The sequence below is a fragment of the Bos mutus genome, chromosome 9, assembly GCF_027580195.1.
Source record: "Bos mutus isolate GX-2022 chromosome 9, NWIPB_WYAK_1.1, whole genome shotgun sequence".
NCBI classification, from domain to species: domain Eukaryota; kingdom Metazoa; phylum Chordata; class Mammalia; order Artiodactyla; family Bovidae; genus Bos; species Bos mutus.
Window position 1 is genome coordinate 82,859,697 of NC_091625.1, and position 144,179 is coordinate 83,003,875.

General features: G+C 39.6%; 1 protein-coding gene across 3 annotated transcripts; it reads right to left on the reverse strand.

Moving 5' to 3' along the window:
* Nucleotides 1-4,564: 4,564 nt before the first annotated feature.
* On the reverse strand, nucleotides 4,565-113,625 carry EPM2A (EPM2A glucan phosphatase, laforin). 3 transcript variants are annotated; one of them, XM_070376816.1, is made up of 4 exons: nucleotides 113,123-113,625; nucleotides 63,541-63,715; nucleotides 15,763-16,004; nucleotides 4,565-6,981 (listed from the first exon to the last, which is right to left on the reverse strand). In XM_070376816.1, the coding sequence occupies exons 1-4, from the start codon at nucleotides 113,421-113,423 to the stop codon at nucleotides 6,704-6,706; spliced, it is 996 nt and encodes a 331-aa protein (XP_070232917.1). In that variant the 5' UTR covers nucleotides 113,424-113,625; the 3' UTR covers nucleotides 4,565-6,703. The 3 variants fall into 3 exon arrangements, with proteins under 3 accessions (XP_070232917.1, XP_070232918.1, XP_070232919.1); XM_070376817.1 differs by lacking the exon at nucleotides 113,123-113,625 and adding an exon at nucleotides 107,641-107,781; XM_070376818.1 differs by lacking the exon at nucleotides 113,123-113,625 and adding an exon at nucleotides 83,624-83,769.
* Between the last annotated feature and the right edge of the window lie 30,554 nt (nucleotides 113,626-144,179).

Below are 144,179 nucleotides of genomic sequence, written 5' to 3' on the forward strand. Positions count from 1 at the left end.
AAACCATAGAAATATGTCCAAATATATCAGTAATCACAATAAACAGAAATGGTCTAAGCTCCTGAAACATGTGAGATGCTGGGCAGACAAAAGTTTTGTTTGAACATCATTCTGTAAGAAATGGGGTATGCTTATCTTGTTCACCCACAATGGGTACAGAATCTTCACTGCAATTGTCTGGACCATGAATCCATCTTTGGATTTGTCATTTAGCTTTAAGAAAGCAACAATAGGGATCTCTATTGAATGAAGAATATATTCTATCGAACTAAATTTTATTCAATGAGTTTTGGGTTTTCTCTCACTAGGAATTGATGAAAGCCTTGATAAGTGTGACCATGACAATTACCTGTTCTGTGCCGTGCTTGGTTCAGCTCTTTATTCTTTCACTGTCCAGTTTGTTCTGAATTTCTTTTTTGTAATACATACCAGGCCATTTAATACTAATCATTTACAGTTCAGGTTTTAAATGACAACAGTCTTACTCACTGAATGCTAAGTAGCATTTCCTTTAGTGATGTTGCTCTAATGCCTGATATGACTATAGTATAGGAATTCATCCTGCCTGTTATTTGAGTGGCCCCACATTTTCTGTCTGCCTCCAAATATTTCTTCAGCTGTCTCTGGGTTTTGTTCTTTGGTTTCTGTCCTTTGAGGCAAATGATAACTTCCCAATCGTATTTGAGTTTAAAGATTTTCCCCATTGGACAGATTCTTAGGTACTCTATCATATCTTCTAGTTCAGTTCAGTTCAGTTCAGTTCAGTTGCTCAGTCGTGTCTGACTCTTTGCGACCCCATGAATGGCAGCACGCCAGGCCTCCCTGTCCATCACCAACTCCCAGAGTTCACTGAGACTCACGTCCATCGAGTCAGTGATGCCATCCAGCCATTTCATCCTCTGTAGTCCCCTTCTCTTCTTGCCCCCAATCCCTCCCAGCATCAGAGTCTTTTCCAATGAGCCAACTCTTCACATGAGGTGGCCAAAGTACTGGAGTTTCTTCTAGTTACAGGAGCCTAACTGTTTAACTATTCTATGCCTACTATAATGTAAACTAACCACATATTTTATGTTGACACTAAATGCTAAGAAATCAAAGAAAAAAAAAAGCAAGAAAAACTAATAAGACATCTTTAGAAGGTGATAAGAGTTGATATGGTTTTTCCAGTAGTCATGTATGGATGTGAGACTTGGACCATAACGAAGGCTGAGCACCGAAGGATTGATACTTTTGAACTGTGGTGTTGGAAAAGACTCTTGAGAATTTTGGACTGCAAGGAGATCAAACCAGTCAATTCTAAAGGAAATCGGTCCTGAATATTCATTGGAAGCACTGATGCTGAAACTGAAGCTCCAATACTTTGGCCATCTGATGCGAAGAGTTGACTCACTAGAAAAGATCCTGGTGCTGGGAAAGACTGCAGGCAGAAGGAGAAGGGGATGACAGAAGATGAGATGGTTGGATGGCCTCACCGACTCAATGGACATGAGTTTGGGCAAACTCCAGGAAATGGTGAAGGACGGGGAAGGTTGGTATGCTGCAGTCCGTTCGATCGCAAAGAGTCAGACATGACTGAGCAGCTGAACAACAACAACAAGAGTTGCTCAGTAGAAGACTAATGATATGAAATACACAAGCACATTTTTACCAAACTATGAATAATCTTACATAATTAAAAATAGCTAATTATTCAACCAAAGAAAGTTCTGAATGTGTTTTATGTTAGGGTTTTGAATAAAATACAAAATGTTTTTGGTGTTTTTGTTTAAAAAAAAAAAAACTTGGTCCAAGGGTCTTCCTTGGTGGCTCAGTGGTAAAGAATCCTCCTGCCACTGAAGGAGACCCAATTGCTGGGTCAGGAAGACCCCCTGGAAAAGGAAATGGCAACCCACTCCAGTATTCTTGCCTGGGAAGTCCCATGGACTGATGAGCCTAGAGGGCTACAGTCCGTGGGGTTGCAAAGAGTCAGACATGACTTAGCAACTGAGCAGGGGCACCACCAAACCAGGAGTGAAACTGTCCTGCTTGCCTTAGAGTAAGTTCACATTTTCTCTGTGACTCTAGATTTCTTATCTGTAAAATGGGGATAGTAATAATATTTACCTTATAGGATTTGCTGGGAAGATGAAATATACTGATATATGTAAAGCACTTAGACTTACATGGACCCCATATGCTTTCAGTAGTTACTAGCTACTCTTGCCCTTAACCCATCAAACCACACCAAGCTCCAAAACAGGCACTGTCAGTACATCACCAAACACTATGTTGTGATTAATGTGAAGTCACTCAGTCATGTCTGACTCTTTTAGACCCCATGGACTATAACCTACCAGGCTCCTCCATCCATGGGATTTTCCAGGCAAGAGTACTGGAGTGGGTTGCCATTTCCTCCTCCAAACAAAACGAATACAAATTTGGCCTTTATGATTTTCACATTTATAGTAAAGAGGACGCAGACAATAAAACAAATAAGCAAATGATGTGATATACCAGCCAGTAATATGTTCCATGAAGAAAAATGAAGCAGAGAATGAGGAGTGGGAGGCTGGGACTGGGTGTGGTGATTTCAGTAGGGTGGTGCAGAGAGGCATTGCTAGAGAAGGGATGGGAGTGAGCCCTGCACATACAAGGAAAAAGACCACTCCGGGCAGAGAGAAGAGTAAGTGCAAGTGCCCTGACGCAGGAGTCTACACGGAATAATCAAGGAGCATGACAGCCAATGTGGGTAGAGCAGAGTGAGGCAGAAAGCAGTAGGAGGTCAGAGACATAACAGGGGACCAGGTTGTGGAGGTCCTTTTATTCTGAGCGACAAGGCAAGACACTGGAGGTTGTGAGCATAGGAGTGGTATGATCTGACATACATTTTATAGGATTGCCCCGGCCACTTATGAGCATGGTAAGGGCAGGAGGAGAGGCAAGGTGAGACACGGGCAGGGAGATCAGGTAGGAGGCTGTTTCTGAAGTCCAGTCTACTTCATGGTGGGTTTACCTAGGGTTGTTTGAGGGAGGAGGTAAAACATAGTCAGGCTATATAGATATTTCGAAAGGAGAGGTAACAGATTTTCCTGATGGATTAAATGTGAGGTTTGAAAGGAAGAATGGGGCAAAAAATGACTTAATGCCACCAAGGTTTCTCAGCAATCAGATCAATAGAAATGGAAACCTGGAATAGGAAAAAAAAGAAAACAAAAAGCAAGAATGACAATTCCATTGAGGTCTGAACCTGAGACTCTGCAAGCTTATTATATTAACTGGACTGGGGAAGACTTCTGGAGTAAGGGTTTGGGGAAGGAAGGAGCCAAGTTGTCACTTTGTTCTATTATTGCCATTATTTTGGTTGTTTTGAGAGGTAGTTTCACCCATCCTTCTCTTTTTATTCTTAATCTATCTCCTCTCAGATTTTCTCTTTTTTCCCAGCAGGTAATAAGCCACTGTGCATCCCACCCCTCTATTTGGTCAACACAGTACAGCAAGCTGATCCTTTTTCCTATTGTGATCTAGTCCCATAGAGAAGTAGATGGATACTTGATCCTACCCCTACCCCCCGTTTCTACATTCACATCTTCCTTCTCAATCTCCCCAGTAGCATCGTTATAAAAGGAAACACCTGCTTTTTCTTCTTTTGGAAATGTTGCTGTTCTTTGCTTTTTCTCATTTTAGCCATTTCTCTTGCACTTACTCCAGGTTCCATTAATCCTCCCACCAATTCTTCCCCACTAACAACACTGTCTGCTCTCACTCCCATGAAACTCCCCTGCAACCCATCAACACGGCAATAAATCTCCTGACCTATCTCCCTAGCTCATCCCTTTCCACCCATCCTCAATTCATTTTTTTTTTTTTTTGCTGCAGGAAGAGTCATTTGAGGTCTCTGAGTTCGATCTTCTGTAAAATAAAAGAATCAAACTAGATTATCTCCAAAGATATTTTCAGTTCTAACTTCTGATCAAACTGACTCTATTTAGTTATTCAGTATTTTTTCATGTATGGCAATTTCTCATTTCCTAGTGAGCTCATCCTCAATTTTTTCCCCCCTTCATTACTTCCTATAGTTTCCAAAATTTTAACCACATTTTTTCTTAAAATGGTCAAACCAAATAGTTTTCACCCGTACCTTAATGTTAATCAAAACAGTATGTTTCTTTTTTTAATTTTTCCTAACATTAGCACACAAAATAATTAAAGGAAAATGTTTCGAGTCTAAGAGAAAATAAATTTATTTGGACACTTCTTTACCCTGGGTGAGATGTTATGATTTTCTTTGAAAAATGTGTGACTGAAAAGTTTTGTTAATGCCAGTGACAAGCAGCTGATGGAACAACATCACTTTGATTTTCTCTGACACACCCTTGAGCTTTCCATCTTCGTGTCTTTGTGCTGTCCTCACCTATGACTTTCTTTTGTCCTGTAACTGCCCATTTTGATCAGCTAATGAGAAAGTGAGTGATAAGGAAGAAACAATTTAGCTCAGCCAACTGACTCTTTTTCAAATAAGGAAACAGTTTGTTCCTTGAGATTTCAGACTAAGTTAGAAACATTTTAAAAATCCTGTACACAGAAGTCATTTTTAATGCTTTTATTTAGCAAAAGTTCCAGGTGATTTTTAAATACATTGGACATCCCATTCACTGAGGATGGGAAGTTGTTCAAAAACATTTTTTAATAGCCCTAAACTGATTTTGTCTATCAAAGCAAAACAGGGAAAAATCTACCCAAAAAAATGTCTTTCTATAGTGGAAGTTACATAGCTGGACTTCCTAGACATTAAAGAAATTCACACACATACACACACACACACACACATTTATATAATTAGAAATATTCCATTTTTAAGATTAAATTTTACCAAACACGTTTTGACTATAAATGGATTACTTGAACACAGTAGTTATTTTTACTTGTTTTTAACAAGAGAGATGGTCTTCACATTATATAATCTTAGCTTATAAATTTTACTCTGAAAATCACAGGATACATTTGTCCTGTCTAGCCTTCTCTGCTCAAATGAAACACCATTTCCTCTGAGTCCCAGTTACAGGACACCTCTCCCTCCTCTGAATTCCACTGGAACTCACCTTTTGTCCTTCTAGCTCCCATACTTCCTAAAACAGACTCTCTCACAACTATCAATAAATATTTATGGAAGAAAAGAAGGAACAGAAAAATAAATAAGCATTGTAGGTTAACAGAAAAAAGTACGGCTCTGAGTCAAACAACTCTTATCATATTTCATCTATTTATTCACCACATGACTGAGGACAGTTGATTTCATCTCTGTGAATCTTAGTTTCCTCATCTCTATAACAGAGATAATAAAAACCTTCCACATGGGGTACCATGAAGATCACATTGCATAAGATTGTAAAGCATCCAGCACATAAGAGGCACCCAATAAAAATTATTTCCCTTTCCCATACCAGCCAATCATTGCCAGTTCAACCCTGCAGTGCACCTGATTGAACACAGGGATGCTTCTAGGCTATGAGCTTTTTGAAGGCAAAATCTTATTAATCTTTGAATTTCTTATAGAGCCCCAGATAGTGAATTGCACTGTCTGGAGGTACAGTAACTGTTTTGCATTAAACTGAGGGTAAACCAGGATCACCCCTAATCTGTGAAACAATTAACTATGGGCTTTGGCACTTGGGGCTCTTCTGGGAACACAGCTCCTCTTGTGAGCGACTATGGCTCAGGCCACTCCAGCCTAGAGACAGCCCACTGTGGTTTAAATTAGGATAACTAACTTTCCTGAATTCTATGGTGACTGTTAGAACACTGCTCCATTTCTCACTGTAGAAACTGCTGCAGACAAATTGACCTTCCACTGGGAGAGACTGAACTCACCAAAGTGTGCTGGCAACACCACAGGTGTTGTGCTTTTCACAACACTGAGTCAAATAACCTGAGTGATAAACTCCAGCTCATCCCTGACCAGCCTTGAGACGCGGGCACCCTAGCTCTGCGCACAGAGCCTCAGCTAAAACACATAAAGATAGTAAGGTTACTGAGGTCATCACACTGGGTTGTGCATACAGAAGGAAGGTGAGGCTTTGGAACACGTTCTAACAACTCTAAAGTAGGATGCAAAAAAAAAAAAGCTAGAAAGTCATCGTTTTGGGCCATATGGGGCTCTCCCTTTATCATAGTCCAGGCTCTCACCCACTCTATTCTCTTCTTTGGCCAACTGACCAATTCTTACTTTATAATTCCATTTCAGTTCAGCAGAAAAGGGTGTGTGTGTGTGTGTGTGTGTGTGTGTGTAACATCTAGGTAACTCCCGAACTTTTCTTCCGCCTGCCAAGTCACAAGACAACAAGCCAAAGCAGTGGTGAGTCCACAGGACAGCAAAGCACTGACCGTGCAGCAGATGCCATCTGCCCAACGGCACAGACCTGAGCCCGTTCCCTTTCCGTCTGATGCTGGAAGCGCGCTGCACAGCCCAACTGCTCCTGGATTTTTCTCGGGATCAGTCACAGCACCCTTTGCAAAATATTTCAAAGAACATCCAGTTCAACCAAAGCAGAGCCGAAAGTCAGCCCCAGACTAAAGAAGGCGGGTCAGGATTGGGGGGTGGGGGGAGTAGGGGTGGCAGGACCCGTCTTTCCAGTCGAGGAAGAATCTTGGCTTTTAGGTCAATAACTAGCATCACTCCAGGCTTCCTAAGGAAACTCGGAGGGAGGGAGGCAGATCCATCATCACCCTACACACCGCACACGGAAGATCGAATCTTCCCGAATTTCTGATAAAAGTCTTCTTCTGCGCGGGCCAGGGCTTCTTCGTCAATGTACACCGCCGGCCTCTTGGCCACGAGGAAATACTGCACTTTCCTGCGGCTCCAGCCCAGCACGTACTGCAGCCAGCCGCACACGGCGGCGGTGGAGCGCCCCACGCCGGCGTTGCAGTGCACGTACACCGTGTGTCCCTTCTCCAGCAGCGCGTGCAGGAGGCACACCGCCTGCGGCAGCATCTGGACGCGGCCTGCGTTGAGAGAGCACAGCACAGACCGGTGAGACGGAACCACCCCGGCCGCCCCTAACAGTCACTCCTGCGGCGCACCCCAGAAATCGCGGCGTTTCGGCGGGAGAGGCGGGCATGGCGGAGCTTGCTTCCCTCCTTTGTGTAGAAGGAAAAGGTGAGACGATAGCAGAACCTGCTCATCATAAAGTGGAAAGAGCAGCCGGGAGGCAATAAGTCAGATCTGAATTGTCACTGGATTTTGCTGCTCTTTTGAGTGAGCCTGCATCCGTGCAAACCTCCCTTCAAAGGGAAGTTCACTAGAGCCTAGCCTCAGAAGCATGGGTCCTTTCGTCTATCAGAGGGGTCTGGGCAGAGGTTTAAAGGATTTTAAAGAGAAGCTCACAGGTCCTATCACTTGAATTTCCTTTAATCCAATAGGATCTTCCAGGTAAATGCAAGCAGAATTAGTCCCTTTTGGTTAAAGGAGTCCATCTGCCTCATCAGACAAAAGCCAATTTTGATTTGTCCAGGGGAACGGCTAACTTGTTAATTGATACACGAGGGGTAGCCAGGCATTTATGTATCCCCTCAAGATAACAGTGTGCATTGGGGCTTCCCTGGTAGCTCAGCAGTAAAGAATCCGCCTGCAACACAGGAGACCTGGCTTCGATCCCTGGGTCAGGAAGATCCCTTGGAGAAGGGAATGACAACCCATTCTAGCATTCTTGCCTGGCAATTCCCATGGACAGAGGAGCCTGGTGGGCTACAGTCCATGGGGTCACAAAGAGTTGGACACGACTTCGTGTCTAAACTACCACCACCATCAGCATCACAGTGTGTATTAACACTGATTCAGTTTCCCTTTACTAGGCAATTATGATTATAGGTGTTGCTGCCCTGTGGCTCCTGTCCTGATGATTGGATGTCCAGTGTCTTCCCCTCAGCACACTGAAACAGGATATACAATGCTCTGCTGAGGCCTGCTGGACCCATGCCCTCTCTATCATCCTAGGCACAGAGAGCCCCCTAAAGCCAGCAAACTCTTAGTTGCCTAGAGTTTCTTCTGCTCTCAGATTCTCAGAGCAAAATGAATCTGGTGGATTATTTTTGGAAGGTGGAGGATGGTCATTGTAAATTACTTCAAGAATGGGTGGAAGAGGGAAACTATACAGAGACTTGGGTGAAAACTATGTGCTATGACCTCACATCCTCCAGCGGCTCTCTGTCCTCACCCACACGGAGACACCACAGCCCAGCGGGGGATCTTTCGAGGGCCACAGAGAAGGCCTGTCCAGCCTTCACACTTACCATCCCACTGGATCACTGCAGAGGTGGGAAATGCCCTTTCCTCACTGAGGCCTAGAATTCTCCCATGAAGCTGCTTAGGTAAGTTTAAACTTTCCTTAGATGTCCTTTTTTTAAAATGCAAGTGCCTTGAAGGGGCCAACACAACACATTGCAATCAGGCATTAGCACCTTAGAAGGAGAGAGTTACCAAAACCCCCCCTGTGGCCTGAAGACCTTCCCAGTGACCACTCTACTGTGACAGGAGGGGCCTTAGCTTTAGGCCCACCCTGCTATGGTATCAAAGTCAGACATCTATATGGAAGCCAAAAAGGATTTTAGTAGCTCCTGGCGTTCTGTTACTCCCTCTGACTAAGGAATTGAAAGGCCCCACATGGCAGTTTAGAGATAGTTTTAACAGGAGTGATTTAAGCAGAGCACACTTCACAGTTCCTGCAGCTCCATCTCTCCCCAGTGCCTGTTGCCACACTTTCATGTTCCCTGCCTAGTCCCTGAGGGCATCTGAATTGAAGTCACACTAGCCCCTAGGCCTTGCTTGACTTCTGAGTCCAAACTGTGCCATAAGCTTTAATTGATCTGTGCCTCTGTGCTTGGTTCAGGGTGCTCTGAGGACAGAGCTTGGGCGCCTGCCTTACAGTGGGTTACTCACAGCAGTCTCCTAGAGGCAGTGAAGAAACACCAGCGATGAAACAAGCTGTGAGACTCCACATGCATCAGAGAGCGGTCCTGCTGGGTGTCTCGGAGAGGGCTGTGTATTTGGTCCACTATTTGACTTGGAAAATCAGATGAGGCAAAACCTCCAAGGTCTGTGTGAGCGACCCTGCTGGTAACTGGGAGGCCTGTTCCAATGCAGAACTTCTCTTCCATGGAGGAGAGGGGTGCGGGGGGGTAGGTTGTTAGAAGTTTAAGGATTGTTGGTCAGGAAGGGAACTTCCAGTGATGGATCCAGGAAGCTTGGGCTCTTTCTGCTCCTGGCACAGCTGGCATCACTTCTCAAGTTCCCCATTACAGTTGCCTCTCCAGTTTCCATGTTCATTGCCAGGGAATTAACAGAAACATTTTTAATGGGAGTTTTCAGTAAATGCCCAATACACAAGTAGACCACAGTGGCCATTGGCAGGAGGAGCTGCTGGAGTCAGAGACCCAGAGTTAATGCTCAGCTTCTGTAGCATCAGGACCAGCCTGCCCTGGCCAGGTCTACATGGACTCATCAGAATCCCCTCCCTTGACCTTCTCTCTGGCCAGAAGTACCCCAAGGAAGGATCTACACCAAGTGGCCAAAATGACCTAGTATTTCCCCCTTTCCTTTTTATCTGTAAAAGATTCTTCAACAGGTATTTTAGAAGTTGAGAAAGGATTTGTGTTAGTTTAAGGTTCAGTGAGCTCAGACACATAATCCTGGAATGTAAATGTCAGCTGCCACTCGGAAACTCCAGAAGGCTCCCAGTTTAAACACAGGTCTCACCCACTAGAGGTCTTCTAGAATCACTCAGCCGTCCCACTTAAGAACTGCTGAACACTTATTTAAATAACATGAAGAAAGAATAAAAAGGGGCACCAGCCTATCTAGGATGCCCACCCATCTCAGCCTGGCCTCAGCTGGAGCCCTCCTTTATTTTGACTCTGCTTTGATTGGTGGCTCAGATGGTAAATAATCAGCCTGTAACGCGGGAGACTCAGTTCCTGGGTTGGAAAGATTCCCAGGAGAAGGGAAGGGCTACCCACTCCAGTATTCTTGCTTGGAGAATTTCATGGGCAAAGGAACCTGGTGGGCTACAGTTCATGGGGTCGCAAAGAGTTGGACACGACTGAATGACTTTCATTTCACTTCACTTTGATTGATGACAGCGAACATGTACTGAGCTCTTTCTATCTGCTCAGCGCTGTTCTAAGCTCTGTGTGCAATGGCTCCTTTACAGCCGCCTCTAAACAAATGTGGGCCTGGCACTGATGTCACCCTCAGTCATATCAGAAATTTGTGCAAGGTTATTCCTTAACGGCCACTCCAACCCAGCCGTCCAAATTCTGAAGTCTCTGCTTTTAACCTCTGTACTACTATCTTCCCTAACCTAGCTGGTCCATGGTTGGCTTGCTGGCCCCCATGCAGTCAATGTGAAGCCCCAGTGAGCCCCTGTCCCCCACTTCCCTAGTCATGCTGCAGCTGTCACCCCAATGGGACAGTGACACCCTCCCTGGGGCTCAGCATCTCTGTCCCTACCCAGATGGCTGTCTGTGCCCTACAAGTGCTTGTCTTCTTGCTTGAAAACTGATTCTAGGGAGCCTGAGCAAATACACGTCATCTTGAAAAAATAATCACAACCTAAAAGTTGGGAGTTATGTTTTATTTGATGGGAATTTTTAGGACTTTAAGCCCAGGAGACAGCATCTCAAGTCACCCTGAGAGAACTGCTCCAAGGAGGTGAGGGGATTTGCCAGGTTATATCGAAGTTTTACAACAAAGGGCAGGGAGTTTGAACATCAAAACATTATTGTTAAGTAAAGGAAACCAGATGTCCCCAGTTAAGGAATGTATCTTTTCTATGTAGGGGAAGATGCAAGAGTCTGAGCTCACTGGAACCATTCCTTTCATATACATCTGAGCTATTCTGGGGCCAGTATCCTGTGCTCTTCACATCCTGAGCTCCTATGGGCTCAACCATAGGGAGTGACTGCAGTCTGAGTGCTCTGGATTATGGGTATTCTTCTTCCTCAGTGCCCTTTGACCTCACAAGCTCACATCAGAGGGCTGGAATCACTGATGACTTGACATCCTTGTTTACTGATATGGCAGGAAATATTCCATTTCTTACACATAACCCACCAAGGAATCACACGAGGGTGCCCAGGATCTGGGCTCACACAATAAAGCCAGCGTCAACCAGAGCCCCTAACTTGAATGTTTCGTATGTTTAGCCTCCAGATGGAATTTAATTCAATAAAGTGCTTCCATTTTTAAAAATAACAATACCCCCAAAGCAAGAGAGAACCACTGATTTTTTTTTTTAATGTAAAATATTCCAAATTTTAAATGTTGGCAAGTAGGTTGAAAATTTTAAAGCCAGTGCAGGTCCAGCAAAACACTCCACCTTCCGTGATTTTTACTTTGGATTTAAAACAGGCCTTGACTCCCCGTAGATGCTTCAACAAACATTCACTGAATACGTGACTTTAACTAAAACAAAACCATTAATACCGATTTGATCTGAGACAGTCCAAGACCCTTCTTATCTAATTTCTGGTCCACATCTCCTCCAAGTTAATCCAACTCTGGAATGGCTTTTCGGGGTCCCTGAAGATATCTGAGGTTGACCTAAGGCTGACCCTGAAAGAAATTGTTCCTGGCACAAGTTTCAGCCTTTCCAACACACACACACATGTCTTTCCTATCTTAATCCAGAGGCAGATTAATGCTGAATATATTACAATTTTATTTGAGTGCATCTTCTTTTCTTTAATATAGATAAGGTCCCTGTTATCTATAACACCCTTTAATAGAAACAGAAGAACTGGCACTGATAATATGGCCCCAACTTTGGAATTTTCAAAGCTCTTCCATATCAATTATCTTATTCTACTGCTATAATCCTGTAAGGCAGATATTATTACTCCCCATTTTCCAAGTCTGCCCGTATCACACAGCTGCTCCAGGGTGATGAGGCTCAAGCCCAGGTGCCGTGGCTCCAAGGTCAGTGTCTTTGCCTCATGGCAACACTGCATTTAGTGTGTTGAGTCAGAGAACAGACTCAGACCATGGCAACAAAGGGGTGGCCAAGGACTCTGGAGAGCATATTAACCCATTTGGGAGGCAGGCTAGACCGTTTGTTATAAATGGCACTGTGCTGACAGAGGTCAAAACACAGTCTGAGTACTTCCTGTGTGAAGGATAACTTACTTCTAGTGAACAGATTTTATGTGTTCAGGTGAGTGCTACATGTGGGAGCTTTTCATTTCTCAGGTGAAAGACACAAACCAAAAAAAAAAAATTTTTTTTTTTAAAGAAGAGAACAAAAACCTAAACAATCCCAACCCTTCTGCATGACAAAAAGTACAAGAGTGAGAATCGATGGCACAATTGATTATAACAGGTCTGTGACAACCAGTGGTGACAGTCAGGCCTAACAAACTGTCTTCCTTCTCAGACTTTATCTGACAGCGTTATGCTGTGGCTCAAAACACTTCCAGATGGATCTTTCTCTAGAGTTCTAAAAATATTCAGCTGAATTAATCTATGTGTTCATTGTGCTAATGTTGTGAGCCACGGAGATTGATCTATTGGTCAAAAATTCCTCTGTAATTCAGGAGTGGTTGTTAACCCTTTGATTACTCCCCCAGGTTTTGCTGAACCAAAGAAACTCTTTACTCTTGGGTTTTGGCCTTTTTCAAGTGGGAGCTTTCACTTTGCTGCCATTTCTCTTGTTTCTAAACTGCCTCAGTGTGAAAGACAGTCCACTGTATGCGTGGGTCCTGGTGACTCCATGACCCCACAAGATTTTAATACAAATTACAGTGGTTCCTTGGGGGTAGCATTTTCCCTCAGGCTTCTGCATATTCCCAAACTATCCAGCAAATTGCCTACCAGTTAGCAGGGTTTTGGGGTAATCAGTGCATGGGGTAGGGCAGGCCATATTTATCTCAGCTTCTCTGAGCCTAGTCTCACATCCTATTCCAATGGGATAACAAAGCTAGAAGATCACAACCAAAGAAGTGAAAATCAAAACCCTCCCTGGAAGCCATGGGCACACTATCCTAGCAACCTTCTCAGTTTTGAAGCCAGAGAAGCAAACTGGACAGGGCGAATACGACCCAGGCTCACCGTGCTTTTCTGTGCAAATAATGTTTCGGGTTTTTTTAATTCCTTGAAAAAAGACGGAGCTCTAGAAGCTAAATCAAGCTTCTTTGGATCAGCATTCATTACCAAGAAGAGTAACCAACCAACCAAACCTTCAGAAAGAAAAATAATTCCTCATCCCCAATGATAGTTCAGTTCAGACAGACCCACTGAGGGGCCTGGCCTGGCCAGCAGGACCATAAATATTCATAAAGAGTCAAGATGGCCAAGGTCCTAAGACTGTCAGAGTCCCCCGGTCCCCACCTACATCTTGGAGTATTGACTGGGGAGACAAGCTATCTCCCTAAAAACTCACGAAGTGAAAGTGAAGGTTGCTCTGTTGTGTCCGACTCTTTGCAACTCCTGGACTGTAGCCTGCCAGGATCCTCAGTCCATGGAATTCTCCAGGCCAGAATACTGGAGTGGGTAGCCGTTCCCTTCTCCAAGGAATCTTCCCAACCAAAGAATCGAACCCAGGTCTCCCACATTAGAGGTGGATCCTTTACCTTTTGAGCCACCAGGGAAGACCAAGAAACTCATGTTTTTGTCTAAATCCAGCTGATGATGAACATGGCAGGTTAAAAATGTGGGTGGTGGTCTGTATAAAGTGCATGAAGAGTCCATATGAGCATGTAGAGAAGCTTCATTGCACGGTGGCAAGCGCAGTATTCTGAGTCTGACTGCGTGTGCTGAAATCCAGGCTGTGTCTCTCCGGTATGACACCAGCCAGGTTACTTAACTTTTGTGTCCCTCATTCTCTTTCTCAGCAAAATGGAGATAACACCTGCCTGGACTCTTGTCATGAGAATTAAATGAGTTAACGTTCGAAATTGTTCAAACCAGAGTTTGATACATAATGCATTTTGCGGGGAAGACGACTGATGATAGAAACTTTTCCTTGCTGGGCATCACTGTCTTCCTTCTTTCCTCCAGAATAGCAGTTCACCAAATGCCCTCAGAAGGACTGATGCTGAAGCTGAAACTCCAATACTTTGGCCACCTGATGCGAAGAGCTGACTCATTGGAAAAGACCCTGATGCTGGAAAAGGTTGAAGACAGGAGGAGAAGGGGACGACAGAGGATGAGATGGTTGGATGGCATCACCGACTCGATGGACATGCGTTTGAGCAAGCTTCCGGAGTGGGTAATGGACAGGGAGGCCTGGCGTGCTGCAGTCCATGGGGTCGCAGACTGAACTGAACTGTAACGCCCTCATTCTGCGCTAGTCCATAGCTCTCTGCTGCCCTCTGCTGGCCTCTGATTGATATTATTCGAGTAGCTTGTTCCCTTGGATTCAGAGATCTCCACTCCTTTCCTTCAAGAACCCTATTCCCCAACCAGGCTGAAATACAGATTATTCCTCTAAAACCTCACGCCTCTGTGCCTTGGTTGTTTCTCCCACCCGGCATGCCCTTTCTCCCTCTACGTTGACCTACCACACCCACCTCAAATCCCAGGACACTCACATGGCCTCCCTCTGCTTCTCTGCAGAAATTCTCCTCCCACACCATAAGCCTCCTAGCCCGCGTGACTCATCCTCATTACCTTCTTCTTTGCACTTTAATTAGCTTTGAACTTGCCTTACTGCCTCTTACCACGAGATCAAACTGTTCCTTATTTGTCTCTGATTCTTGGCAGCACCCGGGTCACACCCTAACTCCCTCTTCAGGAGACAGGCTCAGCCGGTGTTTGTGCAGTAAATGGAAGCATCACTAGCCCCACCCTGCCCCGAGCTGCGGTTCTCTCTCCTTACCTCTCACCGTAACTGCTGCAGTAACTCCTAACTGGCCTCCCCAGACCCGCTGTGGGCCCAGCCCCACGTACTCCAAACTGCAATCAAAGGGCACTTTTGGGGGGTGGCGGGGAGAAAGGTTATCTTGGCATCTCTCAGCCGCCCTCCCTTTCAACTGCTTCTCACTGCATAAGGATAGAGTCTCAAGTTTTCTTTGTGTCCCAAGTCGTGCAGGACTCTATTCCCTGCTTCCCAGACTGGCAGCCACACTGCTCATCTTTCAGTTCCTACAACACTACGTGCTCTCCTGCAAGGAGGACTCTTTCCAAGCTACTCCCTCTGTCTGGAAGCCTCTGCCCACCTCACTTGTGCCCAACTCCCACTTTGGATCTCAGCTCAAGCACACCCAAGAAAACCCTCCCTGGCCCTTCTTCCTAGGTCTGATTTGCCTGTGCGTGCTCTCATTGCAGCATCTATGTAACTTTCTAATCAGAAAACTGACCAGAGCTTTACATTTCTATTTGCAGCCATTTGATTACTGCTTATCTTTCCTATTGGACTGTAGCTTCATGAGGACAGGAGCTGTGCCTGCTTTTCTTCACCTTTGAATGCCCAGCCACCAGCCTAGGGCCCCACACACATAGTAGATACACAATAAATATGTTTGATGAATAAATAAATTAAAAGAACCAATGTGAAACAGAATCTTAGCCAAGGTGTCAAAAGATATATATATCTTATCTATACCATATATATATATATATATATAATATATATATAAAAATAACCCCAAACCTTATATTTTTCCATATCTATCATTCACATACAGGTTTTCAGTTATAGACAGGTAGGTAGGTAGATAGGCAGACAGACAGACAGGCAAAAACCAACAGGGGCTTCTCTGAAATACATCCAACAAGCTCCCTCGGACACTCACCTTCAGTGCTCATATCTGGTGTGGGCATCCAGATGTAGGCCAAGCCTTCCTCCTTATACAGCTTAATCATAGTGTCTGGTGTCATGGGTTCTGGGTAGCGGTTACAGCCTGAGGAATTCTGTACAATATCCCATTCCGTCTGGAAATTCATTACAGCTGTAACCCCTAGTTCATGCTTCAGTTTGATGGTTACGTGTTCCACTTGGCGAGGGCAGCTACCCAGCCAGATATTTGGTAGAATCCTAAGAAGAATACATGGAGTCAACTATAACTATTGTTGGTGTTACAGCAGCTGCATAAAACACGCAGTATTAAAATGCAATTAACCTTTAACACTGGGCACAGGAAAAGCTGTATTAAGAACATGAGAACCAATATTATTATTAAAAGACAAAAATACTGGTGGTGGTGTTTTGAGGGAAACAAATAATTCAATTAACTAGAAGGTTCAGGGTATAGGCATCAGGAAACCAAATCTAGCAATATATTAAAATAAGTCCACCATGGTATACTTATTCCATGAATGTATATGTGGTTCAATATTAGGAAATCCATCAACATATTTCAAAGTACTAACAAATTAAGGGCAAAATTCCTATGACTATATCATAAATTCTGGAAAATATGTGCTAGAATTCAGTAATCATTCCTGTTTAAAGCTCTGTATAAAAATTTCAAATAGTATGAGATTAAGAGAAACTAATAACAATCTTCTTTTAAATAAAATCAAAGTAAGGATTATTTCCATTAGTATTCAACATTATTCTATATGCTTCATCTAAAGCTATAATGTAGAAGAAGAAATATCTCTCTGTCAAAAAAGATTCAACTATAAGAGCTATGAACAATATTAAAAGTATTAAGATTAAATTATCTGGATGAAGGAAAATACACAAAAATCAAATAACCATCCTCTGTGCTACTAATAGCCAGGTAGAAATAGATTGGGAGGAGGAGGGGAAGTCTTATTCAAAAATAATGACAAAATTATAAAATACCTAGGAATGTCTTTAATCCAGAAAAAACTATAAAATTTTATTAGAGGACATTATAAAAACAATAGCAACAAATAAGTAGACATACTGTGATGCTGTGATTTATTATAAGAAATATATATTTGTTCTTCATCCCCATATCTGACACAGAGTTCCTAAATCCATTGAAATTTCCTAAGTGATGACAGCCATAAAGGTGTCTTTTCTTAATGAGGTAATTTTTGAAATGCAGCTAAGGGTGGGACTGGTTGCCAGGGTTACCAACCTTGTGATTAGAAGGTTGGAATTTTCATCCCACCCCCTGATCTCCTAGGAAGGGAGAGGGACTGGAGATTGAATCAGTCATCTTTGGCCAGTGATTTCATTAACGAGGCCTATGAAATGAAGCCTCCATAAAACCTCGAACAGCAAAGTTTGGGGAGCCTCCAGGTTGGTGAATACAGGATAATGGGAGAGCAGAGGACATGGAAGCTCTGCTCCTTTCCAATGCCTTCCCCTAGGCATCTCTGATATCTGACTGTTCCTGAGTTACATCCTTTTATAATGAACTGGTGATCTAGTAAGTAAAGTGTTTCTTTGAGTTCTGTGACCTGCTGTAGAAAATTAATCAAATGCAAGTCTAAGGAGGGGTATGGGGAATCCCTAGTGTGTAGCCAGTCAGTCAGAAACACAGGTAACAAACCTGGGCTTGCAACTGACCTCTGAGGGCAGGTTGAGGGCATGGCGGGTGTCTTATAGGACTAAACAATTAACCTGTGGAATCTGATGCCGTCTGGGGGCAGGAATTTCCTTGTGGATATTGAAGATTATTATGGAAAAAATAAAAGGATAAAATTTTAAACAAAGAGAAACATTGGAAACCCAGAAAAGACTTCATGGTGCCCTAAAGAGGGGAAAAATGAAAATGTTAGTTGCTCAGTCATGTCGAACTCTTTGCAACCCGTGGACTATAGCCCACTAGCCTCTTCTGTCCATGGAATTTTCCAGGCAAGAATACTGGAGTGGGTAGCCATTCCCTTCTCCAGTTCAGTTCAGTTCAGTTCAGTCGTTCAGTCGTGTCTGACTCTTTGCGACCCCATGAAACGCAGCGAGACAGGCCTCCCTGTCCATCACCAACTCCCGGAGTTCACTCAAACTCATGTCCACTGAGTCAGTGATGCCATCTAACCATCTCATCCTCTGCCGTTCCCTTCTCCTCTTGCCTTCAATCTTTCCCAACATCAGGGTCTTTTCAAATGAGTCAGCTCTTCACATCAGGTGGCCAAAATACTGCAGTTTCAACTTTAAATCAGTCCTTCCAATAAACACCCAGGACCAATTTCCCTTAGGATGGACTGGTTGGATCTCCTTGCAGTCCAAGGGACTCTCAAGAGTCTTCTCCAACACCACAGTTCAAAAGTATCAATTCTTCTGTGCCCAGCCCTCTTTATAGTCCAACTCTCACATCCATACATGACTACTGGAGAAACCATAGCCTTAACTAGACAGACCTTTGTTGACAAAGTAATCTCTCTGCTTTTTAATATGCTGTCTGCTAAGTCACTTCAGTCGTGTCCGACTCTGTGTGACCCCATAGACAGCAGCCCACCAGGCTTCCCTGTCCCTGGGATTCTCCAGGCAAGAACACTGGAGTGGGTTGCCATTTCCTTCTCCAATGCATGAAAGTGAAAAGTGAAAAGTGAAAGTGAAGTCGCTCAGTCGTGTCCGACTCTGTGCGACTCCATGGACTGCCGCCTACCAGGCTCCTCTGTCCATGGGATTTTCCAGGCAAGAGTACTGGAGTGGGGTGCCATTGCCTTCGAATATGCTGTTTAGGTTGGTCATAACTTTCCTTCCAAGGAGTAAGCGTCTTTTAATTTCATGGCTGCAATCACCATCCGCAGTGATTTTAGAGCCCCCCAAAATAAAGTCAGCCACTGTTTCCACTGTTTCCCCATCTATTTGCCATGAACTGATGGGACTGGATGCCATGATCTTCGTTTTCTGAATGTTGAACTTTAAGCCAACCTTTTCACTCTCTTCTTTCACTTTCATCAAGAGGCTCTTTAGTTCTTCACTTTCTGCCATAACGGTGGTTCATCTGCATATCTGAGGTTACTGATATTTCTCCAGGCAATCTTGATTCCAGCTTGTGCTTCTTCCAGCCCAGTGTTTCTCATGATGTACTCTGCATAGAAGTTAAATAAGCAGGGTGACAATATACAGCCTTGATGGAGTCCTTTTCCTATTTGGAACCAGTTTGTTGTTCCATGTCCAGTTCTAACTGTTGCTTCCTGACCTGCATACAGGTTTTTCAAGAGGTAGGTCAGATAGTCTGGTATTCCCATCTCTTTCAGAATTATCCAGTTTATTGTGATCTACACTGTCAAAGGCTTTGGCATAGTCAATAAAGCAGAAATAGATGTTTTTCTGGAACTCTCTTGTTTTTTCAATGATCCAGCAGATGTTGGCAATTTCATCTCTGGCTCCTCTGCCTTTTCTAAAACCAGCTTGAACATCTGGAAGTTCATGGTTAATGTATTGCTGAAGCCTGGCTTGGAGAATTTTGAGCATTACTTTACTAGTGGGTGAGATGAGTGCAATTGTGCGGTAGTTTGAGCATTCTTTGGCATTGGCTTTCTTTGGGATTGGAATGAAAACTGACCTTTTTCAGTCTTGTGGCCACTGCTGAGTTTTCCAAATTTGTTGGCATATTGAGTGCAGCACTTTCACAGCATCATCTTTCAGGATTTGAAATAGTTCAACTGGAATCTCGTCACCTCCACTAGCTTTGTTCGTAGTGATGACTACTTGTGTAGTGATGACGACTTGACTTCACTTTCCAAGATGTCTGGCTCTAGGTGAGTGATCACACCATCGTGATTATCTGGGTCATGAAAATCTTTTTTGTATAATTCTTCTGTGTATTCTTGCCACCTCTTCTTAATATCTTCTGCTCTGTTAGGTCCATACCATTTCTGTCCTTTATTGAGCCCATCTTTGCATGAAATGTTCCCTTGGTATCTCTAATTTTCCTGAAGAGATCTCTAGTCTTTCCCATTCTATTGTCTTCCTCTATTTCTTTGCATTGATCACTGAGGAAGGCTTTCTTATCTCTCCTTGCTATTTTTTGGAACTCTGCATTCGAATGCTTATATCGTTCCTCTTCTCCTTTGCTTTTTGCTTCTCTTCTTTTCACAGCTATTCGTAAGGCCTCCTCAGACAGCCATTTTGCTTTTTTGCATTTCTTTTTCTTGACGATGATCTTGATCCCTGTCTCCTGTACAATGTCACAAACCTCTGCCCATAATTCATCAGGCACTCTATCAGATCTAGACTCTTAAATCTATTTCTCTCTTCCATTGTATAATCATAAGGGATTTGATTTAGGTCATACCTGAATGGTCTAGTGGTTTTCCCCACTTTCTTCAATTTCAGTCTGAATTTGGCTATAAGGAGTTCATGATCTGAGCCACAGTCAGCTCCTGGCCTTGTTTTTGCTGACTGTATAGAGCTTCTCCATCTTTGGCTGCAAAGAATATAATCAATCTGATTTCGGTGTTGCCCATCTGGTGATATCCATGTGTAAAGTCTTCTCTTGTGTTATCGGAAGAGGGTGTTTGCTCTGACCAGTGCATTCTCTTGGCAAAACTCTATTAGCCTTTGCCCTGCTTCATTCTGTACTCCAAGGCCAAATTTTCCTGTTACTTTAAGTATTTCTTGACTTCCTACTTTTGCATTCCAGTCCCCTATAATAAAAAGGACATCTTTTTGGGGTGTTAGTTCTGGAGGGTTTTCTAGGTCTTCATAGAACCATTCAACTTCAGCCTTTCAGCGTTACTGGTCGGGGCATAGACTTGGATTACTGTGATATTGAATGGTTTGCCTTGGAAATGAACAGAGATCATTCTGTTGTTTTTGAGATTGCATCCAAGAACTGCATTTTGGACTCTTTTGTTGACTATGATGGCTACTCCATTTCTTCTAAGGGATTCCTGACCACAGTAGTAGATATAATGGTCATCTGAGTTAAATTCACCCATTCCAGTCCATCTTAGTTCACTGATTCCTAGAATGTCGATGTTCACTCTTGCCATCTCCTGTTTGACCACTTTCAATTTGCCTTGATTCATGGACCTAACATTCCAGGTTCCTATGCAATATTGCTCTTTACAGCATCGGACCTTGCTTCTGTCACCCTTCTCCAGAGGAATTTCCAATCCCAGGGATCGAACCCAGGTCTCATGCACTGCAGGCAGATTCTTTACAGTCTGAGCCACCAGGGAACCCCATGTGAAGAGGGGCATAGGATGCAGAGGTTTTTTTACTTTATCACTGACTCCAAAGAATTCTCAGACACTCCATTGGGCCCAATGGGCTGAGAGAAAGACCACCAGCAGGGACACATTTAGCATACCCAGAGCTATGCTTGACCAGGACTGTGTGAGTTGAGTAGTCAGTCTTTGCAGGAATGGAAATGTCACACCTATGGGTCACTGCCTCTTCTCTCTGGCTGTTGTAATGAGAGTTGGAACCTTCCTCTATCTGGACATTCCCTCCTTTCTTTCAAAGTATCTCATAAAGACTCCTCCCGCAGCAATCTGCTGGGTGCCAAAGCAGGTAATAGTGTTGGGCTGCCATACCTATTCTTTGGGGTTTAACTGAGCATACATATGTACACTCAACTGGAAAAGAAGCAAGTGGACAGCTCAGTAATACAGCCTTCTGAACAATCATGTACTTTTACTGGCAGAATCTTGAAGTGAACTAATTACATATTAGAATGAATATTCATGACAGCCAAGCTAAATTCCTAATGTTACCTGGAGTTCTGTTAAATACTGTACTCTTTGAGTAGGAGCATTTAGTATTCACTAGGAAATAAATACCAAAAAAAAATGGCTAGCATGCAACAATTGCATAAATACCAAAGAGTTCATAGAGATATACAAAGGGTAAATCAGGACATTTGAGCCTACGAAATAAGAAATCAGAATCCTAAACCAGACTCACTATATAGATCATACTGTGTTGCTTAAAAAGAGCATTATTTTATCATCTCATTCAGTCCTGGTCTTCAAATGTATTTAAACTAACCAGTAACCTTAAGAAACTCAGAATAAATCAAAGATAAAGAGGCCCAAAGTTGGAACCTTAACATACATATTTCCCACATCAAGTTTCTAATGAAAATAAGCCCTTGCAATACACACTGACAGATACATATGAATAACACCAGTTTCTATATCAGATATTTCCAACTTTCACATAGCATAATTAATTTGTCCTCTAAAAATGCTAGGAGTCAGAGTACAGATTTAAGAAATTAAGATAAAATAACTCCTGATTTTCTAAAGTAAGATGTCCTGAACTTAGGAGGTGGGTAACTAAAGATAAATTCTGAAAACAAGCAGCGTATTGAAGGAGACAGAATTGAAGTTGTAAAGTAAATTATACAGAACCATTCTATGGGATATGGAGACAAAATACTGGGCTTGTTGGAAACACACAGAACCACAGAATATGCTTAATCAGACAGCTAATGTGCCCTTGATATGCATCTTGTTTCAGCTTGTTGTCTCTTATAGGAGGTGATACATCTCTAGTTGTGTGTGTCCTTTCTAAATAGTAATTAAATTTTTACTTCTCCACTCAAAAGAGAATGATTTGACACCATTAAAAATCAATTTTTACTCATCTCAGTTTTAATCTCCTTTTGGTGTCAAAGATACTTTAGATGATAAAATTAGGATTTTTTTTTTAAAGGTGAGAAGCAATTTGTTGAAATATGGGATTTAGGGAATAAAAAATCTTCTGTAAGGTAGTTTTAATGGCAAGATATATCAAACTTCAAAGACTCAATAACAGAATAAAAATCATAGCTTGCACTTATATTGTAAATGACATCATAAAACTTCCAGAGAACTATTTTATGAATAACTCACTATCAATCATGAATAACATCAGAGATTTCTGGCATCTTCACTATAAATTATTTGGAAAGGTCAAAGAGAAAGCACTGTACCAAATGGATATTGACAGTCAACCCAGATGTGGCTTTGCATTCAAGACACATGTGGTGCTTTTATAAAAACTATTACCAGGATCTATCCCAGAGATACTCACAAAGTGGCTCCAAAGTGAGGTCTCAGATTCTGTGAACTGATTTTTATCTTATTTTTTAGAAATTAACCATATTACATGCATAATACATGCAGCTAGATTCCAGAACCATTAGCTAGAGCTAAGCTAAGCTAAGCTAAGTCACTTTAGTCGTGTCCGACTCTGTGTGACCCCATAGACAGCAGCCCACCAGGCTCCTCCGTCCCTGGGATTCTCCAGGCAAGAACACTGGAGTGGGTTGCCATTTCCTTCTCCAATGCATGAAAGTGAAAAGTGAAAGTTAAGTCGGTGAGTCATGTCCGACTCTTAGTGACCCCATGGACTGCAGCCTACCAGGCTCCTCTGCCCATGGGATTTTCCAGGCAAGAGTACTGGAGTGGGGTGCCATTGCTTTCTCCGAAGATCCCAATAAATGTTCAGGAGGAGCTGAGTATATAAATCTCAATCCCTTTTGGTAGCAATAAAGATTATGGAGACCAGAGGACATGGACTTGTTTAGCTCTACACATGGACCAGTAAAGTGAAGCTCTTACTTTCTCCAACACTAGTTTCAAGATGACAAATGATTCCTGGACAGACAGTGAGTAATGGGAACTCTCGGTTGTGAGAGAGTATGTGGAATGCAGGATCTCTAGTTGCAGCACGTGGGATCTATTTTTTTGTTGTTGGGACAGGCAAGATCTTTAGTTGTGACATGCAAACCCTTTGTGAGGCATGTGGGATCTAGTTTCCTGACCAGAGTTTGGATCCAGGCCCCTGGCAATGGGAGGACAGTCTCAGCCCTGGACCACCAGGGGTTCCAAGAATGTACCATTATTGAAAAAAACTACTCACTTCAGTTTCGACTATTGCCACCATGATTCAACACGGTTGAATTTAAATAAAATCCACCCTAGTAATATCACAACTTGGTTAAAGACCAAGGGAAAGACATGGATGGCTGACATTCTGGAACCTTCCTTTCTTGGATTGCAAATCAAAAGCAATTGCCTTCATTTGAGTGAATCTAGATTTGTGGTTCCAGGTAATTATATCACAATACTACACCATGTGCTTCCCTTGTCAGTCTGGGACCTGTGGTACAACAGCTACTGAAGCATATGAATCAGAATTCACTTGCCATCTCAGCTGTCCATCAAAGGAGCCCTCACTGGCTATAAGGAGTACAATGGGCAAAATGAGCACCCAAGCACTTTGCACAAAACATCACAGGGTATTGAGAGAAGGGGAGGGGGAGGGCGCAAAAGACAAGAGAAATATCAAGAAAGGAGACAGTTTTATAGGCTCCACATCGCAAATTCCATCCTTAATGGCCATAAGAAATGGCAGAATAACCTTTTCCTAAAGGTGAAAATTAGCATTATTTTTTGTCCACAGGAAAGAAAAAATTAGGAAAACTACAGGAATGGTGACATCAATGTAGGAACATAAGCTTTTGTTTATTTCTCATCACACTAAGAGATACAGCTCTTGAATTGTGGCACCCTATTCTTAGCCATACAGACACGGAACCATTTCAAAGACAGAGAAAACAGATTTTGCTGAGGTTCTTCACAAAATCCAGCTTAAGAATTTAGGAGCAAAAAGAAAAATGAACACATTTCCTACGATGGATAATTGTGCTACATGTACCTTATTTAATATTTTGTGGGCAATCTGATGTGAAATTAAAATGTGATCTGGCTTTTAAATAATGGGCAAAGAAAAAGTCTGTCAGTCCTATAATTTAGATCTCATTAGTGAGAAAGCAAGAGAAACATTAAAATCAACCTCCAGTAAGCTCCAAGCTTCATTAGCATGTACAGCTCCTTCCACTGAAAATTTGTTCTCTGGTGTCAGGTGTTAAGTTATTAATGTCAAATTTCTACCCCAAAAGGGTGCTTGTAACAGATTTCAGTCAAGGCTGAATAACTGCTTAAAGACAAATTCTAATTTAGTGAGTGAGGCTAATTAACTTCTTCAATAAAAAATAATTTTATTATTGCTTATGGGTCATAGACGGCAGAGTATAGAGAACATATGTGAATTTTGTGCAGTTAGTCTCTTAGACTTTTTGGATGTGCAATGGAGTTTTTAGCCACATGAAGCAAATATTTTTTACATATGTTCTTTTATTTTCTATATCATAAAATGCCATATAAGTAAATTAATTGTGAAGGTCTGTTATGGGTTGAATCACATTTCTCCCACATTCCTATGTTGAAGTCCTTAACCCCGTGCACCTTAAAGTGTAATGGTATTTGGAGATAGGTTCTCTACAAGAGGTAATCAAGTTAAAGTGAAGCCACGAGAGAAGGCTAATTCAATAGGAATGTTGTCATAAGAAGAGAAAGTTTGGTCACATACATGTATGGAGAGAAGATGATGTGAAGATAGAATGAGGTTTCGATCTACAGCCCTCCAGAGCAAATCAATCTTATAGACACATTGATCCCATACTTTTAGTCTCCAGAACTGTGAGACAATATATGTTTGGCATCCAAGCCCTCTGGTTGGTGGCACTTTGTTGTTGGCAGCCCCAGGAAATGAATACAGGGTCTAAAATTCAAAGGTAAAATATATACAATTAACCAGACTGTTCAAATATCCATATATCAGGTGCACATAAAGTTAAGTATTTTAATAGATATTTTTCAACTTTCATCCTGATGTTCAGAATTCTACAGATACAACTAACATTTGGTTATGGTGCCAAATTATTCTCTTACACACAATACTGCCCACCCTCCCTCCTTTATTCGGGTCCTTCAGTCCATCACTTGAGCACTTACAACATGGCAGAAGAGACCATCAGGCCCCTGACTGTGCTTTTGTCTTTTTTCTTAATATAATGACTCAGTTCTAAAGGCCTGAGGTATTTAGTTTTGATAAATACAGAAGAATCTTGGGACCCTTGGCTTTCAGAGAATGAATGACAATGGAGAATTACCTGAAATGTATAAGAGCACAGTCTCTCAGATTCATAACTTCTTCAGATTCTTAGATCCCAGGGAGTTTGGCCTTCTTATTTTTGCATATGTGTTGCCCTGAAATATAGGTTTATATGCCATATTGTGGAGAAGGCAATGGCAACCCACTCCAGTATTCTTGCCTGGAAAATCCCATGGACGGAAGAGCCTGATGGGCTGCAGTCCATGGGGTCCTAAGAGTTTGACACGACTGAGCGACTTCACTTTCACTTTTCACTATCATGCATTGGAGAAGGAAATGGCAACCCACTCCAGTGTTCTTGCCTGGAGAATCCCAGGGACGGGGGAGCCTGGTGGGCTGCCATCTATGGGGTCGAACAGAGTCAGACACGACTGAAGTAACTTAGCAGCAGCAGCAGCACACTTCACTTTCTTAGTCAATCACAAGGTACCACAAACTGAGACAAATAACTAGACAAATAAAGCAGCCTCAGTTGGTTACGTTGATACAAATTTCAACAAATGTTCAATTAAAATATCCTACTGGCATGTTAATTTTGTTTCCAGTGCTGAGCATTCCTTGAAAGAGTAAAATGTCATGTTTAATATTTCTTCACTAATGAACTTGAGAGGATTTGTTCAAAATTAATCACTTCCATAATGAATTAGGTACCACAGAAGATCAAGGAAGTAATAAAATATTAAGCATGTGAATTTTGTGTTTATTTTAAAGTCATCTTGTCTATTCAGTAAAAATGTAATGATGTCTGCTTTTTGCCAGGTACTCAACCATGAATGGTGAGCCAACAGTCAAGTTATGCCCTTATTTGAGCCTATATTCTTTGAGGAAAACAGGCACTAACTAAATAAATATTCAAAATGTATAGAATTTATAGATTAATTTGGATTGTGCTATTGATGATTTTTATATTGCTCCCAGCAATCTTGATTCCAGCCTGCGCTTCATCCAGCCTGGTATTTCGCATGATGTACTCTGCATACAGGTTAAGTAAGCAGGCTGATGAAACACAGCACTGACGTACCCCTTTCCCAATTTGGAACCAGTCCATTGTTCCATGTCCAGTTCTAAATGTTGCTTCTTGACCTGCATACAGATTTCTCAGCAGGCCGGTCAGGTGGTCTGGCATTCCCATCTCTTAAAGAATTTTCCACAGCTTATTGTGATCCACACAGTCAAAGGCTTTGGCATAGTCAATAAAGCAGAAATAGATGTTTTTCTGGAATTCTCTTGCTTTTTCAATGATTTAATGGATGTTAGCAATTTGATCTCTGGTTCCTCTGCCTTTTCTAAATCCAGCTTGAACATCTGCAAATTCATGGTTCACGTACTGTTGAAGCCTGGCTTCGAGAATTTTGAGCATTACTTTGCTAGCATGTGAGATAAGTGCAATTGTGTGGTAGTTTGAATATTCTTTGGCACTGCCTTTCTTTGGGATTGGAATGAAAACTGACCCTTTCTATTTCTGTGGCCACTGCCGAGTTTTCCAAATTTGCTAGCATATTGAGTGCAACACTTTAACAATATCATGTTTTAGAACTTGAAATAGCTCAGCTGGAATTCCATCACCTCCACTAGCTTTGTTCGTAGTGATGCTTCCTAAGGCTCACTTGATGCCTTCAGACTCCAGGATGTCCGGCTTTAGGTGAGTAATCACACTCACACCACACAACCTCATACCACACACCATCACATCACACAACCTCAGATATGCAAATGACACCACCCTTATGGAAGAAAGCAAAAAGGAAATAAAGAGCCTCTTGTTGAAAGTGAAACAGGAGAATGAAAAAGTTGGCTCAAAACTCAACATTCAAAAACAAAATCATGGCATCTGGTCCCATCACTTCACGGCAAATAGATGGGGAAATGAAGCAAACAGTGACAGGCTTTATTTTCTTGGGCTCCAAAATTGCTGCAGATGGTGATGGCAGCCATGAAATTAAAAGACACTTGCTCCTTGGAAGAAAAGCGATGACAAACCTAGACAGCATATTAAAAAGCAGAGACATTATTTTGCCAACAAAGTCCATCTAATCAAAGCTGTGGGTTTACCAGTAGTCATGCATGCATGTGAGAGTTGGACCATAAAGAAAGCTGAAGCACCGAAGAATTGATGCTTTTGAACTGTGGTGTTGGAGAAGACTCTTGGATCAAACTATTCAATTCTAAAGGAAATCAGTACTGAATATTCATTGGCAGGACTGATGCTGAAGCTGAAGCTCCAATACTTTGGCCACCTGATGTGAAGAACTGACTCACTGGAAAATACCTTGATGTTGGGAAAGACTGAAGGCAGAAGAAGGGGACGACAGAGGATGAGATGGTTGGATGGCATCACCGACTTGATGGACACTGAGTTTGAGCAAGCTCCTGGAGTTGGTGACGGACAGGGAAGCCTGGTGTGCTACAGTCCTTGGGGTCACAAAGAGTCAGACATGACTGAGTGACTGAACAGAACTGTGCTGTAGAGTACATAAAAAGGGAGCTTAAATAGAGAACCACAGAGGAACTAGAATTTACATAAGACAATCAGGAAGGTCATTCCTGAAAAGGTGACATTATTCATTTTTTGTAATTGAAGTATAGTTGGTTCACAATGTTGTGTAAATTTTTGCTGCACAGTTTATAACTGTGATTCAGTTATAACATATCCATGCATTCTGTTTTATATTCTTTTCCATTATGGTTTATCATAGAATATTGAATATAGTTTCTTATGTGGTGCAGTAGGACCTTGTTGTTTATCCATTCTAGATATACTAGTTTGCATGTGCTAACTCCAAACTCACTCGCCACCCCTCTCCTCCTCCCCCTCCCCTTGGCAACCACACGTCTATTCTCTGTATCTGTGTCTGTTTCTGTTTCCAGATAAGTTCATTTGTGTCACAGTTTAGATTCCACGTATAAGTGATGTCATATAGTATTTGTCTTTCTCTTTCCGATGCACTTCACTTAGTATGATGACTCTACAAGCCCATGCTCATGCTTAGTCGCTTCGGTCCAGCCCTATGGACTATAGCCCTCCAGGCTCTGTCCATGGGATGTCTCAGGCAAGAAAAATGGAGTGAGTCTCCAGGGGATCTTCTCAAAGCAGGGATCAAATCCACAGCTCCTGCACTGCAGGTGGATTCCTTACCCATGAGCCATGCGGAGAAGCCCATGATACCTCTAGGTCCATCCATACCGCTGCAAATGGCATTATTTCGTTCCTTTTTATAGCTGAGTGTATTCCAGTGTGTATATTGTGCGCATCTTCTTTGTCCATTCATCTGTCAGTGGACATTTGCATTGTTTCCATGTCCTGGCTACTGTGAATATGCTGCTATGAACACAGAGGTTCATATATCTTTTTGACTTATGCTTTTGTCTGGATGTATATGGCTCACTGGGTAAAGAATCCCACTGCAATGTAGGACATACAGGAGACGTGAGTTCAGTCTCTGGGTCGTGAAGGTCCCCTGAAGGAGGAAATGGCAACCCACTCCAGCCAGTATTCTTGCCTGAAAAATCCCATGGACAGAGGAGCCTGGAGGGCTAAGTCCATAGGGTTGCAAAGAGTCAGACACAACTGAGCGACTAAGCGCACACACACACATGCCTAGGAGTAGGTTCCTGGATTGTATGGTAACTATAGTTTTAGATTTTTAGGAACCTCCATATAGTTTTCCATACAGGCTATGCCAATTTACATTCCTATCAACAATGTACAAGGGTTCCCTTGAAAAGATGACATTAAAACCGAGACATGATGTAGAAAAACAAGCAAGAGATACCATGCTTAATGGTGAGAAAGAAGGTATATACTTTAGGAACCGATACTGGTGTGAAAGGAATAAGGAAGAAGTGTGGCATGAGACAGATGGAAAAGACCATGCCAGGCCTCACTGATCCACTAAGGAATCTGTACAAGAATATAAAAGCAGTGAAATGTCAATGAATGATTTTTAAGTCTAGAAGTCACATGGACTTGTTTTATAGTTTTTAAAAGGTGAGTGTGGCTGCTATGAGAAAGAGGAAAGACCTTTTGAATAGTGATGGCTTGGAATAGAGTTAGTAGCACAGATTGAGAAGTGGATTGATTCAAGATGTACTTTAGCAGTGGAACCAACAGCATTTGCACATTAATTAGATGAAAGGACTGAAGAAAGGGAGAGAGTCTAAAATGGCTCTAAGCTTCCGTGTGTGCACACATGCTAAGTCACTTCACTCGTGTCCAGCTCTTTGCAACCCTATGGACTGCAGCCCACCAGGCTCCTCAGTCCAGGGGATTTTCCAGGCAAGAATACTGGAGTGTGTTGCCATTCCCTTCTCCAGGGGATCTTCCAAACCTAAGGATTGAACCCAGGTCTCCCACATTGCAGGCAGATTCTTTACCATCTGAGCCACCAGGGAAGCCACTGCAGACAAAGTGGTACACAATGAAACTGATTTGATTTATTTAATCAGTTCTCTAAGGAGTTACTTTTAAAAATTTTATTCTTTGTACCTGAAGGTCTTTATTTCAGCTAGAATACAAAAAGGCTGGAAAATGAAAAAAAATCATGATTGTTTTTCTTTCTGATGTTAATTCCTCATCAGTGCCATTAATCATTTGATTGAAATAAAAGGAAGTTCTATTGTGAAAAGGTTTCCATTAGGTACTTTGAGCCATAGCAGGTGCTTTCTTTATAATTTTCTTCATTCAGGGTATTTGTATGGTTATTATTCATCTAGACCAGCGTTTCTTAAATATTAATATACAGAGGAATCATCTGGGGTCGTGAGAAGATGCAGATAGTGATTCAATAAATCTAGGTTAGAGCCTGAGATTCTGCATTTTCACAAGCTCCCTTCTAATAGTATCAATGCTGCTGACTCTTGGAACACACTTGAGTAGCAAAGAGACCTGAGTCTCCCACTTTGGCAGGTGGATTCTTTACCACTGAGCCACTAGGGTAGCCCCATACATCACAATTGATCAATACAATTCATAATGTTCAGGTGTACTGAGAAGGAAACAAAATAAGGTTCTCTTGCAAGTAGAAACAGAAAGACAAGCCTTTTATCTCTATTGTTGATACTAATACTACAGACCTAATCCCTGAGCAGAGAGGCTTGCTATTTTAAAAAGTTCTACTAATTACAGAAAAAAAAATTAAATCTCTTTAGCCCTCTTTCTTGATTTCTCACTGAAAAATCTGTAGAAAGCCAAATGGTTATATTTACATAATAAGCTCCCTTGGTTCTAAAACATTCCTCTTTTCTTCTTATTTACAATGCTTATTGGCCTCTTGATAGAACGAAAAATTCCCCTTTGTGTTATCTTTTTAAAATAAAACTTGAGTATTTTTACATGTGGATGCTGAAAACTGGGAATGATACACACAAGACTTGAAATTTGTGGAACACCTAGGAGTTTAAACGGTTGAGAGCTCTGGTACAATTAGCAGTGTTATTGTCAGGGGTGAGCTTCCCTGATAGCTCAGTTGGTAAAGAATCCACCTGCAATGCAGGAGACCCCAGTTCAACTCCTGGGTCGGGAAGATCCGCTGGAGAAGGAATAGCTAGTCACTCCAGTATTCTTGGGCTTCCCTTCTGGCTCAGCTGGTAAAGAATTCAGCTACAATACAGGAGACACGGGTTTGATTCCCGGGTTGGGAAGATCCCCTGGAAAAGGAAAGGCTACCCACTCCAGAATTCTGGCCTGGAGAATTCCATGGACTGTATAGTTCGTGGGGTTGAAAAGAGTCTGACACAACTGAGCGACTTTCACTTTCACAGTCAGGGGTGTCAGAAGTTAGATAAGGTTGCAGAAAGATGAACATTAAACACCACCTCTCCCACTTGAGATGTAAGTAGTTTGGATGGCAACTACAGAAGAGAGAGATTTGTAGCTATCAGTTCAGTTCAGTTCATTTCAGTCGCTCAGTCATGTCCAACTTTTTGCGACCCCATGGACTGCAGCATGCCAGGCCTCCCTGTCCATCACCAACTCCCGCAGTTTACTCAAACTCATATCCATTGATTGAGTCAGTGATGCCATCCAACCATCTCATCCTCTGATGTCCCCTTCTCCTCCTACCTTCAATCTTTCCCAGCATTAGGACTTTTCTAATGAGTCAATGCGGAGAAGGCAATGGCACCCCACTCCAGTACTCTTGCCTGGAAAATCCCATGGACAGAGGAGCCTGGTGGGCTGCAGTCCATGTGGTCGCACAGAGTTGGACACGACTGAGCGACTTCCTTTTCACTTTTCACTTTCATGCATTGGAGAAGGCAATGGCAACCCACTCCAGTGTTTTTGCCTGGAGAATCCCAGGGATGGCAGAGCCTGGTGGGCTGCCGTCTATGGTGTCGCACAGAGTCGGACACAACTGAAGCGACTTAGCAGTAGCAGCAATGAGTCAGTTCTTCTCATCAGGTGGCCAAAGTATTGGAGTTTCAGCTTCAGTATCAGTCCTTCCAATGAATATTCAGGACTGAGTTCCTTTAGGATGGACTGGTTGTATCTCCTTGCTGTCCAAGGGACTCTCAAGAGTCTTCTCCAACACCAAATCAACTTTTGAATTGATTCAAAAGCATCAATTCTTCCACGCTCAGCTTTGTTTATAGCCCAGCTCTCACATCCATACATGACTACTGGAAAAACCATAGCTTTGACTAGACAGACCTTTGTTATCAAAGTAATAACTCTGCTTTGTACCTATAAATATTGTTAATACTGGGACCTAGAAAACCCCTGTGAATTTTGCTTCTTTCATTCTGCCTGCATTCGGGGCAAATATATTTCATGATGTCCAAAACACAGTCATGACAGTCAATTAACCTGCTTAAGGAGGTTGAATCAAAAAGACTACTGTTTTCTTTCAAGTTACCCACACATCCTGAGAATCCATAAATATGTGGGAAAAAATCCACAGATATGCCAAGTGGTCTTAAATAAACAGTCAGACATGTATTCTAATACAATTCACAAAGAGAATTAAATACAAACAATACCCAAACTAAAACTGCCACATTTAAATTGGTGAAATTTCAAACAACCTAGTCATCACGAGATTGCATTCAGTTATGTGGTGCTCTTATATGCAGTTAATTCATTCTGGCAAGACCTTCTCAGTACAGTTTTATTTCGGGTCATCCATTCCACCGAGCATATTGAACTTCCATTCATTTAAGTGCTTCATTGGGGAACTGGCCTTACACTGTTTAAGCTAAAATTGCCTCTTCCATGTTTCACGGCCAAGGACATCATCACCCCAACCTTGTGCTGTGTTTAGATGTTTTCAAGAGTTTTCAGGAAACTTATTCTGTATTCGCAACTGGGTTTAAGTGTGTGGAGGAATGTTCAGATTTCAAACTTTTGAAACATAACTGGTATCTAAATCTCTGTCTCTTGAGTAATATAAATCATCTACAGGCTCCTACTAAGAGAAATCAGTCCAGCAGCCAGGGACCCAACACCTGTCAAGTCCCATCTGGCACAGTCGACATTTCACAGTTTAATGAACACTTTCTATCTCTGTCTCAAATTACCTCCCTATTACACCTAGCAAATTACCAAATTACATCCTGATTACATTATCCCAAGTTACACATATCCTATTGATCACTTCCATTATCCCACAAACGCCTAGTTTATTCTTGCTTATGCTTCTGCTTCCTTCATAAACTGTGTCCTCTAGAAGCCTTGTAAGTGCATTTCTCAGCATTTCAGACTCTGGTCTCTCTTTGATTTATATACTCTTATTTCACTAACATACGTTTCCATCTATAACTGCCATCTACATGCTGGTAAATTTCAAATATATTGCCTGCAGCTCAGACCTCAAGGCCCTATTGGAATTCTCAACTCATATTCCCATAAGTATCACCTGAACTCATCTCCACCATCTTCTACTCTTTGCTCCTGATCCATAAACCTGATCCTCCTGGTTACTCTAGAGACCCATGAATTGTGCCACAAGTCACCCAGTCACCTAAGCCAGGGAACTTTTCTTCCTTCTTTCCACTTCCCCTCCCTACAGGCCATTATCTCAGTCATATAAGTCAAGCTCCTGAGGCTGTAGCATCGGTCCTCTGTTCTCCATTCCCATTGCTTTCCTTCAGATCCTCAATACTCTATAAGTGAATTACACTAATAGACTAAAATAACCTCCCAGTCTGTCTCCTTTCCACACTGTAGCTAAAGTGATCTTTCTAAAACACAAATCTGATCACGTGACTTTACTGCCTAAAATACTAAGGTGACTACCCATCACTTTCATATGAAGTCTCAAGTCTTCAGCCTGACCCTTGGGAATCTGACCCCTGCACACGTCTCTCATCCTGATTCCCCATATGAACTCCACTCTCCATTTAGGGGAGATAGTAGTAATTCTCCTGAGGCAGTGTGCACGCTCCCTTCTCTGCCACTTATCCTGCGCTCTTCCTCTTGGGATTCATTTTCACTACTCATGCATCTGATTAAACCTATTCAGTCTTCCCTGGTCCCTCACAATCTCACTTAGGTCCTCCTTCTTTGTGTTCCCATAACATACACACGGGGTTTCCCTGATAGCTCAGCTAGTAAAGAATCCACCTGCAATGCTGGAGATCCCAGTTCAATTCCTGGGTCGGGAAGATCCCCTGGAGAAGGGATAGGCTACCCATGCCGGTAATCTTGGGCTTCCGTAGTAGCTCAGACAGAAAAGGATCTTCATGCACTGCGGGATACCTGGGTTGGGAAGGTCCCCTGGAGGAGGGCATGGCAACCCACTCCTGTATGCTTGCCTGGAGTATTCTCACAGACAGAGGAACCCAAAGAGTTGAACACAACTGATAGACTAAGCACAGCACACACACACACACCTTTATTTCAGGCTCTGACCTCTCCCACTCAAAATTTTGGTTTCTCTGAGCATTTTCCCCACTGCACTATGAGCCGCTTGAGAACAAGAATGACACCTTATTGATCACTGTATTTCCAGAATTTAACATTGTATCCATCATAATGTTAGCAATTAAAAGCAAACAGGTGGTTGAATAAATGAATGAGTGAATGAATGACTGAACAAATGTCTTTACTTGGTTCATTTGACTGCGTGACGGTTCTTACAGCTATCACCAATTGAACAGCGTTTCTATGACTTGGGAAACTGTAGTGAAGATACTTTTAATTGCGTTATCCCAAGGATATAAGTGTTAAATTACTGGTTGAAATTAGTTTAAAAATAACAGTTTTCTCTGCAGACAAATGCAGAAGTTGTTTTTAGCCATAATATAAAGCTATTTCACCCAGCACATTTCCTTGTTTTGCATTAACTACCAGAAAAGTTAAAGACAAACTTAGTGTTCAATAGTAGTAATTAGACCATCTCAACTCACGAATAATTTCTATCCCATTTCCTCTCATAGATGGTCAATTTCTACCTAAATTATTTTACTACACATAATTTATTCTCTAAATTCTTCTATTATAAATTATTTTAATATCTGTAAGTAGATAGAGAATGGTGGCAAAAATCTAATCCTTTAAAATATGTTTCTTCCACCTTAAGTCCCAGGTATTAAAGAGTCACATCAAATTAAAAAGAGGAGGGACAAATTAGGAGGATGGCATTAACAGAAAGTAGATAGGCAATAAGAATTTACTGTATAGCAAAGGGTGTTATATTCAGAAACATGTAATAACCTATAATGGAAAATAATCAGAAAAAAATAACTGAATCACTTTGCTGTACACCTGAAACTACCACAATATTGTAAATCAACTATACTTCATTTTTTTTAAAAAAGTCAAGATCAGCCTCTGTTTGAGCCACACAAACTCCTGGCAACCTACCAGAATCCCTGAGTTTCTTGAGTAGTCTGGTTCTGCAGCTATGCATGTCAATCCAAAAGTCCCACTCACATAAAACTGATTGAATATTATAGCCACCAGTACAATTTATCTGCAATAATAAAGTTCCACTCATGCTTGGAATGTGGTCACATTTTTATTAATTATAATCCATGGACCATAGCCATAAGTTTCATTTCATGCCATGTAGTATTTTAAATGTAAGCTGTTAATGCAGCTGGACAAATTTAGCAGACAATAACAAATGTGATTCACAACCCGGCTCCACATGAGAATCTCCTGGGGATAGCTTTTGAAATACCTACACCAGCTCCTCAGTTAAAACGTAGTTTCTGAAGCTGTAAGGTGGGGCCCAGCATTGTTTTGCCCAAGTACCCCTAGTGATTCTACCATACATTGAGGCTTGAGAATCAAGGACTCAGAGCCAGAAAAGAGGTCCGAGTTAGAGATGAATATTCATCATCTCTCTCTTGAGAGGAGATTGCCTATCAGAATTTTTAAAGTGAAAATAATTCTACTTTTTAAAAATCAAAGTCTTTATTTACCCCCATTGAAATGAAGCTCATTATAAAAATCTGAATTAAAAAGGGGAAATTAGAGATGATTATTCATTTTTAAAAGGATTTCTGTTTTTATAAAGGATTAATTTAAGCATTTCTTTAAGTACCAGTTACTGACTGAATTGACTTGTAGACTGGTTTCAGTCATTAATTATACTTCTGACCTTTGCAAAGTCACCTGAATCTCTCTAGATGTTGCTTTTCCAATGTGTTAACTGAGAGAACTGGAAGAAAGACGTGCTTTCTCAGCTCACACTATTTTCCAGAAATGTCAAGGCATTACACGGAGGTGGAAAGGTGGCTGAAAGCACAGACCATGGAGCCAAGCCGCCTAAATTTGAATCGGGACACCATTGATTATGCTACCTCAGGCAGATTAAGTAAACTTTCAGTGCCTCAGCTTCATCAAATATAAAGTGGCATTAACAATACTACATTGTTAGTATTCGCTGGTGGTCCAGTGGCTAAGACTCCGATCTCCCAATGCAGGGGACCTGGGTTTGATCCCCGGTCAGGGAACTAGATACCACATGCTGCAACTAAAACAAAATAAGAAGATCTAGTGCAGTCAAATAAGTAAGTAATTTAAAAAAAATACTACATACTTCATAGAGTTTTGAAATTAAATGAAATAATATATGTAAAAACATTTACAATAGTTCTGGCCATGTAGTAATCACTGTTAAAGCATTAGTTACCATTTCTACTACTAATATTACACCCCCCAAAAAGAGTCAGGGTCCTGAGTATTGCTAGTGCATTGATGAACCTTTAAGAAGGAGGTTCATCATGTAGCATTTCAAAATATATTTGACCAGTTACCCTTTGGTTGCAGGGGGACAGCTTTCTACGGATCACACTTTGGAGAAAGCTGGACTACATGACTGCCATGTCCCTTTAAACACGAGTATCCTGTGATTCATCTCCATGTCTTAGAGATCCAGAAAACTATGGCCCGTGGGCTAAATCCAGCCGACCATCTGTTTTTGTAAATAAAGTTTTCAGGGAACACTGCCATTCTCATTTGTTTACATATTCCTGTATCTACTTTCACACTACAACAAAAGAGTTGAGTAGCTGCAACAGAAACCATATGGCCCACATAGCCTAAAATATATACTGTCCGACCCTTTGCCAATGCCCATCTAAGATGTTTAATATACAGCAAAGCCTACAGCTCTTCTCCATAGTAACTCAACCGAGACAAATTGTATTCTATGAATAGGCATGTCTATTCCATCAACCCAGTTGGCTGGAGAGAGACAGAAAAAAAGAGCCATCAATGTTGGAGGCAAAGAGAGACTGGATATAGAGGTTCTCAATTATATGGTCTGGAAGATAAACAGCAAAGATCACAGAAGAAGAACTGCTGATGAGGAAAAAATGGAAAGCAATTGGAAAAACAGAAGGTGACCCGAAGTCCTTGACCCTCTTTAAAGGTGCTACGTAGGAAGAACATGTTTTCCCATCATTTTCCCAAAAGTCTACTCATCCTCCCCAAAATATTAGATTCCCTTTATAATTACTATGATTAATCAAGAACAATCCTAGAAAAATGCTTTCCTAGAAAAATGCTTTTGTTATGCTATTTGTTTCTTTATATATATATGTGTAATTATCCTAATTTTATAGAGGAATAAACAGCAAAGTTTATGCAACTTTCCCATAGCTGATTAATGGTTGAGCTCTTAGTCAAAAATTGTTTTATTGGTCTCAGATTTCCCATTATGCCTCCACTGAAGTTATTTGGCTTTAGAAATTCTCTTAAATGCAGATAAGTGCTAGGTAAAATTCTGATGACCAGAATTTCTCATCCACTGTGCTAAATAATTGTTTATCACTGGGCAAAGCTTTACTATTTCTACCCATATGAATAATCTATTGCTCTCCATTAGCTGAGCTTTTGAGTGGGGGGTAAGGGAGGAGGGGAATGGAGAGCCAGGTGATATAAGGAATCTGACTGCATCCTGCACAGATAGCAACCCTGTTGAAATGTATCTTACCAAGAAAGATAAAGAAAGGAATTCATTCAGTATGAATAGAAACACAGGAAGCTATTGAAGAATAGACAAAAATGCACTGTTTGAAATTGCAGCTGCAAACCTTATCACTTATATTCCGTTACTACAAAGACTAGTCAGCTTTTCTTAGCCAAATGTGAATTAGAAGAAATATAATTTAGTGTTTAGAAAATATGCCTAATTTACCACCCAAGCCACACAATTTTGTCTTGAAGTAAGGAATTCTACATCAGCTTTTTAAAATGATGGTGATTAAGTAGACTACAATATACTTCCAGTGCTCTCTTCTTTTCATTATTCGTGGCACCCTGATGAAAAGTAATTATGCTTTGGTGAATTTTCCTCTTAGATGTAATTTGGACCACTTATCTGAGAGTCTCAGAAGGGAGCTGACTTGACAACTAAAAGAGAACACCTGTTTCTATCAATGTAAAGGAAGCTTTCCTGAGAGGCTTTTCCTCTGCTTAGCAATGCATAGCATTTCTGCAACCAGAAATATTGAGTGATGTATTAATGAATTGCCTTCTCTATTCAGCAAACAGAATCAGGAATTGAATGGTATATTTTTATATTTACATAAGGGAAGAAGGACTAATGGTCATGAATATAAAATAACCAAAAGAGGAGAGGGAGTGTGGCAGTGATTAGGAGGACTGAGCTAGGCTCTCGGCCCTAGTGACTTGCCTACCTGCATTGAGACCTCTCAGTTACTCAAGTGCGTAAAAAAATTCATAACTTAGGATTCTGTTACTTTATTAAATAGGCCAAAGGAGATCTGCAGAAAAGGTTGGGATATGTTTTATTGTTTCCAACACACATTACGTATGTGAAAATTCCATCCATCCTCTTTTCATTGATATTAAAAGCAGGTAACTGGCATGATACTAACTGTTCATAAAAAGAGTATGGTCCCTCCATTTTATTGAAACACTAAGTAATTCTATTTTCTGACTAGGACCAGTGATGCTTCAAATATAAGAGGCTTTGTTTTTTCCTTTTATGATCAATAAAAAGGCTATACTCCTATTACTTTGGCTTTTCCATCCTGTTTTAATGAACATCAAAAAGCACTTTTACAGATATAATCTTTTGGCCTCACTGCATTCTTGAGATGAACATCAACAAGTAAAATAAGTACAGTACCAAAGATCTAAAACACAATTTAGGTGGATCTACTGAAAATCACTTTTCACTTACATGCATTGGAGAAGGAAATGGCAACCCACTCCAGTGTTCTTGCCTGGAGAATCCCAGGGATGTGGGAGCCTGGTGGGCTGCCATCCATGGGGTCGCACATAGTTGGACACAACTGAAGTGACTTAGCGGCAGCACTGAAAACCAGTTAATGATATTTAAAGAAATTTGTTGAGAGGGAGGAGCTAAGATGGCGGAGGAGTAGGACGGGGAGAACACTTTCTCCCCCACAAATTCATCAAAAGAACATTTAAACGCCGAGTAAATTCCACAAAACAACTTCTGAAAGCCGGCAGAGGACATCAGGCACCCAGAAAAGCAACCCAAGTCTTCGAAAGGAGAGAGAAGAAATACAGCTCCACTCACCAGAACACCGACACAAGCTTCCCTAACCAAGAAACCTTGACAAGCCACCTGTACAAACCCACACAGAGCGAGGAAATGCCACAATAAAGAGAACTCCACAAACTGCCAGAATACAGAAAAGACACCCCAAACTCAGCAATTTAAACAAGATGAAGAGACAGAGGAATACCCAGCAGACAAAGGAACAGGATAAAAGCCCACCAAACCAAACAAAAGAGGAAGAGATAGGGAATCTACCTGATAAAGAATTCTGAATAATGATAGTGAAATTGATCCAAAATCTTGAAATCAAAATGGAATCACAGATAAATTGCTTGGAGACAAAGATTGAGAAGATGCAAGAAAGGTTTAACAAGGACCTAGAAGAAATAAAAGAGAGTCAATATATAATGAATAATGCAATAAATGAAATTAAAAACACTCTGGAGGCAACAAATAGTAGAATAACAGAGGCAGAAGATAGGATTAGTGAATTAGAAGATAGAATGGTAGAAATAAATGAATCAGAGAGGATAAAAGAAAAACGAATTAAAAGAAATGAGGACAATCTCAGAGACCTCCAGGACAATATTAAATGCTACAACATTCAATCATAGGGTCCCAGAAGAAGAAGACAAAAGAAAGACCATGAGAAAATACTTGAGGAGATAATAGTTGAAAACTTCCCTAAAATGGGGAAGGAAATAATCACCCAAGTCCAAGAAACCCAGAGAGTCCCAAACAGGATAAACCCAAGGCAAAACACCCCAAGACACATATTAATCAAATTAACAAAGATCAAACACAAAGAACAAATATTAAAAGCAGCAAGGGAAAAACAACAAATAACACACAAGGGAATTCCCATTAGGATAACAGCTGATCTTTCAATAGAAACTCTTCAAGCCAGGAGGGAATGGCAAGACATACTTAAAGTGATGAAAGAAAATAACCTACAGCCCAGATTATTGTACCCAGCAAGGATCTCATTCAAATATGAAGGAAAAATCAAAAGCTTTACAGACAAGCAAAAGCTGAGAGAATTCAGCACCACCAAACCAGCTCTCCAACAAATACTAAAGGATATTCTCTAGATAGGAAACACAAAAACTGTATAAACTCAAACCCAAAACAATAAAGTAAATGGCAACGGGATCATACTTATCAGTAATTACCTTAAATGTAAATGGGTTGAATGCCCCAACCAAAAGACAAAGACTGGCTGAATGGATACAAAAACAAGACCCCTACATATGTTGTCTACAGGAGACCCACCTCAAAACAGGGGACACATACAGACTGAAAGTGAAGGGCTGGAAAAAGATTTTCCATGCAAATAGGGACCAAAAGAAAGCAGGAGTAGCAATACTTATATCAGATAAAATAGACTTTAAAACAAAGGCTGTGAAAAGAGACAAAGATGGTCACTACATAATGATCAAAGGATCAATCCAAGAAGAAGATATAACAATTATAAATATATACGCACCCAACACGGGAGCGCCACAATATGTAAGACAAATGCTAACAAGTATGAAAGGAGAAATTAACAATAACACAATAATAGTGGGAGACTTTAATACCCCACTCACACCTATGGATAGATCAACTAAACAGAAAATTAACAAGGAAACACAAACGTTAAACGATACAATAGACCAGTTAGACCTAATTGATATCTATAGGACATTTCATCCCAAAACAATGAATTTTACCTTTTTCTCAAGCGCACATGGAACCTTCTCCAGGATAGATCACATCCTGGGCCATAAATCTAGCCTTGGTAAATTCAAAAAAATAGAAATCATTCCAAGCATCTTTTCTGACCACAATGCAGTAAGATTAGATCTCAATTACAGGAGAAAAACTATTGAAAATTCCAACATATGGAGGCTAAACAACACGCTGCTGAATAACCAACAAATCACAGAAGAAATCAAAAAAGAAATCAAAATTTGCATAGAAACGAATGAAAATGAAAATACAACAACCCAAAACCTGGGGGACATGGTAAAAGCAGTCCTAAGGGGAAAGTTCATAGCAATACAGGCACACCTCAAGAAACAAGAAAAAAGTCAAATAAATAACCTAAACCTACACCTAAAGCAACTAGAAAAGGAAGAAATGAAGAACCCCAGGGTTAGTAGAAGGAAAGAAATCTTAAAAATTAGGGCAGAAATAAATGCAAAAGAAACAAAAGAGACCATAGCAAAAATCAACAAAGCCAAAAGTTGGTTCTTTGAAAGGATAAATAAAATTGACAAACCATTAGCCAGACTCATCAAGAAACAAAGGGAGAAAAATCAAATCAATAAAATTAGAAATGAAAACGGAGAGATCACAACAGACAACACAGAAATACAAAGGATCATAAGAGACTACTATCAACAATTATATGCCAATAAAATGGACAACGTGGAAGAAATGGACAAATTCTTAGAAAAGTACAACTTTCCAAAACTGGACCAGGAAGAAATAGAAAATCTTAACAGACCCATTGAAACTGTAATCAAAAATCTTCCAGCAAACAAAAGCCCAGGTCCAGACGGCTTCACAGCTGAATTCTACCAAAAATTTAGAGAAGAGCTAACACCTATCCTGCTCAAACTCTTCCAGAAAATTGCAGAGGAAGGTAAACTTCCAAACTCATTCTATGAGGCCACCATCACCTTAATACCAAAACCTGACAAAGATCCCACAAAAAAAGAAAACTACAGGCCAATATCACTGATGAACATAGATGCAAAAATCCTTAACAAAATTCTAGCAATCAGAATCCAACAACACATTAAAAAGATCATACACCATGACCAAGTGGGCTTTATCCCAGGCATGCAAGGATTCTTCAATATCCGCAAATCAATCAATGTTATACACCACATTAACAAATTGAAAAACAAAAACCATATGATTATCTCAATAGATGCAGAGAAAGCCTTTGACAAAATTCAACACCCATTTATGATAAAAACTCTCCAGAAAGCAGGAATAGAAGGAACATACCTCAACATAATAAAAGCTATATATGACAAACCCACAGCAAACATTATCCTCAATGGTGAAAAATTGAAAGCATTCCCTCTAGAGTCAGGAACAAGACAAGGGTGCCCACTTTCACCATTACTATTCAACATAGTTTTGGAAGTTTTGGCCACAGCAATCAGAGCAGAAAAAGAAATAAAAGGAATCCAAATGGGAAAAGAAGAAGTAAAACTCTCACTGTTTGCAGATGACATGAATCTTTACATAGAAAACCCTAAAGACTCCACCAGAAAATTACTAGAACTAATCAATGATTATAGTAAAGTTGCAGGATATAAAATCAACACACAGAAATCCCTTGCATTCCTATACACTAATAATGAGAAAACTGAAAGAGAAATTAAGGAAACAATTCCATTCACCATTGCAACGGAAAGAATAAAATACTTAGGAATTTATCTACCTAAAGAAACTAAAGACCTATATATAGAAAACTATAAAACACTGGTGAAAGAAATCAAAGAGGACACTAATAGATGGAGAAATATACCATGTTCATGGATTGGAAGAATCAATATAGTGAAAATGAGTATACTACCCAAAGCAATTTATAGATTCAATGCAATCCCTATCAAGCTACCAATGGTATTCTTCACAGAGCTAGAACAAATAATTTCACGATTTGTATGGAAATACAAAAAACCTCGAATAGCCAAAGCGATCTTGAGAAAGAAGAATGGAACTGGAGGAATCAACCTACCTGACTTCAGACTCTATTACAAAGCCACAGTTATCAAGACAGTATGGTACTGGCACAAAGACAGAAATATTGATCAATGGAACAAAATAGAAAGCCCAGAGATAAATCCACGCACATATGGACACCTTATCTTTGACAAAAGAGGCAAGAATATACAATGGATTAAAGACAATCTCTTTAACAAGTGTGCTGGGAAAACTGGTCAACCACTTGTAAAAGAATGAAACTAGAACACTTTCTAACACCTTACACAAAAATAAACTCAAAATGGATTAAAGATCTAAACATAAGACCAGAAACTATAAAACTCCTAGAGGAGAACATAGGCAAAACACTCTCCGACATACATCACAGCAGGATCCTCTATGACCCACCTCCCAGAATATTGGAAATAAAAGCAAAAATAAACAAATGGGACCTAATTAAACTTAAAAGCTAATGCACAACAAAGGAAACTATTAGCAAGGTGAAAAGGCAGCCTTCAGAATGGGAGAAAATAATAGCAAATGAAGCAACGGACAAACAACTAATCTCAAAAATATACAAGCAACTCCTACAGCTCAACTCCAGAAAAATAAATGACCCAAGCAAAAAATGGGCCAAAGAACTAAACAGACATTTCTCCAAAGAAGACATACAGAGGGCTAACAAACACATGAAAAGATGCTCAGCATCACTCATTATCAGAGAAATGCAAATCAAAACCACTATGAGGTACCATTTCACGCCAGTCAGAATGGCTGCGATCCAAAAGTCTACAAGCAATGAATGCTGGAGAGGGTGTGGAGAAAAGGGAACTCTCTTGCACTGTTGGTGGGAAGGCAAACTAGTACAGCCACTATGGAGAACAGTGTGGAGATTCCTTAAAAAACTGGAAATAGAACTGCCTTATGATCCAGCAATCCCACTGCTGGGCATACACACTGAGGAAACAAGAAGGGAAAGAGACACGTGTACCCCAATGTTCATCGCAGCACTGTTTATAATAGCCAGGACATGGAAGCAACCTAGATGCCCATCAGCAGATGAATGGATAAGAAAGCTATGGGTACATATACACAATGGAGTATTACTCAGCCATTAAAAAGAATACATTTGAATCAGTTCTAATGAGATGGATAAAACTGGAACCTATTATACAGAGTGAAGTAAGCCAGAAAGAAAAACACCAATACAGTATACTAAAACATATATATGGAATTTAGAAAGATGGTAACAATAACCCTGTGTACGAGACAGCAAAAGAGACACCAATGTATAGGTCAGTCTTATGGACTCTGTGGGAGAGGGAGAGGGTGGGGAGATTTGGGAGAATAGCATTGAAACATGTATAATATCATGTATGAAACGAGTCGCCAGTCCAGGTTCGATGCACGGTACTCGATGCTTGGGGCTGGTGCACTGGGACGACCCAGAGGGAGGGTAGGGGAGGGAGGAGGGAGGAGGGTTCAGGATGGGGAACTCGGGTATACCTGTGGCGGATTCGTTTCGATGTTTGGCAAAACTAATACAATATTGTAAAGTTTAAAAATAAAAGTTAAAAAAATAAATAAATAAAAAATAAAAAAAAAAAGAAATTTGTTTTTCTTTGCCTGTACTTTACCATCCCTTTCTGTTTGCTTCTAATGGGAATTTAATTTCCTTCCCTTCCTTTACTGAAAGGAAATGCTGCAACAAGATGTTTTGGTTGTTAATATTTGTAACACGTTAGGAGTTTGCACCCTATCAAGTTTTCTAAGCAAATCCCATGGATGGAGGAGCCTGGTGGGTGCAGTCCATAGGGTTTCGAAGAGTCAGACATGTCTGAGTGACTTCACTTTCACTTTTCACTTTCATCCTTTGGAGAAGGACATGGCAACCCACTCCAGTGTTCTTGCCCGGAGAATCCCAGGGATGGGGGAGCCTGGTGGGTTGCGGTCTCTGGGGTCTCACAGAGTTGGAGACGACTGAAGTGACTTAGCAGCAGCAGCAGCAGCAGCAGCAATACTCAGTACATGAACTTTAAAAAACTTTCCACCAAAACGTAATATACACTAAAAATACACGTAAGTGTACTGCTCAATGATTTTTTTATAAATAATATTCATATAGCCAGGACCCAAAATCAGAAACAGAATTTCTACCAGGCCCTAGAAGACTCTCCTCGAGCTCCTTTCTAGTCATTATAAAGATAACCACCATTTGAACTTCTTCTGACCCTAAAGATGGCAGTTGCAAAGAGTCAAAGGTAAGTACGTTAAATTTTACAAACAGGAATTTCCAGACGGTCTAGTTGTTAGGACTCCACACACTCATTGCCACAGGCTCAGGTTCAATCCCCAGTCAGAGAACTATGATCCCACAAGCTGTGCAGCATGACCATAAATAAATAAATAAAATTAATCTTACCAATCCTCATTGATCCCCCAAACATAAGCCTGGCTTCAAAATTTTCCATAGTGATAATCAAGTCAGGAGACTAAAAACAATATCTAAATCTATTTGAAAATAATTAAAAACTCTATGCCATCTATGTATAAAGATAATATGCTGCTGCTGCTAAGTCACTTCAGTCGTGTCCGACTCTGTGCGGCCCCATAGATGGCAGCCTACCAGGCTCCCCCGTCCCTAGGATTCTCCAGGCAAGAACACTGGAGTGGGTTGCCATTTCCTTCTCCAATGCATAAAAATGAAAAGTGGAAGTGAAGTCGCTCAGTCGTGTCTGACTCTTATCGACCCCATGGACTGCAGCCTACCAGGCTCCTCCACCCATGGGATTCTCCAGGCAAGAGTACTGAAGTGGGGTGCCATTGCCTTCTCCGAAAGATAATATAAAGACATATTAAATATGTAAAAGATTTAAGAAAAAACTCCCATGAATCCTTCTTGAAAAACTACCCTGTAACTTAATTTAACTAACCCAGGGATGATTTTAAAAAGACTCAGAGGAGATAATGCCCCTATATGAAAGACATGATCATCAAGCAATTTATTTAAATATGTAATTAAATCTAAAGAGTTGATTATAATGACAAAACAATGTGCTATCACCTAAAAAATAAAGCCGTACAATATTAAAAATAAATAATTGTAAAGGACAGGGAGAAAAAAACCCATTAATACTAAGAACTGAGATTGTAGCCAAGAGAGTGGGTTCTTTATCTATCTATGTAATGATATCTACAGTCATTCAAGAGGAGGCCTGTTGGGTGCTTTCAATTGATTAAATTGAATTTGAAGTAACAGTATGTTCACATTCAAAACATAACCTAAAGGAAGACAAGAAACAGTCTGTATATCTTCTAATTATCTGAAAGAAGATCATTTAGAAAAGAAAGAATAACAGGAAATATTTAGAAAGCATTAAAAACGGGAAACTTAAAATGGTATAATTAAAACTGAGCATCTTATAACACTAAGTATTAACATGCTATATTTACCTATTAATGGAAAACTACTTTACCACTGACACAAAATATAAATCTAACTACATGTTAAATATAAAAAGCAAGGTAAAAACACTAGTTTGGAAATGAGTAAAATAAGTGGACGGAAAAGGCAATGGCACCCCACTCCAGTACTCTTGCCTGGAAAATCCCATGGACTGAGGAGCCTGGTAGGCTGCAGTCCATGGGGTCAAGGAGAGTTGGATACGATTGAGCGACATCACTTTCACTTTTCACTTTCATGCATTGGAGAAGGAAATGTCAACCCACTCCAGTGTTCTTGCCTGGAGAATCCCAGGGACGGGGGAGCCTGGTGGGCTGCCATCTGGGGTCGCACAGAGTTGGACACGACTGAAGTGACTTAGCAGCAGCAGCAGCAAAATAAGTGGATAGACAAAAATTTATCTTTTTACTATTAATTTATCATTAGATTCTAATTTGCAAAAATTAAGGAACAAGATTTTAATAGCAGGCAAGATTGAATTCAAGGCAAGAATATTAAAAGATTTCATTTTATATTAACTGAAAGATCTGACTTTTTCAAAGGAGACAAACTTCTGAGTAGAAAATTAAGATTGTATTTTAGGCTCAAATAAATATAGAGTTTTTATTGTCTATAAGTGACCAAGGAAATTACTGATCTGCCCAAACTTTTATCCGGGAGAATTTTCCTACTGAATTCTGGAAGACAAAGTTGTTGCTTGTTCGTAGTGCCAGTTTCAAAATAATTAAGCGTGTATTAGGCACTTAATGGAGAAGGAAATGGCAACCCACTCCAGTGTTCTTGCCTGGAGAATCCCAGGGACGGGGGAGCCTGGTGGGCTGCCATCTATGGGGCCGCACAGAGTCGGACACGACTGAAGTGACTTAGCAGCAGCAGGCACTTACTAAGTGTGTTAATGTTTTATCTCCTTTAATCCTGGCAACAGCCTATTAAGGTTTTAGCTTACTGTTATCTTACAGATGATGCACAGCAGTTAAGTAACAAAGCTCTACTGCTTAGAAGGTGGTAAAATTGGAATTCAATACCTGGAAGTTCAACTCAGAGCACATGCTTTTCATGAATACATTAAAATATGATGGAGAAAAAAGGCCACTCACACAGATTAAGTATGATGTACCTTGAATTCACATGGGGATGACCAGATAACAGTCTAAGACTGAAAGGCTACCTGCACTTCTGCTGGTTGGTGGTGATGGGCCTTCTGAGACCCTGCAATCCTGGCCAGGACTGGCTAAACACATTACCTAGGCTGAATACCATAAAATGAGTATGTCAGGGCTCCTCAAGATCACTCCAGGTTTGGTGATTACCAGATGATCTCACAGGACTCAGCACATAGTTGTACTTGTGCTGAGATTTTATTACAGTAAAAAGATACAAAGCAAAATCCGCAAAAGGTACATAGAGAAGGTGGATGAAACCAGGTGCAAGCTTCCAAGAGTCCCCCAAAACACACAGCATAATTGCATGGGCATGCTCAATTCCTCCAGCAACAAGTTGTTAAAATCAATAGGTAGAATTTTCTACCAGGGCAGCTCATTAGAGACACCATCAGTGGATTTTACTGGAGGCTGAGATGTAGGATGTATCCTCTGCCTGTGTGCATGCTAAGTCACTTCAGTTGTGTCCAACTCTTGGCGACCCCATGAACTGTAGCCCACTAGGCTCCTCTGTCCGTGGGATTTTCCAAGCAAGAAAACTGGAGTGGGTTGCCATGTCCTTCTCCAGGTGATCTTCCCCAGCCAGGGATCAAACCCACATCTCTTATATTTCCTGTGTGGGCAGGCAGGCTCTTTACCACTAGTGCCACCTGGGAAGCCCTGCCTAATATGTACCAAAATTCTAGATTCCCAGAAGGAAGGCAGGTGTTAAGTATAAACATATCTTTTTGCAGTTTGGATGTAGTGAGCCACCATTATTTTTTAGGGAATTTTTTTTTATAAGTCTTGCGGTGGCAGGGCCAGGGGCGGGGGGGCAGTGTTTACTAGTTAGATTCCCAGAGACCAGCAAGAGAGCCAACCTTGCAAGCATGTCTTTCAAAGAATAAGCTATTTTAGACCTGTTCTGTTCTTTTTCTGCACAGTGAACATGAAGCATTCAATTACCTTGATCTAAAAATTCCCCTCTATGCTTTGTGATCAATTGACACTCTGATATATGCATTGATCCTCTACACCTATAACTATCAGTTATGTGCAAGGCATTGTTTTAAAAGCAGTGAACAGATGTGATGCTGAATTCAAGCATATATCCTTCACTGAAGGAGTATATAAGCTTCTTATAGGATTCATCGTTAACTAACTTTTACACGGGTTATAACATGGAGGCACCACAACTGGGAATACAACAGTGAACGAAATAGAGTCTTTACTCTCATTACCAGAAAAGGGTAGGTGGCATCAGAGAAGGGGCCTGATCTACACCCAGATATGTCAACATGATGACACAGAGTCATCATCATGGAAAACAGTTGACACAGGTACAGTCCTGCTGCCAAAGGAGCCATATGAAGCTGGATGGGATAATTTCCTGATCCAGTGTGACTATGTTCTATCTGCAGGATGCCATGCACAGTATTTAAAGTCTCAAAATACCCTTGTTCTCCACTCCTTTGATAGGATGGCAACATAAAATTTGCCCAACCATATAGATAAAAATGGGAGCAACTGAATATTGTACTTCTACAGGTAAAATAATCTGAATCTTACATTTATTAGTCAATTTTTTAGGAAATGCTAGAAATTTTTTTTCAGTGTTCTGTGCTTTTTTTCTTTTACATTCTTTATTTCTTTTCTTCCATTAGCTCCTTCTCCTTCTGTGCTAGTTTCTCTTAATCACCTGATCCATAATCTGAGACCTAACTTTCAATTTAAGTAGCATTTTGTAACAATCTGTATGGTCAGTTGGGATCTGAAGCTGCTACAGGGCAGATTTGAATTAGAATTTTAGAAACACGAAGCGGCCTTTTGTGAAGATTTTCAAGTTCATTTTAAGGACCAATTTCATGCTCTCATCAAATGACGGACATTTAGCTCTTAAAACAGCAGATTTACAATGTCTGTTCCCAGAGTCTGCTGAACTCAGACATAAGATCACTCAGGTGATGATGCCTCTCTGGGGACTGCTCTTTAACCTTGTCCTAAACTGTTAGTATCAAACTCCCATCAGTTTAGTATATCATAAGTCTATGTTTGGTCTTTAAACTTCTGGGTTAAACTTCGTTTCCTTAATTTGTCTTAGCACGCTAGCTACCTTTATGTGCATGCTACATTTGCTATTAATATTTCAGTTGTCCCAGAAAATCTATTTGCATTAGCAAGAGGGCAGCCTGAGACAAACATCTTTAAATAAGCTAAAGAAATTGGTCAACAAGAAAAAAATATGTTAAGCCAAAATTGGATAGTAAATACTGTCTGCATCTGTCTAGGCATGCAGTCATGCTTCACCTTCTCTTTATTTTGTGTTTTATTTATAGATATGCTCCATTAAATGACCTGTGCTGAACTACTCTATAGCATTTTTTTTAATATATGGGCTTCTTATTTTTAATGAAGATCTGTAGTTTGGATTCACCACTTACAACACAAAAGATGGTTTTTGCTCCTAGACTCATTATTTCTTCTTCTCCTTGCAATTACTAGACCTCTGAGACAGCTTCAGTCAGAGTTAGTTGTTCCTTACAACTAAAGGCTTCCCTGATAGTTCAGTTGGTAAAGAATCCCCCTGCAATGCAGGAGACCTGGGTTCAATCACTGGGTTGGGAAGATCCCCTGGAAAAGGGAAAGACTTCCCACTCCAGTATTCTGGCCTGGAGAATTCCATGGACTGTATGGAATCCATGGGGTCGCAAAGAGTTGGACACGACTGAGCGACTTTCACTTTCATTTTCACTTTATGTCTAATCTTAGAAGATGCCTTTCCTATTCATTTAAAACTCAACTTATTCTGTAATGGCATAGTTCACTGAATTCCAGATGGAAGCTATGTTGTTTTCATTAAAATTCATTTCATAATTAAGCAATAAAAGATCAACTATGGGATGACATGCCTTATAAGGCTATTTCTATTTCAAAAAGCTAAATACTAGGAAAATCTACTTTGCCTTTTCTAAGTTAAAGTAATAAAAAGCCATCTAAATTCAAATCCAAAAATGGTTTTGATTTTTAATTAAATTAATGTCATGTTAATCTTGCCATGTATTAGGGGCTTTCATACAATTTTGAATCTTCATTTTCCTGCACTGTTCAGAAATATTTGTTTCTAAGTTTAGATAATTTTCCCTATGTAACTTCCAGAAAGATTTTTCAGACTCTTATAGAGGAGGAATAAATTCCTTTCCTATTGTCATTCTATGGGCTTCCCAGGTGGTGTAGTGGTAAAGAACCCATCTGCCAATGCAGGAGACAAAAGAGATGTGTGTTCGATCCTTGGGTTGGAAAGATATCCTGATGGAGGAAATGGCACCCCACTCCATTATTCTTGTCTGGAAAATTCTGTGGGCAGAGGAGCCTAGCAGGCGACAGTCCATGGGGCTGCAAAGAGTCGGGCACAACTGAGCACATAAAGCATTATTGCGGTTTTACTTGCCCAGTAGAATCCTCTGTACATCCTCTAAAACCTACTCCCTGCTTTCATTAGCCTAAATCTGAGAGTAAGGCCGCAGCATTCCTGTTAAACACTTCCTGTAGCCTGTGGACAGAAAACAATCCTTTCATTATAAAACGAGAGCCTGAACAAGTAGGTGTTATTAGGGTCTGTGTGTGTGTGTGTTGCTACATCCAGTGTTTTTTTCCAGAGTATTTATCAACTACTTGGTGAAACACTTAGTATTTACATATGCTAATCAACTAAATTAATATTTAATCACCATTGATTTATTTATCAGGAACAATAAGTCTACAGGACCTTCAAAGCAAAAAATGTAAAGAACTTTGAGAAAGAAGGACAAGAAAGGCAATTCACAACTTATCAAAGCATGAAAATAAAGATCTTACTTTTCAAAAAAAATCTTTGAATGTACAAGTCATAACAGGGCTTTTATGATGTAGAAATATTCAACAGCAAAACTGATTATCTTATTTAGTATGTAACATACGCATTTTCACTATTCTTTCTTCATTGATTCCCTTCTCCATGGGTTTCATAATTTTGCATTCTGTTCGGCCAAAGATGAGACTATGATCTAAGAAACTAGTCATTTTCAATCTATTTAAATGATTGCAATCAATGACCAGCAAAGTAATATACATATACCAACCCTCTGAAAACAGGAAAGAGCATTCCCCAGTGTGTTCACTGACTCCAAGATAAGTAGGACAACTGTTCTTCTAGAAGTGGACCTTCCATAATGGTCAGCATAATTACTTAGACTACTTTCTGATCTGGGTAGAGTCACACAGAAAACTATCAAAAATATTCTGTCTTCTGTACTCATTTTAAATGAGGGAATAACTTCTTTGCTTGTCATAGCCACTGTAATATTGGAATTGGGTGAGTCTTGCAAAAATTAAAATTCATGAGTCAGTACATTTACATTCCATTAGTTACCCAGCTCGTGAGTGTATGCCTGCACAGTCGTGTCCAACTCTTTGCAACCCCATGGACTGTAACCTGTAGCCAGCCAGGCTTCTCTGTCCATGGAATTTTTCAGGCAAGAATACTGGAGTGGGTTGCCATTTCCTCCTCCAGGGGATCTTCCCAACCCAGGGATCCAACTTGCGACTTCTGCACCTCCTGCACTGGCAAGGGGATTCTTTACCACTGCACCATCTGGGAAGCCCTTATACTGCTCACTCAAACCTAAAAGTCCTGTCTCTTCTCACTCTGATCTGATGACCTTGGTTCCTATCTCATGGAGAAAAGAGAAGCAGTCCACATGCCCTCACTACTTCACTGACCTACCTACACACATACCCATTATCTGCTTCCTCCGAGACCACGGATGAACTCTTTGCTCTCACGTATTCAGATCACTCTTGTTTACAAAAAATATTTTGCCCCATGATTCTTCCCTTTCTTCTCTAAATCATTAATTTTTTCCACTTTATGGCATCATTGTCTTTAACACCCAAGCATTCTGTAATAGCACCCACTTTACATATGACCCTCTCCTACCCTATATTTCCTTGATTCTCTGCTACTTTTATAGCAAAATTGTCATATTTTCCCCACATAATGACTTAGGAATCCAAATTGCTTAACTTATATGATAGAATAGTCCTTTTTTCTTACTACCATTCCTATAGACATACCCTGAGATCTGAAAATCAAGTTCTCTCTTTTAATCAAGTTTCTCTCTCAGTCTCCTGAACAAGACATTTCAATCATAATTTAAATAACAATGTTGCTGACAATAAAAAAAGGCAGCACAGAATCCAGCTGCTTCCTTTTATACTTGTACTTAAGCCATAACAGCACCATCAGCAGAAACTGACTTCTCCATAAACTAGCAGACACATTTTAAATGACTCCTAAAAAAAAAGAATTAAGGGGAAGGTTTACAATTAGTTCATATTACCTTTAGGGTGCTAATATTTATCACTTATTTTTTATATGATACTGAAAATAAATCATCCCAATATAATAATCTATATAACATGAGATATATAATCTATTTTAATATATTTAAAATTTTTATAAATAAAAACATGTATTTCAATCATTAGAAAAACAGGACATCCATCAATTTGACCTTATAAAATACAAACAGAATTATTTATATAGGGAAAAGGAACTCTTTAAAGAAATCTCACACAATTAAATTGTTGCTGTTATTGTTGTTCAGTCACTACTGCTGCTACTGCTAAGTCACTTCAGTCATGTCCGACTCTATGCAACCCCATGGACTGCAGCATACCAGGCTCCTCCATCCATGGGATTTTTCAGGCAAGAATACTAGAGAGGGGTGCCATTGCCTTCTCCATGTTTAGTCCCTAAGTTGTGTCCAACTCTTTGCAACCCCATGGACTGTAGTATGCTAGGTTTCCCTGTCCTTAACTACCTCCCTGAGTTTGCTCAAATTCAGGTTTACTGAGCCGGTGATGCTATCTATCAGATGCATCCTCTGCCGCTCTCTTTTCATTTTGCCTTCAATCTTTCCCAGCATCAGGGTCTTTTCCAATGAGTTGGAAGTTTGCATCAGGTGGACAAAGAATTGGAGCTTCAGCATCAGTTCTTCCAATGAATATTCTGGGTTGATTTCCTTTTAGGATTGACTGGTTTGATCTCCTTGCAGTACAAGGGACTCTCAAGAATCTTCTCTAGCACCACAGTTCAAAGGCACCAATTCTTTGATGCTCAGCCTTCTTTATGATCCAACCCTCACATCTGCATATGACTACTAGAAAAACTGTAGCTTTGACTATACAGACCTTTGTGGGCAAATTAATGGATTCATTGCCCAATCAGAAGAACTCAATAAGAAGGAAGATTATGTTGCTTCTCTATCCTTAGTATGATGATCAATTATAATTTTGGCTTTTATGTTTAGAAAAATTTCAAATCATTCAATCAAATGCAAATATCAATTGAATTACATTCTTCCTTTGGCCAGAAATGTGTTGATTGTGAACTACAAAAGCAGTACAATGTAATTAAATTCTGTAGCACATAGAATTTAGTGACTACTCTCCATTTACTCCAAGAGAGATTCCTTGTCAAAATTTGATTATAAATATGAGCAATGTAAAAATATCATTATGACTGGATAAAGCACAAGCTGGAATCAAGATTTCCAGGAAAAATATCAACAATCTCAGATATGCAAATGATACCACCCTTATGGCAGAAGGTGAAGAAGAACTAAAGAGCCTCTTGATGAAAGGGAAAGAGGAGAGTGAAAAAGTTGGCTTAAAACTCAACATTCAAAATACAAAGATCATGGTATATGGTCCCATCACTTCATGGCAAATAGATGGGGAAACAATGGAAACAGTGACACACTTTATTTTCTTGGGCTCTAAAATCACTACAGATGATGACTGCAGCCATGAAATTAAAAGACACTTACTCCTTGGAAGAAGGAGCAACCTAAACAGCATATAAAAAAGCAGAAAAATTACTTTGCCAACAAAGGTCCATCCAGTCAAAGCTATGGTTTTTCTAGTAGTCATGTATGGATGTGAGAGTTGAACCATAAAGAAACTGAGTGCCAAAGAATTGATGCTTTAGAACTGTGGTGTTGGAGAAGACTCTTGAGAGTCCCTTGGACTGCAAAGAGATCCAACCAGTCAATCCTAGAGGAAATCAAAGAGTTGGACACCATTGAGCAACTAAAGGAAATCAGTCCTGAATATTTATTAGAAGGACTGATGCTGAAGCTGAAACTCCAATACTTTGGCCACCTGATGCGAAGAACTGACTCATTGGAAAAGACCTTGATGCTGGGAAAGATTGAAGGCCAGAGGAGAAGGGGACGACAGAGGATGAGATGGTTGGATGGCCTCACCAACTCAATGGACATGAGTTTGAGCAAGCTCTGGGAGTTGGTGATGGACAGGGAAGCCTGGTGTGCTGCAGTCCATGGGTTTTCAAAGAGTCATACACAACTGACTGAACTTAACTGAATAAGTATTTACATACTTATTAAGGATTAATTGTACACTGACTATAAAGCTGTATATTTCCAAATATTTCTGTACAGTGGGAATGAATGTAGGTCCTGGGATTATAAAAATGAAGTAAAGTGTCATGTAGAAGCAGCACAAGATTACAGGCATTTGGTGGCTCCATCTGAAGCCAAAGAAGCTGATATGGGGTACAGTCACCATTAGGCCAATATAATGTATCAGCAAAATGTTGCATAATGCTTTTGTCTTTAACTGTAATCCTTGATTATCTCTAGAACTGCCTTTGGCATTCATCAAGTTCAACTAGCTCACTTTGCAAATCAGGAGACTGAAATTCAGAACTGTTATAGGATTTTCCCAAGGTTGCCCTGCAGTAAATGAGAGAGCTAGGCTGGCACCAAATTCCTCACTCTTTCTCCAAGGTAATTAATGCCATTCATTTGGAAAATGTGCTAGATAAAACAGTATCCAAAATGTGTGAAATTATTATTCTACAGTGTATAAAATAATTTTGAGTTTTGAAAATTACCCAATATCTTTTCTTTATAAACCAAAGAGGCTACAAAATATAAGTGTGCTTTTATAACACATTTTCTAAACTATAACATTTTTATAAGAGTTTAAACTGTGACTCATAAAGTCTAATTTATGGCTCTTGAAATGTGTTTAATTGGCAATAAGCCTTTTCAAGATACAGACAGCACAGTCCCTTCCCACTAAAGTCTCATTAGGTTAGTTATCTGTGTCTTTAATGCAAACATTCATTCTTTTGCATTAAAAAAATCTATTGATGAGGGAGATGTAGTTTGGTACCAAATATATGAATATGGAAGTGCATACCAATTTCTAAAATCTCATTCTGGCATGGCAGAATCTTAGGTTGGAGGACAAAATACAAACTAAATATTAGAAATGAAGAATGTACTTAATATTTATTGAGCTACTCTTTACCAAGTTTATCTCAGACATTTTGAATACTTTATTTAACTTTAATTTTATTGCAGAAAAATTGACTTCACACATCTAACTTGACTTTCACCAAATCCCTTTACAACAAGAATAAAGAAAGTCTGTGGGAAATTAAACACATAAAACCCCAAGAAAGAGATAACATGAGGAAAGACAACAGAATTGTGGAAACTGGAAAGCAATTGATTGATGACTGAATAATTTAACAGACAGAGGAAAAACAAATTCTAAGGCCAAGAGTGAAGAAAGCTGAGAACCAACTGGAATTGAACTACAGAATCCCCAACAGGCTCAGAAACTGGATTTCCAGATACTTCCAGATGTAAGTGAAAAGCACAGAACTGGAAAGTCTATTTAGGACACAGCCAGACCCTCAGATTCATTTTCCCACTCTCTTCAGCTGGGACACTTTGCCTTATTGCTCCTGATAAAGAGTGGAAATGTGTTCTCTGTGGAAGGTTAAACAAGTCTCTGAACTGGGCAACACAGATAATTAAATGAAGAGTTTCTGGAAAACAAAAAGATGATAGCAGAAATAAAAAACTAAATAGTAGTGATGGATGATTAAGTAAGTTAAGAAAATCTGCTAGAACAGAAAAAAAAAAAAAACCCAAAGATAAGCAAAATATAAGACTCAGACTAGGATTCTAGTATCTGAATAATAGAAGGTTCAGAAAGGGAAATCAATCATTAAAGAAATAATTTAAGTAGTTTACCTAAATTGGAATTTCAGAATTTACAGAATTAGGAAATCTACTCACTGAGAGCTTAGCAAAATGCATAAAACAATGGCCACATCAAGACATTCCATCACTAAATTTCACAATACTGAAAATGAAGATTCTGACAGCTTCTCCAGAGGGGAAAAAACACAGTTCAAACCTAAAGGATCAGGAGCCATAATGGCTTCAATACTCAATAGCAAACCTGGAAGGAATACATTCTTCACAGAAGACTTAGATACGTGTGAACAGTTAGGGGTGTTAAATAGCATTTACACAGGCATACGAATAAACGTGGATACTGATCTCATTAGGGTGATGGTACAACTATATTGGGTGGATTGAACAAGAGAAGGATGTCACTGAGGTTTGTGGAGGAACAGGAAGAAAAAAGAGCAACAGTTTCATTTTTCGTGGTGTGAAAGCAATAGATAATACCAAAAACCAAAATCAAGAAGTAGTAATATAGTCATATTTTTTATCAGTTGTTTGTGTGTGTGCTCACTCAGTCATGTCCAACTCTTTGCAATCCCATGGACTGTAGCCCACCAGGCTCCTCTGTCCATGGAATTTTCCAGGCAAGAATACTGCATTGGGATGCCATGTCCTCCTCCAGGAGATCTTCCCAACCCAGGGTTTGAATCCACATTTCTGTGTCTCCTGCATTGGCAGCGGGATTCTTTACCACTGCACCACCTGGGAAGCATTATTTAGCATTTATCTGAAGGTACCTTTGATGGTGTGGATCACAATAAACTGTGGAAAATTCTGAAACTGGAATTTTGGTTGGGAATACCAGACCACCTGACCTGCCTCTTGAGAATCCTGTATGCAGGTTAGGAAGCAACAGTTAAAACTGGACATGGAACAACAGACTGGTTCCAAATAGGAAAAGGAGTACATCAAGGCTGTATATTGTCACCCTGCTTATTTAACTTCTATGCACAGTACATCATGAGAAACGCTGGGCTGGAGGAAGCACAAACTGGAATCAAGATTGCCAGGAGAAATATCAGTAACCTCAGATATGCAGATGACACCATCCTTATAGCAGAAAGTGAAGAAGAACTAAAGAGCCTCTTGATGAAAGTGAGAGGAGATTTTAAAAGTTGGCTTAAAGCCCAACATTCAGAAAATGAAGATCATGGCATCCGGTCCCATCACTTCATGGCAGATAGATGGGAAAACAGTGGAAACAGTGTCTGACTTTATTTTTCTGGGTTCCAAAATCACTGCAGATGGCGACTGCAGCCATGAAATTAAAAGACACTTACTCCTTGGAAGGAAAGTTATGACCGACCTAGACACATATTAAAAAGCAGAGACATTATTTTGCCAGCAAAGGTCCATCTAGTCAAGGCTATGGTTTTTCCAGTGGTCATGTATGGATGTGAGAGTTGGACTAAAGAAAGCTAAGCACCAAAGAATTGATGCTTTTGAAGTGTGGTGTTAGAGAAGACTCTTGAGAGTCCCTTGGACTGCAAGGAGATCAAACCATTCAATTCTAAAGGAAATCAGTCCTGGGTGTTCATTGGAAGAACTGATGCTAAAGCTGAAACTCCAATCCTTTGGCCACCTGATGCAAAGAACTGACTTATTGGAAAAGACCCCGATGCTGGGAAAGATTGAAGGCAGGAAGAGAGGGGATGACAGAGGATGAGATGCTTGGATGGCATCATTGATTCGATGGACACGTGTTTGAGTAAACTCTGGGAGTTGGTGATGGACAGGGATGCCTGGTCTGCTGCAGTCCATGGGGTTGCAAAGAGTCATACATTACTGAGCAACTGAACTGAACTGAACTGAACACTTAATTATTAGATATTTTTTAAATCTTCAGGTCTTGACAGTCTTATCATTATGAAGGGTACTGACTTCACAATTTTTTTACCCCAACCATAAAAATAAAACTAGGCAAAATTCCATTCCCATATCCAAACTAGAGGCTGATAATTTGTGATTATAAATTATTAGGTGAGTTTGACTCTCTCTATTATTACATATGCTCAAACATGTAACCTATCACGGATCCATCTCTTTCAGCAACAAAAACAAATCCACAAATTACTTTAGCACTGTATGTCAAATGAGTACAGTAAGTAGATAGCTATTAGGTGTTTTCAATTTAACAATGAAATACATCATTATTGTCTTTTCAACTCATAAACTGAATTCACATTTTTATCTTGTCCAGTTTCAAGTGAGGATGAATTGTAGCTAAAATTTATAAGGGGAGTTAGACTGAAATAACTGATAGTGCATAAGTCTTCCTCTTTTAAATTCTAAATTAGTCTTTATTCAACTAATCACAGAAGTTTTCAAGTTTTTATGTCTCAAAGAATCATATGAAGAGGTTGGAAAAGAAATTCCAGGAATTGATGGGGCTCATCAATCTATATTTTTAAAAAACAAAACACCCAATTGATTTTTATTTTTAAAAATCACACCACCCAATTGATTTTCAAGTAGGTAATTTTGAGACTGAACTGTGAGAAACACTGGAGGTTAATGGAACTTCTTAAAATCAGAGAGATGCCAACAGATCCACTATGAACAATTGCTATTTATTTACAAGTTCCCAGTTATCTCTATTACAGAAACAAATAAATAGAAGAAATACTGTTAGGCCCAAAATTCTGAGCATGAGATTTTTTCTCACTTATATATGTATGTAGTATTGTATCTGTGTATTATATACTGCTGCTGCTACTGCTAAGTCGAGTCAGTCATGTCCAACTCTGTGCGATCCCATAGACAGCAGCCCACCAGGCTCCCCCGTTCCTGGGATTCTCCAGGCAAGAACACTGGAGTGGGTTGCCATTTCCTCCTCCAATGCATGAAAGTGAAAAGTGAAAGTGAAGTCACTCAGTCATGTCCGACTCTTAGCGACCCCATGGACTGCAGCCCACCCGGCTCCTCCATCCATGGGATTTTCCAGGCAAGAGTTCTGTAGTGGGGTGCCATTGCCTTCTCCATATATGACATATATATATAATACCCCATGTGTAAATATATATATTCTATATTTTGTGTCTATCATCTATTTTATGTACATATATTATTATATAATTTTATATATTATATATTTTTTTCTTTTATACCTGAGGAAGATAACAGGTTGAATTACCTGAAAATTCAGTAGGACAGAGACTTAGTGAAACTAAACTGCTTTGAAGAAAATTTTTAATGTAACCTTTCTTGCATAAACAATGAGTACATGAACTATGTTTCATACTCAATCCATATACAGACATGATACCATATGTGAAACTGAAGAAATACCTTCTTTAAAAATTGCAACATTTTTTTATAAAAATTGTAATGTTTACTTGGCAGGGAGGGGGCGGGGGGCGCAGTTCTCAGAGTGACAGGTGTGCCCCACACAGACCCTCCCATCTCTTCATTCCGGGAGGGGTGGTAGGAGGGCCCAGGCTGATTATCGAGGCTTCTCTTCCACTCATTGAGATGTGATCTGCCCAAATGCACACAGCCTGGGTGAATACGCTCAGGTATAGAAGCTAGTAATGGCAGATGAAATTCATGCCCACTTACTCTTTCAAATAATGACTATGAAAACTTAAGGGTTAGCAGTTACATTTTAAATAAACAACGAAAGAGAAAAGGATCAAAAATGAATAGAGAACAACTGATTTAGGAGGAAACAAGATCACTCCAGCAATAGAAGATAACTTTAAAATAATTCTCCATAGTATTTTAAGCAAGTACTCATTCATAAACTAGAACAAACAAATATGCAAAAAGAGAATAAAAGAACAAGGAAGTGCCCATGAAAATTTAAGACCCAAAATTAAGAGGAAAAAAAAAAATGAGGTAAGCTGGAAAAACAATGAAGTCTCCCAAAATGTAAAGCAATAAAACCAGAAGCTGAAAAATATTTTTAAAGAGTCAAAAATACAGTATAAATCCATGAGGTCTAACATCCATCTAAAGAGTGTCTTCAATGACAGAACAAAGATAAGGAAGGAGGAGAAATAATCCAATAGCAGAAAAAAAAAATCCCTAGAGCCCAAGACATGACTCAACACATGAAAGGGTTCAGAAAATGTGGCTCAGCAAAAATGCAAAATAATCCATTAACACATCTTCATTAAGTGTCAGAACATCTCAACGGATGTTCCTTCTCATTCTTTTCTTTTGATCTTTTTCTCCTTGATTCCTAAATTGTGTGAATCCGAGGACTCTTTTCTTTGTAACTTCTTTATTTTCATCACGTCATCTATTGGCTCAACCATGTCTGACTCTTTGTGACTCCATCAGCCACCAGGCTCCTAGTCCATGGGAGTCTCCAGGCAAGAGTACTGGAGTGGGTTGCCAGTTCCTTCTCTTTATTTTACTTATTTGTTACATGGTCTCAACTAGACTGATCACTTTGAATGTCACCTGTATATTGATAACCCCAAGTTTATATCTCCATTTCCAACCTATCCCTGAAACTCCAGAACTAATAAACAACCTACTCTTTCAAATAATAACTATGAAAAATTAAGGGTTAGCAGTTACTTTTTAAACAAACAATGAAAGAGAGAAGGATCAAACTCCACACAACACATGGATTTCTTTTCTGCAATCTAGCCTACATTTCAAAGGCAATATGTCTAAAATAAAATTTTCATCTCAGTCCCTACTCCAAACTGTTCTTCTCCTAAATCTTCCTCATCTTATTTATCCAGTTGCTCAGACCATAAAAACACAAGTCATACAGAACTCTTTTCCTCCTGCTGTACATCCAATCCATTAGCAAAGCCAACATCTAACATGAATTTATAAGAAAAGTGTGTCCAAGAAGAATAGTCATTTCCTAACACTATGATGACGTTGTTTTCTCCGTCTCTCCTACCCCTTACAACCCTGTTTATATTAGTTATATCTCTCATTCAAAGCAATACAATTTTTAAGAACATGAGAATGCATCTTTGTCTATGGTACAAACACTGTGTGTCCTACAGTAAATAATACATACAGAGAATTTTAAATGTTGAATATTGGTTTTAAATTTTAAATCACCAAACTACAAAAGATTCATTTATATTTGCTAAATTAAATCTAACTTCTATAACCCTTGAAAATGTAAAAATAACGAAAAACGGAAGTTAATGGGTGGAAGTAGATGTGGAGGAAAATATAGGGACAATAAATCTCTGATCTCACACATTAGAAAGTCAAGGGGCACTGTCAAAAATTTATGGGTCAAGAAATAGAATTTTTATGATGTTAAATAACAAAAGAATTTTTTTAATGAGCCTGGTAGGGGTTGGAAGAGGGATGAAAAAATAAGTGAGCTAAATTTGTCTCATGTAATAGCGGGGAGTCAAAAGCTATTTTTTTTCTATTTTTCTGAAATATTTTAATTTTTTTAACTTTTTATTTTGTATTGGAGTCTAGTCGATTAACAATGTTGTGATAATTTCAGGTGAACAGCAAAGGGACTAAGGCATACATATACACGTATCCATTCTCCCCCAAATTCCCCTCCCATCCAGCCTGTCACATAACATTAAGCAGAGTTCCGTGTTCTATACAAAGGTCCTTGTTGGTTATCCATTTTTAAATATGGCAGTGTGTACATGTCCATCTCAAATTCCCTATCACTTCCCCATATCCTTCCCCCTGGCAACCATAAGTTTGTTTTCTAAGTCAGTGAGTCTCTTCTGTTTTGTAAGTAAGTTCATTAGTATTATTTCTTTCAAAAGCTATTTTTAAATTGACATATTAATAAATAAAATATATGCATATTATTTAAGACTTGGATTTAAGTTTCAGAAAAACTAGCAATAAAATAGTTTAAAATAATTATTTCTGGTGAGTGGGAATGAAAGGAAACCTTATTTTCCATTTAGTATCCTCTTCAGTGTTGAATTTGTATTATGATACATACTGTTAGTATAATAATTAGACAAATAAATAAAAATAAATCTGTTAATAAATAATAAAGCATCCAATCTAGTCTTATGTCTAGATCTTCACACATATTTATTTGAATCATATTTTATAAAGAGACATCAATTTTTGTTTCACTGCTGGTCAGTAGTGTAAAAGATACAAATGCTGATTTAGGCTATTTTTAGTCTAGTTTTTATTTTTAACACACTATATAAGTACAATTGGTTAACTAGTGTCTGGTCAAAATATGTTGATGCCAGAGTATGTATTTAGTAAAAAAAAATTCTATAAAAAGCATTCTTCATGTCTAGAACCAGAAGAGCTCTTACAGTAATTCACTGTAATTTACCTCCTCAAAGTACCACAGGCCTATATAACCCTCCAGAGGGAGAGGCTGCAGTTCTCAACAGTGACCACTTCCATTGTCCTAGTGCTACCCTTGTCCTACTTCTATGCTTATAAACATGGCACTATTTTTACCTTGAATAATGCATGGCTTGGTGGCCTGCAATATTAAAATAGAAGTCCGTCGTGTGCTTCATCTCATTGGTGTGCCCAGTGGCCTCGATCCAGTGTCCTATTGGGAGACAATAAACACCATCCACCAAGTTGTTTTCACTGTAAGTACAGCAACGGTCGTGGTGAGGCCCGTTGCCTAGAACAAGAAATGACAAACAAAGCCATTACATCAATGCTTTGCTTCAACAGTCATAGAGTTGCTGATGCAAAATTAATAGCAAGACAAAAATAAATACAAAGCTGCATAATCTACACATCTCAGTATAAACAAAAATAGACTAAGTTGGTGATGGACAGGGAAGTTAGGCATGCTGCAGTCCATGGGGTCGCAAAGAGTCAGACACCACTGAGCGACTGAACTGAAGAGGGAACACAGTAAAAATATGTAAAGAATTACTTGTTAACTTCAGAGTACTATGCTCTCAATGGATACATGGATATTTACAAAAGCCTATTAACTCAGAATTTCATGGGACCGCTCAGAGCCTTAAGAGCCAACTACGAGTCACTCTGCAGCCTGATAAGCTGCTGAAAGGGGCTTCCCAGATGGCTCAGATGGTAAAGAATCTGCCTGCAATGCAGGAGACCTGGGTTCAATCCCTGGACCATGAAAATCCCCTGGAGAAGGAAATGGAAAACCACTCCAGTATTCTTGCCTGGAGAATTCCATGGACAGAGGAGCCTGGTGGGCCACAGTCCATGGGGTCACAAAGAGTCGGACACGACTGAGTGACTGACACTTTTACTTTTCATTTTTCAAGCTGATGATAAGGGCTCTTAAGGCCATTTATGTCCCTATGCTGCATATTTTTATCTCCCTGGAATTTATGACTCCCTCTACATTTATGACTAAAATCAGTAACAAAGTGTTTCAGTATCAGCTCAAACAACAGATTAATTTTTAAAAAAATAAATATATTATAAATAATAAAATAAAGGACCATATCCAATCCAGTTTGCATGTAAATCAGTAGTTAGTATTATGTTCAGATGGGAAAACTAAGCATCACAGAGATTAACCAGCTTGCCCAAGATCATAGAACAAAGTACAGAGTGATCAGTAACCTGGTACCCCTAATCCCCCACCTTTTAGGCACTTGATAGCTTCAGGCTGTTTTCTACTGCTTACTCTACAAAAGCACCAAGACAGACCCTCTGCCCTCCAGGGAGTGCAGCAAAAGAGGCAGAGACAGGACAACATGCCTCTGATAACATTATTTGCCTATATCACAATTCTGCCCGGTATCCACTACACTAGTAAACAGACCCTCAATTTCTATGAAAATTGTTATTTCTACATTATTTTTATAATCTCTTCTTATGTGACCACCACATTTCAAATCAATCCTTTCCTTAAACTACCTAATTTTCATATATTGCCATTAATAAGAAAAACATATAAAGTGTTAGTCACTCACTCATGTCCACTTTTGTGCAACCCCATGGACTATAGCCCACCAGCCTCCTCTGTCCACGGAATTCTCCAGGCAAGAATACTGGAGTGGTTTGCCATTCCCTTCTCCAGGGGATCTCCGACCCACAGATTGAACCCAGGTCTCCTGTATTGCAGGTGTATTCTTTACCATCTGAGCCACCAGAGAAGCCCAAGAAAAACATACAATCAAAATAAAATAGGAATAAGTCACAATTATTATGAATATGAAAATTCGATTCATTCATTCCTTGCTCTGTCTTCCAAAATATTTTATCTAAGGTTATTTAGCATATAATCTATTTTTTAAAATGCTTAAGTCATTGGGCAGTTCTTTCGAACATAATTCCCCTTACCAGACAGAGGGTACAGGATGGCCCCTTTAAAAAATAAATCATCATTGATCTTCCTAGCTTAGATTCTTCTTTTTCTCTTGATGGCTACAAGGTACTACACCAATTGCCTTATTAACCTTGATATTTAATAGAGAAAACCAAACTATGCTAGCAATCTTAATTCTAGAGACATATCCAACAGAAATATAACAAAAGTAAAGAAAGATACATGGATACATACATGTGTGTAACAATACTATTTTAATAGCAAATACTACAAACTATCTCACTTCAGCTATTCATTCTCCCAAAAATACTTATTGAATGTTGACTATATGACAGGCATTGTACTAAATCTTGTTAAGGATTTAGGTATTTCCCATAAAAGCAATTTTAAAAAAATGAATTATTTTAATCAGGCAGTTGACATGACCAAATTTTTATTGTGAAAATATCTCTCTGGTTACAGAGTAAAAAATTAACTCAAACACAATGAGATTAGAAGCAGAAAGTCCACTTAGGAAACTTCTGCGTTAGCCCACGTAAGAGGTGATAAAAGCCTGAAGATAGAAATAGAAAGGAATGGGACAATTCAGGAGGGAAAAGCCACAGGATTTAATGATTAATTGGATATGGGACGTGAAGATAAAAAGAGAATCAGAAATGATTCCTAGGCTTCTGGCAAATACAACTCAATATATAGTGATACCATTCACTGAGATGTAAAAACTGGCAGAGTTGGAAGAAAAGACGGTCAGTCTGGTTTTCACATTTGGGACTTGGAGTGCTATTTAGATACAAAAGGAGCTGTCAAGTAGAGAGCTGGAGTTATTGATTTGACACTCAGACCCGAGATCTGAAGTAGAAAAATAAGTTCATAAGTCATCTAAGTATAAATGGTAACTGAGACAACGATATAGATGACTTACAAAGAAAAACAATGGTGATTGAGGAGAAAAGACTTCTAGAACCAATTTTGAAAGCATCTCAACATTTTACAGCTGGATAGAGAAGGATAAGATTAGAAAGGAGGAATAGAAAGAGAAGCTGTAGAGGAAAACTAGGAGTGAGTAAGTGAGGTGGGGGAGTATAATTGACACCATAGACTAAAGACAGGATGGATGCCTGTCTAACTAGCAACAGTAGTTATATCTGGAGAATGTAACTGGGAAGGAAGGACTATTTTACTCTAAACTATTTTTAATCCATTGGATTTGCTATAAAAAGAAGGCATTACTTTTTAGCAATGAAAGAATAATATCTATGGCTCCTGCTGATCAGTACAAGACAACAATTTACATGTTATAACTTAAATAAATATAATTATTGAGGAACTCAAATATACATAAATTACACTGTTCAAGAAAAATTATGTATGTAACATGAACTTCCTAAGAGTTCTTCATTCCTAGAATTGGGGTTTTTAATTACTCATTTTTACAAATATATCTTTTAAGAGAAGTAACAAGACACATCTATCTCTCTCAGTCAGAGAAGCATCATATCAGTGAAGGTGTAGTGGAGAGTGGGAGCTCCCACCCCATTCAGTAGTAACAAGGAGTCTGATCCCTTCAGCTGTCAATGCAAACTGGATGGGGAACCTGGGTGATGAGGTGGTACCTCCACCCTCCTACTGAAGCAATGTCACAGAACTAGAAGGTGGATCAGATGCAGAGTCTCATTATAAAATACTCAGAATGCCCCAGCTTCAATAGAAAGTCACTCACTATATGAAGACTCACAAAGATCTCAAACTGAATGGGACAAAATGCTCAAAAGATGTTAAACTCAAGATGACAGACACGTTAGAACTATCTGACAAAGACTTTAAGCTTCAACAATCCATTGAACACACTTGAAATGAAAAATCACAAAGTCTTATCAAGGAAATAGAAGATTTAAATAGGAACTAAATGGCAATTCTAGAACTGAAAAATATAGCAGTTGAAATAGTAACCTCAGAGGATGGGCTCAAGGGCAGAATGGAGGTCAGAAAGAAAAGAAATAGCAAGCTATAAGATGGAACAGAAATTATTCAACAGAGAGAACACAGATAGAAAAAAAAAATAGAGCCTTAGGGACTTGTAGGACTATAACAAAAGATGTAACATTCCTGTAAATGGCATCTGAAGAAGAAATGAAAATATTTGAAGCGGGAAAATATTTGAGAAAAATGATATCTAAATATGTCTAAATATTTTCCAAATTTGCCAATAAACATACAGGTTCAAGAACTTGCACAAACTCCAAAGAGAATAAACAAAAAGAAATCCATGCCACAACATATCATAATTAAATTTTTGAAAACTAAACACAAAGAAAAAGTCTTGAAAGTAGCCAGAGAAAAATAACAATTTGGGAAAATAATCATTCTTATGTCAGTAGTGGGTGACTTTAACTCAGATGACCATTATATCTACTACTGCAGGCAGGAATCCCTTAGAAGAAATGGAGTAGCCATTATGGTCAACAAAAGAGTAGGAAATGCAGTACTTGGATGCAATCTCAAAAACGACAGAATGATCTCTGTTCATTTCCAAGGCAAACCATTCAATGTCACAGTAATCCAAGTCTATGCTCAACCAATAACGCTGAAGAAGCTGAAGTTGAACAGTTCTATGAAGACCTACGAGACCTTTTAAAACTAACACCCAAAAAAGATGTCCTTTTCATTATAGGGGACTGGAATGCAAAAGTAGGAAGTCAAGAAACACCTGGAGTAACAGGTAAATTTGGCCTTGGAATACAGAATGAAGCAGGGCAAAGACTAATAGAGTTTTGCCAAGAGAATGCACTGGTTAGAGCAAACACCCTCTTCCAACAACACAAGAGAAGACTCTACACGTGGACATCACCAGATGGGCAACACCAAAATCAGATTGATTACATTCTTTGCAGCCAAAGATGGAGAAGCTTTATACAGTCAGCAAAAACAAGACGGGGAGCTGACTGTGGCTCAGATCATGAACTCCTTATAGCCAAATTCAGACTTAAACTGAAGAAAGTAGGGAAAACCACTAGACCATTCAGGTATGACATAAATCAAATCCCTTATGATTATACAGTGGAAGTGAGAAATAGATTTAAAGGCCTAGATCTGATAGATAGAGTGCCTGATGAACTATGGAATGAGGTTCTTGACATTGTACAGGAGACAGGGATCAAGACCATTCTCATGGAAAAGAAATGCAAAAAAGCAAAATGGCTGTCTGGGGAGGCCTTACAAATAGCTGTGAAAAGAAGAGAAGTGAAAAGCAAAGGAGAAAAGGAAAGACATAAGCATCTGAATTCAGAGTTTCAAAGAATAGCAAGAAGAGATAAGAAAGCCTTCCTCAGTGATCAATGCAAAGAAATAGAGGAAAACAACAGAATAGGAAAGACTAGAGAACTCTTCAAGAAAATTAGAGATACCAATGGAATATTTCATGCAAAGATGGGCTCGATAAAGGACAGAAATGGTATGGACCTAACAGAAGCAGAAGATATTAAGATGAGGTGGCAAGAATACACAGAAGAACTGTACAAAAAAGATCTTCACGACCCAGATAATCACGATGGTGTGATCACTCACCTAGGGCCAGACATCCTGGAATGTGAAGTCAAGTGGGTCTTAGGAAGCATCACTACAAACAAAGCTAGTGGAGGTGATGGAATTCCAGTTGAGCTATTTCAAATCCTGAAAGATGATGCTGTCAAAGTGCTGCACTCAATATGCCAGCAAATTTGGAAAACTCAGCAGTGGCCACAGGACTGGAAAAGGTCAGTTTTCATCCCAATCCCAAAGAAAGGCAATGCCAAAGAATGCTCAGACTACCTCACAATTGCTCATCTCACACACTAGGAAAGTAATGCTCAAAATTCTCCAAGCCAGGCTTCAGCAATACGTGAACCGCGAACTTCGAGATATTCAAGCTGGTTTTAGAAAAGGCAGAGGAACTAGAGATCAAATTGCCAACACCCACTGGGTCATGGAAAAAGCAAGAGAGTTCCAGAAAAGCATCTATTTCTGCTTTATTGACTATGACAAAGCCTTTGACTGTGTGGACCACAATAAACTGTGGAAAATTCTGAAAGAGATGGGAATACCAGACCACCTGATCTGCCTCTTGAGAAGCCTATATGCAGGTCAGGAAGCAACAGTTAGAACTGGACATGGAACAGTCTGGTTCCAAATAGGAAAAGGAGTACGTCAAGGCTGTATATTGTCACCCTACTTATTTAACTTCTATGCAGAGTACATCATGAGAAACGCTGAGCTGGAAGAAGCACAAGCTGGAATCAAGATTGCTGGGAGAAATATCAATAACCTCAGATATGCAGATGACACCACCCTTATGGCAGAAAGTGAAGAGGAACTAAAAAGCCTCTTGATCAAAGTGAAAGAAGAGAGTGAAAAGGTTGGCTTAAAGCTCAACATTCAGAAAACGAAGATCATGGCATCTGGTCCCCCATCACTTCATGGGAAATACATGGGGAAACAGTGGAAACAGTGTCAGACTTTGAATTTTGGGGCTCCAAAATCACTACAGATGGTGATTGCAGCCATGAAATTAAAAGACACTTACTCCTTGGAAGGAAAGTTATGACCAACCTAGACAGTATATTCAAAAGCAGAGACATTACTTTGCCAACTCTGTCTAGTCAAGGCTATGGTTTTTCCAGTAGTCATGTTTGGATGTGAGAGTTGACTGTGAAGAAAGCTGAGTGCCGAAGAATTGTTGCTTTTGAACTGTCGTGCTGGAGAAGACTCTTGAGAGTCCCTTGGACTGCAAGGAGATCCAACCAGTCCATTCTGAAGGAGATCAGCCCTGGGATTTCTTTGGAAGGACTGATGCTAAAGCTCAAACTCCAGTACTTTGGCCACTTCATGCAAAGAATTGACTCATTGGAAAAGACTCTGATGCTGGGAGGGATTGGGGGCAGGAGGAGAAGGAGATGACAGAGGATGAGATGGCTGGATGGCATCACCGACTCGATGGACGTTGAGTCTGAGTGAACTCCGGGAGTTGGTGATGGACAGGGAGGCCTGGCATGCTGCAATTCATGGGGTCGCAAAGAGCCGGACACGACTGAGTGACTGAACTGAACTGATGTCAGTAGTTTTCTCAAAAAAAAAGGTGGCGGGGGGGGGGGCCCTAAACAGAAGATCTCTATAAATAGAAAGGAAGTTGTTTAACATCAGAAAGGAAGAACATGATAAGCAAATGGGTAAATACAGTAGATTTTCTTTCTTCTCTTGAGTTTCTAACAAATATTACAGTGCTCTCTGATGTCCTACATGTATGCTGGAGATATTTAAGGCAGTTATATGGAGAAGGGCAAAGAAATAAGATTCCTCCAATTCATTTAATATGGCAAAATAATGAAACCAGTCATCTATGACAAGTTATGTTTGTACAATGTAGGTGAATCAAAATGGAATTCAAAAAAATGTTTAAGTATGAACCATATTTCCATAAGAAGGCAGAGAAAGGAAGCAGAAAAAAAAAAAAAAAACAGAAAATTACCATAAACAAATGAAAAAAAAAATAGCAAACTTAAGTCCTAATATACCAATAATCTCATTAAACATAAACTGTCTAAATACACATTAAAATACAGAGATTTTCAGAGTAGATTTTTTTTTTTTTTTAGTGAACCAGCTATTTGCTGTCTAGGAAAAACTCACTTCAGATTAAACAGGCAAGTGAAAAGTAAAAGTATAGAAAAAGATACACCATGCAAGCATTAATTAAAAGAAAGTAGAAGTGGTTACATTATTATCATATAAACTAGAACCTGAAAACAAAGAAAAGCACTAGAGATAACGAGGGAAATTATATGGTGGTCAAAGTATCAATCCAACCTGGATTGATGGAAAGGATTATGCAAAGTGAAATAAGACAGAGAAAGACAAATACTATATGATCTCACTTACATGTGGAATCTACAAAACCAAAACCAAAACACACAAAAAGCAATGAAAATGTGTTTGTTTCAATGAGTGAATAACAAATTCTGGTATGTCCATACCATGATTCAGCCAAAAAAAAAAGGAATGACCTGTTGATAATGCAATAACCTGGGTAAATCTCAAAAAATTATGCTGAGTGAAAAAAAATGCCAATCCCACATATTATATAATACCACTTTTATAACATTCTTGAAAAAAAATGTATAGAGATGGAGAACAGTTTAGTGGTTGCCAGGGGTCGGAGGGTTAGAGAAGGTAGAAATCAGGTGAGGCTGTAAAGAGGACACGGAAGATCCTGGTGGTGAATATGTTACCAACGAGAGAAGGCAAAAGTTACTCTGAATCTTTTTGTATTATTTCTTATAACTGCATGTGAATAAAATAAAATTACTTCAAAAAAAAGTTTCATTCAAAAATAAATAAATCTTGGTTTGCCTGTTTTTTCCAAATAGACTAGAGAATTTTTAGGTTTCCAATCCACTTTTTGTTCCATAGGACTGGCCTAAGAGTACAGTGTGTAGCTGTTCAGTCACCCAGTTGTGTCAGACTCTTTGAGAACCATGTACTGCAGCACACCGGGCCTCCTTGTCTTTCAGCATCTGGAGTTGGCCCAAGTTCATGTCCATTGCACTGGTGATGCCGTCCAATCATCTCATCCTAATAAACGCATTGTTCACTAGCACTGTGATCATTTATGCCTAGAGGTTTAGTTAACTTTTCCAGGTCTCTTCTACCTCGTGAAGGTGTCAGTTGGCTATGCTGTCAGGTTAAAAGGTAACTTTGTGGCTTCTTTGAAGGTTGGGGTAGGATGGGGAGGGAGCCTGCAGGAGTGAATTCTCTGTTCCATTGGAGCCGCCCACTGTCAGTCACTTATTAGCATTAATTTTAAATAAACATACAAACAACTCACTAAGGCAAGATAAACTAACCTGTGTTATTGGCAGAAAAGTAGAAAAGGATTCATTTAATTAACAATAAATGCCTATTTCCTTAGTGCGGACTTGGCCATAATGTTATTTGTTCATTGAGGCAAATCACGAAAATTAAAATAAAGCGACGAATGTGAAGGAGTAAGAAGACAGCTTTCTGGCATTCCAGTTAAAGCCAGGGAAGTAAAAAACCTCAAAAAATCTAAAACTCTGGACTAACACATTATTTTAAATAGTTCTGTAAGTTTGAAAGTTCAAGTTAAAATGACTTTATTTTTTAGTCAGAACGTTTGAAATATGGGACAAGCAAAATTTATTCAATAGCAGTCTACTTAAAATTCTAATTATTTTGCATATGTTGTTTTATTTGAATCTATCCTCTTCAGAGTTTAATTACCTTGCAGTTTTTATTTCTAGCACATGAACATCAATTTGAACCTAACACATTAATCTCTAATTTTAGCTAGTAATTCACCCAAATCAGATCGCTCTCATGCCCATCTGTTACTTACTACTCCAGAACTTATTGGTGCATAAAGTTGTACAAACATGGTGTAATCATTACCAGCTCTGGCATTTTGATATTCTATTCCAATGGCAAAAGCAAAACAAAATAAAATGCAAAAACATATTTTTGTTCAACCAACTGCCTCTTTGAGAGAGTGGATCTTGTTCCAATTGAGCACTTTGATAAATTGCAGCAGGCAATGGTTGAAAATAGTTGAGTTTAGGAGTAGTGGTGGGAAACAGCTAAATTGCATCACAGAAGACAAGATATGGGGGCAATCAAAGAAGGAAAGGATAGGAAAAGAAAATGTGAAGATTGAGAAAGAGAAGGAAAGGGGAGATGGAGAAAGAGAAGAGAGGTGGGAAGATGCAGCCAGCAGACTACGTAAAGTGAAGTTGATACAAAACACACTGGTCGTGAGACCACCAGAGAGCAGGTAAAGGCAAGTGTTTTAATACCTAATTTGAACTTGTTTGTCCTTCTATAATATTCCTCTCTACTCATCAACGCCCCCCCACCCCAACCTTCAATATAACCTACTACATTCACACACAAATTTCTTGCATGGAGAGAGAAAGAGGATAGTTCATTAATGAAAATTCATTTTAAAACTTAATTTCTTGCCAATGTTGACTTGATGTATAACAGGGCAATATAAAGCAGGGCAACAAGAAGCTATATCTGCTAAGCAGAGCAGAAGCAGGGAAGCAGAAGTAAGGAAGACCCAGCGGATTTAAATCTTCCTTTCTCCACAGTTATCTTAGAGAGCATTCCATCCTCCCCAATCTATAGGAACAGGGATACATACATGTATCATAAGGAGGAAGACCACAGTTAATATCTAACATAAGGAGTTATACAGTCTCTTTCAGAATCTGTGTACACACCACAAAATAAAATTTTAAGAGAGAAAACAAGAAAAGTTAATAGGAAAATAAATAATACAAAATTATGAAAGAATATTATTATTTACAGGATTTTTATCTCATTTGATTATGCAAAAATCTTAAATGCAAAGTGTCAAGTAGACAACACTTCATGCTAATGGCAAAAAAAATGATATCTGGCTAATGAAAGTTAGGAAATCAAAGACTATCTACGGGCAGGAAGAAAGTTCTATACCAATTCAGGTAGGTATGTAGATGAAAGTTCACTTCCTGTATAACAATATTGCATTAAAATAATAGGAGGTTTATATACTCGAGTCCTTTGCCATGAGTTAAAGCTAAAATAACTCCAAGGAAAAATCCAATACCAAACAATTCCACAAATTCAGGAAAGAGCTCCAAAAGTTTTGATTTAAAATTATAGTAATGACTACAAAGACACTTCACAATGATGAAAATAGGAACTAGATTTAGAGATAATAAGGCTTTTCTACATTAGACATGAGAATATTATTGTTAAGGAGGCTAGAATTTGGAGGACCAGAAAGGAAAACACTAAATGTGACAGGATGATTATGATAATGAATCAAACATCTGACTCCTCTGTATGTGCGTGTGTGTGTGTGCACACACACATGCATGCAAATGTGTGTATGTGTGTGTGACTGTCTTTCAAGTTAAAAACAACTGATTATTATTGGTGATTGATATTTTTATGGCAATGGTAAGTTGAAATGCGATATCTAAGCATCATCCTTTCTGTAAATCTGTACAGGTAAATTTGTCTAATCCTTCAAAATAAGCTACTCAGCTTAAGATGGTTACTGGACAGAACCACAAGTCAGGGGGCTCCTACCTTTGTACGTAATAGGTCTGGCTTCATTTGTTCTCGTTAATAATCAGACTTAAGACCATTCACTTATGCCTCAAAGTCTATGAGACAATCAACAAAAATCCTTAGACAGTTGTTTATTAGGCAGGTGTAATGCGTTGGTCCTCTCAAAGCTGAGCTTAAGGTGTGCAGAAAACGGGAACAGCAGGAGTGATTAATAAAGCTTAGCCTTGGATTCACTCTCTGCCAGGCCTCCAGAGGGGATCTTTTAGGTAAAACTCCCCAAAGAGCCTTGATCAGTTCCAGCTAAGAATTTAAAGAAAAACTTAATTAACACCTGCCAAACCATGCAGAGCAGAATATTAGGAGGGAAATTTTCCATGATTAAATTGAGGTTTAGATCAAGCTAAGTTGAAGAAATATAATTTAAAAAATGATTATGGGCATTAAAAAATTCAGTAGTTCTTTTCCTAAAAGATTTGCTAATAATTTAATATCTCTTCGTTGCAAACAAAATTAGGTACCCCCAAAATTTATATGTTGAAACTCTAACCCCCAAAGTGAATTTCTCTGGCTATACAGCTGTTAGGGAATTCAGGTTAAATGAGAACATAAGGGTGGAGTCCTAAACCAAAAGGACTGGTGCCCTTCTAAGAAGGGAAAGAGAAACCAGAATCTCTCTCTCCATGCAGGCATTGAGGACAGGCTATGTGAGGACACACCAAGAAGGCAGCCATCTACAAAACAGGAGAAAAGTCCTCTCCAGAAACCAAATCTGCTGGCCCTCTGATCTGGGACTTCTAACTTTCAGAACTGTGAGAAACCAAATCTGCTGGCCCTCTGATCTGGGACTTCTAACTTTCAGAACTGTGAGAAAATAAATTTCTATCATGTAATCTACCCAGTCAATGGTATATTGTTATAGCAGCTCAAGCAAATGAATGCACTCACATATATGAAATATTCTAGAATTTAATTCAGTTAATGGACTATCCAAGGATTATCAAGAGATTGTTGTATATCCAGTCCTGGGGTAAAATGAAGTAGACAAATGAAATTTACAACACGATTCTTACAATGAATAAATTATTGTTGATTAGACAACAGTTACACAAAGCAATTTGTGAATGAAACAAAACTAAACTAAATGATGAAAATAATTTTAAAACTACCTAAGACACTGTGTGGATCACAATAAACTGTGGAAAATTCTGAAAGAGATGGGCATACCAGACCTCCTGACCAGCCTCTTGAGAAACCTATATGCAGGTCAGGAAGCAACAGTTAGAACTGGACATGGAACAACAGACTGGTTCCAAATAGGAAAAGGAGTACATCAAGGCTGTATATTGTCACCCTGCTTATTTAACTTCTATGCAGAGTACATCATGAGAAACGCTGGGCTGGAAGAAGCACAAGCTGGAATTAAGATTGCCAGGAGAAATATCAATAACTTCAGATATGCAAATGACACCACCCTTATGGCAGAAAGTGAAGAGGAACTAAAAAGCCTCTTGATGAAAGTAAAGAGAACAGTGAAAAAGTTGGCTTAAAGCTCAACATTCAGAAAACGAAGATCATGGCATCTGGTCCCATCACTTCATGGGAAATAGATGGGGAAACAGTGGAAACAATGTCAGACTTTATTTTGGGGGGCTCCAAAATCACTGCAGATGGTGACTGCAGTCATGAAATTAAAAGACGCTTACTCCTTGGAAGGAAAGTTATGACCAACCTAGATAGCATATTGAAAAGCAGAGACATTACTTTGCCAACAAAGGTCCGTCTAGTCAAGGCTATGGTTTTTCCAGTGGTCATGTATGGATGTGAGAGTTGGACTGTGAAGAAGGCTGAGTGCCTAAGAATTGATGCTTTTGAACTGTGGTGTTGGAGAAGACTCTTGAGAGTCCCCTGAACTGCAAGGAGATCCAACCAGTCCATTCTGAAGGAGATCAGTCCTGGGTGTTCTTTGGAAGGACTGATGTTGAAGCTGAAACTCCAATACTTTGGCCACCTCATGTGAAGAGTTGACTCATTGGAAAAGACTCTGATGCTGGGAGGGATTGCGGGTAGGAGGAGAAGGGGACAACAGAGGATGAGATGGCTGGATGGCATCACGAACTCAATGGACATGAGTTTGGGTAAACTCCGGGAGTTGGTGATGGACAGGGAGGCCTGGCGTGCTGCGATTCATGGAATGACTGGAATGCGATGTTGGGATGTATTCCAAAGAGCAGTTGGCTCACTAGGAAAGGAAACTATGATAGATTTGTGGTGTATACATGGGTTTCCCTGGTGGCTCAGCTGGTGAAGAATCCACCTGCAATGTGGGAGACCTGGGTTCAGTCCCTGGGTTGGGAAGATCCCCTGGAGAAGGGAAAGGCTACCCACTCAGTATTCTGGCCTGGAGAATTCCAAGGACTCTATAGTCCATGGGATCGCAAAGAGTTAGACATGACTGAGAGACTTTCACTTTCACTTTTCACATGGATATAGAAGACTGAATTTTGGAGTATCCGTGTGAGCTACATCTAGTGAGAAATGTTTTGTGATAAAGAGGATGGATCACAAACTGTGATGACAATATCAGATGCTTTAGATACATAACAAAGATGACAATACTGGATGCTTTAGATACTTAACTAGCCACAACAATGTTTCAATGAGTATGATTTAAAGCAGGAGATAGTTAACAAGAACAAATGTCTATTTTAGTGGGTAGAGTGAGAACAAAATAGGGACTTGTAGGGTCCATAATACTTTCCAAATTCTAAAGCAAGCTGTGTAAAACAACCGGATTTCATGACTTGGAAAAGCCAAAAAGAATATTACGTTTTCTAACCATTATTTAGGAAGCCAGACTTCCTTTTTTATTACAGATGATTTCTATGAATTAATGATTCATAAGGATGCACATATCTTAAAATGAAAGCATCACAAAAATTGAAGATTCTCTTTAAAAACATCCCCAAAATGGCATTACTAGGCAATTATGCTTCCATTTAAAATTAACTACAACAACAAAGCTCTCCATTTTATATAATTTTTAGAGAAAATATGAAACTTAGATTGTTCTTAATAGGCTTGACTCAAAGCACCAAGACTGAATATTAATAATTCATTCAATGTGATGCTAATCTAGAGAGAAGCCAAAAGATTTGACCACCTGATTTGAAGTGATCAGATCTTGTGGTAGCTAATTATGCCATGACTCAAAGGATTAAACAAGCAGATCCAAATATTAAAATGCTCCATCTCTGCATAATTGGACATATTTCTATATACTGCAGTTACTTTCTATGTCACATGCAGTGATGTTTATTCATGTATTTAATATATTTTTATTTGATTGCTCTAATAATTTTTAATGTTGATTTTCCTACTGCCATTTAAACAATTTTTATAGTAGTGTCTAGACTTTTGTAATTGTTAAATTGTCAGGTCAATTTTTCTCTCCATAGCACTCTTAGACTTGACTAGAAATTTCATTGCATTTCATTGTCTGAACACAAATCCAAGTTACACTATAAAAATTAAGCATCTACATTAATATTAGACTCACTATATGAAGCAAATGGTTTCAACCAAATTTCACTACTTTGTTTGACATACCTTGAAGCCCACGACAAAAGCTCTCATGTCACCTATCTTTTGTGCATGCGTGCTAAGTCACTTCAGTCATGTCTGACTCTTTGAGACCCTATGGGCTGTAGCCTGTCAGGCTCCTCTGTCCATAGGATTCTCCAGGCAAGAATACTGGAGTGAGTTGCCATGCCCTCCTCCAGGGGATCTTCCCAACCAAGGGAAGGGACCTGCATCTCTTATGTCTCCTGCAGTGGCAGGTGGGTTCTTTACCACTGGCGCCACCTGGGAAGCCCTTATCTTTATGTACTTTAAGTCAAACAAACTGAGGCAGAAGGCAATACCTTCCCTAGTAACCATATCTCAAATGTCCCATGTTTAGATGCAAAGAACTCAAAATAATCATCTTCATCCCAGGAACTCTGAAAAACACTGAGCATTGTTTTACATTTAACTTCGTTCTGACCCAGTTCACGCAGTGCACAGGCATTTCAGTAGTTCCAAAGTAAGTCAATGCTTTCTAGAAAGTGGACTAAATGGTTTAATGAGACATTCCCTTGAACTGATCAAGGTCCGATGTGAAAACCATCTCTGTGGCTTCATGCTTTAGTTTCTTCCATGACAAAAATATTTTTTTATATGATGGAGATACAGCTAATGTAAACATCACATAAGCACTGCTCTAGTTACTGAAAAGAAATTAGGAATAAACAGCTAGTTGAAATAAAGGATAGAGTGGCCCAATGTTTTTAAACACTAAATTGTTTCTGAAATTGATAAGCCAGATTAAAACCTTTTTAATGAGACATTATAAGCTGTTAAAATAAATTAGAGAGATTTTCTTAAAATTTACCAAAGCATAAACTACACATGTATGAAAAATAGTTGATGAAGATTTTTGCTTCTCTAAATCTTATGTCTGACTGCAAGCAACAGAAAAACCAACAGTGACTTCAATAAATACACATAGATCTCACATGTAACAAAAGATGCAAAGCCAGGCAGGCCAGAACTGGTGAAATACCAAGTACCTTCTAAATGTCGGCTTTGCCATCCTTCACACATTGACTTTGCTGTCATGCCTGTCAACTCTTGTTCAAAGGGTGACACTCTACTGGTCATGAAAAAGAGTGAAGAGCCCCTGGTTCATTTTCATGAGAAAATTGAAAGCGTTCCTGGGAGCCTTTTACAAAAGACCTCTTACATCTCATTAGCTAGAACTAGGCAACATGGACATCCTTAGACCGATTATTAACCAGGATGAGTAAGAGTACCACACTGATTAGAGCAATAAAGACTGATCCCGTTGCTACCAAAACAAATAAGGATTTCTGGTATTCTGCGAAAATAAGGATTTCTGGTATCCTGAGGAAATGGGGAAAAACAAATGCTAATTAGGCTGCTGAGGGTGATGATAATGGGTTGGAACACATCATCTTTCTCCAGCAAATCATCTCAGAAGATAGACCAAATTTCTTTTGGTATCTCATGTTTCTCCTTGATTTAATCCAAAAGTACCTAATGCATTAAATTTTTATTTGTAAAATATTTTTAAATAAGTTGACAATAAAACTAAAAGCATTTTAATATATTTTAAACACTTGAAAATTGCCCACAACCCACCCTTAAACAAATAGAGAATATAGGCTGTCTGGTTCTTGACTGTGTTTGTCTTGTGCTAATATAACCTCTTCACTATAACACAGACTCTCCTTCTATGAGTGGCCTTATGAGTGTGTGCTTTCAGTCGTGTCTGACTCTTTGTGACCCCATGGACTGTGGCCCACCAGACTCCTCCATCCATGGAATTTTCCAGGCAAGAATACTGGAGCAGGTTGCCATTTCCTTCTCCAGGTTATCTTCCCAACCCAGGGTTCCAATCTGCATCTCTTGCATCTCCTGCATTGGCAGGCAGGTTCTTTACCCCTGAGCTACCAGGGAATCTCCTACTCTTAAACCACCCCAAATCCCTCCTCTTCTAGTTTTCCTTTAGTTTCTGCCCCACCATCACCTCTGACAACCTCATTTTCCTTCTAACTGCCCCAGTTCTCAATCAATATCCTCATTTCCCTATTCATTCTTCAGGGGCTACAGTTTGTCATCTACCCTCATCAGCTTATTGAGGGGAAAAAAAAACAACATTAAATGAAGTCATCATATCAGATTCATTTTTCGCTTTTCTTTACCAACCTCCAGCTTGTAATGGTAGTGTGTACTCTGTTGAAACTCTCTTCTCTCGGCTCCATATTACTATTCCCCTGGATGGGAGGATATCATAGCGGTATGATAGTGTATGGACTCTACGTTCAAACTCAGACCGCATTCCAAGTTATACTATTCACTACTTGTAAACAGTAATAAGTCATTTAAGCAATCTGTGCCTCTGTTTTCTCATTTGTGAAAAAGGGAGAGTAGTACTATCTACTTCATAGGGTTGTTCTGAGAAAATTCAATTAAGTGATTTATTTAAAGGATTTAACACAGTACCTACCACAGTTGCTGTTCAATAACAACTCAGTAGGAACACTTAACTATTACTCTTCTTTCTTTCTCTTCCACTCCTGGTCTGTTTGCAAAACTGGTCACTGATATGCAAAACAGGTATACCTCAAAAATAAGCTCAAATTTTTTAACAGCTTTGTTCAGATCTACATGTTCCAAACATAAGACCAATGATTTCTTTCCAGCACCTCAGCTGGTTTACAAATTCTGACCAATCTCTTATCAAACCATACTAACTTCTTCCTAAAATCAGAACTAATTGAAACTCCCAAATCTTTTTCACTTTGAATTGTTCTCTAGGTCTCTATTTTTACAAAATAATTTATTAATGCACATATAAGGCTTGACTTTTATTAGTTTCTTGTTGGTTTATTCCTATTTGAGGGACTTAAAATTTTGAATAATGCTTCTCTAAAATGAAATAGCAACTCTTTCCCAGTTTTCTCTTATCAGCAAGTGTGACAAGCACGCTTCCTAAATTACTAATAAAGAGATTTAGCAGGAAAGAACCTAGAATAAAGTGACTTGTGAAACGCCAGTTGCACTTACCCTCATGTTCCTACTGGTTTATCAATCAGAGTACTTTAGGTCAGTTGTACAACTTCAGTGAATCCACCTAACTAATCTATTAGCCACTCAGTCACTTTCTAATCTGTGAAAGTGTTGGTCTCTCAGTCATGTCTGAGTCTTTGTGACTCCATGGACTGTAGCACACCAGGTTCCTCTGACAATGGAATTCTCCAGGCAAGAATACCAGAGTGGGTTGCCATTTCCTTCTCTAGGGGATTTTCCTGACCCAGGAATCGAACCCGGGTCTCCTACATTTCAGGCAGATTCTTTACCATCTGAGCTAAAATAACAACTCAGTAGGAACACTTAACTATTACTCTTCTGTCTCTTCCACTCCTGGTCTGTTTGCAAAACTGGCCACTGATATGCAAAACTAAGATACACAGTTCCTACATTTTTCCATTTGTATACATGAGAATTGATATTTTATGAAGTAAAAATTCTAAAAAAATTTTTAAACCTACTTTAAAATATGTAATGATGATGAAATGCCAGAGTTTATTTTTAACTTTTTGGAGTCATAAATTCTTTTGAGAATCAATAAAAAGCTATGGATCATCTTCCAGAAAAAAAAATTGTGTGTGTTCATGCACACAGTGCAAATAGCTTATCACTATTCTGTACATAAGAAGAGAGGATATATGATTCATAATTATGACCATAAGAGAAAGAAACGACATTCATTTTAACAAATCAATTCATTTGTAAACATCTATCCTTCTATCATTACTTTTTTCCTCCTTAAAAAAGGAAAAATTTATTTGACATAAAACAATTAAAATTTAAATTTTCTATCAAATGTCAGCCATTTAAAAATAGAGATTTCTCTATTTACACCATTTTACAAGCAACTTTTAAACAGCTTTTCAAAGGAGTTACTTTCTTTTATATAGAATGCAGTAATAATGGCAGTTTAGAAATTGCACTGATGGCTCCTTCCAAGTGGAAACTAGCAACCCACTATGTTACTAAAGAATCTTGATTTTTTTTTCATGCTACATGGAAAGAGAACTCAAGTACACCTGGACCATCACTTTTTTGTTGTTGTTTAGTTGCTAAGTCATATCTGACTCCTTTGCAACCCCACAGACTGTAACCCGCAGGGCTCTTCTGTCTATGGAATTTCCCAGGTGAGAATACTGGAGTGGGTAGCCATGCCCTTCTCCAGGGCATCTCCCGACCCAGGGATGGAACCTGTGACTCCAGCATTGGCAGGCAGATTCTTTTATCACTGAGCCACCTGGGAAGCCAACCATCCCTTATATGGAAGCCTTAATATCAAAAGAAGTCAGCAAGGAATAACTTATCAAGCTTTACAACTGTACTTTTCCTATTGAACTGATCTTGTAGAATTAATTTTCTAAGAAATTCTGACACAAGGTAAACTGATTCGGAACCCTGACTGTGTTTCACAAATATGTCATAGACATCAAAGGATTCAGCATAACAACTTTATTATCTTAGCATACATAGGATAAAACTAACATCAGTGGTATTACCAGTCAAAAATGTCTATATGACTTTACTGAAAAAAATAATTGTTAAAGCACTCACAAAAGAAGCCAACAGCAAGATATTTGTAGGTGATTTTTAACTGATTTTAATTACCAACATCAAAGTAATTTAACTACATCTGAGCTAAGTTACAGAGAAGGCAATGGTACCCCACTCCAGTACTCTTGCCTGGAAAATCCCATGGACGGAGGACCCTGGTAGGCTGCAGTCCATGGGGTCGAGAAGAGTCGGCCACGACTGAGCAACTTCCCTTTCACTTTTCACTTTCATGCATTGGAGAAGGAAATGGCAACCCACTCCAGTATTCTTGCCTGGAGAATCCCAGGGACGGGAGAGCCTGGTGGGCTGCCATCTATGGGGTCGCACAGAGTTGGACACGACTGAAGCGACCTAGCAGCAGCAGCAGCAGAGCTAAGTTAAGCTATCTAAGGCTTCTTCCCAAAAGAAGCAAAGTGTTTGTCCTTCAGTTGTGTCCAACTCTTTTCAACCCCATGGACCGTAGCTTGCCAGGCTCCTCTGTCCATGAGATTCTCCAGGAGAGAATCCTGGAGTGGGTAGCCATCCCCTTCTCCAGGGGATCTTCTCAACCCAGGGATCAAACCAGGGTTCCAAAAGTTCTGGATAAATTGCTAAATTTTAGTGACTGTCCTCACATTTATGTCAATCACTTTTAAACAAATGGTAACAGATTCTCAGAATTATTTTGGGAGGGAGTGCATGGGATGGGGAAGGGTGGAAATAAGATTGGGAGAAAATGAGATGGTGATTAAATTCTTTTCTATGAGATAATATACAAACTGTAAAATTATAGTAGAGTGCAAGTGAAATACTGCCACCCAGTGGAATTAAGATAGAAATAAAATCTTCGAATGCAAGAATTTCATACCACTTTTCAACTAGAACAATAGAGCTTAATAATTTTAAAAGTACTTTCAAATATATTATTTCTCAAAAAAAAAAAAAAAAACCCAGTGGGACAGACAAGAAACATGTGAGTACCTCTTTTCCTGAGTCTGAGGTTCTAGCAGATTACATGACTTGACAAAGTCCTATATTTATCCAGCAGCAAAGCAAACACCAGGGCTCAGGGCTGCTGGCACTCATTCCGCTGCTGCTGATACCACGCAGTTCCTTCTAAAAAGAGCCTCTATCTCCACCCTTGTCCAAAACCTGCACTTCACAGAGGAGAAAAGTGAGACGCAGAGATTATGTGGTCTTCTCAAACATTTCCAAGGGATTTCAGAAGTATAGATTAAAGTAGAACCCTACTGGGGTTTCCCTGGTGGCTCCCGGGTAAAGAATCTGCCTGCAATGCAGGAGCCGCAGGAGATTCAGGTTTGATCCCTGGGTCAGGAAGATCCCCAGGAGGAGGGCATGGCAACACACTCCAGTATTCTTGCTTGGAGAATCCTATGGATAGAGGAACCTGGTGGGCTACAGTCCATAGCGTTGCAACAGTCACACATGACTGAACTGACAGCACACACACACACACACACACTTACACACACTGTGATAACTGACAACTCCAAGTTTTCAGTGGCATAGAAAAGCAAAGGTTTACTTCTCTCCTGTGCTAGAGCTCATTATAGATTGGCTAAGTAAGGACTCTCCTTCATGTTGTCGTCATCTCTGTGCTGGGACTTTCATAAAGAGGAACCATTGTTTGGAATATCAATAGTAACCTCTTGTTGGAGAGAAAAAAGTAAGGCAAAGCAACAGGAAATGACATACATCATTTCTTCTTACACTTCATTGACTAAAGCAAGCCATATGACAAAGGTATACATCTTCATTTGGGCAAAGAACAATCTCCCACAGGGAAAGGATGTAGATATTGGTAAACAATAATCAACTACCATACCCCCAACTGTTCCAAATATGCTGAGAAAAAGTAGTTCTCAGTTATACAGAGGAAAGAGGTCAGATCCCTCAATATGTGGGATGGGGATTCAAGCAACTTTACTTAAATATCAAAAAGAAAGGTTAGGGACTTCCCAGGTGGTCCCATGGCTAAAACGCTCCCAATGCAGGGGACCTGGGTTTGATCCCTGGTCAGAGAACCCAATATGCCACATCTAAGAGTTTGCATGCCCCAACTAAGACCCAGCACAGCTAAATAAATAAAAGGAAAATCTATCACAGAAGGCTGCTGCTGCTAGGTCGCTTCAGTCATGTCCGACTCTGTGCGACCCATAGATGGCAGCCCACCAGACTTCCCATCCCTGGGATTCTCCAGGCAAGAACATTGGAGTGGGTTGCCATTTCCTTCTCCAATGCATGAAAGTGAAAAGTGAAAGTGAAGTTGCTCAGTCGTGTCCGACTCTAGCAACCCCATGGACTGCAGCCTACCAGGCTCCTCCGTCCATGGGATTTTCTAGGCAAAAGTACTGGAGTGGGGTGCCATTGCCTCACAGAAGGCTAGAGGGCTTGAAATATTTGTTTCGTAAATGGGAAATAAAAATGAGTATGTATTAAACAAGTAGACCAAGAAAAGGTATTTGGAATGTTTGTAAATATGAGTGATGACTCTAAGTCCTAGTTCTGGATACAGCACTTTATCAAGAGAAACTCATAGAAGCTGCCTGTGTTCAGGGAAGGATACCATATCTCATCAGATATGGCAGGGTTACTCTCTCATCACATGGCAGGGTTACTTAATCTACATATACACAAAACTATAGCTATGTGGGTGGGGCTACCAGAGCTAGATAAATGCAAATTATATCTATTATCAATCATCATTGCTGCCTTACTTACACATATGTTAAACCTACAAGTTGAGTAGGGGCAACAGAACCAGCATATGCACTAATTGCATACATGATGAACATGTTGTTCAGCTGCTAAGTCACGTCCAACTCTTTGCGACCCCATGGACGGCAGCATGCCAGGCTTCCCTGTCTTTCACTAGCTCATGGAGTTTGCTCAAACTCATGTCCATTGAGTAAGTGATGCCATCCAACCATCTTATCCTCTATTGTCCTCTTCTCTTTTTGCCCTCAATCTTTCCCAGCATCAGGGACTTTTCCAATGAGTCAGCTCTTCACATCAGGTGGCCAAAGTGTTGGAGCTTCAGTTTCAGCATCAGATCTTCCAACGAATATTCAGGATTGATTTCCTTTAGGGTTGATGAGTTTGATCTCCTTGCTATCCAAGGGACTCTCAAGAGTCTTCTCTAGCACCTCAGTTCAAAAGCATTGATTCTTCAGTGCTCAGCCTTCTTTATGGTCCAACTCTCATATCCTTACATGACTACTGGTAAAATTACAGCTTTGACTATACAGACCATTGTCAACAAAGTGATATCTCTGCTTTTTAATATGTTCTCTAAGTTTGCCATAGCTTTCCTTCAAGGAACAAGCATTTTTTAATTTTATGGCTTCAGTCACCATCTGCAGTGATTTTGGAGCCCAAGAAAATAAAATCTGCCACTGTTTCCACTTTTTCCCCATCTATTTGCCATGAAGTGATGGGACTAGATGCCATGATCTTTGTTTTTTGAATGTTGAGTTTTAAGGCAGTTTTTTCACTCTCCTTTTCATCTTCATCAAGAGGCTCTTCACTTTCTGTCATTAAAATAGTATCATCTGCATATTTGAGGTTGTTATTTTTCATGGCAATCTTGATTCCAGCTTGTGATTTATCCAGCCTGGCATTTTACATGATGTACTCTGCATATACGTTAAATAAGCAGGGTGACCAAGATATATGAGTTCACTAAACCATGCTATTTTCATAGCTTGCCTAGAAATGCCATCAGTGGAACATGACAGACACCCCTTAGGGAGTAAGATGATAACCCCTACGTTCCTAATCCAAAGAAGTATGTATATGCATGTATGTGTGTTATGCATGAATCAGAAGGTTTTTTAAGATAGATTTAACAATTTTATATTATATAGTCATTTGTTGTACTTAATAATTTTATAAAAAAATATAAATTATTGAATGAGGTTAAATAATCTATATTTATATCTCTTGCCATCTCCTGTTTGACCACTCCCAATTTACCTTGATTCATGGACCTAAAATTCCCAGTTCCTATGCAATATTGTTCTTTACAGCATCAGACTTTACTTTCACCACCAAACACATCCACAATTGGGTGTTGTTTTTGCTTTGGCTCAGCCTCTTCATTCCTTCTGGAGCTATTTTTCTGCTCTTCAGTAGCATATTGGGCACCTACCGACCTGAGGAGTTCATCTTTCAGTGTCACATCTTTTTGCCTTTTCATACTGTTCCTGGGATTCTCAAGGCAAGAATACTGAAGTGGTTTGCCATTCCCTTTTCCTTAAAGAAGTTACCTCTAACTGGTTTTCATATTATTTCCCCAAAGCCAATGGAATAATGTGGCATGGTTTGTTACAGATCTGAGACTGCTATAGTTTTAACAGAAATCCAAGAAAAGGATACAGCACTAATAAAGAGGTGCATAAAATATTGCGAGAAAATAAGCCTCTAGGTGGACTGAAAGTTAGATTGTTCTTAGGAAATAGCAGGAAAGTACAGGCAAAGTAAATTCTTTTAAATAAATAATTGCCAGATTTTGAGGAAACTGAAAGGTCATACTAGAAGTTTAGACTCATTTTATAGGAAATAAGAAATCGTCAAAGAATACTCAATCACACATGGGACATTATCGAATCTGTGCTTTAGGAAGACAGCAGTGTGGAAGAAAGAATAAATAGAGAAAGGATGCAGTGCAGTTAGACCTGTAGAAGTCACTGAAATGCCAAGGAACCAAACTGACTGCAGAGGCAGAAGATGAACATAAAACAGGATGCAGGTGCAGTTTGAAATATTTCACCTGCAGAATCTCTTACAGTGGTCTTCCAAGTCAGCAGCTTGTCAAAAGCACTTGTAAAATTCTTACTCCCTGGACAATCTCAGAATTATTAAATCAAAATCTTGGCCTAGGAAATGCCCTAGAGACTCATGATGCAGGCATTCCAGTCTAAGAAGTACGAATGTTCTACACACTTGAGTGACTAAGCTATAGTGTCTTCAAACCATGACAACAGAAAAATAAACTTTGCAAAGGCTGATTATAAGTTGAGGTTTGAATAACCTGAGTTTAAAGTACTCGCAGGACATCCAGATGAAAAAGTCTCATAGACAATGGAATACATAAGCCTGAAACCCAGAAGAGGGATTAGAGCTAGAGCTATATAATCATGGAATTGGAGGAGGTCCTCCTAAGAAAGAAGGTAACTTAATATGAGAGGTGATCTGAGGGAAGAAGCTCAAAGAGCACTTAGACCTAACAGTAGTGCACAGAAAGATGAATATGGTAATATTAGGGTTAGCCAAGAAAGGATAAATGTATTTAACAGATAATTCCAATAAATCAGCATTAAACCAAACTGCTCCACTTGTTTACAACAAAGTGAAGCACTATACAAAACCAATTCATGCATTTCATGCTTTAATATGCCCACTGCCCATTCTATAGTTTTTATTCCATCCAAATATCTACATCAATGTCACCCGAGATGGTTAAAAAAAAAAAAAAACTCTCAGTGATTAAACATCTGAAAGACAAATAGCCCAATGAAAAATGAGTGAAAAGATGTGAATAGAAATTTCTCCAAGAATATACAACACACATGTATCTTCTGATTGACACGTGGCCAATAAGCATAGGAAAAGATACTCAACATCATCAGCCATTAGGGAAATGCAAATCAAAACCACAATGAAACATCGCTTCACACCCCTGGGATGACTAAAATAAAAAATACAGAAAATAACAAGCATTGTCAACCAAGTGAGAAACGGAAACTCTGAAACATTGTTGGTGGGAATTTAAAATGCTGCAGTCACTTTGGAAAACAGTTTGGCAGTTCCTCAGAAGTTAAACAATGGAGTTCCCATATGATTCAGCAGCTAACTTCTGGGTATATACCCAAAAGAAGTAAAAACATCGGTCCCCACAAAATTGTACACAAATGTTTATAGCAGCATTATTCAAAACTTAGAATAACCCATATGTCCATAAGGGTTGAGCAATGAATAAACAAAATTTCGTACATTCATAGAGTGAAATATGATTCAGTCATTAAAGCAAGATGAGCTGAGACATGCTACAGGATTCAGGAACATTTGAAAACATCTTGCTTAGTGAAAGTCGGTTACACAGGGCTGCATACTGTATGGTCCCATGTACATGCAATACCCAGAACAGGCAAATCCATAGAGACTGAGAGTACAATAGTGTTTGCCAGAGGACAGGGGTGTGGGGTGGAATGGGAACTGATTAATAATGAGTACAAGGTTTCTTTTTGGAGTAGTGAAAATATTTGAGAATGGGTGTTGGTGGTTACACAACTTTGTGAATATATTGAAAACCCCTGAATTATACAACTTAAAGGAGTGAATTGTATGATATGTGAATTATATCTCAACAAAACTGTTAAAAATATGGATTCCCAAGCATCATTTTTGGAGATTCTGTTAAGTCTGTGATTGACCCAAAATCTGTATTTTTTTTTTCAGAAATTATATTTATTTATTCAGGTGAGTTCAGTTGCTCAGCCATGTCCAACTATTGGCAACCCCATGGAATGCAGCACGCCAGGCCTCCCTGTCCATCACCAACTCCCGGAGCTTGCTCAAACTCATGTCCATTGAGTCAGTGATGCCATCCAACCATCTCATCCTCTGTTGTCCTCTTCTCCTCTTGCATTCAATCTTTCCCAGCATCAGGGTCTTTTCCAATGAGTCAGTTCTTTGCATCAGGTGGCCAAAGTATTGAAGTTTCAGCTTCAGCATCAGTCCTTCCAATGAATATTCAGGACTGATTTCCTTTAGGATAGACTGGTTGGATCTCTTTGCAATCCAAGGGACTCTCAAGAGTCTTCTCCAACACCACAGTTCAAAAGCATCAGTTCTTCAGTGTTCAGCTTTCTTTATAGCCCAGCTCTCACATCCATACATGAATACTGGAAAAACCAACAGCTCCCCTGGTGATTCCAATCCTCCAAAAGGTTGAATTAAAAACATATGGATTTCCAAGCATCATTTTTGGAGATTCTGTTAAGTCAGTGTTTGACCCAAAACCTGTATTTTAAACAGCTCCCCTGGTGATTCCAATGCTCCAAAAGGTTGGGGTGGGGGTCACTGATGCACCTAGAAACTTCGCCAGAGAGTTACTTGAGTTATATTTGAAGAAAAAGATGCCAACAGAGAAGGTTCAAAATGAGCAATGCGGCAAGAAAGGCTGCTTCCGCCCAAGTCCTCTAAGTCCCAAGAAAGAAGGCCCTCCTCATCAGCCCACAGCAGATGCCCCCAGGTCCCCTGCAGACACCATTACCACCCTCCTCCCCAGCTGCCCCTACAGCAGCACCTCCTTTACCAAAACCCTACTTTCCTACAGCTCACCCCGCCTGACCCCAGGACACACAAGGAGCCCCTCTAGAAAAGGTTGAATGGCTTACATGCCTCTGAGCCCTCAGATTTGGGCTTTGTCCTTCTCACTTCAGTAAAACCAGGACTCTCACTTGAGGAGGATAAAGGCAGGACACCAATTTCCAATTGGATACACATCAGGCAAATTTTTTTTTAATGATCTAGTTTTTATTTTCATAGTTACAGATAGACGGGGGCAGGGAAGAACTTATTATTTTTTAAATACCAAGTTCAAAATACTACCCCTTCTGTAAAGACTTTCCCAACTCCTTCTTGAATTCCCACCTGGATGAACTTCCTCCATAACACCATATATAGATTTGTAGATTTCTGTCACAGTCCTTACTTGATTAAAAGTCTTTTTCTCTCAGCTAGAATATGTCTCTCAAACTCAAGGGCTGTGAATTTTTCATCTATGTTTCCCAGCACCTATTGCAATTCCAGATGGATAACTGAGCCTCAAAATTTTTTGTTAAATGAATTGAATAAACGAGTCAATACAGATTCTGATTTCTTAGTTTTTGCTTAATTGAGGGAGGGAAAGTAATAAAGATTTTTTTCTCAAAGGCTAAAACCAAAGTAAGGTTTTAAATAATAATAAAATTGGTGGTTTAATGATACTGATACGTTTTTATTTTCATGACACTTTCCCTTTTGCAATAGCAGACTACCTAGAAGAGTTTCTTTTTTGAGTTTGATTTGGATTACGTCTCTCTATTCACACCTAATTAGATTGATCCACTAATGAATTCTAAGTACATCTCTCTGAGAAATAATAAAACCTCTTCAACCACCATCAAAAATAACATTATCAAGTGAAAATTTCTGATTCAGATTTCTAAACAAATTAAGTAAAGACAAAAGTCTGTGCAAAAAAAGCATACACAGCTCAGGGGTAAAATACTTTTAATAAATTTTTATGGGATACTCCTTGATTACAAACAGTATTGGAAATGTAACCAAAAAATAATAAAGATAAATAGGCCAATAACAAAATCTTAATATTTTTAATACAAAATATTTATCACTTTAATTTACAAAGAATGCTCCTCTATATTAACTCAATTCTTCTTCATAATTATTCTGAATCAGTAAGTGTTAAAGCAACACTTAAAACCAATGTGTTCTGCACAACACCCAGAATCTGCACAAACTCAGAATTTAATAAGTGATATACTGTATAGTTCTGAGGGCTTCCCTGATGGCTTGGTGGTAAAGAGCCTGCCTGCAATGCAGGAGACCTGGGCTCAATCCCTGGGTTGGGAAGATCCCATGGAGGAGGACATGGCAACCCACTCCAGTATTCTTGCCTGGAGAATCCCATGGACAGACGAGCCTGGCGGGCTACAGTCCATAGTGTCACACAGACTCAGCACGACTGAAGTGACTAAGCAGCAGCAACAGAATAGTTCTGAATCTAAGATCACGGAAATAACAGTATAACTCCCAAATATAATTTTATGCGTATGGGACTCTGAATTATTCTTTTTCTGGATAGTGACTCTCACACTCACCACACTCTCACACTCATAGATTCTTAGCGATTGTGGTCAGTAAAGACAGTAGTATATGACATAAATGTAGTAAAGACATAAATGTAAATGCTATATTACAAGCATAAATCTACAAACATAACATCTAGAACAAGCTACAATATGCATGAACCTTTGAAAACATTATGCTAAGTGAAAGTCGATTGTACTACAACAGAAATTTTGCCAATAACAGGTCAAATCTATTATTTCTCATAGAATAGAGCCTTTTACAAGTAAGCTGAAAAAAGGAAATGATTTCAAAGTAACCATTCCTCTGATTCTCTTTAATTAGCTAAAATTTTGGATAGAGCTCTTTGTTAATGTAACATTATGATTTAACATTTAAAAAAATGAAGGTCATGAAACTGAAAATGTTAAGTATCTCACTCTACTGTATACTGGCTGTACTACTGACCTCAGCCAGCTGCACGTGGCCCGTGATCCCACTATCAGAGCAGAAAACAGAAAATTTTTAATAGAAAATAAAGAAACTCAAATTGATGGTCATCTTGGAATAATGGAAAAATTTCATTAGCTTGCTGCTGCTGCTGCTGCTAAGTTGCTTCAGTCATGTCCCACTCTGTGCGACCCCGTAGATGGCAGCCCACCAGGCTCCCCCGTCCCTGGGATTCTCCAGGCAAGAACGCTGGAGTGGGTTGCCATTTCCTTCTCCAATGCATGAAAGTGAAAACTGGTATGGAAACACTGGCACCAACACTGGTAACCAAGACACAGCTATTTCTCATGCCTAGCGGAGGCCCACCCAGCTGTTCAGACTTGACCTGTCAGCCAAGTCAGTTTCTTTCACAGAAAGTTGAAATCTCCTTGGGCTTCTTTCATCTCATTAAGCTATCCATTCTCTGACTTTCTACAAATCACAATTTATAAATCTTTTCCTCATTCACTCTCATCTTCCAGACACTCCTGAGCTTTATCTTTACACAAAGAAACATGTTGACTGGAGTATAAAATCTCCACCATATACATTTCATTTCCCTAAATTCCCCACCATAAAATACGTTATACTGGTTTAAACTAATATTTTATCCAGCTCATTTTGTTTCTACAGGAGCACCTTTCAGATTTTAGTTGTTCTGCCACCTCTTAGGGAAAAAAATTTCCAGAGCATTTCTCCCTTCTCACTGGGTGAGGATGCAATGATATTTTCTTTAATTTTTACTAAAATTAGAACCCCATTCTGCTTCTAGAGGACATGAATAAGTCATCTAAAAACAGCAAGCATTTTCATTTCAGTTCTCTGGCAAATTATGGAGGGTCAGGTACTGGGGGAGATGGAATGAGAAACTGTATGTCCAACTCTTTGTGACCCCCACAGACTCTACAGTCCATGGAATTCTCCAGGCCAGGATACTGGAGTGGGTAGCCTTTCCCTTTTCCAGGGGAACTTCCCAACCCTGGGATTGAACCCAGGTCTCCCACATTGCAGGTGGATTTTTTACCAGCTGAGCCATAAGGGAAGCTCAAGAATACTGGAGTGGGTAGCCTATCCCTTCTCCAGTGGATCTTCCCAACCCAGGAAATCAAACAGGAGTCTCCAGCATTGCAGGCAGATTCTTTACCAACTGAGCTATCAGGGAAGTGTAATAACATCTATTCCTGGATTATTTTAGTCTGGCACAATTTATTTTGGATATGTGGATATGTGGTAGACCATGGTTTGGTCCAAGAACAGGGAGAAAAATGCCGTTTATTTTTATTTCAATATCATTTCTGTTGTTCTCAAAACTTTGGGTCATTTTAGCTGAAACAACACATTAAAAAAATATTTTGAAGGAAAAGAAAGTGGGAAGAAGATTAAGAGAGTGTCAAAAGAAAGAACCATGTGGAATAAATCGAGTCCCAACTGACTTCTCCATTGTTTCTCCATCAAATCCCTTCTTAGTGACCGTGCAGATAGCCTGGGTATTACACAGGCAGCATGACCTCCTGCTCACCTATGAAGTCCCAGAGCTCAGAGTTTATGTGCAAGATATTAAAATTCACTCATCAAACTATTTTCAGGTCAGGAATAGAGACAGAGATGTAGAGAACAGACTTGTGCGGGAAGGAGAGAGTGGGGCGAGTTGAGAGAGTAGCATTGACATGTATACACTACCATGTGTAAAACAGGTATCAGAGATTAGCTCAGTGCTCTGTGGTGATCTAGAGGGGTGGGGCAGTGCGGGTGGGAGGGAGGCTCAAGAGAGAGGGCATATATGTATACCTAACTAGCTGATTCACATTGCACAGCAGAAACTAACACAACATTGTAAAGCAACTAAACTCCAATTTTAAAAATGCAAAAATAATAAAATTAACTCATCAAATCTCCATGCCCTGCCTAGCAGAAGTGATATGTCAGGAAGGAAAAGTGCTAAATCATGACACTTGTGTTCTAGCCTAGTGTTTCTCACAAGGCTAGCAGTGTGTGAGCTTAGGTCACCCACTTAAACTTTATAGGTCCCACTTTATCCATCAAAAAATGAGGAGAGTTAATTTGGTGATGTTATGGTTCAACATAAACTCAGGTTTCCTAGGATGATTTCAGATGATTAAGAAAGAGTAAACTTAAATTTATTGTAATTTTTAGTGAGTAGAATTTTTCATTCAACAGTAATAAACTATTGCTGAAATGAATATTTGTTTCTTAGCATTTCATGAGTCACTCTTCAAAGTTTTATTTATACTTGTTTTTCATAACTATCTCATTAAGCTATTTCATGTAATGCTCTACCAGGTACCTCAATTTATGTTCCCTTTTTAATGATTTATTTGATAGTTTGAGTGCAGTAAGCATAGTTATGCTCTTGAAAGACCCTCATCTCCTAATGGGTGAAACAAAGGACCAAAGTTATATTTAGGAGAACTTTCTTCTACTCAAAGTTTATCCAATTAAGAGTGAATGAACTGTATTCACAAAATTGGACAGGAATGTGGATAATACCTCTTATGCAGTATGTATCCATCTATCCTCCACTCAAACCCAGTCCTCACCAAGGCATAGCACAGTAAAAGCAGAAGCATAGTAGAAATGGGTGGTGCAAGTAATTTTTCAGAGGCTGCAGCATGGTCTAGAATACACTGGCAACACAGGTATCGTTTGGGATCAGGGTATGGAGTAGTCCAATATTACTTAAAACTGGTGCCTCAATAAACACAAACTGTCTTTAAGATCAAGAAATTTCATCTTAGTAAAAATGGAAAGGCACAGATAATTCAGTTGCTAGAAACTGCTGACTATCTTAAAGCTACTATGTTTTTCTAGATACTTTATAAATTAGTCCTCACAATAGCCCTGGTGTGTTAATTACCCTTTTGTAGAAGGGAAGAAATGAACTCCTGGCATTAGGTAATTCATGTAAGGTAATACAATAATTCTGGCAGAATCTGCAGTCTAACCTGGGTTTATCTTATTGCAAATATTTGTTCTTCCTACTGTACTATTATTTCCCTTCCTATTGCCTTCCAAATAGGTGCTTTCATCTAGAATATCAATAACAGTGAAGTAACTATAGAGAAGGATTTTTTCTACCCAAAGACAAATGATAACCTGCCTTAATAATACAGAATGTAGAGAACAGTTTGATAAATTAAATATACATTGGGAAAGACTTACTACTGGTTATAGGTTGAATTGTGCCTCCCAAAATTTCTATTGCTAAAGCCTTACTCAATGCCCATTTCTTTAGAGTAAACTTATTTGGGGAGTCCTTGCAGTGGTAATAAAGTTAGAATGACGGCACTGGGGTGGACTTTATTCCAGTGTGACTGGTATCTGCATAAAGGGTAAATTTGGACAGAGAGACACATAGAAGGTGATGTGAAGACACAGGGAGGAGACAACCATCTGTAAGTCAACGGGTGAGGCCTAGAACACAGTCTTTCCTCATGAGTCTCAGAAGAAACAAACCCTGCCCACACTTTAATTTTGGACTTCTAGCCTCCAGAACTGTGAGACGATAAATTTCTGTAGTTTATGCCATCCAGTCAATAGGAGTTTATTATGACAGCCTTAGCAAAAAAACACATTATCGTAAAAACATAAAGTTGCATGTTTATTTGTATAATCTTCCTAAATTATAATAATCAATTATTTAAGGATTAAAACTTTTAACATATCAATACTACTCTAAACAAATCACAGCTATGGCCAAAAAAAAATAATATGACATGAAGACAAATTAGTTTTTGCATAGCAATAAAAGTGGAGTAAAAAATAGTGATAACTTGATGTTGAATTTATGATCATTAAAATCTAAGATTAGGATGTCGAATCCAGAGAGTAATTAAGTGGAAACAAATGCCATTTTATAATTAAAGAGTTAGTAATCTGTTCGTTTCCAAGGCAAACCATTCAATACCATGGTAATCCAAGCCTTTGCCCCAACCAGTAATGCTGAAGAAGCTGAGATTGAATGGTTCTATGAAGACCTACAAGACCTTTTAGAACTAACACCCAAAAAAGATGTTCTTTTCATTATAGGGGACTGGAATGCAAAAGTAGGAAGTCAAGAAACACGTGGAGTAACAGGCAAATTTGGCCTTGGAGTATGGAATGAAGCAGGGCAAAGGCTAATAGCGTTTTGCCAAGAGAACGCACTGGTCAGAGCAAACACCCTCTTCCAACAACACAAGAGAAGACTCTACAAATGGACATCACCAGATGGGCAACACCAAAATCAGATTGATTATATTCTTTGCAGCCAAAGATGGAGAGGCTCTATACAGTCAGAAAAACAAGACCGGGAGCTGACTGTGGCTCAGATCATGAACTACTTATTGCCAAATTCAGACTTAAACTGAAGAAAGTAGGGAACACCACTAGACGATTCAGGTATGACCTAAATCAAATCCCTTATGATTATACAGTGGAAGTGAGAAATAGATTTAAGGGCCTAGATCTGATAGATAGAGTGCCTGATGAACTATGGAATGAGGTTCGTGACATTGTAGAGGAGACAGGGATCAAGACCATCCCCAAGAAAAAGAAATGCAAAAAAGCAAAATGGCTGTCTGAGGAGGCCTTACAAATAGCTGTGGAAAGAAGGGAAGCGAAAAGCAAAGGAGAAAAGGAAAGATATAAGCATCTGAATGCAGAGTTCCAAAGAATAGCAAGGAGAGATAAGAAAGCCTTCCTCAGCGATTAATGCGAAGAAATAGAAGAAAACAACAGAATGGGAAAGACTAGAGATCTCTTCAAGAAAATTAGAGATACTAATGGAACATTTCATGCAAAGATGGGCTCAATAAAGGACAGAAATGGTATGGACCTAAGAGAAGCAGAAGATATTAAGAAGAGGTGGCAAGAATACACAGAAGAACTGTACAAAAAAGATCTTCATGACCCAGATAATCACGATGGTGTGATCACTCACCTAGAGCCAGACATCCTGGAATGTGAAGTCTAGTGCGCCTTAGAAAGCATCACTATGAACAAAGCTAGTGGAGGTGATGGAATCCCAGTTGAGCTATTTCAAATCCTGAAAGATGATGCTGTGAAAGTGCTGCACTCAATATGCCAGCAAATTTGGAAAACTCAGCAGTGGCCACAGCACTGGAAAAGGTCAGTTTTCATCCCAATCCCAAAGAAAGACAATACCAAAGAATGCTCAAATTACCGCACAATTGCACTCATCTCATATGCTAGTAAAATAATGCTCAAAATTCTCCAATCCAGGCTTCAGCAATACGTGAACTGTGCACTTCCAGATGCTCAAGCTGGTCTTAGAAAAGGAAGAGGAGCCAGAGATCAAATTGCCAACATCCGCTGGATCATCAAAAAAGCAAGAGAGTTCCAGAAAAACATGTATTTCTGCTTTATTAACTATGCCAAAGCCTTTCACTGTGTGGATCACAATAAACTGTGGAAAATTCTGAAAGAGATGGGCATACCAGACCTCCTGATCAGCCTCTTGAGAAACCTATATGCAGGTCAGGAAGCAACAGTTAGAACTGGACATGGAACAACAGATTGGTTCCAAATAGGAAAAGGAGTACGTCAAAGCTGTATATTGTCACCCTGCTTATTTAACTTATATGCAGAGTACATCATGAGAAACGCTGGGCTGGAAGAAGCACAAGCTAGAATCAAGATTGCCAGGAGAAATATCAATAACCTCAGATATGCAGATGACCACTCTTATGGCAGAAAGTGAAGAGGAACTAAAAAGCCTCTTGTTGAAAGAAGAGAGTGAAAAAGTTGGCTTAAAGCTCAACATTCAGAAAACTAAGATCATGGCATCTGGTCCCATCACTTCATGGGAAATAGATGGGAAAACAGTGGAAACAGTGTCAGACTTTATTTTGGGAGGCTCCAGAATCACTGTAGATGGTGATTGCAACCATGAAATTAAAAGACATTTATGCCTTGGAAGGAAAGTTACAACCAACCTAGATAGCATATTGAAAAGCAGAGACATTACTTTGCCAAAAAAGGTCCGTCTAGTCAAGGCTATGGTTTTTCCAGTGGTCATGTATGGATGTGAGAGCTGGACTGTGAGGAAAGCTGAGTGCCGAAGAATTGATGCTTTTGAACTGTGGTGTTAGAGAAGACTCTTGAGAGTTCCTTGGACTGCAAGGAGATCCAACCAGTCCATTCTAAAGGAGATCAGTCCTGGGTGTTCATTGGAATGACTGATGTTGAAGCTGAAACTGCAATATTTTGGCCACCTGATGCAAAGAACTGACTCATTGGAAAAGACTCTGATGCTGGGAGGGATTGGGGGCAGGAGGAGAAGGGGATGACAGAGGATGAGATGGCTGGACAGCATCACTGACTCGATGGATGTGAGTCTGAGTGAACTCCGGGAGTTGGTGATGGACAGGGAGGCCTGGTGTGCTGCAATTCATGGGGTTGCAAAGAGTCGGACATGACTGGTTGACTGACTGAACTGAACTGAACTGAATCTTCAGCAGGAAAGAAAATGGTACCAAATAAAAAAGCCTATTTTAACAAGAAAGATATAGGGAAGATTCTAATGTGTGTGTGTGTCTGTGTGTGTACACACATATATACATATATACACCCATACACAAATATATTAGAAATAAATTAAACAGAAAAGGAATTGTCATTTTGCAAAATTTTTAATAATATGCTGTAAAAAATTTTAACAGCAAACTTTTAAAAATGGAATGAGATGTGTGAGAGGGTAACAGGCAAGAAGGCCAGGGGTCTCCAATCGGAGGAAATAGGCTGCAAGTGTCAGATATTTTTCTCTCTCCCTTAAGCAGCAGGAGGAAACAAACTACAAGTGCCAGATTTTTTTTCCTTCTCCATACAAAATTAAAAGCAGGTTTCTCTTAAAATTCTGTGTTGCCATGATGACACCTGGTTCTACCTGAACTTAACTTTTCTCCAACCTTGAGCTAACCAATGCGTTTTTCTTATGGAAATGTTTTTCTTAAGCAATGTTAACAAAATTATGTATTTGCTTTGGAATTTGTCTTTCTTCAAAATAATTCCTCCTAAGACTAACTTTTTTTCTTTTCTCAAACCTTGAGCTGATAATAGCTCAACAACCAGTATTCATACCAATTGCTTCATGGCTGGGGGATGACACACCTGTGCCATCCTATCTCAAAAATGCATGTTGTGAGAGAGGGGCCTGGTGAAACTCCCTCAGCCTTGAGGTGTCTCTTTTATCTGATTAATAGTTTTCTAACAGACATAAGGCAATGGCACCCCACTCCAGTACTCTTGCCTGGAAAATCCCATGGATGGAGGAGCCTGATAGGCTGCAGTCCATGGGGTCGCTAAGAGTTGGACATGACTGAGTGACATCACTTTCACTTTTCACTTTCATGCATTGGAGAAGGAAATGGCAACCCACTCCAGTGTTCTTGCCTGGAGAATCCCAGGGACGGGGAAGCCTGGTGGGCTGCCGTCTATGGGGTCGCACAGAGTCGGACATGACTGAAGCGACTTAGCAGCAGTAGCAGCAGCAACAGACATATGGCTAAAGACTAGCAGAAGGGGCACTCTTTCTGCCCCCTTCTGATGTCTATGTCAGAAGCTCTGTCTGTCTCTTTTATACTTTAATAAAACTTTACTACACAAAAACTCTGAGCAATCAAGCCTCGTCTCTGGCCCTGGATTGAATTCTTCTCCTCTGGAGGCCAAGAATCCCAGCGTCTTCCACGGCTCAGCAACAACCTTTGACTTGTTACAGGCAAGTTACAGAGACTTCTTCCTCTAAGAGCAACAACTCAAAAAATGGCAAAATATATGAACAACGTTTTTTGGATGTTGAACAAAAGGTAGTACAGGACAGATATCTCTGAGAAAAGGAAAAAAGACAAGGGGAACAATATGAATGCCATGGATTTCTGCTTGTAGAGAATTTCTGAACCATGACCCAGGGATGGAATCCCAAATAGCATCCAACAGTGTCACTGATTGAGGAATTAGAAATACGAATATAAGGAGATTAAACTGACTAAAATTTGCAGGGCCTAATTCTAGAGAGGAGAAAGATATATGGAGAGGTCCATAAATATTCATAAAGGTCTCTTAGATTCTTTGGTTTCATGCCTATCTGCCTATAAGTTGGAATTTGACAGAGTCATATAACAAATGATAAGAAAAAAAATTTCTAAAAATTGTAAGCCAAAGAATTAGCACAGCTCACAGAGAGCTGGGAAACATTTGCATTTCCATCAGATAGAGTGAGAAGATCTTATTTAATACATGAAGCAACCAGGAGAAAATGTAGAGGGATCATTGCTTAGTAGTGGGGCTAAACTAGCTCTACAGTAAAAGTAGAGCTAGTTACTGTGCCATGCTCCTATAAACCTTCAAGATAAACCTCAAAAGGGACAAGCTAATCAATAAAGAACTGCTACAAAGAAAAATTCCAAACTTTCTTGAAAACAATGTAAAATTACAATGTCTACCATCCAAACAAAAATCAATAGATACAAATGTCATTTTTTTCTATATACTATCAATGAACAATTGAAACTTAAAATTGAAAAGTTTTAAAATACACCATTAAAAATATCACCACCCATTTTAAAAAAATGTATAAATCTAATGAAACATGTATAAGATCTGTATTTGGAAACTATAAAACATTGGTAAAAGAAATTAAAGACCTAATTACATGTTTTTAATTTATTTATTTGGCTGCACTCGGTCTTAGTTGCAGCACTTGGGATCTTTGTTGCCATGTGCGGGATCTAGTTCCCCAACCAGGGATCAAAACCACGCCCCCTGCATTGGGACCATGGAGTTTTAACCACTGAACTACCAGGAAAGTCTGCACAAAGACCTAATTAAATGGAAATGTATTCCATGTTCACAGATTGAAAGACTTAATAGTGTTAATATGTCAATTCTTCTGAACTTGATCTATAGATTCAACTAAATCCTAACAAAATTACAGTAAGCCATTTTGTAGATTCAACAAATTGATTATAAAATACATATAAAAGGGCAAAAGACCAAGAAAAGCCAACACAATACTGAAGAACAAACTTGGGGGACTCATGCTACACTATTTAAAGATTACTATAAAGCTACAGTGATCCACAAAGTGTGATATGGTACAACAATAGACACAGATTAGTGGAACTAAATAAAGAGCCCAGAACTAGATCTGTACAAATACAGTCAACCTATTTTTGATTAAGGCAATTCAAACAAGACAGGATAGTATTTTCAACAAATGGTGCTAGAAAAACTAGACACTCATTTGCAGTCCACCGGGTTGCAAAGAGTCGGACATGACTGAACACCTTCACTTTCACTTTCATATAGAGAAGAAAGAAAAAAAAAAAAATCTAGATACAGACTTTATACCATACATAAAAATTAACACAAAATGGATTATAGACCTGCAAATAAAGTGCAAAATTATAAAACTTCCAGAAGATAATGTATGAGAAAATCTAGATAACCTTGGATTTGGGGAAGAGTTTTTTAATTCAAAAACCACAAGCGCAACCCATGAAAGGAAAAAATGGTAAACTGGACTGAATTAAAATTAAAATTTTTCATGGTAAAAGACACTACAAAGAGAATAAAAAGACAAATTATAGACAGGGAGGAAATGTTTGCAGATAACATATCTCTTAAGAATTTGTATATGAAATACACAAAGAATTCTTAAAAATCACTAACAAGGAAACAACCAACTAAAAAACAGAGAAAAGAACTGAGCAGACTTGCAATTAAAGATGTTATACAGATGGCAAATAAGTATTTACAAAAATACTCAACATAATTTATTTTTAGAGCATTGCAAATTAAAACAGTGAGATACCATGACACACCTATTAGAATGGTTAAAAAAAAGTGAACAAAACCAGAACTGTTGTACTGGGCTACATCTACTGCAGAAGAGACTGGAGCTCTTTTTTTTTCTTTCTTTTTAATTCATTTTACTCAAGCATAGTTGATTTACAATGTTGTGGGTTTTTAAATTTATTTATTTTAATTGGAGGCTAACAGAATCCAACATCATATTACAAAGATCATACATCATGACCAAGTGGGCTTTATCCCAGGAATGTAAGGATATTTTAATATCCACAAATCAATCAATGTAATACACCATTAACAAATTGAAAGATAAAAACCATATGATTATCTCAATAGATGTAGAGAAAGCCTTTGACAAAATTCAACATACATATATGATAAAAAAAAAAACCCTCCAGAAAGCAGGAATAGAAGGAACATACCTCAAAACAATAAAAGCTATATATGACAAACCCACAGCAAACATTATCCTCAATGGTGAAAAATTGAAAGCATTTCTACTAAAGTCAGGAACAAGGCAAGGGTGCCCACTCTCACCACTACTATTCAACATAGTTTTGGAAGTTTTGGCCACAGTAATCAGAGCAGAAAAAGAAATAAAAGGAATCCAGATTGGAAAAGAAGAAGTAAAACTCTGACTGTTTGCAGATGACAGGATCCTCTACATAGAAAACCCTAAAAACTCCACCAGGAAATTACTAGAGCTAATCAATGAATATAGTAAAGTTGCAGGATATAAAATTAACACACAGAAATTCCTTGCATTCCTATACACCACCAATGAGAATACAGAAAGAGAAATTAAGGAAACAATTCCATTCACCATTGTGACAAAAAGAATAAAATACTTAGGAATATATCTACCTAAAGAAACAAAAGACCTATATATACAAAACTATAAAACACTGATGAAAGAAATCAAAGAGGACACAAATAGATGGAGAAATATACCATGCTCATGGACTGGAAGAATCAATATAGTGAAAATGAGTATACTACCCAAAGCAATCCATAGATTCAATGCAATCCCTACCAAGCTACCAACAGTATTTTTCAGAGAACTAGAACAAGTAATTTCAAAATTTGTATGGAAACACAAAAAACCTTGAATAGCCAAAGTAATCTTGAGAAAGAAGAATGGAACTGGAGGAATCAACCTGCCTGACTTCATGCTCTACTATAAAGCCACAGTCATCAAGAAAGTACGGTACTGGCACAAAGACAGAAATATAGATCAACGGAACAAAACAGAAAGCCCAGAGATACATCCATGCACCTATGAACACCTTATCTTTGACAAAGGAGGCAAGAATATACGATGGATAAAGACAATCTCTTTAACAAGTGGTGCTGGGAAAACTGGCCAACCACTTGTGAAAGAATGAAACTAGAACACTTTCTAACACCATACACAAAAATAAACTCAAAATGGATTAAAGATCTAAACATAAGACCAGAAACTATAAAACTCCTAGAGAAGAACATAGGCAAAACACTCTCCGACATAAATCACAGCAGGATCCTCTATGACCCACCTCCCAGAGTAATGGAAATAAAAGAAAAAATAAACAAATGGGACCTAATTAAACTTAAAAGCCTTTGCACAATGAAGGAAACTATAAGCAAAGTGAAAAGACAGGTTTCAGAATGGGAGAAAATAATAGCAAATGAAGCAACTGACAAAGAATTAATCTCAAAAATATACAAGCAACTCCTGCAGCTCAACTCCAGAAAAATAAATGACCCAATCAAAAAATGGGCCAAAGAATTAAACAGACATTTCTCCAAAGAAGGCATACAGATGGCTAACAAACACATGAAAAGATGTTCAACATCACTCATTATCAGAGAAATGCAAATCAAAACCACAATAAGGTACCATCTCACGTCAGTCAGAATGGCTGCTATCCAAAAATCTACAAACAATGTTGGAGAGGGTGTGGAGAAAAAGGAACCTTCTTACACTGTTGGTGGGAATGCAAACTAGTGCAGCCACTATGGAGAAAAGTGTGGAGATTCCTTAAAAAACTGGAAATAGAACTGCCATATGACCCAGCAATCCCACTGCTGGGCATACACATCAAGGAAACCATAATTGAAAGAGACACATGTACCCCCATGTTCATTGCAGCACTGTTTATAATAGCCAGGACATGGAAACAACTGGAAATCTTTATTGCAAAATTCAGTCTTAAATTGAAGAAAGTAGGGAATACCACTAGGCCATTCAGGTATGACCTAAATCAAATCCCTCATGATTATATAGTGGAGGTGACAAACAGATTCAAGGGATTACATCTGGTAGACAGAGTGCCACAGTCAGCTTCAGATCTTGTTTTTGTTGACTGCATAGAGCTTTTCTATCTTTGGCTGCAAAGAACGTAATCAATCTGATTTCAATATTGACCATCCGGTCATGCCCATGTGTAGAGTAGACTCTTGTGTTATTAGAAAATGGTGTTTGCTATGACCAGTGTGTTCTCTTGACAAAACTCTATTAGCCTTTGCCCTGCTTCATTTTGTATTCCAAGGCCAAACTTGCCTGTTACTCCAGGTATCCCTTGACTTTCTTCTTTTGCATTCCAATCCCCTATGATGAAATGACATCTTTTTCTGGTGTTAGTTCTAGAAGGTGCTGTAGGTCTTCATAGAACAGGTCAACTTCAGCTCTTCAGCATAAGCGCTTGGAGTATAGAGTTGGATTACTGGTGATGTTGAATGGTTTTCCTTGGAAAAGAACTGAGATCATTCTGTCATTTTTGGAGAGTACACTCAAGTACTGCATTTCTTGGGCTTCCCAGGTGGCACTAGCAGTAAAGAACGCATTTGCCAATGCAGGATACATAAGAGACACAGGTTCTGATCCTTGGTCAGGAAGGTTCCCTGGAGGAGGAAATGGCAACCAATACCAGGATTATTGCCTGGAGAATCCCAAGGACAGAAGAGCCTGGCAGGCTATAGTCCATAGGGTCGCAAAATGTTGGACATGACTGAAATGACTTAGCACATAGCACACACTGTATTTCTTACTCTTTTTTTGACTGTGAGGACTACTCCATTTCTTCTGAGGGATTCTTGGCCACAGTAGTAGATCATTTGAATTAAAATCACCATTCCCATCCATTTTAGTTCACTGATTCCTAAGATGTTGATGTTCACTTTTGCCATCTCCTACTTGACCACATCCAGTTTTCCTTGATTCATGGACCTAACATTCCAGGTTCCTATGCAATATTGTTCTTTACAACATTGGACTTTACTTTCACCACCAGACACGTCTACAGCTGAACATCATTCCTGCTTTGGCCTAGCCGCTTCCATTCTTACTGGAGCTATTAGTAATTGTCCTCCCCCAATAGCATATTGAACACCTTCTGACCCGGGAGGGGCTCTAGTGTCTTATATTTTTGCCTTTTCAGACTGTACATGGGGTTCTTCAGGCAAGAATACTGGAGTGAGTTGCCATTTCTTTCTCCAGTGGCCCACATTTTGTCAGAAGTCTTTGCTATGACCTGTCCATCTTGGATGGCCCTGCATGGAATGGCTCATAGCTCCTTCACAATGATAAAGCTGTGATCCATGAAGGGGTGGTTTTTAATATCATTCTACAATAAAACAAACCAGAGCTCTTTGGAGAAATGACTGATTTTTTCGTTAGGGCTTCTGCAGTAGTTGTAGCCCAGTACAATAGTTCTGTTCAATTATAAATATGAAAAAGAACTATAGGAATACCTTAATGACATTGCCAATTCAGTTCCAGGCTATCAAAATAAAGCAAATATCAAAATAAGGCAAATTTAAAAACTAATTTAAATACCTTAGTTTAAACATACTCTATTGCTAAAAATGCTGACCATCATCTGTACCTTCACCAAGTCATAATTTTGGTTGCTGATGGAGGGTCTTGCCTCAATGCTGATGACTACTGACCTGTTAGGATGGTGGCTGGTAAAGGCTGGAGTGGCTGTAGCAATTTCTTTTAAAAAGACAACAGTAAAATTTTGCCACGTCATATTGACTCTTCCTTTCACGAACAGTATTTCTGAAGCACACAATGCTATTTGATAGCCTTTGACCAATGACAGGACTTCTTTCAAAACGAGCTAATCTTCTCAAGCTCTGCTCCTGCTTTATCAATTAAGTTTATGTAATATTCTAAATATCCTCTTGTCATTTCAGCAGTCTTCATGACATCTTCCCAGGAGTAGATTCTATTTCAAGAAACCACATTCTTTGTTCATGCATAAGAAACAACTCCTCATGCGGAAAGCCTTACCACGAGATTGAAGCAACTGAGTCACCTCTTCAGGCTCCACTTCTAATTTGAGTCCTCTTGCTATTTCCACCACATCTGCTAATACTTCTTCCAAGTCTTGAACCCCTCAAAGTCATCCATGAAGGCTGGAATCAACTTCTCCCAAACTTCTATTAATATTGATATTTTGACCTCTTTCCATGAATCACAAATGTTCTGAATGGCATCTAGGATGGTGAATCTTTCCCAGAAGGATAAAAATATAATAATAATGAAAAAGTTTGAAGTATTCCAAGAATTACCAAAATGTGACACAGAGATATTAAGTGAGCAAATGTTGTTTATAAATGGCACCAATAGACTTGTTCAACACAAAGTTGCCACAAATCCTCAATGTAAGAAAAAAAAAAATGTAACATCTACAAAGCTCAATAAAATGAAGTGGAATAAAGCAAGGTATACCTGTATGTGTGTTGAAGGGTAGGGAGAATGCCAGCAAAGTTAATGCTTTCTAGATTAAAGGGGATGCCTATGGCTGACATTTCCACTCTTCCCTCTCCTTCCTTATATTCTACTGAATGCAGATGCGATGATTAGAATAGCAGCTATAGCCTTGAGGGAAAAGCTAAGAAAATACAATGGCACCTTACCTGATACCCACAAGCTATGAACCATTATCACCATACCTACCTATGAACTTTTTATAGCACAAAAACTAACCCTTATTTGTCTCAGCAATTGCTTGTTGTGTTTTCTGTTACTTGCAGCCTGTTGCCATGCCTTCCTCCAGGGGATCTTCCCAACCCAGGCATCGAACCCAGGTCTCCCACATTGCAGGTGGACTCTACTGTCTGAGCCACCAGCCTCCAAGAACACTGGAGTGGATAGCTTATCCATTCTCCAAGGGATCTTCCCAACCAAGCAATCAAACCGAGGTCTCCTTCATTGCAGGCTGATTCTTTACCAGCTGAGCTACCAGGGAAACCCAACCTGCAGTCTATTGCATTCCAAACTGTTTCTCAAACAGTCCACATTTTTTGGAGGGGGGAGATCTTCCTCCCTACTGTTCATATTGCTTCTACTGCTTACAATCAGAGTCCAAGTCACTATAACTAATGTAATTTTAAACTATAAAAGATGTATAAGGAAAGGAACAGGTGCCAAAAGAAAGAACAAAAAAGTAGTTAAGAAAGACATGTGGGACTTCCCTGGTGGTTCAGTGGTTAAGAATCCTCGATTTCCACTGCAGGGGCATGGGTTTGATCCTTGGTCAGAGAACTATGATCCTATATGCCATGGGGAATGGCATCAATAAATAAATAAATATTTTTCAAAAAGAAGACTTGTAAGAAGAGACTTAACAAATAGATGCCAACGTGGAAAAGTTGAAGGAATGGTCTCCCACCTGCCTCCTTCCACCCTACCTTATCCCTAACATGAAATAACTATGCTGTCAATAGAGGACAGAATGGTTTTCCTGGAAAGGACCTGAGAAGAGGTGTAGGGTCTAGAGATCTGAACAGAACAGATCTTGAGATAACTATGTACTCACCAACTGACTTGGAGAAGGAAATGGCAACCCACTCCAGTACTCTTGCCTGGAAAATCCCATGGACGGAGGAGCCTGGTAGGCTATAGTCTATGGGGTCGCAAAGAGTCGGACACGACTGAGCAACTTCACTCACTCACTCACCAACTGACTAGAAGGTAAAAGAAAAAGGGAGCACCATTCAGGAATAGAATAGACTGAAATATTTCTACCTACAGTCACATTTTTGTTTGCTTTGTTTTGTTTTACTTTGTTAATGATAAGGACCAGGAGTCCTCTGGATTCTCACCCATTAACCCTAAGTGAAGAAACCTTCCCCTCCACAAGATCTGCCAAATTACACGATATCCCATGAGTATACTTCCATTTAGAGGCGATTTTGGATAAACATAAGCAACTTCAGCAGGAATCCAGCACAGTTGCTTCTACAAATCAACATAACCTTTATTCATAAAAATAAATGGTCACCTAAAGATTACTGGACACTTGAGGAAAACTTTTAGCATTAAAAAAATATTGCTATGAGGAAAGGGACAAAAAGTTAATGCAAGACAAAACAAATTCAATCAATTCTATTTAATGTCCTCAGAAAGATTTAAATATTATCCATACTGGAAGAAAAACCAGCTCTGGAAAAAAAAGAAATTAGAGACTAACAGAAAAATGTGGGAGACTAAAAATGATTGTCAAAAAAAAAATATTAAGTCTAGTATAAGAAGTAAATAATGGGATGGGTAGTATTAAAAACAAAACAGTGATCTGGAAACATAGTCGGGGAAATCTATCCAAACAAAAGATGGAAAACACAAGAGAAATGCTAAGAGATACTCACATAAAAGCAGAAGGTACAGTATATGAGTAATACATGTCAGAGGAAAGAACAGAGAAAACAGAGAGGGGGAAATAAAGAAACAATAGACAGTTTCCATTAGTAAAAAAAATAATTCCTGGAATTGAAAAAGGCAACCAATTGTCAAGTCATAAGAACAACAACAACAAAAGACTGAGATACAACCTGATAAAATAATGTAAGGAAAAGTTTTTAAGCTTCAAAGAGCAAAAAAAAAAAAAAGTACCAACAAAGAAATGAGCTTACTTTGACATGAAAATTATTAACATCTGGTGTTAGAAGGTACTGAGGCAGTGCCTTCAAAGCAAACATTATTTTGAGACTAGAATACTCTACCAGATGACTAACCACATGTGAAAGCAAGATAGAGACCTTTTCAGGCATCTAAGAACTCAGGTAGTTTATCTCTCAGTTACTGTTTCTTTAAATTATTTGAGGATGCGATTGAATGAAAGGACTAAGATATTCAAGAAAGTGGAAAATGTGGAATCCTAAACAATGCAACTAACACAGGAGTCCAAGTAAAAGCAACAACAATAATATAAATCCCAGATAGCTATGTTCAGAAAGACATATATCAATATTGGAAAATCCCATGGACGGAGGAGCCTGATAGGCTGCAGTCCATGGGGTGGCGAAGAGTCGGACACGACTGAGTGACTTCACTTTCACTTTTCACTTTCACGCATTGAAGAAGGAAACCCACTCCAGTGTTCTTGCCTGGAGAATCCCAGGGACAGGGGAGCCTGGTGGGCTGCCGTCTATGGGGTTGCACAGAGTCGGACATGACTGAAGCGACTTAGCAGCAGCAGCAGCAGTGAAAATTAGAACAAAACCCCCAAATCCTCAAGGAACAGAATGTTTTCAAAAAATGAGGAATTTGCATTCATCAGATAGTTCATTTAAACTAGGAAATTTTGAGGATCAATGTGCTGTTCCTGTTTTTAATAAGTAACTAGAAAGTTTAAACAAGGTGTAAAAGAACATTGCCACTCAAATATAAAGTAAAATGAACTCTGATATCATTTTAAATAAAATCTGAGCATGATTTATAGTGTAAGAGAACTTTTCCTCCTAGTACACAGGTTTCATGTCACAGAATTGTATTTCTAAACTTTTTAATTAGTATAATTACACTACTTGGTTCTGAAATAATTATTTCCCAATCATAATAGTAAAAATAACAACAAGTAACACTTATTTAACACTTAATATATGTCCTATCCTAAGCTTTATTAGATTTATTAGCCAGTTTGGTCCTTTCAACAATAGCACAGTAAAGTTAAGTGACTTGCCCAAGGTCACACACTGGTTGGTGAAGCTAGACATTCTGGCTCCAGAATCCCTGCTCTTAAATGTTGGCTATGCTGCTTCTCATTATGCTGTCTGTTAAGTTACAATTCTTCCAATCAACCTATCAGCCTAAAACAAAATGGCATAGTAACAATTATAAAACAAAATATAAATTTTATAGAACTTAACATAGAAACAATGATTAACCAAAGTAAAGAAAAGGAAAGGAATGTGCAAGTGTTATTTTTCTCAACCTTTTATATATACATGGGCTCCCCAGGTGGCGCTGGTGGTAAAGAACCTGCCTGCCAATTCAAGAGACATAAGAGACACAAGTTCTATTCCTGGATTGGGAAGATCTCCTGGAGGAAGGCATGGCAACCTCCTCCAGTATTCTTGCCTGCAGAATCCCATGGACAGAGGAGCCCGGGGAGGGGGCCACAGTTTATAGGGCTGAAAAGTGTCAGACATGACTGAAGTGACTTAGCATGCACACATGCAACTTTCTATATAAAAGAAGCATAATACAGAAATTTCTATATAATGGAAAATCAACAGTAAACTACAGGAGTATAATGTAAAATAATAATATAAAAATCAGCAGGGAGGGGAGAGATAATGAACCTGAGCTAAACTTCTCATATTTCACAGCAAGTAAGATGATTAATTTTATACGTATATAGTAGCTGTTGTCAGTAGACATTGTCTAATTTTAAAGTGTAACATATAATTCATGTGGCAACTCTCAGAAAACCTAAACACAGAAAAATTCAAGTGGATACATTAAGAAATTCAGAAGAATATCTGAATTTAGGAGAATTCAGAAAAACTAAAAATAGAAAAGGAGGAGGACTGGGGAAAGGGAAGATCTTTGTTTTTAACCATCTTAATTTTTATTAAAATTATCAGATATTACTTCATTATGAAAATATGCAGTACTATTAATAATAGAATATCTTATAAATAAGGGCGTAATCAATGAGAGCACCTTTCAATTCTGGCATGGTAACAGAAAAGGACAATAAATGGTACCAGACTATGAAACTCAGTAGGGTGCAAAAAGAGGAACAAGGACAACATATAAACATATTACAGAACACTCATGCTCTTTGCTGATTCTTTGTTTCCACATCACTATGGGCACTCCAGTACTCTTGCCTGGAAAATCCCATGGACGGAGGAGCCTGGTAGGCTGCAGCCCATGGGGTCGCTGAGTCGGACACAACTGAGCGACTTCACTTTCACTTTTCACTTTTATGCATTGGAGAAGGAAATGGCAACCCACTCCAGTGTTCTTGCCTGGAGAATCCCAGGGTCAGAGGAGCCTAGTTGGCTGCCATCTACGGGGTCGCACAGAGTCAGACACGACTGAAGTGACTTAGCAGCTGCAGCATGGACTAAGTGGCCCACTTTTTCATATAAACTTCCCCAGGGACCTTTCATCCGCTTTAGACAACCACTGAACCACACACACTCCAGTCCCCTACTCTGTACGTTTCATTTAAAGAAAGGGCTGTCTACATTCACACACGGGCGGGAGTCTACAAGTGGCATCACTTTTTCAGGGAATAATTTGACAGCCCTTATTCCCTGGTGGTAAAGATGGTAAAGAATCTGCCTGCAATGCAGGAGACCTGGGTTGGGTTCCTGGGTGGGGCAGATCGCCTGGAGAAGAGAATGACAACCCACTCCAGTATTCTTGCCTGAAAAATTCCACGGACAGAGGAGCCTGGCAGGCTACAGTCTATGGGGTTGCAAAGAGTCGGGCACAGCTGAGCAACGAACACTACTACTTCTACTGAAATGTAAAACAGGGCTACTCTTTGACCTAACAGTTTCACTTGTCAGAATCTACCCTACAAGGACATTCCCAAATGCTCAAAGAGAACTTTATACAAGGACTTTCAATTAAGCTGTTAGTGTTTATAACAGAAGAAGATGGAAAGCAATCTAAATGCACACTGGTAGATACAGAATATTTCGTTACCACATAGAAAATGAAATACATCTACATGGAGTAACACTGAAAAGTATTTTACAACATGTTGCAGAGCAAGAAGAGGCAAGAAGGTGAATAATATACAACTTGTGTGTGAGATAAACAGACATGTCATGTATTGGAATACATGGGCTTAGGGTGAGTGGAGCAAACAAGTTTTTATTTTTGTACATGTTTTTGCCTTTTTTTTTTTTCCAGCCACCATGTATTGGTTTTGTATTTTAAGAAATCGGAGCATATCTCCACTGCCAAATTATGCTGTGCTTAGTCGCTCAGTCGTGTCCAACTCTTTGTGACCCCATGGGCTGTAGCCCGCCAGGCTCCTCTGTCCATGGGATTCTCCAGGCACGAATACTGGAGTGGGTTGCCATGCCCTCCTCCAGGGGACGGAGAAGGCAATGGCACCCAACTCTAGTACTCTTGCCTGGAAAATCCCAGGTCCATGGGGTCGCTGAGAGTCGGACACGACTGAGCGACTTCACTTTCACTTTTCACTTTCATGCATTGGAGAAGGAAATGGCAACCCACTCTGGTGATCTTGCCTGGAGAATCCCAGGGACGGGGGAGCCTGGTGGGCTGCCGTCTATGGGGCCGCACAGAGTCGGACATATGACTGAAGCGACTTAGCAGCAGCAGCAGCAGCCTCCAGGGGATCTTCCCGATCCAGGGATCGAATCCAGTTCTCCCGCACTGCAAGCGGATTCTTTACCTTCTGGGACATCAGGGAAGCCACAATTTCCGTGCTTTGAAAAAAAATTCGAAAAGAGAAAACGCTCAACATCTTGCCATTTGTTCAGTCTCAAATGGAAAAGAAGAGAAACAAAATACACTAAGCAGCATGGTGCCGTTTAGGATTAGCGAAAAGGCTAGCTTTACTGGGTGGGTCATTTTTTAGTGAATTGGGGCAGGAAAATGAGGGCACAAAAACAGTCACGGCGGAGTTGAGGAGCAAAACCCAGGAGCGGCGGGGCCCAGGGAGCCCGGGGACGCCCTCAGAGAGGACGCGGGGGGCCAGGCGGGCGGAGGCCCGAGCGCCGGGGTAGCGGGGGCAAGACACCAGGTCTCAGGTGTGTGGGAAAGAGGCCGGAGGGGCAGAGACCGAACGGACGGCAGACCGGGAACACAGCCTCCACCAGGGGAACTGGTCGGGAGCGGGACGCCCGGCTGGTGGCGACAGCTGGGCGGCCAGACCAAGGTCAGCCTGGGGCGCCCGGGCAGTCCGGGCGGCGGGCAAAGCCCGAGACCCAGGCCGAGCGCCCGGGGAGCCGCGGCGGAGACAGTGGAACCCGCCCCAGGCCGAGGCCAGGGCCCCCGGGTGAAGGGCGGCACAGCAAACCCCGTACCTTCCCAGGAGAGCTCTCCTCCCGGCTCGCGCTTCAGGAACTTGTACCAGAACGTGTCCACGCGGCCCGGCTCCGCCCCGTCCTGCGCCGCCTCCTCGGCCGCCAGCTCCACCTCCCCGAGCCACAGGCCCGGCTCCTGCAGCGCCAGCGCGCCCGCGCCCGCCGCCGTGCCCGCCGGCCTCAGACGCACGGCCCCGCTCGGCTCCCAGCGCCCCAGCTCGGGCCGGGACCCCACGACCAGCAGCTCCGGCCCGGCCCCGGCCACGGCGGGCGACACCACCACCCCGAAGCGGAACCGCATGGCGGCGGCGGGCGGCGCGACTCCGGGTCCCCCCTGTTCCTGCGACCGGCGGACGCGGCCCGAGCGCTAGGCGGACGCGGCGATTGGGTCCCGGGCGCCGGCGGGGACACGTGCGAGGCTGCACCTTTTTTGGGCTGCATCACGCGGCCCAGGAGCCCGAGCCTGATCCAGGCCGGGGCCTCTGGCCGCGGGAGGTGGTTCGCTGCGGCCACGACCCGTCGCGCCGGGAGAAGGAGGCTGCCTCTTCTAGCGGCTCCGCGGTTGGCTGGGGACCTGGGGAAAGCGAAAAAAAAAAAAAAAAGGTTAGGAAAGCAAACTCCCCATAAACTCGGAGATTTTCCAGTGACCTTTCCAAAAGACTCGAAATTATTTCTGTGAGTATAGGAATCATGTGGTCTTTTCTATCAAAGAATATAATCAACTTCCCTCCTAGGAAACCCACTCCATTTTGTAGTCTTAAGTTCCTGTACTGCATGGCAAATAGAAGGGAAAAGGATGGAAATAGTGACAGATTGCCTCTTCTTGGGCTCCAGACTCACTGCAGACTGTGACTGTAGCCATGAAATCGGAATAGGACTGCTTCTTGCCAGGAAAGCTATGACAAACTTAGTGTGTGGAAAAGCAGAGACATTACCCTGCCCACAAAGTCCGATTTAGTCAAGGCTGTGGTCTTCCCAGTGGTCACTTTCGGTTGTGAGAGCTGGACCTGGACCATAAGGAAGGCAGAACCTAAAGGCAGAATGCCTTCAAACTGTGGTGCTGGACCAGACTCCTGATAGTCTCTTGGACAGCAAGAAGATCAAACCAGTCAATCTTAAGGGAGATCAACCCTGAATAGTCACTGGAAGGACTGATGCTGAAGCTGAAACTCTGGTATTTAGGTCATCTGAAGCGAACAGACAACTCATTGGAAAAGTCCCTGATCCTGGGAAAGATTGAGGGCAGAAGGAGAAGAGGGCATCAAAGGAGGAGGCATGACCGATGCAATGGACATGACCTTGGGCAAATGTCCAGAGATAGTGAGGGACCGAAATGCCTGGCGTGCTGCAATCCATGGGGTTGCAGAGAGTTGGACAGGACTGGGCGACTGAACAACAATTAGGAAAGTTCCTGTAGCCAAGCTGCACATGTTGGTAGGTTCCCGAGTTGCAAGCGGATTCTTTACCAACTGAGCCACCAGGGAAGCCCCACCCCCCACCCCCCCCACCCCCCCCCCCCCCCCCCCCCCCCCCCGCCACCCAGATGCTTCATTTGTTCCCAGCCACCTCACTTGGCAGCTGCTTCACTTGAATTAGCCAATCGCTCTGGATTGTGCTGCCATGCTCCCATCAATCCAAGTTGTTGTTGTTCAGTTCCCCAGTCCTGTGCGAGTCTTCAGGGTCCCAAGGACTGCAGCACGCCAGGACTCCCGGTCCCTCACCATCTCCCAGAGTAGGGTGCAACATGTCAGGGATAAACACGGAGGGGAGCAGACTTCCCGCTCAGTGTGATTGCCTGCCAGACTGTTGTCGAGTATTTTTCTCATTCTCCCCAGCATGAGTGGGATTAGATTTCCAACAATTGGGGAGCTCCTCGGGGATCCACATCACCTGGAGAGGTCGAATGAACTACCCACACCTACCAGTAGCTAAGAAGTACCTCTTCTGGGGATATTTCTCCCACGAGGGAAAGGGAAACGGCTGGAGACAGAATTGAAGCTACTGGAAAAGAGTGCAAGAAACCTCTGAAGAAAGAAGGGTGGGGGGGAACGAGTGGGGATGGTGATGAGCCTCCAGTCAAGTGCACACAATCAGAGAAGATGTGTGCGTGCTAACTTGCTTCAGTCGTGTCTGATTTTGCAACCTATGGACTGTAGCCCACCAGGCTCTTCTGTCTGTGGAATTCTCCAGGCAAGAATACTGGAGTGGGTTGCCATACCCTCCTCCAAGAATCAGATGATAGGGATGGGTAGTAAGAATTCTTCTTTAGGCAAGAAGGATTCCAAGGGGGAAAAGGCCAACAACGAGATTCCCCTAGACGGTCCCCTAGGACACATGCTCCAACATAGGGGAGATAATCCTAGGACGAAAGGGAAACAACAGATGGTAAAGTATTTCTGTTTCATTTGGACTCAAGAACCTATGTTGAAACCATCAGTATTTTGGCCTAAGTTTGGGTCAGATGAAGATTGGATCTTCCAATTGCCTATAGAATTTGTTAATGACAAGAGTCTGGTTGCCCAGGAAGAAATAGATTATGTTCTTTGTTGGAGAAAGGGGCCAATGGTTCTATTCCCCTTAAAGATGGAACTTTATTTTTTCAATCTCATGGATTGGAGAAGGAAATGGCAACCCACTCCAGTGTTCTTGCCTGGAGAATCCCAGGGACAGGGGAGCCTGGTGGGGTTTGCCTCATCCTTATAACCCAGGAGGCCTACAGCCTGAACTGCCCAGGAACAGCCTGAACTGCCTCAGATAGAAGAGGAAACAAGAACAGAAGAGAGGGAAACCGAGATGGCCACCATGGCCTCAGCACCATCTCCAGCACTGTTCCCCTCCCTTCCTCCATTGAGGAAGGAGATAAAACAATGTAAAATGGACATTCAAATTTTACCCTTCCCCCCAAAAAGAGAGAAACCTCAAGCCCTCTACTTCCTCCGAGAAGTTCCCCTAGGAGGAAAGGGAACTGGATTTGTGGACATCCCCCTTACCAGCTCCAAGTTTCAAGAACTGAAGAAAGAACTGAAGCCCCTATTAGAGGATCCACCTGGGGTTGCAGACCAGCTAGATCAACTTCTAGGCCCCCAAATTTTCACATGGGCCGAGCTTATGTCTATCTTAGGTGTTGTGTTTTCTGGCAGTGATGGCCGGCCGATTGGAAAAGGGAATACCCAGCTGGCTCAAATGCCTTAGTAGCTGAAGTGAAATTCCCTAACCAAGAAGCCACAATGAGATAATAACAATCCTAAACATAGGGGTAATATGAGAGATCTCAGGGACCTAATTATAAAAGGGATCAGAGAGTCAGTTCCCCAATCCCAAAATATTACTAAGGCCTTTGACATCCAGCAAGGAAAAGATGAAGGGCTGGTTGAATTTCTGAGTAGGTTAAAAAAGACCAAATAAGAAAATACTCTGGATTGAATTTAGATGATCCTCTTGGCCAAAATATGTTAAAATTCCATTTTGTAACTAATATTTGGCCATATATTTCTAAGAAATTACAGAAATTAGACAATTGGAAATATAGAAGTTTAGAAAAATTAAGAGAAGCCAGAAGGTATATGTAGGTAGGGATGAAGAAAAATAAATAAATAATTAATGTTAGAAACCAAATTTCCTTGGACCAAGTGCCTCCCAATTACTCTTCTCAGAATCAGAACTGCCCCTCGTAAGAATACTGAATTATCCCCATATGAGATGCTGTACGGGTTACCATATTCGGGTCAAATTGCTGACCTGCCAAGCATGGAAACTAAAGACCAATTTCTGAGAAACATATACTTGGCCTCTCCTCTACTCTGCCTTGTCTTAAGTTGCAGGGCCTGTTGGTTGGCTCAGGCTCCATCCTTGGATCTCCCATGCATCCTCATCATTCTGGTGATCGTGTTCTGAGAAAAACCTGGAAGGAAGACAAACTCAAACTGGCCTGAGAAGGACCTGATAAGGTACTGCTCATGAAGGAAACAGCTGTCCGCACTGCAGAGAAAGGCTGGACTCATTACAGGAGAATCAAAGGGACTCCATCCCCTAACAAAAACAACAATGGACTATGGTCCAGCACCCAATCCTACAAAGCTGTCTTTGAAAAGACCTTAATATCCTTCTTGGTCATTCTCTATACCAAGATGCTGATTGTTGGGGACAGCCCTTATCAGGTCAACTTAATTATTAATGTGACCATGAGCATGGATCCCCTAACTTTGAAATTTGATGCTTTCCAGGTCTTGCCTTACACAGCCAAAAACAGCTATCTGAAGAACATAAGTACCTTTGTCCTGAACCATATCGGGCATGTCAGGAAATGATCCATGCCAACTCCCCTGCTATAGTTTGGCCAAAGTATGGTGGACTACCCAGGATTGGTTACACGGCTGAGCCATATAAAGCAGCTCCCACCCTAGTGGAACTAAAAGATGATCCCTGGCAAGGAGGGTACCCCGAGATGATTATGGGAATCTACAATGTAACCCACTGTTGTTAACAGTCAAACCAGAGATAAGCATCCGTCTCTTGAGCATTGGTATGGACTAGGGGCAGACCTATCTAGGAGATATCCACTGGGAACGTTACCTATTCAGCTTGTTAAAAATTTTACCTCCTCATTAGTGACATAGACCCAGAACTCTGAACAAACTTGACCCTCAGTTCCTAATGACCCTACTAAGGTCACCGTGGTAGAGGTGAAGGATTTATACCAAACCCTAGAGCAAAGCTAGAAACCAGATAGCAAAGGAATTAGAACCGGTATTATTCTGATGGTCCACCATCAATAAAAATGTGGATTGGATAAACTATATTTGTTATAACCAGCAGAGGTTTGTCAACTATACTAGATACACTATCAAGGGAATAGAAAACAATTAGACTCAACCAGTAAGATGACCTGGGAGACACACTGGCCTTAGACATGATCCTGGCAGTAAAGTAGGGAGTATGTGTTATGCATGTGTGCATGCTCAGTCGCTTCCATCATGTCTGACTCTTTGTGACCCTATAGACTGTAACCTGCCAGGATCCTCTGTCCATGGGATTCTCCAGGCAACAATACTGGAGTGGGTTGCCATTTTCTTCTCCAGAAGATCTTCCCGATCCAGGGATCAAACCAGCGTCTCATGGGTCTCATGCCTTGGAGGCAGATTCTTTACCACTGAGCCACCAAGGAAGCCCGTATGTGTCATGATAGGAGGTCAATGTTGTACTTTCATACCCAACCATGCCTCCCCTTATGGCACAACAACAAGAGCCCTGCAAAGTCTTCCTACCTTGGCTAATGTGTTGGCTGAAAATTCAGGGATAGATAATCCTTTCTCCATCCTGATTGTATTTCCATTTGTACATCCAAGTACATCCCAAATGTATTCCCATTTGCTCTCCTGACCTCCCTAATCATTGTATTTGGAGGATGGCCCTAGTAGGATGTTGTATAATTCCATGTATTAGAGGTCTCGTGTTAAGAATAATAGAAACTGCCCTTTCTAAACAGTCTGCAAAAGACCATCAGAACAACTCTTACTATTAGACACCTCGGAACATGAACTCCAGACCTTCCATAGGTCATTTACTCTCTGGGCCTCAGGTTCTTACCTGTGAATTGAGGAAATAAAATAATGACCTGTAAAGCCCCTTCCAGCTCTAAAAGTTCTCTGGTTAGTGCAAGAGGCACTACTCAGAGCCATGATCTCATGCAAAAACATTTCATACTTTTCCCTTGTCTAGACCAATGTGATGTCTGAAATGACACACGATCCCTTTTTTTTTTGGAAGAATGTTATAATACTTATAGTATGTGTAAAATGAGTTTACAGTAAACATTTTCAAGCTTTTCCAAGGTAAAACAAACCAAAAATAAAAAATGGTAATTCTATGACTATAAATTTATGGCTTTGATAATTTTTAAATGGCATAAAATAAAACCTTTTGCTTTAAATTTGCTTCCAGTAAAAGTCAGTAATATTTTTTCAACTTAAAACATCATTTTGGGCCCAGAAACACAGGCTGTTTGTTCAAAAGAAAACTGTTGGGGATGGGGTGCAGAGGACAGGGGCTTTAATTTTGGTCACTGCCTTAAGAAAACCAGTTGTCCTGTTTACATATTTGTGACTTTTTGATTCTTCATTAAAATTTTCCTCGTGGTCTTAGCATGTCTGTATTCACCAGCACTTAAGATATCAATCTTCTGTGAACTAAAGACACTAAAGGATACCTTTTTACTAGTATTGAAAAGCTTGTGGGCTACAGTCCATAGCGTCGCAAAGATTCAGACACTACTGAACACGCACTCACTTGCTTAAAGCTTGCGAATAGTTGGAGAGAAAGTCAACATTTCACGCCTTCAGAATATCATAAGTAAAACAAAGAAGTACAAATATGTAACCTACAAACTCAGTCTCTCAGTGGAACAATTAGTAAGCTATTAATACATTTCATTTTAAATATTGATATTCCAGTCAGTGTTTGGTTAGTTGCTAAGCATAAGGATAAACACAAAGAAAATTGTGAAGACAGAAGAGCTGGCCAAATATGGCTAATTTGGTAGCAAAGTAGACATTAAATCACAGTGGAAGTGAGTCAGTGTATTCAAATTGCTGTTACACAATATTCTCAGGGTAATTTCGGGAAAATGAGAGTGCTTTGGGCATGCAAAGACCCTGAAAGCTGGCAGTCTAGACCTTTCTTGAGTTCTGCATGCTGCCCGTGCTGTGTGGGTTCCAGATGGCATTATTCCCACTGGCTCTTCCAGAGGGAATACTACCCATTCTGGAGATGAAACATTAGCAAGAAACGAAAACAATGTATTTGTTCAATAGACATTATTTCCTTTTCTCCTCTCTCCTCATAAAGAAGTTGAGTAACAGTTGGAAGCACCGTTTTTAAGGCCCTAAACAAAATTTGTAACGGCTTATTTTTGGTAATGGCACCCCACTCCAGTACTCTTGCCTGGAAAATCCCGTGGATGGAAGAGCCTAGTAGGCTGCAGTCCATGGGGCTGCAAAGAGTCGGACACGACTGAGCGACTTCACTTTCCCTTTTCACTTTCATGCATTGGAGGAGGAAATGGCGACCCACTCCAGTGTTCTTGCCTGGAGAATCCCAGGTGTGGAGCAGCCTGGTGGGCTACCATCTATGGGGTCGCACAGAGTCGGACACGACTGAAGCGACTTAGCAGCAGCAGCAGCATTTTTGGCATGAATTTAAATATAGTATAAAAGTGCTAGCTACATTGTACCCTTGGTAAAATGCAATTGGGAAGAGAGACAGATATGGATTAAAAGACATATTTTAAAGTCTCATCCATACTTTGTCAATCATTTGAACTTTTTAACAGTGATAATTAGAATATCTATGGAGCCCTTTCTTATGGGCCAGACACAGGGTTTTCATATTCATATTATCTCCTTTAATTCTCTCACCACTCTTATGAGATGACTGCAGTTGTTGTCCTCATTTTTATATGTGAGGAACCAGGCTAGAGAGGTCTAGTCAACACAGCAAGGAAAGGGCAGAACCACGTGCTAAAAGACATCCATTGAGCTCATAGTTAAAGACAATTTAATATAATATTTGTTTTCTGATAATTAAATCATTTACAGAATTTGAAATCCCAGCATATTTAAATAGGTTATTCCCCATTAGTTCTTAAAAAATGAACTTTATGTAATGATTTCCTGTAACAAAATTCATGCTTAGGAATAATTGGAACAGATGAATCATAAGTGGCAGTCTTAACTGATCAATGAGTCTGTAAAAAACATAAATATCTTGGTATTTAATGTGAATTTGCCCTCAGGTGATAGAAAAATGGTAACTTTTAATGCCTTAATATGCCTATCTTGTTGGCAGTGGAAACAGATTTAAGAAGGCAGTATGAAAAAATTTACCAATCATTAAGCTGTGTTATTTCCATCTCCTTTTCCTTGTTGTCTATGTGAGATTTCTTTTTACATTTCAATAACTGAGGATACTTATTAGAAGAGATTATTTATGAAACCCATTTGGGATCAGATTCTTGATGCTATAATGACCAGCTGAATTAGGGCAAGAATTAGAACAAGAATTAGCTCAGCAGAGTAACATAATTCTGATAATAATTTTTAAAAGACAAAACTAATTTGTTGTCATTTAATTTCATTTCTGTAGTGTTATCTTCTATATAACTACAATATATCTTCACAGATGGGTGATAAGTTCAAATTTAGAGTTTGAGGATCCAATTCAAATGTAAACTCTTTCAAAGCTCCCTCAGGGAAAGCTATTACTGGGATCTGGTGATTTCTGTTTTCTGAAGCAATCTTTCACTAGTCAGTGAGTTATCGTAAATCTTTCCTTATAATATTGTGTATGTATTCACACACTCACTGATGTAACATATCTCAACCAAGTAGTTTAGAAACCATTATAAGGATTAGTTTATTACTTGTCAGAATATACTGAATTAAATGTGTCACATACTACTGCCAATTGTGTAGCTTAAAAAACAAATAACAAAAGGAAAAACAAACAAAAAAACCTTCCAGCGAGAATTTGAATACAGCTTAAAAACATTTGCATATTGCAGCTTCTCTTCCGGCTTGGAAAACTGTAGGTTAAGCTACTTGAAATCTCTTTGAGTATCTGGAGCAGTAGAAGGATTTGAACTCTACCAAGGCTTTGTTCAAAAATCCCACAACATTTCTCAACTATTTAAAAAATCCATGTTCCTTTTTGATATATGTAAAAAATCTTCTATCTCCAGGAGATTCCAATAATTCCATTTCCCACCCCCGCACAGTCATAGGGAAGTACTGCATTTTCAATGCATCGTCAACAACAGCTAGTTTTGTCATGCTTATTTCTCTGTAATGTATAAAATCAAAAGGGTTAATTTTTAAAATGCTCCAAGTATAAGATGACAATGAAACGCATACCTTTTCCAAAGGCATTAACTTTGCCCCTTCCCTCACACATTCCTTCCCACTCTCTGAGTTGTGAAATCCACATGTCTTCCTGGAATTTCTCAATTGAGAGCTTCTATTCAGCAGGTCAGCCTGGTTTCTGTTAGGCAATGACCTCAGCTGACTTTTCCTATGGAAAGGAGAGAGCCAAGCTAGGTGGCCAGACCTTGAGGTTAGAGACACCAGCTTAGAGTTCCTTCAGTGGTAAAAAGATCCTCCTAGGGCCTGGATAACTTGCATGGCAAGCTAATTAACACCTTTCTCCAGGAGGGTAGAGAGCCTGATAACGCAACACTTGGGAATAAAACAGCAGTAGGTAGAAGGGATGATTTAAAACTCCCAAGGGAACTTTCAAAGCGTTTGCGAAAAAGGAAAGAGGTTAGCTGAAAGCAGAGCTGGCTCGTTTATCCTTAAATGGAGAATGGAGATTGAGGTGGGAGAGGAGGACAGTTGTTGGGGGTTGGGGGAGGCCAGGAGGCAAACCTGACAGCACTTTTTAAGAATTTGAATGCACTGTAATCTACCCTTTGCATATTTTTCCTAAACACTGTATTATATGTGTTTATATTAAGTATGTGTGTTAATTGCTCAGTTATGTCTGACTCTTTGCAACCCCATGGACTGTAGCCCACCAGGCTCCTCTATTCATGGAATTCTCCAAGCCGGAATACTGGAGTGGGTTGCCATCTCCTTCTCCAGAGAATCTTCCCAACCCAGGGATCAAACCCAGGCCTCCTAAATTGCAGGCAGATTCTTTACCATCTGAGCCACCAGCAAAAGTGAAAGTGAAGTTGCTCAGTCATGTCCAACTCTTTGCCACCCTGTGGACTGTAGCCTACCAGGCTCCTCTGTCCATCCATGGGATTTTCCAGGCAAGAGTACTGGAGTGGGTTGTTATTTCCTTCTCCAGAGGGATCTTTCTGGCCCAGAGATCGAACCCGGGTCTCCTGCATTGTAGGCAGACAATTTTACCATCTGAGCACCAGGGAAGTCCTATTAAAGAAACCCTATATTAAGTATAAATACTTTAAACATGAAACGGTTTAGGGTGCCTATTTCTGAGGTGGGAAGAAAACGGCAGGCAGAAAGTTGGTGTGACAACATTCCTTTACTCCACCACCAGCTGGACAAAGGCCAGGATCCTAGAGAGAAGGTAGGCATTGGTGGGAACCATAGGGAGAAACCTGAGGGGAACCCCACTAGCCTTCAAGAGGAAAGAAAGGATAAAGCAGGATCTGAGTAAATGCCGTGGGCCTTCCCCAAATCTCTAATTCTTTTCAGGGCTCCCTGGAAATGCAGAAATAGGTTAGAAGGAGGGCACGTCTTCATATTTTAATTAATGGAACCAGCCACTTTTTAAAGAAATATACTTGTCCAAGCAGGCACTATGGACATTGCCAAAGTATAATTTTCCAGAATGAATCTGCTGCAAATTAATAAGGGAACCAGCAGGACGGTAAAGATGGTTGAAAAACAATTCAAGAAACAAAGTCTATAGACACTAAAAAATTGCTAGATCACTAGGTTAGATACAAAATTGATTAATTTCCCACTGAACAATAAAACTGTGACCTTTAGATTTCTCTGTTCCACCACACAGAAATCAATTGCATCTTTAACCACCAAACATTTACAAAATTTAATATATAACTTTAAGGGTAGGGTCTTAATCAATGACAAACAGTAACATAAATCAAGGCAGGAAAAATAATTCTTGAATGCATCTGATGGACACTGTTCCCGTCTGCCCAACATGCAGTCAACTTGCATCTTACTTCTAAGTTTTGGATACTTTTTCCTAACAATATACAATAATAATAATAATAACTTCTCATTTATTGAGCTCTGAGCTACTATGAGGTAGGTACCGTGCTGGGTGTCTACCATACCTCATCTTACTTAACCTTCTCCACACCTCCACAACATAATTATGATCTCCATTATACAGAAGGATGAAAGTTTCTGAAACATTAACTGATTTGCCTCAGGCCGTACAGCTGATAAATGACAGAGCCAGGGACTGTACTCAGGAACGTCTTCTCCAGCATATGGTTGTGCGGCTCACATGTTGCACAGAAGCACTGAGCTGGAGGCATCAGTGGAGCTGAAACACAGCCCATGCTGCACTTGCAAACCCTTTTAATCTGTGTCCTTTTTTCTTCCCATAAAACACCTGCTCCTTGGTAAGCCTAGTACCACAGAGTAAATCCACAGAAAGCCATGGGGGCTGGGAGTACTAGGGTGACACACATCACTATTTCCTTCTCCCAGAGGAAAATATTCCCGGTTCTTACAAAGGTATATATGTAAGCTAAAGCCCTGATTCCAAAGTAAGAAAACAAGCCGATTAAAAAATGGGCAGGACTAAATAGGCATTTTCCCAAAGAGGAAATGCAGATCATCAACAGGCACATGAAAAGACGCTCAACATGGCTAATAATCAGGCAACTGTAAACCAAGATCACAACAAGGTGTCACCTCACACCTGACCAAACAGCTGTCATCAAAAAGAGCGCAAATATCAAAGGTTGGCGAGGATGTGGAGAAAAGGGAACCCTCATACACCATCGGTGTGAATGTAAATTTGTGTAGCCACTGTGGAAAATAGTACAGAGGATTCTCAAAAAACTAAAAATAGAGCTACCATATGACCCAGCAATTCCACTCCTGGGTATCTAGTCGAAAAACACAAAAGCACTAATTTGAAAAGAAACATGCCCTCCAGTTTTCATGGCAGCATTATTTACAATGGCTAAGATATGGGGGCAACCTAAGTATCCATCAACTGATGAATGGATAAAGAAGATGTGACGTATATATACAACGAAATACTACTCAGCCATAAAAAACTGTAGCAACATGGATGGACTTAAAGGACATTAGGTTCAGTGAAATAAGCCAGAAATACAAATTCCGTATGGTATCACTTACATGTAGAATCTAAAGACCACAACAAACTAATGAATATAACAAAACAGAAGCAGACTCACAGAGAGGACACACTAGTAGTCACTGGTGGAGAAAGACGGAGAAGTAATACAGGGATAGAGGTTTAAGATGGACAAACTATTAGATGTAAAAGAGACTACAAGGATATATTTATTGTAAAACATGGGGAATATAGCCAATCTTTTATGATAACTATAGATGGAGCATAACCTTTTAAAATTGTGAATCACTGTATTATACATCTATAACATAATATTGTACATCAATTTTTTAAAGTAAATGAACTAAAACAAAGGCAGCAGTCTGCCACATAATATGTTCATAGACACAGTATCACAGTGCAGAGCTTGTGTAAGAAGGAAGGAGGGCAGAGAGGGAACAAGAAAAAGCATTATTTTTTTAAAAGTGGAAAAAAAAAAGATAACTGTTTAGACACAGTTTGGTAAATATCAATATTTTCACTCATTAGGACAGATCCTTTGCAAAAATTACAGCTCTAAGCAGATTATATATATATCAGCCTGGGAAAAAAAATGTATCTAACTAGATGTAGAACAGTAGTCCAGATGTTATATACATTCTCTATGATGAGATTATCTGCCTTTGGAGGTCTACCAAGTGGAGGAGTCTGCACCCTCTGCTAAGACTTAGAGAACTAGAGGCTTCACAGTCATTCTGTAGCTCCAGGAACTCCAAGAGATGAATGAAGCAGGAAACAAAAATTCTACTGCTTCCTTCCTTAAAAGGAGGCCAGAAGAGGCTGTGATGAGGGAAAGAGTTTTCTGAACCTGACTTAGCCGTTTCCACTTGAACTTATCAATATAAATATGAACCAGATGGAGTGAGGTGCTATTCTCTCTATGCCACCACACGCAAAAAAAAAGAGCTTGCAGGATATACCCAAAAAACAGCAAGTGAACTGTTGTATTGCCCCTTTAAGTCATGTGAATTGTGAACTCTGCTTTTTAAAGGAAAACAGACATAAACTTGGTTTCTAAAAATCTAGAAGAGACTTTGTTCGCTTCACCATACACTAAAGTTCTAATTTGTACTTTACAGTGGTAGATAGGAAAAATAACCGTTTCATTTTTTTCAAATCCCTCCCCCAATTCATATCAGAAAATCAATATACAAATACTGTTGAAGTCGACAGCACTGGATTAGGCAACTTGGACTTCATAAATATATGATCCTTGCCCTCAAGGAGTTTATGGTGTAGTCGTTGGAGACAAACACATGTGAAAAATAGATTTACAGCACAGATATTATTTTTAATATAAGGATACTAAATTACTTGTAACCGAGCAATGACTGACAACTAGAAACAGAAATCAAAAAGGTCCAAACAGGACTGAAAAACCAAGGACCCGGACGGTTGGGTCTGACAATCAGGTCACCAACAACTTGGAAGCAGAGCCTGGGAGAGACAGCAAACAAGAGATGGAGATAAGGGGACACAGATATCCCAAGTCAGGGGACTGCACCCACAAAAGCGGACGCAGAAAACCTCAAAGCATGTTTAAGGTAAAGGCATTTTAAAGGAGCAAAGGATAAGGATTCCGGAAGTTGGTTTTCTAAAATAATTATATAACAGACATGGATTTTGCCTCACTCAGTTACATTTTAGAGTAGTCATGCACTTTATTTCACATGTTTCAAATACCACAATTTGGTTTTTTTCTGTCTTTATTGAATGTGTGACAATGTTGCTTCTGTTTTTTGTTTTGCTTTTTTAGTCACAAGGCATGTAGACCAGGGATCGAACCTGTACCCCCTGCGCTGGAAGGTGAAGTCTCAACCACTGGATCACCAGGGAAGCCCCCACATATCACAATTTGTAATTAAAAAAACAATGGTTAAAGAGACAAGCTGCTGCTGCTGCTGCTAAGTCGCATGAGTCCTGTCCGACTCTGTGCGACCCCATAGACGGCAGTCCAACAGGCTCCTCTGTCCCTGGGATTCTCCAAGCAAGAACACTGGAGTGAGTTGCCATTTCCTTCTCCAATGCATGAAGGTGAAAAGTGAAAGTGAAGTCATTCAGTCATGTCCGACTCTTAGCGACCTCATGGACTGTAGTCTACCAGGCTCCTCCGTCCACTGGATTCTCCAAGCAAGAGTACTGGAGTGGGTTGCCATTGCCTTCTCTGAAAGAGACAAGTATGTTACGGAAATTCTATTGCAAAGAAGTGGAAAATGAAAAAGAAAAGAAAATGTCCTGGGTGTTTAATGTCTAACGAGATAATAAGAAACTTATTGAAATCAAGAGGTGAAGCATTTCACACACCTTAGTTCAATATAAAGACATGAGTTCATTTATGCTATTTTCTGCTGTATAACAGCAGAAATGAGCACATGGTAAATTTCAATACTCTATTTGCTCATTACCTTCCGTAGTGAATATGTGAGTGCATCACCTTCAAGCCTCTCAGGCAAATAATATTAATCATGGAAAGGCTAATATACATTTAATAATTTCATTTAGGTATCAAACTTTTTGAAGTATTAGGTTAGGTACTGATAGTGCATTCTTAAGTAAATCTCTTTGGGATGCAGCAACACTCTTTTTAGAAAGTGTGATTTATTACCACTTTGAGGTAAGGATTGATTTTCCAGAGTCTTTAATTTTCAATAAATGTCCAGCTCTGACATAGTCACTGCAGGGCCACTAAATTCAGCAGAAAAAAAAAAACAGAATCTGTGGTTTAACTACATCTGTATGTTCCAGGTGGAGTAGCAATTGATCCTATAATTCAATTTAGAAATTCATCCATAGAATAAAAGAAAAACTCATTTGTTTCACCAGATTAATGCCTTTAATATTTAATTAGTTTAATATAGTTAGTTTACCATATTGCCCTGAATTTAAAAATTCAAGCTACTGTATTTAGAACTGCAGATTTTCAAGATCCTCCTGGTCCTGCATATTCCAGCCTCTTTGTGTGACACACAAGCAAACTAAGGCGCTTATAAAACCATTTTTTAAGTTTTCATTCATTTGTTTTTGCCTATACATCTAGGTTCCTAAAACATGAAGGATTATTAGAGACATACTTCCTCTTATTTCTATCCTCCTTATTCTCACTCCCTTTCCTGAAGGGCTGACTATTTGGTAACCTCATGTCACTGATACATTCACCAGAACATTCCCAATCCATGATGAATAATAATGTTTTCACTGTGTTGTGTAATTATCACCAAAATCTTAATTCCAGAACTTTTTATCGATCCAAAAAAGATCCCATACATACTCATGTGTGTGCAAGTGCATGCTCAGTCATGTCCACCTCTTTGCAACATCATGGACTGTAGCCCACAAGTCTCCTCTGTCCATGGGATTCTCTGGGCAAGAATACTAGAGTGGGTTGCCATTTCCTTCTCAAGGGGATTTTCCCGACCCAGGGATTGAACCTGTATGTCTTGCATCTTCTACATTGGCAGGTGGGTTCTTTACATATTCTTAAACAGTCTCAATTTCCCTCTTCCTCCATATTCTGGTAATCCCCATTCAACTTTGCATCGCTATGGATTGGCCTATTCTGGAGATTTCATACAAATGGAATTGCCTTAAAGTCTCTACTGTTGTCTCTCAGATGTCTTTACAAGCCACTGATAATCAAATCTACAAGCTTTGACACTGGTACTTTTCTTTTTACTAAACTTATGGTTGCATTGTTTTCTATCAAAAGAATCACATGGCGCCTTTGGTTTGAAGCAGTAGCTTCTGAAATTTGAAGTTTGATACCTTGATGGCAGTTGTTCACGTGAGCCTGTCACAGTTTTATATATTGTGCCATTATACTAAGGGGTATGGCACCTCTCTTGCCTTTAGTTGCATCACTTGGCATGTGATAAACAAGACTTTTGCATGTATCTTAGTAACAAAACAACTCTGCTTCATCTACTTGTGGCAATCTCTGTCAGGTCCCAAAAAGCACTTTTGGATATTGCTTTGCATGAAAATAGGAAAAAGTTTAACATTAAAATCTCCTTATAGACATCTAGAACTTTGACCCAGATATGAATAAAACAAATTTAGAAGTTTTTAGTGGGTTTCCCAGGTGGCTCAGTCAGTAAAGAATCTACCTGCAGTGCAGGAGACATAGGAGAAGGGGGTTCGATCTCTGGATTGGGAAGATCCCCTGAAGGAGGAAATGGCAACCCACTCCAGTATTCTTGCCCAGAGAATCCCATGGACAGAGGAGCCTGGCTGGCTACAGTCTATGGGGTCTCAAAGAGTCGGACACGACTGAGGCAACTGAGCACAGAGGGAATTGTGATCTTTTCACTAATGATAAGTTCTTTCTTCAATTGCATAAAACTTATATTTTGCTGATTCCTTGCCTTTCTGGTATACATGAAGTTTTCAGATTCTAGACTGGATCATATTGTAAACTTTTTGAAGATACTTTGGAGGGCAAACCAGTCACAAGTAGTCACAACCAGACACATGGTTGAAATGAAGTGACAACAATATAAAGACCTACGATCAAGCAGCCACAGTGATTGCCTCAAGGCAGAGGTCAGCAAACTTTCTGTAAAGGGCCAGATAGCAAATATTTTAGGCTTTGTGGACTACCCGGTTTCTGTTCCAACACTCAACTTGCGACACAGATACACCATGGGCAATGTGTAAGATAATGAGTGTGGTTGGGTTCCAATAAAGCTTTATTAGAAAACTAGGTTGGAGAAGGCAATGGCACCCCACTCCAGTACTCTTGCCTGGAAAATCCCATGGATGGAGGTGCCTAGTAGGCTGCAGTCCATGGGGTTGCTAAGAGTCGGACACACTGATCGACTTCACTTTCACTTTTCATTTTCACTTTTCACTTTCATGCATTGAAGAAGGAAATGGCAACCCACTCCAGTGTTCTTGCCTGGAGAATCCCAGGGACGGGGAGCGTGGCGGGCTGCCATCTATGGGGTCACACAGAGTCGGACACAACTGAAGTGACTTAGCAACAGCAGAAAACTAGGTACAGGATACAGTTTATTGACCCTTGTTGAAGGAATGGCACGTGATCTAAGCTGGTCCATTAAGATTTCTTTCCCAACCGGAGAAGGAAGACTCTTTGAATATTAGTTCTAAGACTAAAGCTGAGAGCTACCTGCATCAAAGGTTCTAGCCTCAAGGGGACAGTCTGAGAAGGGAGCTGACACACTAAGAGAAGCAAAGACAAGAGACAGAATCATCTCATTATTCAAGGCTATGAGTCCTTTTTCTCAGGTCAGCACTTCTCCCGCCTTTCTGTGCTTAGGTTTTATGTACCTTTTTGCTCTTTTTTTTTTGGTGTCAGCTGATTCAACTTGTGTTTCTTGTGTTCATTATCCCCGACTATGTAATCTTGTTTAAGCTCTCAAACTCTGTCTCACTTTCTTCACTTGTAAAAGGAGAAGAAAAATGAACCTGCTTCACTGGGTTGATGAAGAAATCAAATTAGATATCATATATGGGAAAGTGCTTGGAACAATGCTGGGCAGATAATAAACACTATGCAAATATTATTGCCATCATTCTCATCATCACTATTGTTAAGAATTTGGTTGCTTGCAAGAACATAATATACATCTGGAATGTTACATTTTCATTAAAAGAAAGAACAATTAGTTCACAATTAGTTTTTTTTTTTTTCCATCATTTTTTATTGTAAGAAAATACACAGTTTGAAAGTGTGAATAATGCAATATTTATGACCAAGATATGGGATTTAGGGAGGGGCAGGGAAATAAAGAAAAAAGATCAAGATGATCTGATTGAGAAACAGTGTTGAACTCCAAATACTGAATTGGAAAAGGAGGGAGGTGGGGAGGACTAGAGGAGGAAGTAAAAAAATTTGATCAGAGAAACAGTTAAAATACAATATGAAAATAAGTAATACCTCTCCTTAAATTCCTTCTATACACAAAATACACGATTTGCCAAAGCCCAATTTGTGCTACTGGGATTCTGTGAGCTCCTTAAGTGTATTCACATCCTCTGCAACAGCAGAAAATGATTATGATACAACCAGAATATGCAAACAATTAGTTTACCCAGGCAAACCTCCTGGGTAAAAATAACTCATTAATTTTTCCCTTTGTAATAAAGGTTATGAGAGTAATGGAAGGAAAGAACTGTCAACAATATGGATTTTAAGACTGATATTTTCAGAATTCAGGAATATGTGCTAAATTAAACCTTAAGAATAAGTCCTGACCTTAAGAATAAGCAGTGAAGTCGATGTTTAAAATGCAAGGGCTTAAAAGCCATTTTGCTTTATTTCTTAGCTAGGTTACACAGATCACCTAGCTGGCATATGTTCATTAGTAAATTGGATATTCAGTAATGTGTCTCAATTAGTCTTTAATAATACTAATGCTTCAGCAGTTTGAGATGCCAAGGTAAAAACTACCTGTGCAAATCCAGACCATTCTTAGAACTAGTTAAATCATTCATATCTACTGAAGAACATTGAAAACTTTCATTTTGTGATAATAATTTCCTCATTTCTCTTTATAGTTTTATTTCCTACATATATAACCATCATATAGTATGGCAGAGGTTACTAGTATCCCACTAATATTCCCTAGCAATTACTAGGGTTAAGTCTCAATGTAGTCTGATAGGAAATGAACTATTCTTCTCTGAGAGGAAACCATTTATCAAATGTGCTACAGGGCCTGGCTAAAACATACAGGCAGAAATTGACAGGCTATACCTGAAAATGAGGGAGTGGAATATAAGCTGGATAAGATATTGGGTTATTTATTTGAAGGCCCTCTCCTGTACTTCAGTATATATCATCTTTAGCAAGGACTCCTGAAGTCAGTCCTAATACATTCTAGGAATGCCTCCTTCAAATCTGGGGTGGTGGGGAGTAGGAAGGGGGGAAGATAGTGCATAGTGCATGATGTGAATGTTGAAATTGCCTTGGCAGAGTATTAAGAAATTTAGTCACTCAGTCATGTCCGACTCTTTGTGACCCCATGGACTGTAGCCCACCAGATTCCTCTGTCTATGGAATTCTCCAGGCAAGAATACTGGAGTGGGTGGCCATTTCCTTCTCCAGGGGATCTTCCCGACCCAGGGATCAAACCCAGTTCTCCCACATTGCAGGCAGACTCTTTACTGACTGAGCCACCAGGGAAGCCGAGGCGGAGTATTAAGGAAGGGATAAAAAGACAATGGGGTGAGCAGGCTAGATTTTATTTAGAATACAGGGTAAGTGAAGCCATCAACTGACCTTGCTTCTTGGGGAGCCAATAGAGTGTTTTGAGAGTCAGTAGTCTGAGATGTGCCAGCATACTCCCTTGGAAGTAAGGAACTGCCACCTTGCAATTCCTACAACTAAGAAAAAGACACAGACTTTGTTATGCCTCTTTGGATTTTGGAGAATATATACCTCAGGAGAATATCCCCTCAACCCGTTCATTGGGTCCCTTGGAAGACTACCAGTTGTGGTCGAGCCCAGAAGAAAAAGGTCTCTGCAGCAATTCCAGTGTATGGTACAAGTGGCAATGCCTTTAGTAGCATATGTCTCAGCTGCTCCCATCAAACTAGAGATGTTGGAGGTAGTCAGCAGTGCTGTCTGGCATCTCTGCAAACTCCGGAGCAGCTCTCCAATAAAAATTAACAAGAAATGGTGTATAAATATCTTAACTTCTTTGCCCCTAAAATAAGTTAATTCTGGCTCCCCTGAGTTCCCTGATGGGGCTAAGCTCTAGTCATCCACGGTAATAGCTGGTTTGAAAAGTACCATATGTTGTCGGCTTCCACTTCTTGTCTATTTCCCCGCTGCTACTAATATTTTTATTTCCCAAAATAAACTATAGGATTGAACCATATTTGTCATTTTTGCAAGTCATAAGTTATTAGATATCAGTAGTTTCATAAGTTTCAAATTAACTTTTGAGCTGAGTCCTTGATTTAGGATTCTGAAGACACATATACTAAAAAATTGTTTCACCTATTTTTTAAGTTTTGTGTAAATGAAACCATACCACATGTATTCTTTTATAACTTAAGCTTTTTGTTCAACATTGTGTTTTTGAGATACATTCATATTGGGTCATGGAAAATAAATTTTTGTCTATGTACAGTATATTTTATTGCTTGAATATTTCATATTTTATAAATTTTGTTGTCAATAGGTAGGCAAATTATTTTTAGTATGGTCCTATTATAAACAGTGGAGCTGTTTACAGCCTGGTATCTACATCCTGGTGTACATGCAAAAGTTTCTCTGGAGTAGGTAACTAAAAGTCGAATTGCTAAACCATAAAGTATGTTCATATTCTATTTGTTCTTTAAAGAATACCCAAAATAGGAAAAAGTAACCTTCACTAGGATTCAACTCAGTGTGTGCAGCATCTTCCTAACCTCTGCTTTCTACATGGCATATCTCCAGTGAGAGAACTTTAATTCTATGCAGCCCTGGGTGGGAAAGAAGAAACAGATTTCTGATTCTTCTTAGAGTAACTGCTTCTGTGTTTTCTCCTTGAAGAGTGTAATCTCCCTGTTTTCTCTTTTCTTCAACAAATAAATAAACTGAATTCCTTTAGTTATTTCTTCATAGAATTTATTTCCTATGGCTCTGATTATTTTCATGACTCTTCTGGGCCACCCCCCGATTTTTCAAATCTAGGATGACTATGAAATTTATTGTCCAAAGCACGTCAATTTTGAGGATGGAAAGAAGTATTAAAATAATGAACTGTGCTAACTGACTTAGAACAGATCTAAACAAGATCCATCTTAGGCAAACCAGAATGTACTTTATTCATATCACACTTTATGTGGCGTGTTCTCAAACCAAATAAGGAATGCTTCTGGAGGACTGGCTCGTATTAAGTATTAAAGAGGAGGGGTTGGCTCCATGACATGTTCCCATTTACAACCCCAGTCTCAGGGATGTTATTATGAAGTTATTATGCTTAAGTAACAGCACATAATGGTATTCCTAAACAGAAAGAGCAGAACATCAGTCTCTTAAAGGCAACGAGAATATACTAACTAGATTTCAACTGTGTCCTTTAGGGAAATTGTGTTTGCATATTTGATTTTCCTTTTGGCAACAGACACAAATCTCATGGTAATTTAGTATTCAAAGGAGATTTTTCAAAAATATTAGCTGGTTGCTGAGTAACGATAGGAAAGGAGGTGAAATGGGGGGAATTTTGCTAACTTCCCTTGTATTTACTGGCTTCAAAAAACAGTTCTTTTATGGATAGGATCCATTTGACAATTTCTACTTGAAAAATTGAAAGTGTGACATTTTTTTGCAAGAAGAAATACGCAACACAAAACTATTTTAGGCACAAAGAAATTTCACAGGGTTAATATTTGTTTATATAGAAGAGTCTATAATGCATCTCATTGTTTAGATAGTGAAATAGCCAAATAAAGAAGTAAAATGTTTGGGAAAAAGTCAAATTCCTTCACAAATACTTGGATTTCCTCAAATAATTTGGTAATAATAATAGAAGTGGCCGTTTAATAGGCGCTGCCTTGTCGTGGTCACTGAGCTGCAACTTGAGTTATATCACAAAATAGTTTAGTTCAGTTCAGTTCAGTCGCTCAGTCATGTCTGACTGTTTGCGACCCCATGAACCACAGTACGCCAGGCCTCCCTGTCCATCACCAACTCCTGGAGTCCACGCAAACCAATGTCCATTGTGTCAGTGATGCCATCCAACCATCTCATCCTCTGTCGTCCCCTTATCCTCCTGCCCTCAATCTTTCCCAGCAAAAGGGTGTTTTCAAATGAGTCAGCTCTCCGCATCAGGTGGCTAAAGTATTGGAGTTTCAGCTTCAACATCAGTCCTTCCAAAGAACACCCAGGACTGACCTCCTTTAGGATGGACTGGTTGGATCTTCTTGCAGTCCAAGGGACTCTCAAGAGTCTTCTCCAACACCACAGTTTAAAAGCATCAATTCTTCAGCGCTCAGCTTCCTTTATAGTGCAACTTTCACATCCATACATGACTACTGGAGAAACCATAGCCTTGACTAGACAGACCTTTGTTGGCAAAGTAATGTCTATGCTTTTGAATATGCTATCTAGGTTTGTCATAACTTTCCTTCCAAGGAGCAGGCGTCTTTTAATTTCATGGCTGCAACCACCATCCGCAGTAATTTTGGAGCCCAGAAAAATAAAGTCAGCCACTGTTTCCACTGTTTCCCCATCTATTTCCCATGAAGTGATGGGACCAGATGCCATGATCTTTGTTTTCTGAATGTTCAGCTTTAAAGCCAACTTTTTCACTCTCCTCTTTCACTTTCATCAGGAGGGTCTTTAGTTCTTCTTCACTTTCTGCCATAAGGGTGGTATCATCTGCCTATCTAAGGTTATTGATATTTCTCCCGGCAATCTTGATTCCAGCTTGTGCTTTCTCCAGTCCAGCGTTTCTCATGATGTACTCTGCATCGAAGTTAAATAAGCAGGGTGACAATATACTGCCTTGACGTACTCCTTTTCCTATTTGGAACCAGTCTGTTGTTCCATGTCCAGTTCTATCTGTTGCTTCCTGACCTGCATACAGGTTTCTCAAGAGGAAAGTCAGGTGGTCTGGTATTCCCATCTCTTTCAGAATTTTCCACAGTTTATTGTGATCCACACAGTCAAAGGCTTTGGCATAGTCAATAAAGCAGAAATAGATGCTTTTTTGGAACTCTCTTGCTTTTTTGATGATCCAGCGGATGTTGGCAATTTGATCTCTGGTTCCTCTGCCTTTTCTAAAACCAGCTTGAACATCTGGAAGTGCATGGTTCACGTACTGTTGAAGCCTGGCTTGGAGAATTTTGAGCATTACTTTCCTAGTGTGTGAGATGAGTGCAATTGTGCGGTAGTCTGAGCATTCTTTGGCATTGCCTTTCTTTGGGATTGGAGTGAAAACTGACCTTTTCCAGTCCTGTGGCCACTGCTGAGTTTTCCAAATTTGCTGGCATATTGAGTGCAGCACTTTCACAGCATCATCTTTCAGGATTTGAAATAGCTTAATTGGAATTCCATTACCTCCACTAGCTTTGTTCATAGAGATGCTTCCTAAGGCCCACCTGACTTCACATTCCAGGATGTCTGGCTCTAGGTCAGTGATCACACCATCGTGATTATCTGGGTCATGAAGATCTTTTTTGTACAGTTCTTCTGTGTATTCTTGCCACCTCTTCTTAATATCTTCTGCTTCTCTTAGGTCCATACCATTTCTGTCCTTTATTGAGCCCATCTTTGCATGAAATGTTCCATTGGTATCTCTAATTTTCTTGAAGAGATCTCTAGTCTTTCCCATTCTGTAGTTTTCCTCTATTTCTTTGCACTGATCGCTGAGGAAGGCTTTCTTATCTCTCCTTGTTATTCTCTGGAACTCTGCATTCAAATAGGTATATCTTTCCTTTTCTCCTTTGCTTTTCACAATTTTATTTATCACAAAATAAAATCTCCTTAATTTTCTTAACTAGAAATTATGATTCCATTTTGTTGACTAAGATAGTGAAGCTCAAGTAGTTAAGTAAATTATTCTTCTGTTACAAGTTAGAAAGAGTTGACCCAATATTTGAACCCAAAACTGTTTGACTCCCATGGCCTCTTTAATAAGATATTTGTAAGGCTTTGCTTTTATTTGCTACCACATAAATGCTACAGTCAAATGACACTAAGTTAATAGAGACATCAAACATATTACTGAGACTTGAGGTAAGTAGAGATTTGGGAGAACTACTTTAAAAAGCAATCTACACTTTCCTTGAAAACATGTTTCTAAATTTAAAAAAATCAACTATTTAACACTTATACATTAAAGAGGTTGATGTAATCTAGGAAATATTAAAGAATTCTATTTTAAAATAAATACTGAATTTCATATTCTTTCTTGGGAAGTCAAACAATGTCATTTAGGGAAAACAGGTGTTAATTAGCAGAATAATGTAAATAATCAAATAGGAGGAATTTAATACCCGAATTAACAGAGGTAAGATATGTTTTCTGGTTACCTCTCAAGTCTATCCAATTTTTGTTATGACAAATATTCATTTTGGTGGATAAATGTTTAGCTCACTTGTATTTTTGTATTTTAATTTACTTTAAAGCTAAGATAAATAAAAGAAGGTAGGCCAGAAGGTAAGAAGATTAGAGAAAAGTGGTGATTAACTTATGGAAATTAGATGGAAAGAATAAAATGAAAAAGAAAAAAATTATTATGCATGATGGGCAATAACATCAAAATAATATCAATTATTCTAAAGCAGAAAACTTGAAATCATTGGAATAATGCCCCTGTAAAACCTTTTTCGAGATGAATTGAAATAGAAGCTTTGAAAATTATATTTTTTCATTGTTCTTCTCCTCATTGCCTATTATGCATACATTTTTTTTTCTCTCCCATTTTATTCTTTCCATCTAATTTCCACTTAATTTCCATGAGTCAAATCACTATTTTTTCTAATCCTATTGCCCTCTGACTCATGTTTTTTTATTTTATTGATCTTACTTTGTAACTTCTAGCAACTTCTTTTGAAATGTCTGAACCACATTCTCTTTCTTTCTTCACAGTAAAGTGATCCTTTATTAGAAAAAAAGGTCATAAAAAACCATGTTTATTTTAAACTTTGGCCTTACTGAGGATAAATACAAAATAAATTATTATGGTTAAGGGGAAAAGTTTTCAACAGTAAAATTACATATAAGTTCACAAATGTAATACATGCCACATCTTCAGTAGAAAATATTAGAAATGTCAAGGTAACTTTTTTGTGAGCTTTCTAGATATGATTCTTTTATTGTTAGCTAAGCTAAAGATAACACATGAAACTAACTCTGGACAGTATTACTAACTTAGTGTCTCAAAATCAAGAATGATAGATTTCTGAGAAACTTATATGATTTTAAAAAGTGATGTTAGGTAGCATTTTTCTCAATTTCTGCACACTATAAAGAAATAAATTTAATTGTCTGATTCTGCAAAAGGAATATCATTTAAATCCCTGACCACTTAAGATTTGATTTTGAATAAAAGATTTCGTTAAACTATAATATCATACATGAGGTTTGGGATTCACAAATCCCAAAGAGAATTTGTGAGTCTTTTTTAATAAAATGGCAAAAACACAATCCTAAAATCCTAAACACGAATCCTAAGAGATTTAGGATGTGTGCGTGTGTGTGCTGACTAACAACAGTAGAAGAAAAGGAAAGCAATATAAGAGTGAGTGAGTGAGTGAAGTCGCTCAGTCGTGTCCGACTCTTTGCAACCCCGTGGACTGTAGCCTACCAGGCTTCTCTGTCCATGGGATTCTCCAGGCAAGAATACTGGAGTGGGTTACCATTTCCTTCTCCAGGGGACCCAGGGATTGAACCCGCGTCTCTCGCATTGTAGGCAGACGCTTTAACCTCTGAGCCACCAGGGAAGCCCAACAGAGGTAATATAAGAGTAGTGAGGTAGAAAAATAATGACCTTTCAGTGTAGTTTGGCTCTGTTGGGGGAGGGTGGGCTGGGTATGTATTTAAGAGCACTAATAGGCTTGGGGATGGAGAATAATGATCATCCTAGCTGTGGTAAGAAGGAGACGTGAGCAGCTCCAAATCACAAGGACATGGATAAGAACAGTAGCTATAGGACTTCCCTGATGGTCCAGTGGCTAAGACTCTGCACTCCCAATGCAAGGGGCCCAGGTTAAATCCCTCGTCAGGGAACTAGATCCTACATGCAACAATGAACAGTTCACGTGACATAAAAAGAGATCCACATGCCATAACTAAGACCTGGTGTAGCCAAATAAATAAAATAAAATGAAGTATAATATTAAAAAAAGAACAGTGGGATAGTAGGAGTTCACCTCGGGAAAAAATAACAGGAGGATATTTAATCTACAAATTATGAACAAATTAGCTTTTTACTTACATAAGTGGTAAAATCTTTAGAGTTATTAGTATTAAACAAGTGGTTATTATTTATAATCAGTATCTGAGGAAACTGTAGACAAGCAGATGGGCTGATGACATGTAGTTAAATATACTCAAAAGATGAAATTACATAGCAAGTTGTCTGGAGCTAGCAATGTGATTGGAATAAGCATTACATTTGTGCTTGATAAGGTCAAATTTTTTAATGCTCAATATCTATCTGTATCTCTAGATAAATAGAAAAATATTTTAAAAGATACTTACTTTTACATTTTATTATATATGTGGCAAAATGGAATTTTTTCTTTTCTCAATTTTTTTCACTAATGGTGTACACATACATTTGCACGTGTGTGCACATGCACACACACACACTTTTCCCAGTAATATCTTCAGGCTCTGGTCCATCCCCAAACAGAATAATCCAAAATGAAGTTTTAGACTTTGGCAAAGCATAGAAAAGATTCAGAGACCCATATGAAAGTGCAAGTTGCTCAGTTGTGTCCAACTCTTTTCGAGTCCATGAGCTATACAGTCCATGGAATTCTCCAGGCCAGAATACTGGAGTTGGTAGCCTTTCCCTTCTCCAGGGGATCTTCCCAACCCAGGGATTGAACCCACGTCTCCCACATTGCAGGCAGATTCTTTACCAGCTGAGCCACAAGGGAAGCCCAAGACCCATATAGGTTATGCTATGCTGCTGCTGCTGCTGCTGTCACTTCAGTCGTGTCCGACTCTGTGCGACCCCACAGATGGCAGCCCACGAGGCTCCCCCGTCCCTGGGATTCTCCAGGCAAGAACACTGGAGTGGATTGCCATTTCCTTCTCCAATGCATGAAAGTGAAAAGTGAAAGTGAAGTGCTCAGTCGTGTCCGACTCTTAGCGACCTCATGGACTGCAGCCTACCAGGTTCCTCCATCCATGGGATTCTCCAGGCAAGAGTACTGGAGTGCTATAAAAACAGTCAATTAGTAAGAAAACTGTCTGTCTCAGGAATATTTCTTTTCGAAAACTAAAGGAATCAAAGCACCCTCCACTCAGAAATCAGCTAATTGAGAACAGAAGTAGTCTGCTCACAGCATCCATGCTGTTAACAGCCACTCATGTAGACATCTGTTGTTGTTCAGTTGCTTAGTCGTGTCCGACTCTTTAAGACCCCGTGGGCTGCAGCGCGCCAGGCTTCCCTGTCCCTCACTATTTCCCGGAGCTTGCTCATGTAGATCTAAAGAAGTGATTTGGAAAGGAAGATGAGGAAAGCTTTGTCCATGTTGAACTGTGGTGCTTGCAGGCCATGTAGGAGATGTTACCTGAAAGACAAATAGGTCAACACTATAGAGTTTAAAGGAGGTTTGGATTTTGCTGTTGTTGTTCAGTCCCTCAGTCATGTCTGTTTGGAAGTATCAAATCTGGAGTGCCAGAACGTGAAAAGTGAAGGTAATTACCCAGTTAATTGGCTACAATGAGTGGATAAAGGGCCAAGGGTGAAGTTCTGGTGTGCCCCAGTGTCAAAGAGCCCTGACACAGAGAAGGAGCACTTACTCATTCATTTGACAATTACTTGTGTGTCTGCTCTACCTGGCAGGAGCTTGGTAATGGAAAGACAAAGAAGACATAGTCCATGCCCTTTAGAAGACCAGTTATGAGCAGCCAAAATAAATTAAAGGAAAATAGGAGGAAGTAGTTAAGAGAAGACAAGGGAAGCAAGAGTTTCAAGTGTCACAGTGTTTAAATAAGATAAAGACAGAAAAATACTCTCGTGGAATTGGCAATTAAAAAGTCTTTACTAAAAATGGTTTCTTTGCCATTGCTGCAGGGGAAAGCAAATTGCTTAAGGTGGCTAGTGAATGAGACATGAACTAATAAATACACAGTGAGGGTAAACTACTCTTTCAAGGGGCTTGATAAACCACGAGATATGATGGGATGGAGGAAAGGGAGGAGGGCAGTGAAACACACATGGAGGTTTCTGCTTAAGATGAAGAACGCAATTGTATTTACAAACTGAGAGAACATTTAATATGGAGATGGAATTTGAATGTACAGGGCAATAAATGCTAATGCATGGAGCGTATTTCCCTGGATGGAGAGAAAGATGAGATCCAGAGCACTAATATAAGAGATTAACCTTTTAAACCACTTAGGAGGAGTATTTTAACGAACAAAGGCTGGTAGGGGGAGAGAAAGATAAATACACATGCAAAAAAACAATTTAGAATAAATATGGGGAGGAACATGCTGGGCTGTCTGATTGAGTCTTCTGTTTCCTGTTATGTTACAAGCAAGTTTCCCCACTGAGAGTGAAGGAATGGAGATGTTCCAGACCCTGAGGGAATGCAGAGTGGCTGAGTAGCTCTGCATGCCTTTTGGTGTTTTGTTTAGAAAATACTTTCTTGACATTGACCCTCAATGAGAACAGTGAACTAAAAGTTTCCACATACCCTTTGATATCAGGATTTTCTAGGGTTCACAGTAACCTCCTTAAGAAAGTATTGATCAGAGTTGAAAAAGGAGCTGAATAATGGTAGAGAGCAGCAATGTGAATGCAGTAGTACAATAAAGAATTAACTATTTTTAGGAGGTTATTTTAAGAGGTAAATATTTCAGTAGCCTAGGGTTTGCACTAGGGTTTGTCCTCAAGTTCTCAACTCCAGTGTCTCATACTCACTTGCTATTAGTATCAAAGATCCAAAGTTTGACAATGGTGCAGTTTAAAGTTCATCACTAGGTAAACATCATTTCCACTCACTGGCTTTCCAGAAGTGTTTGGTTGAGTAGCAAAAAAAGGAGAGGATATTAGAGTCAACATGAAGAGAATGGTAAATAACTGAAGTCCCTTTCTGTGATGCACTCATTAATGGGTGACTATCACTGTTGAACCTTTTACTGTTGCTAGATTATCAACTATTCAAAGTGCCTATCAGTTGTGATGTTGTAATCAGTTTTTTGTACTTTTAATTTTACACATGGATAAATTTTTAATGCAGAAGGAAGCAAAGATAAATGAGGAAATTATGAGTGTTAGATCTACTTTGCAGCACACAAATGAGATTAATGCTCTGAACATTTCTGTTTGTAACAACAATTTTGATGATCAAATTAACAGCAGACAAAATAAAGCACAGGTGAAAATTTCAATACCCTATGTAGGTTAATGATAATAAATCCTGTGTGTGGATATTTTAAATTGAGATAGAGCTTATGCCACAAAATTACCCCTTTTAGGTGCAAAATTCACTGCTCTTTAGTATATGTGCATGCTCAGTTATGTCCACCTCTATGTCCAACCCCATGGACTGCAGCCTGCCAGGCTTCTCTTGTCCATGGAATTTTCCAGGCAAGAATACTGGAGTAGGCTGCCATTTCCTCCTCCAGAGGATCTTTTTGACCCAGGGATCGAACCTGCATCTCCTGCGTCACCTGCCAGGCAGATTCTTTATCACTGAGCCACCTGGGAGGCCTCAAGTATATTTTTACAAAATATTTTCACTACCTGAAGAAGGATCCCCAACTTATAAAGAGTAACTCCATATATTCCTTTTGTCTCAGTCCTGGGAAACTGGTAATCAACCTCCCTTCTCTATGAGTTGGCCTATTCTGGACATTTCGTATGAATGTAATGATGCAGTGTCCTCCCATTCATCTCTTGTTCTGGTAACAGGTCCTCTTTCTTTTTTGCTTGGTCAGTCTGGGGAAAGGTTTGTCAGTTTTATTGATCTTTCTGAAAAACTAACTGATGGTTTGGTTGATACTTTCTATTCTCCATTTCCTTTATTTCTTCTATAGACTTTATTATTTCCACTCTGTTTGCTTGGAGTTTACTTTGTTCTTTTTTTCTTACGTTCTTAAGGTAGATGATTAGCTAACTGATTGAGATATTTGAGATGTTTCTTTTTTTGATGTAGACATTTATAAAGGTGTTTGTAGCACTGCTTTAACTTCAACCTATTTCAGTATTTTGTGTTTTTATTTTCATTCATCTCAAATTATTTTCTAATTTTCCTTGTGATTTCCTATTTGATCCATTGGTTATTTAGGCATGTGATGCTTAGTTTCCACATATTTGTGATTTTCCCAAATTTCCTTCTATTATTGACATCCAATTTTATTCCTTGTGGTCAGAAATTATGTGTGATTTTAATCCTTTTAAATATATTGTTTCATGTCTAAAATATGATCTGCATTGGATTATTCTCCATGTGCACTTAAGAAGAATAGGTATTCTGCCATTGTTAGATGGAATGTTTCATAGGTGTCTCTTAGATCTAATTGATTAATAGTATTTAATCAAGTTTTCTATATCCTTGATGATTTTCTGGGATGCTTGTTCTATCCATTATTGAATGTGAATTATTGAAGGTTTAACTATTATTGTTCAATGTCTAGTTTTCCTTTTAATTCTGACAGGTTTTGTTTTATATCTTATGTTTCCCTTATTAGATGCACACAGGTTTATAGTTGTCATATCTTCTTGATGGGTTGCTCATTTTATCATTATAAAATCTTTCTTCATATCTAGTAACACATTTCTATTGAAGTCTATTTTGTCTGATATGAGTAGAGTCACTCAACTCTTCTGATTATTGCTTGCAGGATATATCTTTTGCATTATTTTTTAATTTTTTATTTAAAATTTTTATTGGAGTATAGTTGATTTATAATGTTGTGTTAGATTCAGGTATATAGCAAGAGAATCAGTTATACATATACATATATCCACTGTTTTTCCCATGAAGGCCATTACAAATTATTGAGTAGAGTTTCCTGTACTATACAGTATGTCCTTATTAGTTATCTATTTTATATGTACATATGTCCAGAGAAGGCAATGGCACCTCACTCCAGTACTCTTGCCTGAAAAATCCCATGGACTGAGGAGTCTGGTGGGCTGCAGTCCATGGCGACGCGAAGAGTCGGACACGACTGAGCGACTTCATTTTCACTTTTCACTTTCACGGCAACCCACTCCATTGTGCTTGCCTGGAGAATCCCAGGAATGGGATGCCATCTATGGGGTCGCATAGAGTCGGACACGACTAAGCGACTTCACTTTCACTTTAAACTTTCATGCATTGGAGAAGGAAATGGCAACCCACTCCAGTGTTCTTGCCTGGAGAATCCCAGGGACGGGGGAGCCTGGTGGGCTGCCATCTATGGGGTCGCACAGAGTCGGACACGACTGAAGCGACAGCAGCAGCAGCAGTACATATGTTAATCCCAGTCTCCCAATTTCTCTCTCTTCCTCCCACCGCTTATTCCCTGGTAACCATAAGTTTGTTTTCTATATCAGTGACTCTACTTCTG

Coding starts and splice junctions, on each gene's coding strand:
- EPM2A (XM_070376816.1), bottom strand. CDS start 113,423: ATGCGGTTCCGCTTCGGGGTGGTGGTGTCGCCCGCCGTGGCCGGGGCC. Junction 63,716..113,122: donor AGGAGAGCTCTCCTGGGAAG/GTACGGGGTTTG, acceptor TTCTTGTTCTAG/GCAACGGGCCTCACCACGAC. Junction 6,982..15,762: donor ACCAGATATGAGCACTGAAG/GTGAGTGTCCGA, acceptor CTCTCAACGCAG/GCCGCGTCCAGATGCTGCCG.